Source organism: Antechinus flavipes, chromosome 1, assembly GCF_016432865.1.
Source record: "Antechinus flavipes isolate AdamAnt ecotype Samford, QLD, Australia chromosome 1, AdamAnt_v2, whole genome shotgun sequence".
Taxonomy (NCBI): domain Eukaryota; kingdom Metazoa; phylum Chordata; class Mammalia; order Dasyuromorphia; family Dasyuridae; genus Antechinus; species Antechinus flavipes.
This window is the reverse complement of record NC_067398.1, coordinates 470,777,887-470,898,002: the sequence shown is the minus strand read 5'-3', so window position 1 is coordinate 470,898,002 and position 120,116 is coordinate 470,777,887. Positions and strand designations below refer to the sequence as shown.

Here is a 120,116-nt window from a genome sequence, read left to right as displayed (position 1 = left end):
TCCATATGGGGGTCACAAAGAATTGGACATAATTGAACAACAATAAAAGTGAGCCAGGAGTCCTACTGATCAGCCATCTCTAAACCCCTGCCACCCACCCAGGCAGGTTGATTCCAGAGTCTAGCCTAACCTTCTAGAAATCTAGGAAGATTTCTTCATCACCCTTAAGAGGTACCTAGAGAGTAACTTCAAATTCATAAGTCTGGAGATTTACCATTATATAGAGAAGAGGAGAATTTTTGAGCATTGCTCCCCTTGGTGAAAAAAAAAATTAATACTTTGTGTATTGTGTGTGTGTGTGTGTGTGTGTATTATTTGATAATACTAGAAATATAAACACATTTTTTGATTATTTTACTTTTAACCAAGGGCTCTCTTAATCCTCCCTCCCTTTTATCTACTTATTAATATAGGTTTCTGTATACAACCAAGTATGCATATTCTTCTCTCTGAACCAATTCTATTACATACTCTACAGGTTGCTCAAAATTTCCTTTGGATTCCCTTAATAGATGATAGAACCTTAGTTCTTAGGTTTGCATTCCTTTTTCCTCTTTTTTTTTTTTGGGGGGGGGGGGGGAGGGAGGGAGGCAGGGACTAACCCTCTTCCGTAATGCCCTTAGCAAATAGTATAATTTGTTACATCTGTTGACTGTGCTAGAGGCTCTTTCATTGGGGATTTCTGAGCTAAGCTTAATTTATGATAAACTTTACATTTTGTTATATAGGGCTACCTAAGTACTCAGTTGCCTCTAACTAATATTACAACATTCCTGATAAATTCTAATGCAAACCTAAGCCCTAGAAAAAATAGAAAGCCAATCTTTAATTAAATTTAATTATTCATCTGATCTATCTTTGCCCAGTGCTTTATAATCTCTTTATACTTGTCTTACCTTTTGATTCTCTAATATAAATAAGAGAAAAATAAAATAAGAGGGAGGAAAAAATCATATACCAAGGTTTCATCCAGAGAAACACCTTCAAAACTAAAATAAGTAGTAACTGATACTAAGGCTTTTCATTTAGAATTTTTTTTCTGCCAATGGGTTATTTGGATATTTATAACATCATTTCCAGGCCATACAAAATTTTCAACTTTCAAAACTTAAGCAGCAGGAGGGCTGTTGTACCTAGCTTTCAGCTCGTCATTGCCTACAGTTGCCTTATAGGGTCCACCAGCCAGATATTACTCATACTGATACTAAGTTCTGGGAATTGCTGCAAAATTCGTCTTACCTTAAGAAGCAAGAATAACTAGCTGAGTGTAAAACCTCTTATTTGTCTTAAGTGAGCAACTAAGCATTCAAGAGCCAATGGAAATGTTTTGCCAATCACCAAAGAAGAGTCAGACATGACTAAAACTACTTAGCAATAATAAGAAAGAAAAAAAAGAACAGAGTGTTCCCTTAGATAGAGAAAAAGATTTAGGGTCTATTTCTAAACCTGGAATTTATAGAAACCCCCCCCCAAACAGGAACACAGCAGACAAACCTGCCCCTTACTAAGTTTGACGTTCAAAAGCTAATCAGGACAATGACAAAAAGCACTAACTTCATAAAAAAGAAGTTTACTTTCCAGTATGATATCAATAGAGCCATAAAACCTGCAAGAATAGTATTTCCTTCCAAGCGAAAACAAAATAAAACCAAGCAAATAAACAAACAAACAAAAATATATCTCGAAATTTTTCTCTGGGGACAAAGCCCAATCCAATGACTAAAGGAGTTTTGGAGGGTCTGTCCAAATTCATATATGTTGTTTCCATGATACTATCCATCCATCTCATCATCTGCTATTCCCTTTTCCTTTTGTCTTCAATCTTTCCCAACATTAAGGTCTTTTTCAAAGAGTTCTGTCTTCTCATTATGTAGCCAAAGTATTTAAGCTTCAGCTTCTTCGACCATCTAATAATGACTAACTTGTATTATTTTCTTTAAGTATTGATTGATTTAAGCCATTCTCCAGTTGATAAATGGTCAAAGGATATGAACAGAGAATTTTCAGATGATGAAATTGAAACTATTACCACTCATATGAAAGTGTTCCAAATCACTATTGATCAGAGAAATGCAAATTAAGACAACTCTGAGATACCACTACACACCTGTCAGATTGGCTAAGATGACAGGAAAAAAATAATGATGAATGTTGGAGGGGATGCAGGAAAACTGGGACACTGATGCATTGTTGGTGGAGTTGTGAACGAATCCAACCATTCTGGAGAGCAATCTGGAATTATGCCCAAAAAGTTATCAAACTGTGCATACCCTTTGATCTAGCAGTGCTACTACTGGGCTTATACCCCAAAGAGATACTAAAGAAGGGAAAGGGACCTGTAGGTGCCAAAATGTTTGTGGCAGCCCTGTTTGTAGTGGCTAGAAACTGGAAATTGATTGGATGCCCATCAATTGGAGAATGGTTGGGTAAATTGTGGTATATGAATGTTATGGAATATTATTGTTCCGTAAGAAATGACCAGCAGGATGAATACAGAGAGGCTTGGAGAGACTTACATGAACTGATGCTAAGTGAAATGAACAGAACCAGGAGATCATTATACACTTCGACAACGATACTGTATGAAGATGTATTCTGATGGAAGTGGATTTCTTTGACAAAGAGACCTAACTGAGTTTCAATTGATGAATGATGGACAGAAGCAGCTACACCCAAAGAAAGAACACTGGGAAACGAATGTGAACTATTTGCATTTTTGTTTTTCTTCCCAGGTTATTTTTACCTTCTGAATCCAATTCTCCCTGTGCAACAAGAGAACTGTTAGGTTCTGCAAACATATATTGTATCTAGGATATACTGCAACATATCTAAAATATATAGGACTGCTTGCCATCTAGGGGAGGGGGTGGAGAGAGGAAGGGGAAAAATCGGAACAGAAGCGAGTGCAAGGGATAATGTTGTAAAAAAAAAATTACCCTGGCATGGATTCTGTCAATATAAAGTTATTATAAAATAAAATTAAATTTTAAAAAGTATTGATTGATTTGATCTCATTGCCATTCTAGGGACTCTCAGAAGTGTTCTCTAGCACCACAATTCAAAAATGGCTCTCAGCTTTCCTAATATTCCAGCTCTCACAGTCATATATTGTTCCTAGAAAAACTTAGCCTGATATTTAAAGGACTCCATAATATGGTCCCCAACCAAACTTTTCACTGTCATTTCCAATGATTTTCTTACATGAATCTTCAATTTGAAATAGGTCTGAATACTCACCACTTCAATGGTGAACCCACTATGTTCTTTTTGATTTCCTCACTATTGCTAATATTGTCAACTATGCTCAAAAAGCCGTTTCATGTTTCTTTTTGTTTATCCAAATCCTGCCTCTCCTTCAAGTCTCATCTCAAGTTCTTTTTCCCTTTTAGGAATACAGAACCATTCTGCTTTGGTGACTTCTCTAGCATCCAGAAGGCTCATTTGTAAGAAGTTGCCTTTGCAATCTAGACTTACATTGTAATGCCGGAGAAACTGAGGCAGGAGAGAGATTAGAGAGTTTTTAATATTTTATTAATGGGAGAGTAAGATTGAACTCTTGTCTCAAATTATCCAGTCAGACAGAGATAAAGATATACTGGGACCAAGGAATCCATGTTGGTTCCAGGGCTGGAGGAGACTATCACCTCAAAGAATCCAGCATCCAGCATCCAGCCACCAGCCGCCATCCTCCAGCCATAAATGGAGAAACCCCAACTTCTTAAATACCTTTTCTCTGAACAAAGGAAGGGGTGAGAAGCGCGGGAAAACTGTCAGGATGGAAGAGGCCATAAACCCCAAAAAAACCAGAGACAGGATGTCTGAATACACAGAGATAAAGATGTCAGTGAAATATCTTGGAATATTTTAGAGGGACATAGTAAATTCTTGAGGACAGAAAAGAATCAGGAGGTCTACTTTCTTGTTTATCTTGCCTGGGCTAACAATTTATAACCTTAGAGTAATTGGTCCTCAGCCTTAATGGACCAGAGGGAGATTTACAGTTTAGGGGAGTAATTAGGGAGATTGAGATAAGAGAAACTTGTACAAGGAAACTGAGTCAGGACAGTTAAAGAGAACTGTGGCATAACAGTAGTCTCCTTGTTTGAAGATATTTTGTAGTATTTCTTCCCTAGTGCTGTTGCTGAGGTGGCAATACAGTCTCTGATACTTTAACTGCATTATGCCCTTTGGCAATTGCCTCCAGTGTCTCCTTAAGATTTCTTTTATGTGATTTAAAACATGAGGTGATGAGAAATAATGTGTCATAGTGTATTTAGAGCTGGACCGAAGTCAGAAAGATAGGTGTTCTAGTTCTATCACTGAGACATCCTGGATAAGTTAATAAACATTTCATTATCCCAGACACCACTATCAGATTGTAAATTGCAGAGCACATGCAAATTTGTCTTGCTACAGAGAATTACAGTTTCCTATGCCAATGAAATCCAGATCAAATTTTTTTTTAATGTCTTAAAAAATAAATTTTTTAACAATTCTAGTGCTTAAAAGAGTTAACTTTTTTAGGTCTTTTAAGTCTCAAAATTATCTCAATGAATTGTAACATCTTTCATAAAACCTTCTCACTATATATTTCATTTTATACATAATACCTGATAATGTGCTTTGTAGCAATACCTTGTATCATCACTTGGGTTTATAGACAAACACTGATACTGATTATCTTGCCAACTAGAAGCAAATTCCTTGAGGTCAGAAGCCATGTATTAATGCTTCTTTGACTTTCCATAGTGCCAAACATAATGCTTTCAACTTTATAGGTCTTTAATAAATATCTGTACATGTATACTTGGATAAGTAAAGGAATAAATTACAAACAATACAGGTTCACATATTTGGTTTCATTGCTAGTGAACAGACTCAATCACTACTTCAATGCCTTCCAGAATAAGAACAATTAAATAGCACAGTGGATACAAGGCCCCACCTGCAATCAGGAAGTTTGAATCTGGCCTCAGACCCTTACTAGTTATGTAACCTGGACAGGCCATTTAGCTCCTGTGTGCCTTACTTCTCTGGAAAAAGAAATGGTAAACCACTTCAATTTCTTTCCCCAAAAAAACACATGGAAAGCATGGCTATACATAGGAAAAATTAATCATGATTGAACAAAAACAACAAATTAACATTTGTTAATCAGTTACTATGCAGAGCAACCTAGCTAAACACTAGAAATATAAATATAAAGGAAGAAAAAAAGATGGTACCTATCCTCAAGTAGATTGCATTCTAATGAGGGAAGTCAATATATATGAGGGAGCTACAGAGCAGGGGAATGGAGTAAAAACCTCTCCATGGAGAGCAGACCCAGGAGAAGTGAGCCTAGGCTTTTCATGAAATTAAAGTAACAGATATCAACTTACCCATCAGAGGAGGGCCAGCAGGAGTGGAAGTATCCAGTCTCCCTAGTCTTCAAGTCTTAAATCTGAAGATTTAAGCATTGCTAATTGGACCGAATACCTTTGGTTTAGCTTGAGAGCCTTCTTTTCTGTAATCATTGTTAGTCTTTAATTTATTCAAGGACTGATCACAGATCACTCTTCAACACAGACACCTTAGACTAGGATAAAATCTGTAACGGTTTAGTTTTCATAAACTATATATAGTAGGTAACATTGGAAGCTGATGTTTCTCTCGCAATGGGCATTCTATTTAAATTGAATAGTAAGAAATATCCTGTATCCTTAGAATGAGCTAGATAAAAGCTACTGGTATACTAAAAGGACAATGCCTTTTACAGAAATTAGAAGGGGAGAAAATAAAAATGGCTGAACTTTTCACAAGCAAAATTATGAAGCAAAAAAAGATTATGCTTCAAAAAAAACCCTCTTAATTCTTAACATGCAAGCAAAAAGGATTATTGTAATAAACCAAAACCAATATATAGCTTAGAAATTAATCTCTCAAAATGAGGGAAGTTCCAGTAAGCAATAAGTCATAAAAATAACAATGATTATAACCATAATTGACTTAATCATAATAATCATATTACAATAATCATAAGAACAAAAAAAAGAACAATAATAATTTATTTGCCTGGCTTGATCCATCATTTAGCCCTATTTTTACAAATAGAATTTATAATTCTTTAGCACTTAGGAGGATGACATAGGTCACAGCAATCAAAATAAGGTACTGACAATTTTTTTTAAAGACACACAGGTATTGGAATGGCAGTTCTTAACTCTCTCAGTGAATAGTGATCTCATGCCAAAATCAATGTAAAGTATTTAGCACAATGCCTGGAACACAGGACTATATAAGTGTTTATTGCTTTCCTCATCCCTTTCTTCCCAAGGAATAACCTCTAATAACACTTTGATAATCTAAGTGTAGTAGCCTATTAATAGTTAAGCTTAAATTTCAGCTTTAAATTTATTATAAGTCTCTATGTGCACACATAGCTGCTATTAAAATAGTCTTTTCAAGAAGCCTGGAAGGATTAACAACCGACCATCTGTTCTGTCAATTGGTTAGTAGGTGATTGACAAATACTATTGACTTAAGCTAAACTTAGCCGCTTTGCACACATCACTAAAACAGCATTGTGTCACATCCCACACCTCCCCCAGCCCCACTGTGTCTAATTCTTTTTTCAAGAAGCTACAAAAAAAATTATTAGTTTTAAAACAGTAAAATACCCTGCAAATCTTGCAAAGATGACTTGTATCACTTATATGGATTTGAATCTGGCATTTAGAATGCTGTCCTCAAATACAAAGATAAAACATATAATAGTTCTCAACTTTAAGCTGAAATGGCATACTAAAGCTTTGTGGATAAGGCACTGATTCACAAAGCATAGATAATCCTTTCTTGACCACTGTAAATTCTCTGTTGAGCCTAGCAAGGCTAGCTAGCATTTTTCAAAGATGGAGAAATAGAGTTGATTCTCCACTGGTTTCATTCAATTCAACCCATAGGATTCATTTTGTTTCTTTAGTACAAAGACTATTCAGGTTTTTCCCAAGACAATCAAGTGTGACTCCAGAAATAATTCCTAAACCATCTATGTGGAGGCAAATTCTGCTCCAATTTAGGATTGAAAGACAAAATGAAAATATTTACCAAACTAAGGAAAACATCGAGGATGAACATGAAGAAGACACAAAAGTGCCTCACTATATCAAGGTAAGAGCATTACTACAATCCAGATAGAAGGGTAGGTCTGGAGAAATTGTGAACATATGAATAAATTCAAGAATCTAAACTCTCTTCTATTCTTTTTTGAGCTGTAATAGAAATCCTAAAATGGGAATTTCTTCTATTTTGAATTAAACATTATTCCTATGATGATTATGTAACTTGTCTGCTTTGCTTTTTCCTCAATCAATGAAACTGATTGGCCCCTCATCAATGAAATCAGTACATATTCCTTATTTCTGTTTTCTGGAAATAGTTAAAAAGGGAAAACTAATGAAATATATTTAATGATGAAGTACAAGATGAATAGACTTATGGCTGCAGGTAGTATTCTTAGTTTCCCTAACATTACTGATGGAGATAGATGAATACTTTTGCAGAAAATATATTCACTTATGTTTGTCTATAAATAATATTACCTGTTAATAGAACCATTTAATGGAAATTTTGTTTTATTTTTTCAGTTGTATCCTCAGACTGTCAGCATAGTACTTTACATATAAATACTTAACAAGTGGTGAATTGAATTGAATTTCAAGATCTTGAATAGGATTCATTAATAATAATTTCATAATTCATAATAAAATTTGTTAGAATTAAGAATAAGTTTTTATTGTTGTTGCAGCATATATACTTTTTGCTAGTGTTATATAAATCATATTATAATATAATTCTTACCCACAAACCTGCTATGGTTTTCTGCTTTCTTATTCTATTTATATTTTAAATTGAGTTTTGAAAAGCGAAGAAATCAATGAGGAATTTTTAGGGATCTATCATTTGCTGGGCATTATACTAGGTGCTAGAGATACCCAGACAAACTGAAATAATCCCAAACCTCAATGAGTTAACATTTTGTTAGAGGAAACAGCATTGATAGATTCTATATAAGTTTAAACTCATGGTTTGGGTTTGTTTGGGGTCTTTTTGGTGTAGAGCTATTATTGGTGTAGAACATTCCCAGTGGAAAAAACCTCTTCTCCTAACATAAATGAACAGATCTTTTACAACTTGAAGTAATAGAGTATTGTCCAGAACACAGACAGGGTAAGTAAGATCTGGGGAAGATCCCATAACCAAAATTTGTTCAGAGGTTGAATTTGAGCCCAGTTTTCCTTACTCTGAGGCTGGTTCTCTACTAAACAAGATTGCTTTTCATAAGAAGTACATACAAAATAAATGCAATGTAATTCTCAGTGAGGGAAGGGTACTAGCAGATGAGTATCTCAACCTACAATGAATCCTTTCCTGATCCCTTCAGCTTCTAGTCTCAAAAAAAATTGCTAGGTATTTTTACATATATTTTGTATATAGATTTTTTATGTACTTAGTTATTAATATGTTATCTTCCCTATTCCTAGTTCCTAGATGGCAAGAATGATGATTCTGCTTTTATGTCTAACACTTGGCATAGTGCCTGGACATAGTAAGTGCTTAACAAATACTTGTTTTCCTGACTGATTTCTCCACTATAAACTGTAATAAGCTGTTTGAGAGGAGGGACTATTTCATTTTTGATTTTTTATCTCTAGTGCCTAGCAAAATGCCTGGTAGACAGTAGGTACTTAATAAATGTTTGTGGATCAATCAATTGATTAATGTAGGAGGTAATGTTTGACTTGAACTTTGAGAGAAGTTTATATTGTAAAAAATGGAGGTGAGAAAAGAATATATTTCAGGCCTGAGGAAAAGCCTATCTGACCTGAAGATCTCATTTCCCAATGTCATCTCTTTTATCATTTTAATATTAATATAATAATAAAATCATATTAATAATAATCATATTAAATATTTAATATCAATTTAATAATGAGAATTCTTAGCAAAGTTTCTGGAGTGGTTTGCCATTTCCTTCTCCACTTTTTGTCTGAACTCTCTTCTATGACCTGTCCATCCTGAGTAACTCTGCATAGCAAAGCTCATAGTTTTATTGAGTTGCACCAACCCTCTATCCTGACAAGGTAGTGACGCAGGTAGGGTGCTCCTAGTAGTAGGACATAAAAATAAATAATAGGTCATTTGAAATCTGTCTTACTGATCTATGCCTGTGGGCCAAACTCGTATTGGCAGAAAGAAAAACTGGAAATCCCACATTGTCTCATTATGGTTCCACCTGGATCCAATGCTTTTTAGCTGTGATCCTGAGAAAGTCAACCTCAGTTTCTTCATCTATAAAATAGAAAATATGTTAGCTACTCTTTCACAGGGATGTTGTGAAGACCAATAAGTAATGTAGATTTGCTATGCAAGCCTTAAAGTGATAACTAGATATCTGCTTTTATTATAGAATATAATCATATAGAATGTCTTTATAGAATAATTGAGATAATTCCCCATTCTACCCTTTAACATTCTTCCTCAACTTTTCACTCCCAACACCAGGTCTCCTTTTAATATTTTGATTTTGTCTGAATTATAGCTCTTAGAAGATAGGGATCTTCTTCTTTTCTTGTATTTGTGTCCCCAGTGCTTAACATATTGCCTGGAAATTGAGGGCTTTATCTGTCTAGAAGAAATAAAACATATAGCAGTGAAAAAAAAAACTTTGGAAAAAAACATTTCTTTGTAGTTCATAGAAGAGTGATTTCAGAATCCAGGAATAGCAATCAGTCCAGAGTCGGATTAAGAATCAGAGGCAGAGCCCATAATGGACCTAGGACCCACCTCCCCTTTTATAATAATTTCTCTCAACAGGCCTTTTAAAACAGGCTCTTACTTTTGTAAGAACAGATGCCTTCTCTAAAGTTATTGTGAATATCAACTCTTATTGTTTGCATCTAACTACTATGATTTTCTTCCTATCTGCTATCTTTTAAATTACATTCTTACATAATTAACTAGATTTTCTTGAAATTCTGCCTAGATATTTATTAATCCTGGTAACCAGATATCTGAAATATAGTTGTAAAGCTATTCATTCACCTGGGCTCATACACTAAAGACAAAGTATCTAAGTAGTAGCATTCCATAATGCAGAATTCTGCTCCTGCACACATTTACAGGATTCACACTCATATTAACCCCTCCAAGTCAGCTTCCTTCCCAAAATTCTGCTGATGCTCTCTTTGATTTCTTCTACAATTTCTTGTTACAGCTTGTGGGATGCATCATTCTGCGGGCTTTTAAGGTCTGGAACCTCTGCTTAGAACCAGTTTGTGCAAATCATTTGGAAAGTGAAGATGCATCTGGACAATTTGCCAACAATTCTATATTGTTGTGCAAATGGACCAGATAGCAAGATAAATCTGGAATAAAGTCATATCTTGCTTTTTTAGGCGATAAAACTTTGGCAATCAACTCAAGACTCTATATCTTTACAAAATCACCTCTTCTTTGAAGCTACAGAAATACCAAGACTGGGTCAGTGGAAGAGTTTTGGGAGGCAGGAAAGATGATGTTGGTTTCTCCAAGAAAACATTGTTGCACTCAAGTAATTTACCCTTAAGGCCCAAGCAACAAATCAACCCTTACCAAAAGGTAAGACCAATGGTTGAGCAGTTAGGTGGTACAGAGGATGGAGTGGGAAAGAGTTGACACAACTAAAAATGATGGAACAACAACAGGCCTTATAAGTAGGGTGGGGTAATCCTTGATTCCACTGTAGTCTGAGATTTCTATAATTCCCTTCCTCCACTCCCCAAAAGCTTAACTCAGAACATTATAAAGGGAAAAAGTCTAGGAAAATTATCAATCTGTGCTCAGTAAAGCAATGGCCCTCGGGTGACTTTGGAACTCACCTTTAGTTATTCTTCCTCCACTAGTTGTTCTTGGGACAGCAGCTGTTGTCACAACTTCCCTTCTAGGCTGAGCAGCTTTTTAAGGTGGAAAGGCTGCCATGGCAGCAGTGATCTTTCTCTTAGCCTTTTCATAGAAAACACTTCCCAACCCCATCCTCTAATATTCTCCCTCTACTCCCTCCCTCACGCCACGCTGTTCTAGATTTTGGGAAAAGCAATTATATCCTTTCTGTGGAATAAATTATAGATTTCTGGTACATTAAGTGTACATCAATTTTTGTAATGCTTTAAAGTTTACAAAGCATCTTTCACCACAATTCTGAGATTGATATTATTGTCATAAAAAATGAGGAAATTGAAATGGGAAGAGTTATTTGCACTGAATAAATTTTCCAGGTCTAAGTTCAGACACTATTGGGTTCAAACACCGTGCCATAGAAGGAAGACAAGAATAAAGACAATTTTATACTACAAATAAGTGACAGAAAAGTCATTAGTATTACTTGGCAGCATGGATTAGATATGGTCCTAAGAATTGGTTTTGAAAAAATATGTTGTGTATATACATGCTCTGGTACTAATAAGTTGCTTTCATTAAGAGTGCCTTGAGCTTCACTACCATGCTTACAATGTGGAGAAAAATGGGATTTATCTGAAGAGTCCACTGTTTTGTACACAGAGATCATAAATTAACTTAGATTTCAAAAAGACCTGAGTAATAAATAAATAAATGAATGAATAAACAATAGAAAATAAAAAGACCTGAATAGAAGTTGGACAGAGGATCAATCAACAGCTTTAATATAAAGTTTATAACAATCCTATTAAGTGTCAGAAGAATGAAAGTTCAGAATGAGCTGAAGTTGTTAAAGGAGGCTTAGGACAACAGACAGGAAATTTTTAAAAAGTAAAAACAAAACAAACATCTATTTGGAGAAACAAAGGATGGTTTGAGAAAACAGAGCCCTTTTGCTTAAGAAAGTAAAAGAAAAAATGCTCATAATTATAGATTAAACTTAAAGGTGTGTCTTGTATATACTCTTTTGAAGAATTTATTTTTAAACATTTACCAGCACAGAGCTCACATTAATATATAGCCCTTTCCTTACAATAATTACTTGGTAGATAATATAAGTAATAATAACACCATTTTAGAGATGAGAAAATTAAGGTTCAGAGAGTTTTCCCAGGTCACACTGCAAAAGATAGAATTCAAACCTACCTCTCTTAATTCCAGGTCAAATATTATTCTACTATATCCCTTTGTGAAACCTGGCTTTTCATAAACTACTATTCCTACATACAAAAAAAAAAAAGAACATTAATTTATTTAAATTCTCTATTTCTCTAACTCTGGAATTTCCTATAAATTTGTTAAGGCACAATGATGGTACACTGTCTGGCTGAAAACAAACTAGGGACATCCACTGGGCAAAAATGTTCAATTCTTGCAGAAAAAAAAAAAAAAAACACCTTAGGTATGAGCTAAGTAGTTTTCCAGAAATCCTGTAATTCAATAATCTAGGTTATTTTGATTACCTCTTTCCAATTAGGTTCTTATATATGGCCAACAGTTATTATACCAACCAATTGTTAAGTTATTTTAAGTAACTCCCTTTCTTGACATAGACTTATCAAAAGGAAGCATTCTACAGATCTCCTTCACTACCTCATATCCATTTTTCCCTTTCACTCCCTTCCTAAAAGAAAGTTTATTTCTTTTAGGAACACTTCATTCTTCCTAACACTTTGAAGTGAATAGAGATATTTAACCTACACTTGGAACTTAGATAATAGTCACTGACTACTGGCAGAAGGACAAAGGTCGAATGGAGTTGTGAGCAAAGTGCTATATGTCAATGTGAGTACAGTATACCAGTACATATTTAAAAATCAGCTGTCCAAAAGAATATAGGCAGGATATAATTTTAAGTTTACTATTATTGTTAATTATTATTATTAACATTTCTCCATCTGAAGTATTGACAATCAAAAGAGTAAATCAAACTATGATTTGTAGTGTTTATCTACAGAGTAGATGTAAAAATTACAGAATTGTATATAAAACTCCAAGTCTAACACAACCCACTTTTCAGTTGGAATTAGACCTTACAAGAGATGATGGGTGAGTTATACACATGCCTTTTCCACCACATAACTTCCCTTTGCAACTCCTTTAAAGAACAGATCACATGGATATTGCTGCCAGGATTCCCATGCCAAGACTAGCCCTCTCTTTTTAATATTAGGAGTTACCCCGTTCCAGAGCTAAGGCCCTATAAGTAATTGTTCCCTGAGATTGGTACAACAACAATCCTTTGAGCTCATACTCTGGATGATCTCAGACTTAGCAGAATTGGTTCACACCAGCACCATGTGGTTCCTAAACTTGGACAAACACCTGAAAGATCCAGTCACAAAAGCCCTACTAAGAATCAAACTTGTCTCATTGTTTTGTTTTGTTTTGTTTTATAATGACTTTTTATTGACAGAATCCATGCCAGAGTAATTTTTTTACAACATTATCCCTTGTACTTGCTTCTGTTCCAATTTTTCCCCTTCCTCCATCCACCCCCTCCCTTAGATGGCAAGCAGTCCTATATATGTTAGATATGTCACAGTATATCCTAGATACAATATATGTGTGCAGAACCGAACAGTTCTCTTGTTGCACAGGGAGAATTGGATTCAGAAGGTAAAAATAACCCGGGAAGAAAAACAAAAATGCAAATAGTTCACATACATTTCCCAGTGTTCTTTCTTTGGGTGTAGCTGCTTCTGTCCATCATTTATCAATTGAAACTGAATTAGGTCTCTTTGTCAAAGAAATCCACTTCCATCAGAATACATCCTCATACAATATCGTTGTTGAAGTGTATAATGATCTCCTGGTTCTGCTCATTTCACTTAGCATCAGTTCATGTAAGTCTCACCAGTCCTCTCTGTATTCATCCTGCTGGTCATTTCTTATAAAAAATAATATTCCATAACATTCATATACCACAATTTACCCAGCCATTCTCCAATTGATGGGCATCCATTCATTTTCCAGCTTCTAACCACTACAAACAGGGCTGCCACAAACATTTTGGCACATACAGGTCCCTTTCCCTTCTTTAGTATTTCTTTGGGATATAAGCCCAATAGAAACACTGCTGGATCAAAGGGTATGCACAGTTTGATAATTTTTGGGGCATAATTCCAGATTGCTCTCCAGAATGGTTGGATTCATTCACAGTTCCACCAACAATGCATCAGTGTCCCAGTTTTCCCGCATCCCCTCCAACATTTATCATTATTTTTTCCTGTCATCTTAGACAATCTGACAGGTGTGTAGTGGTATCTCAGAGTTGTCTTAATTTGCGTTTCTCTGATCAATAGTGATTTGGAATACTCTTTCATATGAGTGGTAATAGTTTCAATTTCATCATCTGAAAATTGTCTGTTCATATCCTTTGACCATTTATCAATTGGAGAATGGCTTGATTTCTCATAAATTTGAGTCAGTTCTCTATATATTTTGGAAATGAGGCTTTATCAGAACCTTTAATTGTGAAGATGTTTTCCCAGTTTGTTGCTTCCCTTCTAATTTTGTTTGCATTAGTTTTGTTTGTACAAAGGCTTTTTAATTTGATATAATCAAAATTTTCTATTTTGTGATCGGTAATGGTCTCTAGTTCATCTTTGGTCACAAATTTCTTTCTCCTCACAAGTCTGAGAGACAAACTATCCTATGTTCCTCTAAATTATTTATAATCTCGTTCTTTATGCCTAGGTCATGCACCCATTTTGATCTTATCTTGGTATATGGTGTTAAGTGTGGGTCCATGCCTAATTTCTGCCATACTAATTTCCAGTTATCCCAGCAGTTTTTATCAAATAATGAATTCTTATCCCAAAAGTTAGGATCTTTGGGTTTGTCAAACACTAGATAGCTATAGTTGACTGTTCTGTCTTGTTAACCTAACCTATTCCACTGATCAACTAATCTATTTCTTAGCCAATACCAAAAGGTTTTGGTGAAATTTGTCTCATTGTTGCTGTTACTCCACATTGTTAGGGCTCCAGCTCACTATATATCACCTTTGCTCTATATATTAGAGCAATATATATATATATTGCTCTATATTCTATATATTAAAATTTGGCTTCACTAAAGCAGATCTTCTTCTAAAGCAGGCTCCTGCACATATATCTAGTTGCCTTCCTTCAAAGAAATGAAGAAAGGTTTTGCTTTTGACCACTGGTAGTTCTTTGGTTTTATTTTGTTTTTAAATTTTATTTCTTAGAATTAACTGTGGTTGTGACAATTTATGTGAGCTCTTTGGTATTTTCAGAGTTAACAGCAGTTGCATTATTTCTGTGACTTTGGTCATTTTTTTCCAGATTTGACTTGCCTTAAATGTGGTGTTCTTAATTTCAATCAGAATGATAAGAATCATAAGTTATTAAATGGCAGAACTGGGTAGAATCTCAGAAATCAATCAGTTAATTCCCCTCATTTTGCAGCTAAAGAAACTGGTGAAAGAAGAAGATCATAAACATCCAATTAAGTGGCAGTCTTTATGTATGTTTTTGGCAGGATGGAAGCAACTGGGGAGGTAAAGGGTTGAAAGTAATTGTAATAGTTAAGACCACTGAAATAAGAAATAATTCTGGTATAATGAATGGCCTGAGTTTGAATCCCTCCTTTTAGTTATGTTAGCTAGATGACCCCCAACTAAGTCACAACCTCCAATGCTCTAGGCATTTCAGTCACATGGCAGCACATTACTGAGTAGATACAGATCTGCCTAGATAGAGGACATTTCCTCACTGAAAGTTCCCTTACAACAATGAAATCATAAGTCTGGTTTAAAAAAAAAAAAAAAAAGACCAGAGAAAGAACTATTATCTCCCCCTATTAGGAGAGCTTTTTAAATAAATAATTAGGGCTTTCTTAAGGATTAGGGTCATCCACTAAGGATGAAATCTCTGCAGTTCAGAGAGATGGTTAGACAACAAAATATTTGTTGTATTATTCAGAAGACAACAGATGTCCCCTTTTAGATCTAATTTTATAGTCTCTAAGGGCTAATATAACATAATAACCCATTACTGGCTTTTTGCCCATCTGGAAAATGGAAATGCATGAAAATTAAAAGACTGTGGATACAGCTGGATAGGTCAGTTAAAATGAGGGGCATGCAACATAGGGTGAGTCAATGAAGTCTAAGAAACATATGAAGATTGTGGAGGTGGGGTTCTGTGAATATATAGAGAAAGAAAAACACAATTCAGTCTTCAGACCTGGGCTGCAATCTAATTCATTTCTCATCAATCTCCTCATTATTTTACCATTATCAAAATTCTTAAATTATCCAATATGGATAAAATCATTGGTCAACAAAAATTTGTTACCTCCTGTTCAAGATGAGCTAGTAGTTCTAGATTACCTACAATAATAGTACAAATTTGCTTTATTTTTAAAGCTCTTCTCAACTTGGCCCTAATCTACTTTTCAAGGTTTATTAACTATTTTCCCCCCTCATTAGCCTAATTGATGGTTTTTGCTTTTTGTTTTTAAACACATCCATCTCTCCTCTCCATGCTTCTGCCTTTCCCTTTCTATGTCCTTGTCCCTGTGAATGGACTATATTCCTCCCTCCATCTCACAATTTACAACTTCCCTTAAATCTCTGATTGTGTCATCTCCTATTTGAGACCTATTCTAATATTCCCTTTAAAAAAAAAGTAGAAGAAATATAGTTCTTTCCCTTAGGGTGCTTACAATCTAAAGAAAAAAGACAGAACACAAAAGGTGAAAAGGGTGTTGAAAGGGGAATAATAGAAGATAACTAATTCAGATCATAGTAAAGAAGTAGAAAAAAGTCCAAAATGAGTGAAGTCAAAGGAGGAATGGGATGTCCTGTGGTGCTCTCCTTAAGTGGAGGGTGAAGAGTTAATGACTCTACTCTCCAATCAATAATATGTTGTCTGGAAAACCAAGATTAATTGGATCTTGCAGGATGATGTGATTTTCCAATGATGAGTTTCCTGGAAACTTGGTGAAATCAAGGATAAAATGTTCTCCCCAGTCATGAAGCAGTGTGCTGCTACTGTGTCAGCATTTATCAGTGGTAAATTGTTGGTTAGCAGCAGCTCTATGCATGACTAAATGGTTATGATGAGATCAGTATAATCAGTGAGGTAAAATTTGAAAAAAATTCCTTCTCAGGCCATTTTGGTCATAATTCCAATAACTTGGATAGAATCCTAAAACAGGACAAGAAGATACACAACAGAAACATATAAATTTAATTAGTTAATGCAGAAAGATATTTGGATTATTATCCATATCCAATTAGACATAGACAGAAGATACTACCCAGTTGTGTTTTTTGGTCTATATAAAAGTGAAATATTCCCCTGAAAAGTAGAGATGAAAGGAAGAAGAAATTTGCTTGCTTTTCTATTTAATCATGAGGATAAAGATTTTCAATTTTTTTAAAAAACTGGAACTTTGGCAAAAAAAAAACCCTCTTTTTTTAAGTTTATTTCATTCTTCCCTATCAAATGCCCTTTGCTTTATTCTATTGTTCCTTTTGGAAACTTATTAATTAGATCTGCTTTAGTATTTGATATCAACTGATAATTATGGAGACAAACCTGCTGGTGGGGGCTTATAAAATAATCCCCCAACCCTTTAGGGCTACTTCTAGAGTTCTCAGCAAAGACAAAACAACTGAGTCCTGGGGACTTAACTAACTAAGGTAAGTAGATGTTGGAAAAGTTAGTTCCAGGAATAATAAATTATCCCCCACATTGAGGAGCTTGTATTGAAGAGAAACAACATATGTACAAATAAGTAATTCTGAAACAATTTCAGGGTGAAGAAGGCATTGGGAATATTAGAATAGGTCTCAAATAGGAAATGACACAATCAGAGATTTAAGGGAAGTTGAAAATTCTGAGATGGAGGGAGGAATGTAGTCCATTCATGGGGACAAGGACATGGAAAGGGAAAGACAGAAGCATGGAGAGGAGAGAGGGATGTGTTTAAAAAAAAAAAGCAAAAACCATCAACTAGGCTAATGAGGAGGGAAAATATTTAATAAACCTAGAAAAGTAGATTAGGTCCAAATTGTGAAGAGCTTTAAATATAAGGCAGGGGAATTTGTACTATTATTGGTAGGTGATCTAGAACTACTAGCTCATCTTGAACAGGAGGTAACAAAGTCATATACATATTAATTTGGTGCCTATGTAAAGAATGAATTGTTGAGGACTGCTACCAAATTAATTAATCCATCTCAGAGAGAGGCAACATAACAAGAAAAGAAAAGAAAACTTGGATACAAGTCCAAACTCTGACACATACACGCCAGGTGATCCTAAGCAAATCTCTCAGCACTTTTAAATTATTTTTTGAGTTGCAGAGAAGATGATGACTTGCAATAGCAAAGGGTCTACATTCACCTGGTAGTTCCCTACACTGAATTCACAAGTCCAGTCCCTATTCCTTATTCCCACAGATCAACCTGACCATTTTATTCCTTCACTGAAAAACTTGCAGTGGTTTCAGATCAGATTTCCCGGATTAGCCCTGAGCCTAAATACTCTTATGTTTTCACATATAATAAAACCATACTCATGAGGTTCACTAGTGTGTTTACCTATAATAATTAGTCAGAGAAAACAGTTTATTGAAAACAAAGAGGATTGATGAAATAAATAGCAAGATAATCACTGCTAAAAACATGTTCTTCATAAAGCTGGGATATCCTCTATGACAATTATCAGTGGGAAAGAGTATATAGATATACTTCAGGGAAAACATATAACAAGGGCCCAAATATGGAAGGTCATATAGATAGGGGAAACATTTGGCTAGCTTTTATTCAAGGAGGGACACAGCATGCCTCTGGCATTGAGGATCACTGATCTTTCCTCTGGTTCCTGATGATGTCATTTTATTACTCTAACCCGGCTTATTCTGTAATGATCTCTGTTGACCATGTTTTTTGGTTGTTTGGGGTTGGTTTTTTTGTTTGTTTGTTTGTTTATTTGGTCTTTTTTTTTTTTAAACAAATGCTGCCCTGCTCATTATGTAACCTCTCCTTTATTGATCGTCTCCACCAGCTATGTGATCTTCACCAAGTCCTATCAGACATGGTCCCATAGGGCATGTATATAACTCTGGAGCTACTCTCTGCTTTCAGTTTCAGCTAGAGTCCTTGACTAGATATAAAAGTAGGTTCTTTATAAAAAATAAAAAAAAGTAAATTCCGATCGATATGCTCTCTTTCTTCAAAGCTCCATGGATTTTTTATAGAAAAACAAACACTCTTACCTGACTCACTGGACCAGGAAAAAAACAAAAACCTTCCCTAAAAACTTCTGCCTTTCTCCCCCTTCTTTTTAGAGAAGTGATCTATTTATTCCTTTCCAGATTTTTGGCTAAAAGACTTCTCATTTTCAGCAAGGGATTATCTGGACCAAATACCAAATTCAAAATGACACAAAGCAAATTCATGCTATCCAATTAGGTTTCTTAGGAATAAAATCTGCTTGTGACTGAATTTACTAGTCTCTGGACTTGTATCTTTGGGGTGGACCTTAATCTCTCTAGCTTAGCTCTGGCATTCTTTATGCCTCTGAATTTTCTTTTCCAAAGATCAGACTAACCTAACTATCCTCCATGCAGGAGGTTACTTACTCAATAACTGCCAAGGAAACTCTAGGGCTCATTTCTACATATATATATATATTTTTAATAAATGCTCTGATTATTGACTAGAGAAATGCAAATCAAGATAACTCTGAGGTACCACTTCATATCTTTAAGATTGACTAAAATGATAAAAAAAAAAAAGATAATGATAAATGTTAGAGGTGATGTGGAAAAACTGGGACCCCACTGCATTATTGGTGGGGTCCAACTATTCTGGAGAACAATTTGGAACTCTGTCCAAAGGGCTATCAAACTGTGCATACCCTTTGATCTAGCAGTGTGTCTATTGGGTCTATATCCCAAAGAGATCATAAAAAATGGAAAAGGAACCACATGTGAAAAAACGTTTTTAGCAGCCCTTTTTGTACTGTCAAAGAACTGGAGACTGAGTGGATGCCCATGAGGTGGGGAGTGGCTAAATAAGGTAAAAATATATGAATATAATGGAATATTATTGTTCCATAAGAAATGATGAGCAGGTTAACTTGAAAAAATCCTAGAGAGACTTACATGAACTGATGCTAAGTGAAGTGAATAGAACCAAGAGAATATTGTATACAGATGATTATGTGATGATCAACTGTGATAGATGTGGCTCTTTTCAACAATGAGGCGATTCCAATAGATTTGTGATGGAAAGAGGTATCCACATCCAGAGAAAATTATAGATACTAAAGAAGGATCAGTATTAGTATTTTCACCTTTTTGTTGTTTGTTTGCTTGTTTTTTTTTTCTAATAGTTTTTTCCCTTTTTAATCTAATTTTTCTTGTGCAGCATGATGTTTAGAAGGATTGCTCAGGCTTAATCTATGTTGGATTACTTGCTGTGTGGGGGAAATTGGAGGGGGAAAAAGAGAGAAAAATTGGAACACAATGTTTTGCAAAAGTGAATGTTAAAAACTATCTTTTCGTGTATTTGGAAAAAATACTATTAATAAAAAAAATCCTTATAAAAAAGATCTCTAGGGCTCAAAGATTCCCTGTGTCTCAGCTCCAAATTTTTGCTGCTTTTTCGATCAGGATGAGTGGGCAAAATGAAGGTACCAGAAACAAAGCTAAGTACAAGAGGCAAGACAAGTGTCTCTTGTGCCTGCCTAGCCACATTTCTGTCATTGCATATACAGCTCATCAAAGTCTAAAATGGATTTGGGCTCTCACCCCTAGTATGATAATTAAGGCCTTCTAAAACTTGACTCCAACACACATTTCTAGCCTTGTCAAATATTATTCTTCTACACATATTCTGAAGTACAGTATTTCCTATAGCTCATCTCTATCTCATTTGACCATCTCATCTCTATATGTCTGACTACCATGCCTATAATGAACTGTTCTCCCCCCACATCCATCTTTTTCTTTTGAAGTTCTGTCCTTCAAGGCCCAACTCAAGTTCCCTCTCTTTCATAAAACCATCCCTATATTTCATACCTCTCTTCACCAAAGTTGAAGCAATCTTTCATATGGACCTATCTCTTTGTACTTATCACATTCCTTTATATCATAATTATTTCTGTAAATCTCTTTCTTTTCCTGAGTGTAGAGTTCTAATCTCTTTCAGAACATAGTCTATGCCAGTGGTTTTCAAACTTTTGTTTTCAGTATCTTTATCCTATTAAAAATTATTGAGGATCTCTCCAAAGCGTTTTTGTTTATCTGGATTATATTTATAGACATTTACCATATTGGAAATAAAAACTATTTTTGAATTTGTAAACCTTCTAAACCCTTCTAAAAGGGTTTCAGAGATCCCCAGGATTCTCTAGACCATACTTTGAGAACTGCTGGGTCATTGCTATCTTTGTTTTCCTCACACCTGGAATAACACTTAACATATAGTAGATATTTAATAATCTTTGTCTTTAAAAAATGAAAGAAAATAGGAAGAGGATTTAATAGCTACACAGTTTATTCTTTCAGGGAGTGCATGCTGTATTCTTCTAGACTGCAAATACCTGTAGGATAGGAATTGTCTTTTTATTAATTGTATACATAGCACTTAGTACATTGGCTAGCTCATTGTTGGACCCTAATAAATGTTTATTGGATTCGATAGTATTAGATTGGGCTCTAATTCAGTGGAGATGCATTTGTTTTTCATCTAGAAGGCTTTTTTTGTTTTATTCAATTCAATTTAACAGAAAGTTACTAATTGACTATGATATACAGAGCATTGTGTTATGTGCTGGGGGGAAATACAACATTTCAAAAACACAATTCTTTACAACCCAATGAGTTTTGTTTTTTAAGACACCCTAATTCCCTATTCCTAACTTTCTAGAAAGATGGAATGTAGAGTTAATTAAATAAATAAATGTTCCTTTAATAAATTCCTGTGTTGTTTTATTCCCCATACTTTTAAACTGAGCAGGATCTGAACAGTTCAAATTTACCTTGGCCATATGTTAAATATGTAAAAGAATTTCCACTGTTTCATTTTGCCTTCGTATTCCAAACACAATGTCTGGCACATAGTAGGAACTTAATAAATGTTTTTAGTTTATTGAACAAGTTAGAGTGTTTCCTTAGTAGGATTGAAATTTTGTTTATTTTAACAAATTGAGAACCCCAATGTACAAGCCTCTTGTGGAAGGAAAAAAAGAACCACTTTATTTTTGTATAAAAGGTTCGTAAGGATTGTTTCAAAACTTAGGGAGATTCATTCAGATCATCTATTTTGATCTTGCTATTAAAACATCACCTTTTCTTTCCTTTTTGTTTAAGTACATTGACCCTCTTAAGGCAAATTAAGGACATGTTCTGAAACTTCATTAAGATGAGAAAAATATACTTCAAGGCTTAGGATAGTTACATAGGAGCTTAAGAGACAGTCTTTACCATCAGAATGTTCTTTTTTTAAAAAAAATAAGGAGAGGGATAAGTTACAGAACATAATAAAAAGAATTTATCTTTTCTTGCCCAATATAATAACACAATTATATGACCAGAACGTTCTGCAGTATCTCTTCTTATGAAAGGGACACTTAATTGGATATGATATGGTGAATTTTTTTCTTTTTTCAGAAGTCCTCTCTCCTCTATTTGAATGTGAACTCTTTGAAGGCAGAAACTCTATCCTCCACTCACACCTCATTTCATACACCCCCTTTTTTTTTAATCTCTAGGGCTTAGTACAGTTCCTGGTACATAGTAAGTGCTTAACAAATATTTGATAATAATAGATGTAATTTCACAGCTTTGTAATTAATGTAGTTAATGAATGGACAAATTTGATCAGAAAATAAAATAATTTTTCATAGTTGGCAATGTTTAGACCACCACTGGAGACTGATTACAGATTAGGGAAATATTTTTTAGAATGTACCCATCTGGGAGATAGCTTGCCTTATTGGATTGCAAATTTAGGTGTTTTGTTATTACTTCCTTCCTGATTAATGCCAATGGATCCCTATTGCCACAGGAATAAAATATAAATTCTTCTTTTTGATCTTTAAAACTCTTTGACCCCAACTTTTTTGCAGCTTTATTACACATTATTAATCAAATTAGATTCTTTATTATTCCTAATATATGACATTCCACCTATTAGCTCTGTATCTTTCGTCTAGCTGTTTCATGCCTAGAATGTAATGTCTCACCTGTCTCTAGAATACCTGGTTTCCTTTAAAGCTCAGTACAAATACCACATTCTCTACAAAAGACTTTTCACATCCTCCTAATTGCAAGTGGACAATGATAGCTACTCTTTTGTCTTTTACAACCCAATGAGTTTTGTTCTTTAAGACATCCTAATTCCATATTCCTAAATTTCTTAGAAAGATGGAATGTAGAGTTAATTAAATAAATAAATGTTCCTTTAATAAATTCCTGTGTTGTTTTATTCCCCATACTTTTAAACTGAGCAGGATCTGAACAGTTCAGAATTTACCTTGGCCATATGTTAAATGGCCTACACAGTACCTAAAATATAGTAAGCACATATAGGGAAATAATTAAACAGGCTTATTTAGGAGAAAGTAAATTCTTCCCTAGCAGAGTAGAGTACTTTAATGAGACTTAATTTTTTTCAGGAAACAAAGGTACTATCTAGTACCCCTAAATACTACATATTAATAGTTTTTGAATCATTTCAGTCACATCTTATTTTTTGTGATTCTACTTGGGGTTTTCTGGCAAAGGTACAAAATAGTTTTGCCTTTTTCTTCTCCAGCTCATTTTATAGATGAGAAAACTGAGGCAAACAGAATTAAGTGACTTGCCCAAGTCACACTGTAAGTATCATGGCTCCAGATCTAGCACTCTGCCAATTGTACCATGTGGCTATATAGAGACAAGTTAAAAACAGAAGTAGAAAGGCTGTCTCATGAGCTCTAATTTGAATTTATTAAATATCAAGAAAGAAGTGATGGCTCTAAATCACTCAGTCAATATTTATTATATCTTTAGTTTCAATGCTTTGCTAAATACTAATGGAAAGAGGATGCTAGGAGGATTTCAGAAAGGCCTGGAGAGACTTAAGTGAACTTATGCTGAGTGAAATGAGCAGGACCAGAAGATCATTATATACTTCAACAACAATACTATATGATGATCAATTCTGATGGACTTGGCTCTCTTCAACAATGAGATGAACCAAATCAGTTCCATTTGTTCAATAATGAATAGAACCCACTACACCCAGTGAAAGAACTTTGGGAAATGGGGGGAAGGGAGTTAGATTCTCTAAGATGAAAGAGAATCTAACATAATTTATACCCCCCGAGATAGGCTGTCTCCTTCCAAGATAAATGTCCTGACTGACCTTCCTTCCTTCCTTCCTTCCACTTCTTCATAGCATTTCACTTGCCATTCTCTATTGCTAGAAAACATACTACCTAACAGTATTAGGGAAGCCTCCCTTTACCTCCTTCCTGCCACCTCCCAGAATCCCTTTCTTCTTTTAAGCTTCAGTTTAGGTACCACCTTTTTGCATGAAGCCTTTCCTGATTCTTTCTGATTGCTAGTGCTTTTCCCCTCTTTCCATTTAACTGCTTCTTCCATTTAACTACTTCGTATTATTCTTTATTAATTTCATGTAATACAATTAACTCTGGCACCACTTTTGTAAGGTCATGTCTTTTATGTCCCCCTTAATCACTATCACCAAGATTTAACTCGGGTCCTCTGAAAGAGTTGTCCAATCTGGGAAATATAGCTTCTGTTGGAAATTTATAGTTGTTTTCCCTCTTTTTCAGAGATGGCATCTTGTTCAGATGTATAATCATAAGCATATAGCAGATCTAGAAGTGTTTAAGTTAGCAGAAAACTACCTATTTCTTCTTATATAGGCCCCAGAGCTACCCCTTGCAATTCTCTTAAATGGCTGGAGAGACTAGAACACTTTCTTTAGTCAAACACTTCTATTTAGCTTCTTATTCAAGAGAATAGTGTTAGGGGGCAACTTGCCAAAACATCCTTTCTTAATAAGCCTCTTTCTCCTGATGACACTGTTTTAACTAAATCATGTCTACCAGCAGTAGTGAGATCTGAGTTTACTGCTCATCTGTTTATAAAAAAATTAAACATATAGTCTCTTTTTTATATCTTAGGCACCCCAATCATGGAAAGTTCTGATAATCTAGACCATACTTTTACTCTTGTCTGTAAACTAGAATTATTCATTATTCCTCTTTACAATTCCCTATTCACAGATAATAAGACACAAAGATCAACTGTGATCAATCACTTTATGTGGTGGTTACATATTCAAAACCAACTAAACAGAAAATATAAATGTAACAGTAAAGAAGAGGAGTAAGTTTTGGAAAGAAATTCACTCTTCCTGAAATGGGAGAGGAGAGGTAAAAATATCACAACCATCTGTTTTAGCACAGTCTCTTTACATGGCTTATCCCTTAGATTGTGGCAGCAGTAGTTAGTGCTATTGGTTAGTAGTGGTGGTCCTTATGTCCTTCTTTCTTGAGTCCAGAGCCAGTTTTGCTCCCACCTTATGATCCAATCACATATTGTCTTTCCTGAGAGCATCTCAGTTTGTTTCAAGATGAAAAGATTGTCTCTTCTAGAATTGTTAGAACATTTCACATCTCTGCCAATGTTGTATTCATGTACGTTTCCCCACAAATCTCTCCAAAACTGATTATTCCTGTCTTTTGTCATCTTTGCCAATTTGTTGTGTGTGAGGTAAAAAGTTCATAATAGTTTTGTCTTATATTTTTCTTATTAGCAGTAATTTGGAAAAATTTTATATGGTTACTCAATTCTTTTAAATCCTGTTTTACATATACTATAACTACTTATCCATCAGACAAAATTTTGTGAGAATCTCTATATTTCATTATTAAAGGATATTGGAGTTAAAGTATTGTCAAATGGTGACACCTGCTGGAATAATTAAATATTGCATGAGTTAAATTCGGTAAACTTTTATGATTCAGTCGCACTATCCAAGTCCAGCATGTGTTAATAGTTATTCAGGTTATTTAGACATATCCTTCTTTTATTATCCAGAGAACTTCAATCGCATTTATGCTTTATGGTGTTACAATATTAAAGTTGTTTAAATATTTTAATTGCAGCAAAAACTTGCCTCCTTGTGTATGTCAGTGATTAAACTAGAATTGTCATAACCATAGCTCCTCACTATTTCCTTCTTAACAAAAAACTGTCAAAGGAATTACTCATTCATATATTTATATTTGTTGTTAATCTATCAAAATACTAGAAGTATAGCACCTTCTCAAAAACAACTAATAAAGTAGATAACAGAATTAAATTTCAGAAGTTACACCAAGTTCAGATTCCTTCATTTGTCAAAGTCCCTCATAATTTGGTCCCAATTTACCTTTCCAACTTTATGACTCATTAATATCCTCTACACCCAATATATCCCAGACAAATTAGACTACATACAATATCTCAAATATAATCTTTAGGCAGTCCTCAACTATCTATCTCTGTTTCCTACCCATACTTCCACCTTTTCCTACTTAAAGGCTATTTATTTTATGAAGGTTTTAGTAATACCAATCCAGAAGTGACTTCCCTATTCTCTGATGTGGCAACATGTATTTTGTACCTTTAATCATAACTATCAAAATCTGTTTTATTTTAAAGTTGATTGTGCATATGCCATCTATTCCCTTATCCTGTAAACTCCATGAAGTCAGTGACTCTATCATATTCTTTTATTATATAATTTGTATGTAGCACCCACTTAGTAAATATTGGTTGAACCTCAAAAGGGCTAGAATGATAGACTAAAATAAGCAAGATGAAGTTTAACAAGGTGAAAAATGAAAAACCTGGCATTTAATTCAATATATCAATCCCACATGTATAATATGGGTAAGAAGTGATTTAAAAGCAAATTATGAGTGAATAGATGTTGCTTTCAAAGACATCACAACATTCATTAGTGCCTTAGACTTAATAGAAGTGCTGTTATATCATTGATTTCGAATCTGTGAGCAGAGATCATAGGTATTAACATACACAACTGGAAGAGAACTAAAAGACTGTCTAATCCAGATCCTCATTTTGTAGATAAGGAAAGACCAAGGAAGGACTAATAAAATAAAAACTAATTTTAAGTACATTTAATTTATAATAGCTTTTTATCATCACATATTTAATGAGCAAGTAAATACTTAACAGTTTAACCAATATCAAATAGGGTTCTTTTATCTTCAACTTGAAAAAGTTGGGAACCACTGGTTTAGCTGATTGAAAGTATTATTCCCATTTACTTTGTACTGATCACTTTGTATCTGAAGAGTTGACCTCCATTTCGGGTACTACATTTTGAGACATGTTGATAAACTAAGGTAGATTCAGGTAAAAGTGAACAAAAGAGAGACAAGTCTGAACACCAAATCATATGGATTATAGCTTGAGGAACTGGAAATACATAGTCTGTAGTGAAAGAGGGAACTGGGGACAGGTGATGAAAGCAGCTTCCAAATATTTCAAGATCTTTTTGGAGTTTTTTAAATAAATTTTATTGACATATTTTGGTTTTGTATCACACACATTTCCAAATGTATCTTTCCCAGAGAGGGATCCCTTGTAGCAATGAATTTATAAGAGAAAAAAAAAAGTCAACAAAACTAACCATACATACACTGTACATGATTTCAAGCCCTTGCTGACTAGGTTTATTGGGATAGTTCATATATAACATCCATCAGGAAGATTTGATAAGTTTCCTTTTTACATAGAATCTGAATTTTTATCAATTCTTGCAAATGTTCGTTGATTTCAATGTAAGCCTTGCACATAAAGCTCTGAAAATGAGTGACTTCCATAATGATTTATACCCATTTGAATCTGAGAAGTGGTGAACATACTGTGGAGAAATGAATGGTCCTGATTTAAAGTTTCCAGTAAATGACTAAAATAATTTTGCTCCTCTTTTAGAGTACCCAGCATAATCATTTTCTACTCTTTCATCTATAATTAATGATAATGACTAATGATGATGGTGATGACAGAAATAATGAGGATAAACAATGAAATCTTCAAATAGCTGAAGTGCAGTTGTGATCATCTAAAAAGGCCCAGAGTTTGAATGAGAAAAATGCACTCATCTCTTTTGAAATTACAGCTCTAAGATATGAGCTCTAATAAAAAGGCATTTGTCTTAAAAAAAATTTAATTTACTTAACAAATACTATTTTCTATATTCTATGTATTCTATATTCACACAATTTAGTACTAATATCTGAAAGTCAAGTATTTGCTTTTTATGTAGACTAGTATAAGCAGTGTCCTAATCTAATTCTCACTTTATTTTTTGCATTTATATATATTGTAATTATATGTACTAAGAGAAAACTGTAGAATAGAAGTAGGCACTAAATAGATCACTAAATAGGAAGTCCTGGTTCAAGTTCAATATCCATTAATAGCTAGCATGGAGTCTCTGAGCAAGTTCTTTATTTCTCTATATACTGAATCCATTAGTAAAAATGAAAATAATACTTGCATCACCTCTATTAAATGATCATCTAAAAAATCAAACGAGGTGCTATACATAAAGCACCATTTAAATATAGAAATATAATGGTAAATATTAAACAGGCTGTCTGGGGAGGAAGTGTTTGCAGAACATTAACTTTAAAAGTTAATCTGCACTATTAACGGGCATCTGGATGACGTGCTAAATAAAGTTTCAGAACTAGAATCAGAAAGATTCATCTTCCTGAGTTCAAATCTGGCTATCCCACTTAAAAAGTTGTGTGTGATCCTGGGCAACCCTGTTTTCCTCAGTTCCTCATTAGTGAAATGAGCTAAAGAAGGAAATGGCAACCCATTAATAAAACCAAGAAAAAGAAAACATGAGACCACAAAGAATCTAAGAAGACTCACCAGCAATAACAAAACATTATTAACATTTTCTTCATCATTTCTTAGAAATAAATAATCAACAAAACAAAAAAATTAAGACCTGATTTGTAACATTTGCTAATTTCCATACTCACACTGAAAACTTAACAATTGTCTCTTTCTCAGCAGGTATAAACTAGACTAAGTACACTCCCATGCTGTTGGGTATTTTTTCTCTCTATATATATATATATATATATTTTTTTTTCCCAAATACATATAAGGATAGTTTTCAACATTCATTTTTTAAGAATTTATGTTCCAATTTTTTTTTCTTCCTGTGTTACCTCCTCCTTCCCCAAGATAGCAACCAATCTGATATAGGTTAAATTAAATATGTACAATCCTTTTAAACATATTAACATATTTGTTATGTTGTACAAGAAAAATCAGGCCAAAGGGGAAAAATCCATGAAAAAGTAAAAAACAAACAAACAAGCAAAAAATGTTGAAAATACTATACTTTTATGTACATTCACTCTCCATAATTCTCTCTCTGGATGTGGATGACATTGGGGTGACATCCTAAGTCTTGAATTTTGGAATTGTCTTGAATCACCACATTGCTGAGAAGAGCTAAGCCTATCTTAGTTGATCACATAATCTTGCTATTATTGTGTACACTGTTCTCCTAGTTTTGCTCACTTCACTCTCCCATGTTGTTGTTATTGTTATTAGGATGATAAAAGTACTTGGATAAATACATCATCTAAAGTGGTGATGATGAAGAAAACAGGGGTGTTTCTAGGGTCTGGTTTTCATGGTACTTAAATTACTTTCCTATTGTAAATTAGGCACCTTTCAATATTTCATTAATTCTTTTAAAACAAAAGATATCCAAAGAAATACAATCTCCTACTTTCAGATTCTTCTGAAAATTCTGATCAGATAATTACTACTATTAAGGACCCCATATCAGTTTAGGTTTGAATGATCAAATTTAGCCAATTTCAGTTAGATTAATTTAACAATTGCCAAATCTTCATTTTATTCAATAAATTGGAATTTCCCTAATGGACAAAAAGAATAATTCAATTCCTCAGGTGCCTTTCTTTTCCTAAAATTGGAAAATGTTCCACATGGCACAGCATGTGTTCCCTATCCATTTGTAGCTGTTTAGACTTAAAAGACTTTCACAAGAAAGAGATAGTGGTGGGGGGGGGGGGAAAAACACAATAGGGCTGTATTATTAATATGTTTTATGTTTTAATGAATATAGAGAAATGTATAAGGCCCAACTTGAGACATTTAGGGACATTGAAAAGAAAGGGCCCAGAGAAGAGAGTTATGAGCAAAGAATAAAACCTTCAGATGAATTCATTAACAACCTCTCAATCACCAAATAGGGAAGTATATATATCCAGACCTCAGAGAAACATTGTCATCAAACAACAAAGAGAAAGAAGGCAGCTGGAGAGAGCAAAAGGCCACTCTCAGAACCTCTCTGTGCTTTGTTCTCCTCACTTATAAAATGAAGTAGTTAGCTTGTTTGTTCTTTAAGGCTCCTTCCAAGTCCATATCTATAATGCTTTAACCCATAATACATAAATGATGACAATCTCTTAGCTCTCCTCCTACTTCAAAATGGGAATTCTGTCCTCTAGACCTCAGCTTCTTAAACTGTGAGTCATAACCCCATAGCTGAATGTAAGGGTCATGAAACTATGATTTATTATCAGCAAATGTTTGATTTATATACCTATTTTATATATCTATATATCCAGGGTCACCTAAAAATTTCTTGGGTCAGTGGGAAAAGTTTAAGAAGCTCTGTTCCAGACTAGAATAGTTCAACCCACTAGAATAATCTAAACCAGGACAGTCCACAAATTAAACTAATGATTCTTAATTTGGAGTCCTTGAAGTTATTTTTAATATAACTTTTTTAATATTTTAATATAACTTTTGATAGCTATATTTCAATATAATTATTTTCCATTTTGATCCTATATTTTTTATTTTATATATTTTAAAAAGAGGTTTCATAGGCTTTACCCCAAGCCTATTTTAAAGGGATATGTGACATGAAAATTAAAAGAACCCCTGCCTGTGTGCAATAAGGAAGCAGGTAGGAACCATATGTTTTTAAGGAAGAAGTGAGGTCTCTCTCTAGGAGGCACATCCAATATCGATCTCTGATGTGAAAGACAAGGAACTGCCAGGATTTGGTTACCCATTTAATGGAGAACAGCATGGGCCTGGAGGTTTCTAGCACTGAATATTTAAGATATGGAACCTTTCAAAACAAAAAAGAATAGGAGCAGGGGTGCCAACAAGAGGATGAAATGTGTTTATATCAAAGGCAGTCCATTGCACACAATTTATAAAGGACACAAAAAGACTCCCCCATATTCCTCCCCCACAAAAATCCAAACAAACATGTGGTTTTACTATCACATAGTGGCACAATATCTTTATTTGAAAGATCATTAAGTTCATCTTCATTTTACTGATGAGTAACAGAATAGCCTAGTAGTGATGGAAAAATCTGTATCATGCACTATCCAATGATATTGGTGAACTAAAACCATAGATCTCAGTATGTCTATAATTTACATTCCTGGAATTGTTCATTTCTTTGTAAGAAAAAAACATAATCTAAATTCTTTTAAAAGATTTACAAGATGATTCACAGTCATAAGTAGTCACACACACACACAAATTAACCAGATATTTATCCTGTACTTTACATATAGATTATTTTATTAAGTCAGTATATAGAGTACTTGGTCTCTGCAGACTAATATTCAAGTTAAAGCTTGATGAATTTCATAGGTAGGTATCAGTACAGATAACAAATATGTACAGCCTTATCAGAGTAACTAGAAAAATGTATTAAAACCATGAAGAATTATGTAACTAGACTGGGAGGTGAGAAATGTTTTCCTGTCAATAATCAAAAACCTTCTCTACCTTCAACAACTATTTAAAGAAATTTAAAGAAAATAAACTATTTAAAGAAAAATGTGATACTTATTAGGGAAGATACAAGAAAAATAGGACACAATCCCTATCCTCTTGAACTTAGAATTCACCCTTGAGTTTGAGACTCCTATAGCATTAAGTACTGGACAAGATTAATCAACTCACACAGACCTCTGAGTATTAACCATCATCCTCCAAGCCCTTCCTTCCATTCTCAATCCCAGGGGAAGTTGTACTTTCATCAGCTCCTAACTTGTTCAAGTCTCCAGTGGTGGCCTGCTCTCAATTTTCCTAAATTAGCTAGAAGAGTAGAAAGGTCAAAGTTCAGAGCAACTAAATAAACTCTTAACTAACCTAGACGTGATCTGCATGAAAAAAGTACAAAGGCAATATTCTGTCAGAGCTACAAAACCTAGCAACTGTTTCCTTACTTCTTTACTTCCTTTCTTTATCCCTTCCTTCCTGTCTCTTTCTTTCTTTTTTTTTCACTAATATATATTATATGTATGTCATATATATGACAGATATGACACATACACAAAAGGAATCAAAGTTTTTCTTCATATGTAAAGCTAAGTAGGAAGTAAAAAAGAACAAAAAAGAGATAGGATGGTGTTAAGAGTGAGTAGGTGTAATGATTTTAATGGATGACAAAGGAAAAGTAGAACTACTTAAGTTTCTATTTTGCTTCTATTTTTTTCCTATTAAGGAGAAAGATCTACAGCCTGGAAAAAAGAGAACAAAAATGATAGAGAGAGAATGGGGGTGAGGGCAAGATAAGTAAGGAAAGAATAAAAGCCTCTTCTCCTCTCCTCCCTCCATTCATCCCTATCCCCAGAAGATTCAAGTCACATGCCCAAATAGATTAAATCTTGGATTACTAAAAAGAACTTACCGGTGTGACTGGGAGCAAATCTTTGTTTTGTCATCAGTGATCTTTGAGAAATGATAAGAATGAGAGAAGTAGTGTAAGCTTGGACATAAGCCAATACTACCCAAATTTTCAAAAAAAAAAGTGTGTGTGGGGGGGAATACAAACTCTAAATGGAACAGTGAGTAAATAGAGTCTCAGAAATATTATAGAATGTTTTATTAAATAGATGGCTTTTGAGTGCTTAGAAAGAGAAAGGGTGATCACTACAGGTCATGTTACATTTCCTTTTTCCATAGGACTACTAAACCTATATATAAAAGTAAATGCCATAGAATAGAATACCTGTGTTTCAGCAAAGAATGTATTCATTTACCATAGCCTTGGGAATAAGATAGAGAGATGTAAGTTGAGTTATTATACAATTAAATGGATTTAGAACTTGCCCAAAGATTAGGCTCCAAAAATGTTAATTAAAAGCATTTAGCCAGTAGGCATTTGTTAAGTGCCTACAGAGTGTCAAATACTTCGATAAACACCAGGGATACAAAGAAAGGCAAAAACAGTCCTTTCCCTAGAGGAATCTAGTGGTGCAATGTTGAGAGGTCTCTGGTGATGTAGGAGTATTGTAAAGCAATGATTGCCAACATTTTTTATTTCAATAATTCCTTTCAACAATAACAAAAAAATGCATTGTGAACTCCCAGGGTAATATAATATACTACCCATAATGTTCTGCAATTATTTATTGCTTAAGTGTAAGCAGTGTAGAATTTTTAACATGAATCTCTGTGGTTATTTGTCCTTTGTTTTCAAAAACATGAGGGAAGCCATGGGATGTAGGTAAATTGGATATGAGTGAGGAAGAACTGTGTAAAGTCACTGGTCTCACTTTCTCCTCCAGAGCCATTTGGATCTCATAGTCAGATATTGATCAAGATGACAAGAGAGGCAGCGAGGTGGTGAAGTGGATAAAACACCAGCCCCTGAAGTCAGGAAGACCTGAGTTCAAATATGACCTCAGACACTTCACACTTCCTAGCTTTGTGACCCTGGGCAAGTCACTTACCCCAATTGCTTCAAAAATAAAAATGACAGGAGATGGCTCTGGATTCAGTGGGAGACTCAGACCTTTTTAAGTTTTTCATTTTCAGTTTGGTACAACCTGACACATTCCACTGGCATTAAACCTCCAAAAAACCCAGAGTTATTTTGGCAAGAAAAATCATCTGAATAGAACTTGAATGGAATTCTGCTTTTTCTGATTGGCCTCAGTGGAGCCAAAGAGCAATGGGTGAATGTTGAAAGAAGGAAGATGACAAAATATAAGGGGGAAAAACATTTTTTTCCTAACAATTAGAGCTGTGCCAAAATTGGAAAGGGTGCTGCAGGAATAGATGAGTTGTGGTAATTGAAAAGTTTAAGTGGAGGTTGGGTGATCACATTTCCAGATAGTTGAATGGGGAATTGGCAAAAGTAGTTTTGTTTTGTTTTTTAATCTTGCAACCAAGACAATAATTATTAATTCCTGGGACTTTTTCATTTTACTTTTCAGTACTCATACTGAGCATAAGCAAATAGACAATCATGAAGATTGTTGGAATCCTTACAAAGGGTTAAGTCATTAGAATTGATAGAGACAATAGTTATCTAATTTAGCATGGTTCAGTATGATTGATCTGATCCTACAAGGAGATGTTATGAGCCAGAACTTGACAAAAGGTACTAAGTGGAATTGAGAAGACAATGTTTAAATCAAGTTGAGAACTGATTTAATCCTACAACAAATAATGGTTTCCCAGTGATATAATGATTGCTGTGTACTAAGCGTACAGCATATAAGCAAGAAGCTCTCAGGGCCAGACCCAGAAGCCCTCTCTCAGATTCATTCCAACTTTCACCTTGGTGCTGGCTGGAGACATTTGGAAGAAGAGAAGCCGAAGCTGGCAGAGGCAAAAGATTAGCTGCAAGAGCTCTTGGAACCAAGGAGAGAGAGAGGCTTCTAAGAAAGCTAACCGGGCCCAAGAAAAGAGACAAGACTTAGAAGGAGAAAATAAACATTTGGATTTTATCAGCTGGCTGAATTTTGAGGTGCTTATTACATGGAACTGAAACTAAGGCTGGTTCCAGAAACCTCCCCAAGAAACCTGCTCCCAGAGAGAATCATCATATGTTATTATTAAAAAAAAAAAAAAAAAAGAGAATACTACAAAAGATAATGGCAGCTTCTATATCAATATCTTTTTCATAGGATGAAGAAGCAGAAAAATCCTATGAGGACCTAGTCAAGATTCACCGATCTAAGTTAACATATCTCATCCTGTAAAGGTGGACATAATAAAGAATTATGAAAAATATTTTAGTCTTCACACCTGTATTACAACCACCTCTTCCAAAAAGAAAGTAAACTCTTAGTATTTGCTGACTACTGAACATCAGAACAATGAAATTGACTGTCTTAATAGAGAGGTAATGACTGGTCACTGACATGGGAATCATTTCTTTTTTTTTTCTTTTTTTTTTAATAACTTTTTATTGATAGAACCCATGCCAGGATAATTTTTTACAACATTATCCCTTCTCACTTCTGTTTCAATTTTTCCCCTCCTTCCCTCCACCCCCTCCCCCAGATGGCAAGCAGTCCTTTACATGTTGAATAGGTTACAGTATATCCTAGATACAATATATGTTTGCAGAACCGAACAGTTCTCTTGTTGACTAGAGAGAATTGGATTCAGAAGGTCTAAATAACCCAGGAAGAAAAACAAAAATGCAAGCAGTTAATATTCATTTCCCAGTGTTCTTTCTTTGGGTGTAGCTGCTTCTGTCCATCCTTGATCAATTGAAACTCAATTAGATCTTCTCTTTGTTGAAGAGATACACTTCCATCAGAATATATCCTCATACAGTATCGTTGTTGAGGTATATAATGCTCTCTTGGTTCTGCGCGTTTCACTTAGCATCAGTTCATGTAAGTCTTGCCAGTCCTCTCTGTATTCATCCTGATGGTCATTTCTTACAGAACAATAATATTCCATAACGTTCATATACCACAATTTACCCAACCATTCTCCAATTGATGGGCATCCATTCATTTTCCAGCTTCTAGCCACTACAAACAGGGCTGCCACAAACATTTTGGCACATACAGGTCCCTTTCCCTTCTTTAGTATCTCTTTGGGGTATAAGCCCAGTAGAAACACTGCTGGATCAAAGGGTATGCACAGTTTGATAACTTTTTGAGTATGGTTCCAAATTGCTCTCCAGAATGGCTGGATGTGTTCACAATTCCACCAACAATGTATCAGTGTCCCTGTTTTCCCACATCCCCTCCAACATTCTGCATTATCTTTCCCTGTCATTCTAGCCAATCTGCCAGGTGTATAGTGGTATCTCAGAGTTGTCTTAATTTGTATTTCTCTGATTAATAATGATTTGGAGCATATTTTCATATGGCTATAAATGGTTTTAATTTCTTCATCTGAGAATTATCTGTTCATATCCTTTGACCATTTATCCATTGGAGAATGGCTTGATTTCTTATAAATTAGAGTCAATTCTCTATATATTTTGGAAATGAGGCCTTTATCAGAACTTTTGACTGTAAAAATGTTTTCCCAGTTTATTATTTCATGGGAATCATTTCAAAATCAGTTGTCTATACACAGATCATCAACTGGCTGAAGCAGGAATTTAAAAATTACCATTACATTAAGGAGAAAAGCTAAAGATGAAAATATGTTGTGTGTGAACATAGCAGTCCTATCTAAATCTATTTAAATTATGAGAATAGGAAATAGGCAAAAGACATGGAGTTATCACTGTTAGAAATATTTACTTAATACAAACTGGTTACTATGACAAAAGAGATCAAAAAATGCTTTAGCCAACATAAGTCTCCAAACATATTCTTCATCTCCTTGAGAAGCAGAGAGATATGGCACCCAAGGGTAATATCAGTTTATCATACAGTCTTTTGCAAAACATTTCAGAGAAGAATAAGAAATGTTATAATATTATCTAACAAAAAAGAAAATTAGTTGAGGACAAAACATGGGTACAATGTGGTAGGAGATCCAGTTAAGTCATATTAGTCTTAAATGAAATCATGAAACTGGAAGGGTAACATATAAAATGAGGCAGACTTATTAGCAATAATTTGGTGATTTAGCTTCCTTAGTGTTCCCAAGGGAGTGATTATAGCTTCTATTCTATGTGCTATGTTAACAAATGACAAAGGCACTCAAAAGAGAAGTTGAAGAAAACTGCTGCATTTGACCAAAAACATTCAAAACAAATATAAACTGTTGGTGACATAGTTTTCAAGGAGTTGTGAGACAGATTTTCAAGATATATCAAAGAAGGGAAGGATGTAAAAAATTGCAAAAGATCCCAAATAACAATTTTATTATTAAAAGCTACCATGAAGATAACAGCAAATGCTGACTTGACAGTTTATGATACTTGTTATTTCTCTAAAATCTTTATAGGCTACTCTCTAGATATTAAGAATATAAATAGAACCCACATTTAACACCGTACATCAAGATAAGATCAAAATGAGTCCATGATTTAGGCATAAAGAATGAGATTATAAATAAATTAGAGGAACATAGGATAGTTTACCTCTCAGATTGTGGAGGAGGAAGGAATTTGTGACCAAAGATGAACTAGAGATCATTATTGATCACAAAATAGAAAATTTTGATTATATCAAATTAAAAAGCCTTTGTACAAACAAAACAAATGCAAATAAGATTAGAAGGGAAGCAACAAACTGGGAAAACATTTTCACTGTCAAAGGTTCTGATAAAGGCCTCATTTCCAAAATATATAGAGAATTGACTCTAATTTATAAGAAATCAAGCCATTCTCCAATGGATGAATGGTCAAAAGATAGGAACAGACAATTCTCAGATGAAGAAATTAAAACCATTTATAGCCATATGAAAATATGCTCCAAATCATTATTAATCAGAGAAATGCAAATTAAGACAACTCTGAGATACCACTACACACCTGTCAGATTGGTTAAGATGACAGGAAAAAATAATGATGAATCTTGGAGGGGATGTGGGAAAACTGAGACCCTGATGCATTGTTGGTGGAATTGTGAAGAGTAATCTGGAATTATGCCCAAAAAGTTATCAAACTGTGCATACCCTTTGATCCAGCAGTACTACTACTGGGCTTATATCCCAAAGAGATACTAAAGAAGGGAAAGGGACCTGTATGTGCCAAAATGTTTGTGGCAGCCCTGTTTGTAGTGGCTAGAAGCTGGAAATTGAATGGATGCCCATCAATTGGAGAATGGTTAGGTAAATTGTGGTTTATGAATGTTATGGAATATTATTGTTCTGTAAGGAATGACCAGCAGGATGAATACAGAGAGGCTTGGAGAGACTTACATGAATGGATGCTAAGTGAAATGAGCAGAACCAGGAGATTATTATGTACTTCAACAAGAATATAAATAAATAAAATTTGAAGGAAGAGATTTAGAAAGTATTGTTTATAAATTTCTGTAGTATTTGTATAGATTTCCTAAGAAAGATGATAAAATAGTCATACTTAGGCACTAATACATTGTTGGTAGAGCTGTGAATTAATCTAACCACCTTGAAAAGCAATTTTCAATTTTGTTTTTTAAAAACATAATTGAAATGTCTATACTTTTTGAGCTAGAGATCCCTATTATGGGGCATAAGAAGTCAAAGATCTAAAGAAAGGGAATAATTATCCTAAAGGATAATTTTAAAAGATATTTTCACCATCACTGAGATAACTGAGAAAATAAAATAACATTAATATACACATTTCATCAATTGTTTGGCTTCAAAATAACATCAATCTATCACTATTTTTATAGTTGAAAACATATAATCTGCTTAGCTTATTTATTGTCATTTTCCATTCCATATAGACCTATAGACAGTTAAAGATGATGGGATCTTAGATATCATCTAATTTAATACTCTCATTTTGTAAATGAGGAAAATGAAATTTACTATCACACAGCAAAGTGGTAGCAGAATCTACACTAAAATCAAGTTTCTGGAATCTGCCATGATTTATAACCAATGTATTTAAAAATATGCATTGAGAGGTTTCACCTCCTACCAAAGCAGAGTTAGTAGGGCTGTGAATTAGTGCAAACCATTTTAGGGGAAAAATAGATTTGTGTCATAAAAGTGACTCAACTATACATACTCTTTGACCAAGTGGTCCTAGTGGAGGGCATATACTCAAAAGCAGTAAAAAATAGGAAGCAAAGTCCCAGAGATTCAGAAATATTCACACCTATACTTTTTCTAGCAGCAAATAATTGAAAACAAAATGGATATCTAATGATTGGTGGATGGCTGAACAAATTATGATTTATTAAAAATTGTGCATGTGAGAAATCTAGAGAATGATTAAAAGATTTGTAGAAACGGATGTCAAGTAAAGAAAGCAGAAACAGAAGAATACAGGCAATGACTATAATATATAAATGAAGAGCTATAATTAATCATTCTGGTTCCCAAAACATATTCACCAAAATCGGGAAAAGAAAGCAACATGAACTGGTCCTTCAAGTCAACCTTTTGATACAAATTCATTTCAAAGTGGAAAGAGAACATAGGAAATTATCCCATAGAAAGTTGATAAAGTCCAAGATAGCTTCAAGATAGTTACAGGAAAGCTACTTCTAGTGGAAAGGAATGGGGAATAAAGAGGACTTTGGAGGTGGGATGAAGTGGAGGATGAATCCCATTGTAGGGGATTGCAGGTAGAAGCCCACCAGTGGGTATTTTTCAATTTTAATTACTATGTGCTAAATTTAGTTATTTCTTAATTACTAAAAGATTTTACACTCTAAATTTAAATAACCTGGCAAAAAGTCTCCACATCCCATCCTAGTGACAGTCCTGTGTAATTGAAATGATAAAAGCAACTAGATTCAGATTAAAAGCAATGACCAATATTGATTCTAAAGGACAAATAGCTATGAAATGGGAGGAGATTATAGACACAATTCTACAGATTCATAAGACTAGTAAGAGGCAATCACTGGTATGGTTTGACTTTGTTCAACTGTTTTCTTTGTTACCAGGCAGAGATCTGTGAAAGGAAAGTTTATTGGAAAATATCAGTGATGTAAGAAATAAAAGAAAAAAAATTTAAATTAAAAAAAAATAGAAGGAATAGAAGAAAAAATTGCTTTGCAAGGGGCCATTATTTTTTAGATTCTTCATTTTCAAAACATAAATTCAAAATTGTGATTCAAAATACAAATTATAAGGTGAGAGGAGGGGTTTATATGAATGAGAGTTATAAAGAAAAGGAAGTAAAAGGTTTCCTAATATTTATTAAACTCATAATTTTAGAAATTAAGAAGCTATTTTCTGAAATGAAATTGTATCTCAAATTCCTTTCTACTTTTAAGCATGAGCTATTAATTCCATTTCTCAAAGTACACAGAAATAATTGCCAAAGAAATACTTTAATTCTGCTATAGTCCTTTATATCTAGGTATGTTTAAGACCTAAAATATAATTTGATATTTGCTTTTTAGAAGGTAGTAATTTCAAAGCTGCTTGTACTGGTTTTTCAATATTTGTTTACAAATGTAAAGAAATACTTAACCTGCATAAATGGATTGAACATGCTATTATTGTTTTAAAAAAATAGAGTAATATCCACATAGATCAGAGCAAGTGATTTTCCATTCTTCTACTGTTCTGAAGAGTTAGTACTGTCAGAAATCAATTATGGCTATTTTATATAGTTAATTTTATTGAAAATTCCCAATCAAAACCAATAGTCAAGAAAGTGGGATCATGGAATGATCACAACCAGGTCCAGCTTGATGACTTTTCTCAGATCTGTTATTATGGCACTAAAGATACTAGGTGATGCTGCCTTTTGTAAGAAGGGAAGAAGGATATTAATGGATTTCAAAAGCCCAAGCTTATCATACATATCACCAATAATGCATGGAGCCAGTACCATCCAACTGTCTCTTGACTCTGTAGACTAGAACAAAGAGGGTCACAGTGACCAAGTAACTACTGATTTGGGAATAAAACCTTAACCTAGGAGTGTGTTGGAGGTAGGGGAGTTGTCTTTGTTACAGTAATGGCAGAGAATTGGTATTTGGAAGGAATGTTGAAGGCAAGATCTTTTTCAAAATTCCTTTGGGTTTCTTGTTGCAATTATCACTTTTGATTTTTTTTCCAGAAATATATTTAAAATCTCCTTCCTAACTTTTTTTCCTATCACTTCTCTCTCAAGAGGCTGTAGGGAAGCATTAAACCAAAGCAAAAGGCCTAATGAAGCATGAAGGGGGGAGGGGGAAAAGAGAAGGAAGTATGAAGGCAGGGCTGATAGGGGGGCAGGAGGGTTGGCCGTTCAGACTCATGCATTCACAAACCTGCTAATTTATTGGAAAGTATATTGTAGTAGATTTTCAGTATCAGTTAAAAAAAACAACAACTCTTTTTCCATTCTGTTTGATTCTTATCAGTATGGAGAAAGTCAGACATGTAAGAGTTTTCATAAGACCCATTAAGAAGGAATAAACAAGTTAAGCTTCTGCTCTTATCTAAAAGACTGGTGTTGCCCTGGGGACTGTTTCAGTTCTTTTCTCTACTTCCTTAGCTTAAGAACACTCCAGGCCTCTCACACTTGCAGCTTGAAAGGAGCCCTTCACATCAAGTCTAAATCCAGGCTCACCAATTCTGGGCTGATTAGGGCTGCTCAGACCTTTCCCATTGCCCAAACTGAGAGGGGAAAGCTTTGCTGCTAAGCAACCACACGACTCCCAGGAGCTCGAGGAATAGAAGCTTTCCCTATGGTTCACAAATCTGACACTCAAACATTCAGATCTGCTCTATAATTAGCCCTTCATAGGGCTAAGTCCACCTGCTCAACAGTGTCAGTAACTTGCTACTGTAAATGACTTTGGGAACACCTGGTGTCTCCAAAATGCAGTTCTTCTTTCTCTTTTTCAGTATATTTACAAGTTTGGTTTTGTTTCATTTTGTTTTTGCTTTCTTATTTGGAACCACCGCTACATGTAAAGACAAAAAAAATTCTATTGGGATCTGGAAACCTAGCTAATTTGACATTAGCCTGCCTCAATTCCAAACAAACCAAAACTGGTAAAAGTGAGAATGAAAAGAGAAGAATCTGAAGCGAGAAAATGAAAATATTAGAAAACACCAGCATTCTCTAGGAAAACCTGACAAAGGAAAGTTAAACAGCAGTGAACTTTCTTAGTACTAAAATTGTGATCAACTAAGTCTCTCCTGGTGGGTCACTTAGAGCAGGTCCAGCATACAAACTAAGTCAGATTGATTCACCAACAGTGAGGGCTCTGCGGGTTCCCAGAAAAGGGCCTCATGAATGAAAAGCTGTTGCTAGGTTTCCTTCCTTCCTTCAGTGTTTTCTCCTCCCCCTCAATTTCCCCCAAGACTTTTAAAACCAAAATAAACAGCCCAAAAATCTCTAGCTCTGCCAAATTTGCATACAAGGATATATACACACACAGTCCTAGAATGATCCCTGTACCATCGAAGATTTCAGGACCCTGGAGAGCAACAATGGCCTCTTAACGTTTGACCTATGTAGCCCCTGAGCACTTGGCACCCTGGTATCTTACAGAGCGTAAGCCATGGGCACAAGAGCCACTTTTTCCTTCCTATTCCATATCCCTTCCATTTCACTTTTGTTTACCAATAGCAAAATACCAATAGCAAATAGCCTTGTCCTAGTATATTTCATTTCTAAATAAACTGGATGGTTCCTTTCAGCTTTCACTTTATACCTTCATTTTTCTTGACAGAGTCAGGCTGGGCTGGATTTCCCGATCTACAAGCTGTACTTTCATCAATAATTCCCAAAGTTTATTAACCATAGGAAAACAAGTCCAATTGTTTAGGGATTTGGAGGAGTAGGTGATGAGGAATTTTTTTATATTTGTAGATGGCTTGTTTGGGATTTCCATAAATATGGATTGCCTGATAAACCTTCCTCTCAGGAGTCTTCTAAGTAAAATACTTACCCACTTCAAAGCCCTCCCCCAGACCGACAAAGAAAGCAGCAAAGAGTGATCAGAAAGGCCAATTATTCAAATATTTTTAGGGCATGCCATGGCAAAGAGAGGCCTAATTTGTTTGTGCAGGATTTTTACTGACAGCTCCAACTGTGAGGCAAGTCCAGTAATCAGGTCTCTTTTCTGTATAGTACCACAAAAACAAAACCAAAAAACTCCAAGACTTATCTGAAGTTAATCTTGATTAATTCTAGCAGGGCTCCTATCATGGAAGTGTTTCCTAAATGTCTATTCCTATGGAGCCAAATTGACCATTGCCAAAGTACCCTAAGCATACATTCAGCTTAGGGGCAAAGTTGAAAAAACAGCTGTATGTTCCCTGATCCTCAAGAACTTTGTTGTGAACATGCTAATAGAAACACTGGAAAACTAAAGAGAACAGAAAGGAGTAAAAAAACCCACAATATTAGTTTTGCCTTTTCCCTCTCCTCAGTAAAAAGAGCTACAATGCTATAGGGAAAGGAAATCTTAACTGCAAGCTGGCTTAATTGTGGCTGGAATCCATAGTAATGGTATGTTTGTTTTGTTGTTTTCTTTCCTCATTCCCACCTAACTCCCCTATTGCCCTGGCCCTGCACAGACGTCTCCAGACCCCTCTCCTGCCCCGAAAGCTGCCAGACTCCTTTTTAGACTGCTCTCTGGCTTCCCTTGCTTTTTCTCTCATCTTCTTCAGCAACCCCCACTTCAGGCTCAAAGGCGTCGTCCTGACTTTTCCCCTCTGCTTCCTGCTCTGCCAGCTGCTGCCCTCACTCGCTGCTGCCCAGTTTCTGCAGAGCCCCTTCTCTCCTGGGGGGAGACAGCAGCTCCAGGTCGTTTCAGAGTCTTGCTCTGGACAGCCCTGGCTCTGCCCGTCAGGAAATCTTGGGAGAGTTCGCCAAGCCCTACATGGAAAGACGCCTGGCTCGGGAAAGAGGATGGGACTACTTGGCCACTCTCGTCCATCCCTGTGAGTACCGCTTTTTTCAACCACGTTCCTTTAAAATCTTAGTCTAGTCTCACTCCCAGAAGAAACCGACACCAGCCTAAAACTGGCCAAACTAATTTCGATTTTTCAAAAACCTTCACTAGTTCCCACCTCTACAGAAAGAGGAGGGAATCAATAGAAGGAACAGTAGGAATATTTGGGGAAACTAGAACTAACCGTGGTCCCACTTCCTTAATAAAAATTCCTGATGGATAGAAATGTCTCCAAAATCTCTATTTCTCCATGGACAGATTGGAGGCTATTTTTCCTGGTGTATTTCCTATCTTTAGTTCCCCTCAAAAGCTGCCGGTCACCATTGCTATTTCCATGATTTGCTTTCAAAGTTTCTCCTCCTCCTCTTCCTTCTTCTCTCATCTTCTCTGTCTCCTTTCCCCACCCCTAGTTTCCCTGTCGTTCTGTCACCAGGGCTCCCGAGAAATGGGAGGAAATGACGTGATGTTATTCATGTCAGGTCAGTTTACAGCTTCAGAGAAATATCTAGTCCTAGTCCGACACAAAACCCCCAAGCGAACGCAGCTACTGATTTCCAAGCGTAAACTCTCATCAATTAGAAGATGCCTCATTTCCTTTCCAACTCTGTTACTGCTTCCTTTCCAGGATCAGTGCTGTTTCAGCAGGTGTGGGTGGGGAAAAGAGTTTTCCTTACAATCTCAGCACCATGCGGTTTCTCCCAAACCAGCACTCTAATTTGTCTCTAATGTGTGTCTCTCAGATGATGAGAGAAGCCTTTTCTCAATGAGATCTATCTGGGGTCTGGTTTCTGAGGGTAGACACAAAAGGCAGGTAAGTGTTAGCCTTTCTTCCTGACCTTGGGTTGGGTTCAAAAGAAGAGTAGGCTCAGTTTGATTGTATAAGAAAAGAGATGATAGTGATTAAGAGCAGGAGTGGGGGCGGCAGGACAGGGCAACGTGTTCCTGAACTGAAGAAAACGTAGGATGTAGCCCTTTGGGCAGAAGTGTGTCCTGGAATTTTTTTTATGTGTAGTTTTTTTTTTTTTTTTTAAATTCTAAACACGCAGTCTTCGTCCCGACTCCAGTCCAACCCACACTCCACACCTCAGTAGTTCACTTACCACACTTACAATTCATAAACATAGTCCCACATATTCTCTCATATACACATAGGCACATACACGTATTCAAAGAATGCTTTGTCCCACTCATCTATCCCATTCCTCTCTCACAGATGTGATTCTTCGAACTCCATCTGTACATTGTCTATCTTTCGAGTAAACACTTCCAGTATTTCATAATACAAAGAGCAATGGGTGAAGCATGAGTGGGAGAGGAGAAAAAGCAAAACACACGACAACTCTGAGCACCTCAGCTCTTTTTCCTTTAGCTTGTCAAATTACAGCTGTGCTCAGCTTCCGCGGGGAAAATGATGCTGCTGTCCAGGGACTGGGTGAGGAAGGGAGCTGTCCTTTCGGAAGAGATACTTTTATTCAGTCTCACTGATGTTCACGGTTCACTTCTCTTTTACTCCAATCTAACCCACGCCTCCTCCCTGTTTTATGCAGTCTAACGTTGCCGCTGACTCTGTATTTGCCTCCCGCTCCCCACCCCAGCAGCAGCAGCAGAGGCTGAAGGCAGAGCCTGGAAAGCCCAGATAGCTAGCTGGCAGGGAGTAGGATTAACTACAGCGAGTAGCTTTATTTTTGTTTGTAGTCAGAAAGAGAGGGAGTGGAAAATAAGAGTAGAGAGGTGGGGGCGGAAGAAGACAACGGAGTGAGTGGAATAGCCAATGTAGTAAGAATAACTTTAATCAATATTATAATAATAATTTAAAAGAATAGAAAAGCTGGGGGACGCATGCGCATGGATGGCGAGCCGCCGTCCCCGGGTGAGGAGCCCGCCGCTAACCGATCCGATCCAAACAAAGATTTCCATCTGTCTGCTGGTACTGATGGTGAATTTGTAAGTACCGATCGCATCTCACCGCGGCTTCTTCACTCCGCCACCTCCAAACTCATCTTCCTTACCTTCCCCTCCCTAAAGTTGCGAAACAAAGTGGACTATCTGCGGGGTGGGGAAGTTCTCAGAGCTGATGTTGAGCGGAGGCGGGGCCTGGGGGTCTCAGTTTAATTTTCTGCACTGGGGACAAGAAGAAAGAAGCTTCTTACCACTTTTCTTTATAGAATTCAGCTCCTTCCCTCCTCCCCCCACTATAAAGGTATTTTTTTCGCCTGGAAGAGATGTATGGCGTCGAGTTATTATACTTTCCGTCCATTACTTTCTTCCATTCATTTTTAAGTGCTCGGTTTTGAGGTTTTTTCTTTTCTTTTCTTTTCTTTTCTTTTTTTTTTTTTTTTTTTGGTTAATGAGTTGAATGCTGGGGATGGGGGATGGGTTACTAGATCGATTATTGGTGGATCTAGCTAAAGATTACATAATTAAACTGACTTTAGCCTAAGTGGATGAGTAGGAAAGAGGTGGGATGGTGAAGGAAACTCAAATAGCTTTACATTTAAACTAAAAAATGTGTTTAAACAAGCTAAAGGACATTCCAGGAGCCCAAATCCTCGAACTTGACTGTAAATGGGGGTAGGAGACTTTAGATGCAACTATTAGTAAGGAAGAGCAGAACAACAACAACCCCCGCCCTCCCTCCCCCACGAAGAATAAATTGTGTATCTTCTGGAGAAGATAATGGTCTGGAGTGGGGTTGGTGGAGGAGGGGGACAGATCGAAAAGTGAGAGAAGAAGTTAGATCCTTCTGACTTCTGGTATTCGAAGGAGGGCAGAAGTCAATTATTATATTTTCAGAGAGCTTTATTTAAGTTCTCTAAAGAGTGAAAAATCTAAAACATCAATAAACTGAGCCCTCCCAGACTGTTAGAATTGGGGAGTTCCGGCAGTCCCTCCTTGAACAAACCTGTGAATTATTATCCTTCCACACCCTCAGCTGGAAGCTACAGAAGCTAGGAAAGAATTACGACTGGAACTGGAGGAAGTTTGTAACTGTAAGGTGTAGGAGTTGCGGGGAGATGACAGCTAATGTCTCGAGACCACTGGCATGAAGAAAAGAGGAATGGGAGCTCCCACTTCCAAGGAAGAAGTGGTTCTCCCCTAGGAAGAATCATCCCCCTTTTCTCCATCAAAACCTTATGAAACAGACTAGGGAGCCCTGAGGACACCAACCCTCAAGCTTTAAGATTGGAGGTGGAAGTGGTGGGGGAGGGAGACAGACAACGAGTGGGCTTCCGGAATTCAGAAGAGAAAGGAGGCTGATCCAGAGACTTCCAGGAGGAAAGAATCTTCTGCCTGGAAACCAGAGACAAGGGTGAAAGAGAGGGGGCGGCTCGCGTTCTAACATGAACCCTTTAGTTGAAAGACAGCGGGGAAGATTATGGAAAGGGGGTGGCGGGGGATGGTTGTTGAAGAGCAACTTAGATCTCCCAGGGAGAAAGTTAGCTAGGCGTGAGGCAACTAGTGCCACGGGAGTGGAGGAGATGGAGAAGTTGCTTACAGGAACAGATTTCTCTTTAGAAGAGTCGATAGGAAAACCCTTCCTTATTACTTTTCATACTCAGCAAAGGGCAGAGTCCAATACTCTTTCTTCCCCTCCAGAAATTTCTTCGTGGTGCTTACTAATTGCCCCGACTGCTTCCAGGCAGCATCAATTACTGGGCATCATGAGGATTTTTTTTTTCTGAGCTCATATGCGTATACTCTTTCTCAGACCTCACTGATTTGTGGTCATAGGATTGATATTAGTAGTTATAGAGGATCTTTGTTCCAAAACAGTTTATTTATCTTAGCATTGATGCTTGAAATGTCAAAAGTGGAGAGCTTCTTCCAGAATTCACACCAGTACTTTCAGTTCAAAGCATTTGTATTCTATTATCCAAGTGTCCCGTTTTGATGCTGAATATCAGCTTTTTCAGTTAAAGGCTGAAGATTTTACAGGATTTAACTGTGTACCACTAAGGTGGCAAATTGGATAGAACGCCAGACCTGGAGTGGATGGAGTCTTAAGATCAAATCTTGCCTCAGACATTAGCTGTCTGACCCTGAACAAATCACTTAAATCCGTTTGCCTCAGTTTCTTCATCTGTAAAAATGAGCTGGAGGCAGATGCTCCAGTATCTTTGCCAAAGAAAACCCAAAAAGGGATCAGAAGAAGTGAAAACTACTGAGAATTGTAAGGGACTTAGGAGGATATTGGGCTTCTATAAAGATGAAGCCCAGAGAAGTTAAAGGATTTGTGAACACACAACTATCAATTATTTGAGGCATACTTCAAACTCCCGATCTCCCTTACTCCAAGCCCAGAAATTTATGCACTACACCAAGTTTGTCTGCTATTCTTTAAAATCCTGGCAGTGTTGGTTGTGATAACATAGCTGATGGCTTTGACTATAAAACTGAAAGTTACTAGAGCTAGAAGTGACAGTTTATGATGTTTAATAAATTTTTGTTCACATCCTAATTTATATGCCTGCACCTCTTTTAATTTATTGGCTGGTACAATGGGTTTGAAATCATGCTATTGAGATAAATCAATACCATGAAAATACTATTCTCTGAAATAGAGTTCTGCAATTTCCTCAGTGTAGGAGCATTCATATGGTTACATAGAAAGAATGTATCAGAAACAGAACCTGAACCGTCTTCCTGATTCCTATACCCATTCCAATACTTCTCTATCCAGTATTTATGTTGAGAGATAGAGAGTATGAAGCATAGTCAATATATTAGTGAAATGTATTTTAAAGATGTTTCTTAACCTGTGGGCATTATATTTATACATAGTATTCAACCTTTTTTCTTCAAATCTACTTCTTATTTTATAATTCAAATAAAATGATTGGATGGGGTGAAACTGTTCTATCTTTCTAAAAGATGTATTTATGCATTTATTATATCTGCCTCCTATTCCCTCGTTGAACAACTTTTATGAGAAATAAAACCCTCATAATAAATTGAATAGTCCAGCAAAATAGATTTCTTGTCCCAAAAATTTACTTTTCAGTCTTCATTTTAATATTGTCATTTCTTTGGTCTGAGGTGGGTGGTCATGTTTCATCTTCAGTCCTTTGGACTCATGGTTTTCATTATATTAATTAGAGTTTTAAAGTCTTTCAAAGTTATTTTCCTCTATAGTTTCATTGTCATTGTATAAAAATTGTACTAATTCTGCTCCACTTCCTCTGTATTATTAGTTCACAGAAATTTTCCCAGTTTCCTCTGAAATTGTCCATTCATCATTTTCTAATGGTACAATAAATTCTATCATATTCATATAACAATTTGTTTAGCCATTTCGTTTTCAGTTTGGGACTAAAACAAAGAGACTGTTATAAATGTTTCACACACACACACACACACACACACACACACACACATGCTCTTTTCCTTTTTCTTAGATCTCTTTGGAATACAGCAATGGTAGTGGCATAGTCAGTCAACTAGCATTTATTAGGCACTTACTACTACATGCCAGGCATTGTGCCAAATGATGGGGATTCAGAAAGGAAAGGTTCTTAAGTTCACAATCTAATGGGGTGATAACATGCATACAACTATTTACAAATGATATATACAAGATAAATTAGAGATAATTTCAGAGGGAAGAGACTAATATTAAGGAAAACTAATATTAATTAAAGAGACTAATACAAGGAAGACTCCTTGTAGAAGATGGGACTTTAGCTGAAATTTGAAGGGAACCAAGAAAGAAAAAGGAGGAGATGAGGAGGGAGAAAATTCTAAGGATTAGAGACAGCCAGTGAAAATCCTTGGAACTGGAAAATGGAGTGTCTTATTTGAGGAATAGCGAAAAGGCCAGTGTTATTACATTGCAGAGTACTGGGAATATAGGGTATAAGAAGACTGGAAAAGTAGAAGGGGGCCAAATAATGAAGGGTTTTAAAAGCCAAACAGAGGATTTTACATTTGATCCTGGAGGCAATAGGAAGTTTTGGGAATTTATTGAATGAAAATAGCAATGGATAGGTGTGTAAATTTGACAGCTAATAGAGAGTGAATTGGAGTAAGGAGACTGGAAGCATCGAGCCCAATCAACAGACTACTCTGTGTTGAGGTTGTTATCAATTTCATTGAAGACTAGTATGTATACACAAATGCACACACATACATACACAAAAGCTGCTTCTGGAGATACAAATGACAGGTCTTGACAACAGATTGGATATAGGGAGGCAAGTGAGAATGAAGAATTGAGAATGATATCGAAGCTGTGAGCTTGATGACTGGGAGAATGGGGATACTCTCAATAGAAATAGTGAAGTTAGGAAAGGGGGAAATTTTTTTTGGAGGGGAGACTCATAAGGCCAATTTGGGACATGTTGAGTTTAAGATGTTGACAGGACATACAGTACAAGATGTCTAATAAGTAGGTGGAGATATGAGATGGGAAATCAAAAGATAGGTCAAAGGGTATGCCTAATTTAGTAGTTCCAAGGGCAAAGTTCCAAATTGCTTTCTGGAATGGCTTCGTTAATTCACAGCTCCACCAAGAGAGCACTGTTCTGCCTGTTTTCTCACAGTGCTTCTAATATTTATAATTTTCCTCTTTTATCATTTTTGCAAATCTGATAGAATTGAACTACTTTAATATACATTTCTCTCATTTGTAGTGATTTAGAGAATTTTTTCACATGGTTGTTGATATACTGGATTCCTTCTTTCGAAAACTGTTCATATCATCTGACAAGTTAACTACTGCAGAATAATTTTTAATATTATCAATTTGAATGAATTTGAAAATTGAATATTTGAAATATATATAGAAAATGATTGCATGTTAAATTAAGCAAGTGAAAATGTTCATATTTTTCTAAAAATCTATAAAATTTTAGTGGATACTTGTAGGTACTATTCTAAGCAATGTAAGAGATTAAAAAATATAAGAACTATAGTTTTTGTTCAAACATATTTGATAATAGTATTCCCTCAAAGATGAATTTATAAAAACTCCAAAATATGGGAGGTTAAGTCTCCAATTGCAGATTTTAATACATTATATAGTTTATTAATTATTGTGTATTCCTGAATTATTTTCAATCAATTTCAGATTATTCTGAACAAATTGTCTTCTGAAATAAAGTAGTAATCTTAGAGAACAGGATGTATTTCTTCCATTTCAATTTTTCATTCTAAATCATTTCATATAGAAAGCATTTCTTCAGAATTAGAAATCTTATTTAGAGTGCTTTGAAGTTCTATCACATTATATTAGTTTATCTTATTCATGTAACTTCCAGAAACAAATTGGTTAGTCTCTCCTTATTCAGAAATATAGGAAGTCACCAATCTTTTCATCTGAAGAGAATCTACTCAGTGCACTGGAGGTCTTTCTCTAGGTGTTTTTACTTCACGCTTTTATGGGTATTTGTGGTTATCTCTATGGGTATCTAGGTATCTCTACAGTTGTCAATTGACAGACAGTTAACAAACAGTTATTTGTCTACTATTCATTGCTCGTCTCACATTTCTGACCCATGTCTTTTTATAATCATACATTTCCTTAAGGATATCCTTTATACTATGTTTTTCAGATAGGTCATTGATTTTTTTAAAAGTTATATATTTGGAAATGTATATATATAAAATGCATTCTGATCCTTGACATATTACATATAAATTAACTTCATTTAGATACTGCTATAACCTATATTCCAGTACCTCAGACTCTAGATTTACCTAGACCAAGTTCAATCTGGAGGGAAGGAAGGAAGTTTCAAAATCTCTGGCTCATGCTCCTGAGTTCCTTAGAATTTAGATCATTTTGACCCCATCTAGAAATTTCCTTGAGAAAAATCAAACTGTCACTCAAGCCTAGGTCTCTACAGATGTAGGTAAAAATCTCTCAGCTCTTACACAAACAGGCTCTCTCTCTCTCTCTCTCTCTCTCTCTCTCTCTCTCTCTCTCTCTCTCTCTCTCTCTCTCTCTCTCTCTTTCTTTTCCCCTATCCCTTCCCTCCTTCCATTTCTGTTTCTGTCTCTGTCTCTGTCTCTCTGTCTCTGTCTCTCTGTCTCTCTCTCTCTCTCTCTGTGTGTGTGTGTGTGTGTGTGTGTGTGTGTGTCTCTTCTGTCTCTCCCTCTGTGTGTCTCTTCTGTCTCTCCCTCTCTATGTTTCTGTCTCTATCTCTGTCTCTGTGTTTCTCTTTCCCCCTCCTCTCCCTCTCTCTCTTTTTCCTTCTCTTCCTCTTTCTCCTTCTCTTCCTCTCTCTTATTTAACCCCATCAAGGAGATATCTTCAGGCTTCTCTGTGGAGTTTCCATATAGAATATAAGGAGGTCTTTAGACTTGTAGATGCACTGTCTACTTACTGTATTATCTGTTTAATTTAAAGAAATTTTTTTGCTCAATGGAGAGCATGAGACCTGGAGTCAGGAGGACCTGAGTTCAAATCTATTCTCAGACCCTTATTAGCTGTATAACCCTGGGCAAATCACTAAAGTCTGATCTCAGGGGAAAGGGGGGAGGAAAGAAAGCTATAAGCTAAAATGTCTTTGTATCCTGAACACCTACCAAAGTGCCTGATATTTAGTGGGTACTTGATGTTTTTGATTGACTGATTAGTTGGTTGGATGGTTTGGACTCATTCACTAAAATATCCTTAATGTCAAAATCACATCTTAGAACTGGAAAGACCCTTAGAAATCATTTATTCAAACTCCTCTAATTTTAACACATTAGGAAACTAAGGCTAAGGATAAGTCCCTGCACAATATCACAGAATAACAGAGACAAGTTTGAAATTTTTATCTCTTGTCTCCCACACCAGGCCTATTTCTACTACATCATATTGAAGATTTATTTACAAGTCCCATATTTAAAGTAACTTGGAAAATTAATGGTATTGTATAAGAACAAAACACAATCATTTGGTGTTTTTTAAAAAAAATAAAAATGATTACATAGATTTTTTTTCCACTATGAAAAAAAGACCACACTTTAAACCAATTTGGACTTCTGTATTACTTGGGCTTACTATGGTCCATTGCATTTGCTAAAAGTAAAGATTCAAAGACTTGCCTAAATTTAGAGCATATAGGGACAAATAAGGATTACAATATAAAGTTCATTCCCCACCATCTCAACTATCCAGTTTGTTACTTATTTCATACAATGATGGAAATCAATAATTAATCCCCTGCAGTCATGATATGACATAGTAATTTCAAATTGAAATTCATTTTGATTCTTTCTTAAATTGTAGAATAAAAACAAGCTCTTGTAGAAAGAAGTTTTATGGCCACTTAAAAGGGGATGTAATTATCCTGGACTTCTGTGAGCTAGAGAAGGTGATAAGAAGATAGTTCTATTATCTTACTCCTTCATATCTAATGAAATGAATGAAAATATCATTTTCTACTGTGTCCACATAGAGAATGCCAACTTCTATGACAAGTTGGTCCAATAACAGACTTTAAAAAGTATCTCTAATGTAAATATTTTAAAAATAAAATTGCAGAATTTTTCAACTGAGTGTCTGGCATTGCAAAGTTATTTAAGAAAATGATACCTTCTAGGAAAAATGTTTTCAAAGAATTCAAAGAAGCAAAAGTTTTTTGTCCAGTGGATGAAATGACTATTACCCATCAGTTTGAATTTCAAGGATATCTACAATATATCCTTGGATAGATTCAGAGACTAAATCAAGGAATATGGCTTACTATTTCACTCCTCAGTGCAGCCCAGTAAATGAGGCTTTTAAAACATTATGGAAAAAAGTCAGATCCCAATATGATCAGTGTGAATCATTGTCCAAAGGGGAATGTTGTGAATTGGTACCCAATGCACTAAGAAGTGAGTCATGATGTGAGCTAGTATTCAAACAAGTACAATGTCAATCAGCTCCTAACACAGTTTTGTATGAGTCAGAGCTTAACATTCAGTACAATATGTGTGTGAGTCATTGACTAATCTGGCACCATGCAAATCTGTACCCAGTAAGTTACATTATGTTGTTAAAGAGTATAGACAACACTATGTTGTGAGTCAGTTCATAGTACAGTTGAATGGGATTTTGGAGGCCATTCACAATAAATGTGACTGAATGCTCAATAATATATAACTATGGTTAGGGATGTATAGAACAGATACATTTATCTCCAATATACGTGATCATTTTCTTAGTTATTGGCACAGATTAATTTTTAAAATATAATTAATGTGAACATTTCTTCAAAAATGATATTTTTGCATGTAATCACCAAAGACAATTAAATATTTTTTGGATCTGGGATGCTTACTTTTTAATTAACAATTAATTTCACTTAAGATTTGAAAATACTTTTTCAATACCAGTTGTAATCACATAAACTAAAGCTTCTTAAGCTGTGGGTTGCAACCCCATATGAGATTGTGTAACTGAATGTGGGGATTATGAAATTATGATTTATTATCAATAAATGTTTGATTTGTATGTCTATTTTATATACTTACATACCCGGGGCTGAGTAAAAATTTCTTGAGCAAAAAGAGGTTATGAGTGAAAAAGTTTAAGAAGTCCTAATATAGACTAGGTGTTTTTAGCCTTTTGTGTGTGTGTGTGTGTGTGTGTGTGTGTGTGTGATGAACTCCTTCAGAAATCTGGTAAAGTCTAGGAAATCCTTCTTGGAAGGATTTTAAGTACTTGGAGAAAATGCTAAGTTTCAGTTAGAGATTAATGAAAATAAAGATAAAATTTTTTGCTCATCTAATGGGAGTCCCAACTTGCAATTGTAGGGTAAAAAATTCCAATGTAGACAAGAGTTTTGTTCAGAATTATAGTGAGTTTGAGGTGGATCCAAGCTAAGCATCATCTCAACTGTGGAGGAAAAAATAATCCCTTCTTTCTTGCTCCTCTTTGTACTGTTGCCTGTTTCATCTGGACTTATGACTGATTAAAATGAAAATTTGCCCTCCTTGAAAATGCATTTTGAGATATTATACAACCAAGAATATGGATTATTTTCTTGCTATGAAGTTGATAAAACCAAACATTTCTAAGAGGATGTAGTAGTGTTTGCAAAGAAGTTTTGTCTTCATTACCTTTGTTATCCACTGTCAGGGTATACAAACTAATAAACCTATGCAGAACCAATCTATTCATTGATAGGATAGGAGGAACAAGTGATTATCTCCTTATTTGTGTAAATCTATCTAGAGAGACATTCAAGAAAATTCTTCCATAGCTTACTTTTGCTAATGGATCCTCAAGTTGGGCAAAATTAGGAAATCAATAATTTTGAAGCTTAAGGCAAGATTCTTAGTTTGTACAAAAGTAGATGTGGTAATCTATGGAAGAAAAAGAGTATTCTGAGTACTCTGCATGGTTTCCTCTTAAGATACTTGTATATTATTCTTTTCTTTGCTTACTCATGATATCTACTTCCAGAACTGTGGACATATATTTCTACCACAAGGACTAAGACTACATGTCTTAGCAGAATTTGGATTTTTTTGAATAGGACTTACATGATTAATTTAAACATAATTAATTGTGATTATGATATAAAAGGTTTACATCTTGTTATCCCTAATACTTTAAAAACATTTTTTCCAAATGTTTCTTTTAACAAAATCATGTTTTAATCCTTATGAACAGCTAGCTTTAACTCGTGAAGTTCGACTCAACTTTTCCTTTTGCTCTCAAGTTTTGGCTCTCCAAGCTCATGTGCATAGTGCAATTCCCGCTGCAAGATTTGTGCCAGGAAGGCATTTGCTGAGATATTAGTTCAGATTGAAAATTTAAGTATAATCACCTTTTGGCAGCATTAGTTTGAACTAGATATTTTTGAAAAGAGAACTTCCCCCAACTTCTTTGACAAATGTGTAGCAATTTGTCAAGAGAAGGAAGTTATATAACATCCTATAATATGTCACATTTTCATTAGGGTTAAATTTACAATAAAAGAAATAACTCACTTTCAGCCTCTTTAAATTATTTATTTAGCTTTTCTTTGGTACCAAGTACAAAATATATTAGAAATCTTTAACCAGATTATCTTAAATTTGGATTTGGGGAAAAGGTATGAGAAATATTCAGGGTTTGAGTGAATGACAATTTTTAAAGACTAGATTAAAATAAAGAATTGGTATAGAACATGCAAATATCATGAATATCAATAAAATTAGTTATTTGTTTACACAGATATATAACTTAAGTCCCTTTCTTTTTATCAAATGATCAAAACCATAAACTTATTTTTAAAAAACCCTTAAATATCTATTACTTGGAAAATACATTTATTTAGTGAATATCATAACTGTCCTGAGAACTCCCAGAACTAGATGTGACTTTTTAGTTCATTTGCTAGAGGGCAAAAATAATCCTTCAATTTCAAATAAATTGAATTTAAGAAATATCTTGCTGCCCTTTCACATTGTACCAAATTCCATAAAAATTGAGCTTCAACATTCAAAGAAGCATTGGGGTAGAATGAAAAGAGCACTGGCATTGAAGTCAGAAATCTTGTCTGTCCCTTACTTCCTGTGTAACCTTGGCCAAATCAATTAAGTCTGTGTGCCTCATATTATTCTGCTGTGAAAAAATAAATAAATAAAATTAAAGGAATTGGACTAGATGACCTTTAGAATCCTTCTCAACCCTACATGCATGATTCCATGCTTTAGATTGGTGACTTTTTCCCCATTTCTATGGCTAACATGTCCAGTGTCCATCACAGAATTACATCTTATTAAGTATCCAAAGTCTTGCATACAGTTCAAGACTGTTAGGTGATGCAGTAGACAGGACACTGGGCCTGAAGTCAGGAAGACTCCTCTGACTCTAGCTTCAGATTCTTATTAGCTGTGTGATGCTGGAGAGCCACTTAACCCTATTTGACTCAGTTTCCTCATATGTAAAATGAATTGGAGAAGGAAATTACAAACTATTCCAGCAAAGTCAAGGAAATCCTAAATGCAGTCACAAAGAGTCAGATACAACTGAACAGCAAGAAATTTTTTAAAAAACAGTTTAAAATAAAGATCACCATTTTAAGTTCTCTGGTTTTCCATTTTTAGAATTGCATATTTGGTATGTATAACTTTTAATAATTACAGAAACAAAGGAATTAAAAAGGAAAACATCAAAAAAGGCCTCGGTTCTATCAAGCACCTTAATTACACTGGTGAAGGCCAAAACCATGAAAATCATAGAGTCACAAATACACTTCAAATAACAACAGCAAAAACAGAAGCCAGAAGGAAAAAATACAACACTAACCAGACCTGTGAAGGTCTGCCCTGGGAGCACTAATGGCAGCTTGAGACATGTTAGAACATTCTGGGGTTTCCTATTAGCCTATTTTAATCAACAGGAGGCCTGCTGGAAAAAGGACTCCAGAGGCACTTGCTAATGAGAACAAGCAAATGCCAGTATTTCCCTAATCATGGCCAATACCCATATTAGCCTTGGAGATTGGGAAGGTTGTACATCATTTGGTAATTGTCCATAGCAAAGCTTCTTAAATTATGGGTCAGTACCCTATATGAGGTCATGTAACTGAATATGGAAGTTATGAAATTATGATTTATTATCAGTAAATGTTTGATATGTATATCTATTTTATATACCCAGGGTTGTGTAAAAATTTCTCATGTAAAAACAGATCACAAATGGAAAAAGTTTAAGAAGCCCTGAACTATAGTAAAAATTGAATATTGTCCCTACATGAGTTATTATTTTGAGATTTCTTAAGTGTTGTTTATTTGAAGGAGAAAGGCATCCAAAGCTAGAGTCAGAGTCGAATACTGAGCTTGAATCTCATCTCTGACGCTTACTAGCTGCGTAATCTCTGAGTTTCTGGAAACTCTAAAACTTACCATCTGATCCTCATAACCAATATGATCTTGGGTAAATTTAGCTTTAAGATGATTTAATTCCTTGGCTGTAAAATAAGGAGGTCAGACTAAGTGCTTTCTGTGATTCCTTCTCTAAATGGAGCTCTAAATCAATCAGCTTATAAATAAGGTAGACAGATTGTGATAGAGTGTTGTAAAGGGAATTCCTACTCTAAAGAAAACATAAGTCTTTGACCTACTGATTAAGGTATTATAATACTTTATTTATTACAAGGGAGATAATTGTGAACAATAAACCCCAGTCTTTAATTTCCATCTAGGCTCCATCTAGGTTTCCAAATTTTCATTGGAAATCACTAAAAATTGGTAAACTACACGTCTATTTGAACATTTTCATCAGTGATAATTTTGTTTTAATATGGCAGACTGAACCACATATTGAATTTAAGAGCTGTTTTGATGCTCTTTTACATTATATCAAATTTCTTTAAAAATTAGTCAGCTCTTCCTATTATATAAAATGAACAGCAAGTAAATATAAAATAGTAAGCCATTGAATTAAAAGAGCATCAGTGAATGAACAGTATCAATCAAATTATATCAATAAAACAAAGATAACATTGAAAACAAAGAATAATTCTAAAGCTATGTATAATATGAATCCTTATATCATAGTATGGATCAGACTGTCTATTTACTAAGGAAATTTGAAATAAGAGACCAAAGTTGGGGAGATGCATATATTTCTTTTCTTGGTTAAATGTTAGGGAAAGTTTCAAAAGGAAATTGAGACTTGAGTTGGATTTTGAAGTATAGATTGACATCAAAAAAAAAAAAAGAAGGGGAGAGATATTCAAGATAAAGATTGTAAGGAATGATGGAAAATTTTGGAGTCAGAAGACCTACATTCAAATCTCTGGTTGAACTTATATGAATGTATGATTTTAGCCAAGTAACTTGCAGTCTAGGGATCATAGCTTCACAGTCTAAAAAATGAAAGTTGCGGGGGAGGAGAGAAGGGAACACAAATTTATTAAGCACTCACTATGTGACAGGCATTGTACCAACCATTTTACTCCAGCTTATTTGATCCTATTGGCCCAATAAAGTCCTTTCTATTCCTATTATTCTACATATATATGCTGAGTATCTTGAAAGGGTGAAAGGCATTAAATGTCAAGTTAAATGCTTTGAACTTTATATGGCAGACAAGCAAAAGTAGTTATAAAAGAGAAGTTATGTGATCAATGGAATAATCCAGATACTAAAGAGTTTGGCTGGGTTTATAGTCAAAGGGCCTGAGTTTAAAATATATTTATGGGCAGTATGTAGTCTTGGGCAATTTCCTTTTCTGGGCATCTCAGTCTCATCATCAGTAAGATGAAGGATTTGATGAAGATGAAGATGATTTCTGTGACCATTCGAATTTCATGATCTTATATTGAAGTAAGCAGAAATAGGAAAATAATATTCCCGATATTGTGAATGAAAAGAATAATAGAAATAACAAGACTGAACATTGGGCAATTGTGATCAAGTGTGTCCCTAGGAAAGACCTGAGAAAATGAACTTCCCTCTCTTTCTTTTCAAAATAGGGGAGAATCACCATGATTATGCTCACCAGGAGGTTAGGTTAAATAACAGGGTTTCTGGAAGAATTGAAGAATCACTACCTGAGACAAGTTAAAGAGTCCAGAGTCAAGGAAGAGTGACAAAGAGGATGATGTAGAATTGAATGACTATAAGTCAGAATAAAAGAAGCTGGGTTGACAGAAAAGCCAATAACTTAACAAGCAACAAGGAAGAGATGTTCTCAATTTTTCTTTGAGAGGCAGCAAGATGGTATGGCAACTAGCACTCTGGTTCTGAAATTAAGAAGGACTGAGTTCAAATCTGATCTCAAACAATTACTAGTTGGGCAAATCACTTAATCTCTACCTGCCTCATTTTTTCACCTATAAAGAAGAATAACAATAGTATCTACTACCACAGATTATTTTGAGTACCAAATGATGTTATAATTGTAAGGTGCCTAATACAATGCCTGCCTGGCACATAGTAGGAATCTTATAATACTTGTTTATTTCCTTTTATGAGTATGGAACTCACACTTATCCTGTCATATTAAAGGATCCACAACTTTGAATCTCAGAATCTTTACACCACAGTGCTGCATTCTATCATTATCATCTTGCTTGACTCCCCAAATTGGAGTAGGGGCTTTTTCTATGAAAATTCTGAGCTTAGTGACATTTAAAATACATACATACATGTATATTGTGTATTTATATATACATATATGTGTTTATATCTGTCATCCTTAGGAAATTAACTTGGAACAATTAGTCTCTTTTATATTAAGAAGTTTTATAGAAAAAGAAATTCTGGGATGCTACACCACCAAATTCAACCTCGGAAAACTACTTTTCCTTATTTGTTCTATTTTTATATTTTTAAAAAATGAATTATCTGAACAAAACTCCCTTAAGAATCTTTGATGACCTGTGAGAGTGTGTATGTAATCATTCAACAAAGATTTATTGAGTTCCTGCTTGGTATTCACTACTATGCCCCAGGAAACAACATCACACCTGCCATTAAAGAGTAAACAATATATCTGGGAAGATAAAACTTGAATAAATGAAACAACTCTAAACATAGTTTCTTAATCTACAAAATGGATATCATCATTTTCTTCATCAAATAATACTGGCACTAGGATATTATTATGGACAAAGTTGTTGTTTACAATTACAAAGGCATAATATTGGACAGAAAGATGGTGTAGTGTTTAGAATTCAAGATTTAGAGTCAGGAATTCTTAATTGAAATCCTGCTTCCATCACTGTGACTCTAAACAAATAATTTAACCTTTCTCAGTCTCCATTTTTTTCATGTTATGTGGGTGTTAAATTTGTGATCCATAAAAATTTAAGAACAATGTATTGCTAGATATCACCATACTAAATTCACATAATTTTCATACTACATAAAACGAAAAGTTTTCAAAATCTAGAGATACATGGAATGAAATCTAAAGACTTAGCAGATAAAATCAAAATCACATTGGGACCAGAATGAAGTATCCTTCATCTCTGTTATCTTAATTCTTCTGCAGTTATTTCAGAGATGCTTTAAATGAGTCTAAAACAGATGACTTTACATTCTAAAACTTTTATTTATTTACAAAGAGCAGCCATTTTATCCAATGCATAGTAGTTAGTGGGACATTAAACATAACACGACTACTATCAGGGTAACAATCCATTCCCAGATTGTCTCCAAACTTCATTTAAAGAAAAAGAGAGAAAGAAATAGTAGTAGTAACAGTAATAGCAGTAATAGTAGTAGTAGTAGTAGTAGTAGTCGTAGTCGTAGTAGTAGTAGTAGTAGTAGTAGTTAATGTATAGATAGTTCTTGAAAGTTTGTAATGCATCTTATATCCATTTTCATATTTGAATCTCATGATAACTCTGTGAAGTAGGTATTACCTGTCTCATGGGGTTATTATAAAAAATATTAAAAATCCTAAGACTTTATATAAATTTAAATTATTACAAAAACTGTATTATAATTGTGGATCATCCACTTTCATTAATAGCTGAAAGAACTATAAAGTATTGTAATAATTAATTAATTAGATTCTATACCCTATAGAAATGTTGGAGAAAGGTACCAAAGAGGAAAGTCACTTAGAAATGTGATGTTCATCTGCCAACTATTGGGCTTCTATCATGATAATTCTTCTTTTCCCCGTATTTGTATACTGTAATGAAACTGGGTAAGGTGACAAGTAGAAAAGATATGATAAAGAATGATTAGGGAGGGGCAGCTAGGTGGTACGTACAGTGGATAGAGCACCAGCCCTGAAGTCTGGAGGACCTGAGTTCAAATCTGGTCTCAAACACTTAACACTTTTGGCTATGTGACCCTGGGCAATTCACTTAACCCCAATTGCCTCAGGCCCCCCGCCCATATATATATGATTAGGCAGACATCATGACATAATGGATAAAGAAGGCTAACCTTGTGGGTCAGGAAGACTTCCAGTCAAGTTCTGTTTTGATACCTACTAGTAGTGCAACTATAGGCAAGTCACTGTCACTTGACCTCTTATTGCCTAAAGCAAATCTTTAAATCACAGAAAAGTTGCTGAGCTGTACTGATGAAGGGATTTTACATAGTGAGAATTCTTTTTTTTTTTTAAATAACTTTTTATTGAACGAACCCATGCCAGGGTAATTTTTTACAGCATTATCCCTTGCACTCACTTCTGTTCTGATTTTTCCCCTCCTTCCCTCCACCCCCTCCCCCAGATGGCAAGCAGTCCTATACATGTTGAATAGGTTACAGTATATCCTAGATACAATACATGTGTGCAGAGCTGAATAGTTCTCTTGTTGCACAGGGAGAATTGGATTCAGAAGGTATAAATAACCCGGGAAGAAAAACAAAAATGCAAGCAGTTTATATTCATTTCCCAGTGTTCTTTCTTTGGGTGTAGCTGCTTCTGTCCATCCTTGATCAACTGAAACTGAATTAGCTCTCTTTATCGAAGAGATCCACTTCCATCAGAATACATCCTCAAACAGTATCGTTGTTGAGGTATATAATGATATCCCGGTTCTGCTCATTTCACTCAGCATCAATTCATGTAAGTTTCGCCAGTCCTCTCTGTATTCATCCTGCTGGTCATTCCTTACAGAACAATAATATTCCATAATGTTCATATACCACAATTTACTCAACCATTCTCCAATTGATGGGCATCCATTCATTTTCCAGCTTCTAGCCACTACAAACAGGGCTGCCACAAACATTTTGGCACATACAGGTCCCTTTCCCTTCTTTAGTTTCTCTTTGGGGTATAAGCCCAGTAGAAACACTGTTGGATCAAAGGGTATGCACAGTTTGATAACTTTTTGAGCATAGATCCAAATTACTCTCCAGAATGGCTGGATGTGTAATGAGAATTCTTAAACATGTGAAATTACAAGTCCAGATAATTTTTTTGAGAGTAGATGTTAGATTTTTGTATATGGAAGAATCTAAGTTCAATGATACTCATACCAAATTATTAATAGAAATTTCTTATTCAGAGACTGTTAATATTGTGGTTTATTACAATTATTGAGGTTTTATTATAGAAAATTCTTTTGAGTAATAAATAAAATAACTTCTCTAGAGCCACCATATCACTTCAAGTATCTGTAAATATTTTATGGGAGAAGTCAGAGATTTATCAAATGTATCTACAATGCAGATAAAAAGGAGAGATTTATTATCTCTTGGTAAGAAACAGTTTGGGAAGTAAATAGATACTATATGCAGTTTAACTGCTAATAATATTTACAAAAGAGGCCCTTGCTGGGATGGTTGAAGCATAGTATCTACAAAAAGTAAATGTGAAAACCTAATTACAGACACTATGAGAAAATCTTCTCAAATGAAAACCAAAGGACATAATTTAAAACTCCTTTTAGATTCTAACTTCTACTGTTATCAGAGAGATAAAAAAGTATTTCCATTGGAAGCTGTATACTGAAATTAGCTAGGACTAATAAACAGAACAGGTCGTGGAAGAACTTCTATTTGTACAAAGTCTAAATTGAAATAAAAATGAAAGGCTAGATCAGTTCTCATATTCCATATGACAAAATGATAAAATAGGATGAGAAATCCCTATATCATACCTTCCATAGCAATGTCATTACCTATAGATTTCACCATGGAGTGAGAAATTCTCAGTAAGAAAGAAACAAGAACAGAGCAGAGGAAAATGTATGCTATTGCTCAACAATAGAATCAAAAATTTTATTGGGGGGAAAAACCCGTAGATATACTCTCATGAACAGAATTATAAGGAAGAAAGTTATTTTTTGCATATTTATGCACAGGATATTATTGTGTAATAATTGAGGGGAATTGTTTGTTACTAGGGGCTTGAAGTGATAACAACAATGAAAAGATACCTCCTAATTCTTCAGGATACCTTATGGCTCTGATGTAAAGATGTAGGTTGCCTGAACCTGACACAGCATATATAAATAAACATGTATAACATATATATGATACATATATAAATAAACAGAATAGCTTACATATAAACTCTAAGCTGAGATCACCTCTGCTGAAAATAGCAATGAATCAGCCAATAATGTTTTTCATAAGATAAAATAAATTAGGATGAGTTGACTTGTGGAACAATGGAGAGAATGATGGATTCAGAGTCATGGAACCTAAAAAGATTCAAATGGACTCAAATTGCATCTCTGCTGTTTACTACCTATAAGACACTCTGAGACATCTAATCTCTCTCTCTCTTTCTGGTCCTCAGTTTTATTAGCTGTAAAATGAGGAAGTTGGACTAGATAATCTCCAAAGTTCTTTAAATTCTAAATTTTTGATAGCTAAATTTCTATATAAATACTATACTCTATATAAATATATAAATTCTATACAAATATTCTATATAAAGTTATAACCAATGTCAATATCCTTTCTGTTACTCATTTCCCATTTTTCATTGTCAATTTCTTTCTTAAATAACTCAAGATTGGATTTTTAAAATCACATTTCATGTGTTTCATTATTATTCTCTTAACTTTTTAAGAATTATGATTCTTTGCTTGGATAAGTCAGGGATCTTACTATGGAGAGGTGATTAATAAATCATTCTTATAGTAATAGTCTTTTCTTTCTGCCTCAATATAATCATTTTTATTTTCTATGATGTTATCTGATGTTCATTACAGGGTACCTACTAATTTTTTTCTTTAAAAAAAAGTGTTTCTGATGGAAAAAAACTGAGATTTCTGTCCTTTGTACATGTTTTGGCCATTCTCATTCTTTCTACCTGAACCATAGTTTCTTCTCACATAGTACCTTCTTCCTCTTTAATAAATTCTCAGCCTCACTCTTCCCAAACCCAGTACTTTTAACTCCTGTTCATGCTTAAACTGAAATGGATTTCGGACATTTTACCTCCTACTAGTTACTTGCTTAACATAGGGTGGACAGAGTGACATGGTCTACTCTAACAGCAATTTAGGATTATACTAAGATTTCAAGGGGGACCAAAAGGAGACCTGGAATCTTTTAATCATTTGCCAATATCAGCAGACTTCTCCCTATCCATGAATGTAAATAGCAGTCATTTCTGCTTTGGCCAGAAACTCTGAGGGTTTTCCCATCCCAGATTCATTCATTCATTTATTTGCTTATTTAGATTTTTTTTGTAATAAAAAAGTAGAGGAAAGAGGAGATTTTTTTTTTTTTGCTCCAATAGCTACCTAGCTTTAATCACTGAACAGGTATGGCTTCAGTCAAATTTAAACGTGTTGAAAACCTTAGCTCAAAAAGGCCAAAGTCTCCCATTACATCCAGAGCCATCCCCAGTCATCTTGATTTATATCTTGCCATTGGACTTAGATGGCTCTGGAGGGGAAAGTGAGGCAGGTAACCTGGACAGCTCTCCCTCACTTCAATTCACTTGCATTTCATGACATCTCTTCCCTGATATCATGGTCCTCTGAGAGCATGAAGGACAAACAACAACCCTATCTAGGAATACTTTATTTGAACTAATGTCCTGAATGTTAGCAAAATCTCAATCACCTCTTACTTTTTCTATCCTATTGGTAATGCAGCTTTTCCCCGATCCCAGCTGTCTAATTCCTAACTCTCAACCCTGTCTTATATACCTACAATGTCTCATTCTAGTTCTACCTGTCCCTTCCATTGTGCTCCAAAATTAACAAACATCCTCTTATTTTAGATTTCTTACTTTCCTTTTCCTTCCACTTTTAGTACACAATTAAGACCTGGTACCTATAATAATGAATCCCTAGACATACTTTGCAATACTCATTGTACTTTCTCTTATAACCTCTAATCACTACTTTGTAGAGAATCAAGAATATTCTTTACTCCTATTGCTCCTTTTCCTCTATCAATATTTCTCATAAAGTTCTTTGAGATTCACATTATTGAAATTTATCCACTAATCAAAATTCTAACAGTTGTGATCTACCAATCAAAACTCTCCTTCCTTTCTCAGTGAGTTCAGTGCCTGATTCAATTTCTCTTTCCAACCCAACTCCTGCTTTCATGCCAAGGACTTCAATGTACATCTTAATGTTCCCTCAAAAACCATAACTTCTTAATTTTCCAATGTAATCAACATAATACCTACTCGTTTATTCCACTTCAACTATATTGTCATGCTCTTGATATTGACATCACCCTCTACTTCTATGTTCCAGAACACAAAATTCTTTTCATAATCTTATATCATAACGCTTCTCTCTATTCCTTCCTCCTCTTAAACCTATACTCATTAACCTTCCAATTTCATTATTGAACTGAACCCCTCCTTTTTCCCCTCCCACAATGTTCTCTCTTTTGATCTGATTTTTCTTATGCAGCATGATAATTGTGGAAATATGTATAGAAGAATTGCACATGTTTAACATATATTGGATTACTTGCTGTCTGGGGAAAGAGATGGGAAAAAGGGGAGGAAAAATTGGAACACAAGGTTTTGCAAGGGTGAATATCAAAAATTATATTTGTATATATTTTGAAAATAAAAAGCTACTATTATTTTTTAAAAGATAATATTTCATTATCCCTAAGTACATATGATGGGAGGGGGGGTCTATACTATAATCTTTGTGAGCAACTAAAGCCATTGAAAAAGAAGTAGTTATAAATATAAGAATCTGTTAAGAATTATTTCGGTATGTATTATGCAACTGAAGAACGTACAACTCCAGTCAAGATAACTGTCCCCTCTACTGCTGGCAGATCTTTGCTTTATCCCTTGCCCATCATTATTCAAACAAGAAGTACTAGGATTTTCTTTCATTAATGCCATCACTGGAAGGCTATACAGTCATTACTAAAATGATCCTTACTAAAAACAAAACTAAAATTTCTCCTAAGAATTCTGAAGGATGGTATTTATCTAAATATATAGGTTCTGATAAATATGTTAATGATTTAGACTTATTATTTCCTACATCCCATATGATGCAGGAAATCTATTCTTCTAAGACCCTAGTCCTGGCTACCTCTGATTTCTCTCCTCCTGCAGTATGCTTTCCTGCTTATCTTTCCACTACAGGCCAGCACACACTACTGGAGCAGGTGAACAAACAAACTTGATTTGAATGGGAATCCATGGAAACAAACTTTATATGCTATAGGTGGATGATTAATGTAGTCTCACAACTATTCAGTCTGCTATAGATTTAAGATATGAAATAATCCCCTCCAAGTGCTCCCAATGGTCTCTTCTCTTTTAATTCTCTAGTCTTGACCTATGATGATAAGGTCCCTCTGGATGAACCTCCATTTGGAGGTCTAGCCTCCAGTGTCAGGGTTAAGTTACTTTTGCCTCCTTTAAGTCTTTGAAGGCATAAAGTACCTTTCTGCTAGTTTTCTTGGTGAATCCTTTGGAGTTTCTAACTTAGACCACTTTCTAAGGAACTACTCTCACCAACTGAGTTTTTTCCTTTTTTTCTCTTTGCCTTCTGCTGCCAGCTCCTCTGTTGCTCTATTTCCTACCTCTTTGTTATGTCTCAAGGTTTGTTGATTTTGTTGCTTCAACCAAATATTTATTCAGTGCCCTGCCTACTATGTATAGAGCAGCGTGTAAAACATAGGAAAGGATCTACAAAGATAAATAATGCATTCTCTCTTCCCACTATTCCATGACTGCACTGCTCTATGGCTTAGAATTCTAATTACACCTGAATTTCTTCTTCAATTCTGATATTTTTTGTTATAACTGCAAGTCTATGACATTAATTGCGCTGTACCTATTTGTGACTGGCTCTCTGCTGCCCCTTAGTGTCTAGTTATAGTACTGCCCTTGTCTATATCAGAGAAGTTGTATTATTAATCTTAGCTTAAAACAGATAAAAACTGTGTAGCTTTTACTTTTTTTTTCCTTTCTGTTTTCTACTCATTCCAAATTTTTTAAAAGTACTCTTTGACTTTTTGCAAGTCCCTTACTTATTGTCATCAAGTTTCTTGAATTCATGCCCTTATTTAGAGATTCACAGAACATTAACACTAATTAATTAAAAGCAATTTCTTTTTTGCAGCTGGTCTGCTTAACAAAAGAACAGTGGTCAGATTAGTGGGTAGAATGTCTAGTCTGGCCACTTACTAGTTGTATGAGTCTGGACAAGTTACTTAATCCCATTTGCCTCAATTTCTTCATTTGTAAAATAGAGAAAACAATGACAAACCACCCCAATACCTTTGCCAAGAAATCCCCAAAAGGTGTCACAAAGAATCAGACATGACTGAAAAATGACTGAATAATAACAATAACTGCTTAACAAAAATAGATTTTTTTCAATTACATGTAAAAATAGTTTTTAACATTCGTTTTTATGAGATTTTGAATTCCAATCTTTTTTCTCCTTTCCTCTCTTTTCTCACTATCCCAAGATGGCAAGCAATCTAATATAGGTTATATATGTACAATCATATTAAACACATTTACATATTGCTCATGTTGTGAAAGAAGAATCAGAAAAGGAAAAACCATGAGAAAGGGAAAAAAGTTAAAAATAGTAGGCTGTAATCTGCATTCAGACTCCATAGTTCTTTCTTGGGATATGGAATTGTATTTTCCATCATGGGTTTTTTGGAATTGTCTTAGATTATCATATTGTTGAAAAGAGCCAACCTATCAAAGTTGATCATCACACAGTGTAGTTGTTATTGTGTACAATATTGTCCTGGCTCTGCATCAGTTCATGTAAGTCTTCCCAGGTTTTTATGAAATCTGCCTGCTCATCATTTTTTATAATATAATAGTATTCCATTATATCCATACCACAATTTGTTCAGCCATTCCCCAACTGATGGGCATCCTCTCAATTTCCAATTCTTTGCCACCACAAAAAGAGCTGCTTCAAATATTTTTGTATATATGTGTCCTTTTCCAAAAAATAGACCTTTTAAATAAAAACTTTTAAGAATGAAGCAGATGCTTAATACACATTGAATAAATGGACACACACTTAGAGTGAAAATCAGTTATTTTAAAAAGCAAGATTTAAAGAAATAAAACAACACTAAAATGAATACTTTCCTTAATAATTTTTTACCATTACCAAACACATATTTGATTTCTCTATAAGCATGAGCTCATTCATTCAGCAAATATTGATTGTATATCTACTATATGCAAGCCCTGTAAATAAAAGATACAATTTCTGCCTGGTCCCACAGGTTCTATTATTCTATAACAATGTTTATATTATTTAAGACCTCACATTAATATCACAAGAGACATAACACATAGAGATATATTTTTGACAAAGGTATTTGTCACTATCATGGAAAATTTCTGTACAAAATTCATATAAAAAAGCTATTAATCCTTCTTATGAGTACATTGTGCTGATTGCACAAAGCTCCAAAACATTAGGCAGCCTCCTCAATGAGATAATGGGCACTGCTCAGAAGAGATTACTACTCCAATTGACATAATAAAAAATAATAATAATAAATAAAAATAATAAAAAATAGATAAAGTATGAATATTGACCCAATTATCAACCACTAACTGAAATCAGAAGTATATATGTGTATATATGTAGATAAGCAATAGAGATGGACAATGAACTGTTCCAAATTGAATAAGAGAAAATATAGACCAAATTTATGAATTTGTACACTTTCAATAAGCTTACGGTATTCCCTGACACAAAAACTTATATATTAAAATTATTCTTCAAATGATGTCACATTATTGTGTTTCATGAAATATTGTGATTTCTGAAGAGTCAGAACTGTGGTTAACCAAAAAGTAATAGAGAAAAACATAGTGGGTAAAAGTAGTCATTATGGGAAACTCTTCAATTTATTTCAGTGAGTGTACCATTGCTCAAAATAATTTTGGAATTTTCTTCAAGATCTGGAGAAAATTTTTGAATATTCTCAGTATTTTGAAAAAATCTAAAATCATTTAGAACCAAGTGGGGTGCAAAAGAAAGTAGAAGAGCAGAACAATATGGTTTTAGAGTGGGAAAAAAAAAAAAAAACTTTCTCATAAAGCTCACAACCTGACTCTGAAAGCAGTAGCAAAAAAGAAATTCCTGAAATATTTTGAGAAGTGGTATAATCATTGGAATGATTATATAGCTTACCAAAGTGTCAGAGGATAGCCCTTATTTGGATAGAATTGATCTAACATGTTTGCTTATAATTCAATCTTGCTGCTTTATAGTCATATCTTAAAGAACTCCAAAGTGAATCATTCATCTAAATCATGGGACAGTGAATGATAAGAGAGTGTTCAAATACTATCAGATACATTTGCTCCCTGGACAATTAGGTATTACATTGATGAATGCTCAGTCTGGAGAAAGGAAGACTTACCTTTTTAAATTCAAATTTAGGCTCAGACAATTATTTGTTGTAACACCCTGACCAACTCACTTAATCTTGCTTTTTCAGTTCACTCATCTGAAAAGTGAACTAGGTGAGGAAATGGCAAACCACTCTAGTATCTTTGTCAATAAAACCCCAAATAAGGTCATGAAGTGTCAGACATGACTGAATGACAAAAACCACACATTTTCTATTATTTTTCTAATATTATTGGCAAATTTAAGAATGACTTCTCTTAGGCACAATGGTATAATATTTGACAAAGATATTACATTAAAACATTCTATTGAGGTAAATTTAATAAGAAATATTTATTAATTTCTTTATTTTGACAGTGTATTTGTCAAGGCTAAAGGAAGTATATACATGATTAAAGTTTTTGAATTGTTGTCATTTTCCTAAATATTCCAGCAATCACATCCTTTTATTTATCAATAGGGTAGGACAGGTTTGGCTTTTTCTTTTTTTTTTTAAAGAACACTCCTCATCATGTTCAAAAAGTTAATTTCCTAGGATGATACTATTCTACTGTCATAGAATAATATGTATCTTTCCAAGTTTCACTTGTAAACATCTGACTTTTCCATAAAAAATAATAAAGGAGAAAAAAGAGATTTCATAGGAAGGGAAACCTGGAAGGCAGCATTTCCAAGATGATAAAATCATAAAGCAAACTGGACCACATTTTCAAAGCTATTCTGAGCTACATATACATACAGAAATATTGCACAAGGGAACAAGTAAATAACAGTGCCTCCTGAGGTTATAATGGCAAAAGCATTCCTAGAATATTACTTTCCTTTTCATGCAACAAAGTACGGTACCAAAAAGTGCAGTCAAATTAGTGGCAGCTCAGAAAATGGGAGGGACAAGAAACAAAGGGGGGAAAAAAAAAAAACCAGGAAAATTGGTTCATGAGAAAAGAAGCTAAAGAATGATTTTTTAAAATGGGCAAGATTCTGATTTGTGTTAGAAAACTTTAAAGAACTAAAAGGAAGTAGAAAAATTATATGTAGGAACAGAGGTAGAAAAAAATAGAATAATTATAGTGTTTGGGTATAGTACTAGAAAAAAAATTTAACTAAGGAGAGTAGTTTTCCTTCTCTTCTAAACTTTTAGAAATATAGTTTTTTAATTTCATCATTCAAGTGAAGCTACTCTCTCTTGTAATGCTGGAGACACTGAGGCAAGATAGAGATTAGAGAGTATTTAATATTTTATTTAAAAGGGAGAGATTTATTGGGATCAAATGGATACATGCCAGAGCTGAATGAGATTATCTTCTCCAAAGAATTCAGCAAACAATGTGAGTTCGAAATGACATATACACACATGGCTCAGACTCAGGGTAAACTGAGGCAGGGGCGGAATCAGGGTGCTGAGAGCAGAACGGACTCTGACAGGGTGGGTGAGCCACCAGAGATGGGATGATATAATCGGGGGAGGAACCCTGGAGATGGGGAGAGGCATCTTGATAAGACAGTATCTGATATTCTGATAGCTTGGGATGGGGAGGGGTGGTTTTTCAATTGAACAGAACAATTATAAACTGAGGCAGGACAATTTAGGGAAACTGAGCCAGGACAATAAAAGAAAACTGTGGCATAACACTTGAAAGTTACCAATTATTTCTTAATTACCAAATCTAATAACCTTTTCTCAATCCTCATTCTTCTTGATTTCTCTGCAGCCTTTGACAGGGCTGAGTCCCTTCTCTTCCTGGATATTTTCTGACTCATTGCTCCTAGTTCTCCTTATCTGACTACTCCTCAAATTCTTTTGCTGATTTTTCATTGATGTCAAACCTATTGAATGTCCCCAAGGTTCTGTCCTGGATCCTCTTCTTTTTTTCCTCCATACTCTGTTGTGGTCTTTTCCACTTCTATGGGTACTGTTATGCAGATGATTCCCAGCTCTTTATATATTCATCCTTAGTCTTTTTTCTGAGCCCTGCCTACCAAAATCTTTTTTGAAACCTGAATACATCATTCAATATGTTAGCTATCTCCCACTTTCATGTCACCTGAAAATTTCAAAGGCATGCCATCTAACTTATCAAGCAAGAATTTATTAAGTTCCCACTGTATACAAAGCACTATGCTAAGTGTTGGGATTACAAAGAAAAACAATGAAAATAATTTGTTTCCTCAAAGAGCCTATGATCTATCAGTCTTTTATTTTATCTGTCATTGGAAATCATGTGTACCAGCAGAGGATTGTACACATATCCTGGCAACTTTTTCCCAAGTTGATTGCCTTTTATGTCTAGCTATTCTCATCTCCTTATCTTTTCCATTAGGAATAGCTTGAGTCTTTGTCAAATATATGCTAAAATTCAAGAGACAAATAGATCTAAATCTATTTTTGTCTATGTAACTTAGATATATATAAAAGTAGTTAGATAGACGTAGATAAAAAATATAGATGTTTGTCTCCTGGATTTTAGCATGCATTTGAAATTTTATATAAATATGTGTGTATGTAAATGTATACATATATGTCAAAATCTCATGCTTGAAAGTTTACCATAATTTTTAAAGAATTTTATTTTGTGGAATGTTGCCTAGACTTTCCCTTAAGCCTTTAGAATATCTTTTCCCAAAATCTAAGGTGAATGTCAAATAATAAGAATTTATTGAATACTTATTATATGCTATGTATCTAATTAAACTCACAAGACCTGATGAGGTCATCAAATGAGAAAGGATAAAAAGAAAAAAGAGGGTTCAGGGTAGAACATTAGGCACAGAAAATTTAGGGCAATGAAATGTATCATGATCCAGGAGGAGAGCTAATAAAGTTATCTGTAATTACTATTTTATGCTGCCATCATTACAGCTACATTTTTATTGAGGAAAGTATATATGTTTACATATATAAAAGTAAGTCTTAACAAATATTTATGGAGCAACCATTCTGTATATAACATTAAGCAAGTCGTTGTGAGAAATATGAAGGAATAGAGAATATGGTTCCCTTCTATACAGCAAGTTATAATCTAGTTGGGGAGATAAGGCATGCACAAAAGGCCAGATTTCTCATCTTTGCTGGGGACACACAGCACACCTCTGCTGTGCTGCTCTTCCTTAACTTCCTCTCCCTCCTAAGGGAGGTTAGTTGTCCTTGTTACTGGCAGAAGAAGAGCAGAAACTTCTGCTCCTTTTCCTTTCCAGTTCCTGCCAGAATAAAAATGCTTTATCTGTCACCCCTGAGGAAGGTGACAACAGCAAAAACTGCCTTTTGAAGTGTCACTGTTGCTTCAGGCTAGACAGAAGAGAAAACAGAAAATGCTCTGCCAGGGATTTTGGAGGGGATGTGTGAATCCAGGCAAAATCCCATTACAGAATTCTGTTATAATCAAGTGTTCTGAATAATGAACTAGTTTCTAATATCTTAGCAAAATACTTTGTTGAGTAGATCATAAAGAATACTGTCCCACCATAAGCAAAAAATCCCACAGAAAATGCTTTCCATAGTTCTTTCCATATAACAGTTATTCGCTATAAAGAGAAAATATGCAGCCTGGAGACCCTTCTCAGATTAAGGTCTTTAAATATTGAAATAAAATGTATAAGATTACAGCGAAAACAAACAATAGTGAAATATAATTGTCCAAATATAAAAGCAAGTTCACATTTCCTTTTCAATCTCTCTATAGATCTCTTGGGGATCTATAGCTCACAATAAAATCCCATCCTATTAGAACCTACCCTGCTCTCTTTGCCACATATCTTCTAACTCTATTATTCCATAGAGAAAAAAAAAAAGTTGAGCTTTTCAAAAACACTTTGACTTTATCAGACAATAAATAACCTTAAACTTTACTGATCCCTTTTTCCATCTCAAACATCTTAGTATATTAAATTCCCAAACTAGCCATAAAACAAAAAAGATGCCAGAACTCTAAAGAGAAAAGAGATGGAAATAAAGCCATGATTCTCTGCATTCATGGCATATCTTTTCATTTACTCAGAAAATTTAGACTTACATCTGAAAATCTGAAATCCAATTTAGGAATGTGATAATGAACTTCCAAACAAAAATGTTGGATGCTCTATTCATTTTAAAGAGATTTTGAAAATTAACTCTTCCACAGAAACATAATCTTTAAGTACACAAAATGATTTTTGGTTTACAGGCAGAAACTGAACTTATTGTAAAATAGAACAGCTCACCTTTAAATTGTAGATAGGATCTTCTCAAGCAAAGAGAAAAGTGAAAATCTGATCTTCTAAAAGTATTTTAAAATGTTCATTTCCATAATAATGTTCATTTCCATAATACTTTGGAGTTTGTAAAATACCTTACTCATAATGCCAAGTATGATTAATCCCATTTTTCAGATGAAGAAAGGGAAGCCTAGAGAGCTGGAATGATTTGTCAGAACATTTACACTTGTCACTGTGGAATTGTCAAGTTAAGTTGACAGAACTTATGATAAGAACAATTGCATCATGATAACATTTTTGGAAATCAAATTTCCAGACTTAAACCTAAATTTTAGAAACAACTAATGGCAAGACATACTCTGAACAAAAATAATCAGACATCTTTGCCTATATATTCCTATCCATTTCCTTCTCATACAACTCTTAAGTAGAGGTACCAGGTTTCAAGCTCAGGTCTCATGATATGCAGCAGAGTGACCTATTACATAGCATTGCTTTCCTGAAGAACTAACATGTTTTTATTGATTTCAAAAGAACTAGCCTTTAAAATCATTCATCATATTGCAGGAAACATACTGAGTTACATAATATAGAAGCATTAGTATTAACTTTAAAATTTCACCCAAATAAAAAAAAAAAACAATGAGAATTTATTTTTATTATTTAAAATCAATACAACTTAATAAAACTTGATTTTACTATTTTTAACTCTTGAATCAATCCTAAAACTTTCCTCTACTTTTTGTACAGATATTATACATTTAAAAATCAGACACAGAATCTCACTGCATTTCAGGAACCTGCCCTTTTCATTCTGTCAGTCTAAACCTATATCTTTTCCCCTGATTTAATCACACACCAAAAAAAATGATAGTTTCAACTGTAGCAAACTCTTAGATATTCTCTGGCCTTTTAAAAAATATATCTTTGTAAAACACAAAAGGATAAGGAAGGGATAAGAACAGAATGTCCTTGACTTTATTGTTATGTATTCTAATCAGAAAGAAAAAGCAGGTTAATTTATGGCATAACTATATTGGAAGCCTTTGTTACTTCTAAATAGATTACAATCTGTCACCGACAGAAAAACATTTTTTTCTACTCTGCTTTCTAGAAACTCTAAAACATTTTTTGGTGTCATAGACCCTCTACTCAGAATAATGTTTTAAAATGCATAAAATAAAGTAAATAGGATTGCCAAGGAAACCAATTATATTGAAACAAAGATGTTATATTCCCTTCCAAAAAATAGATAAATAAAAATAAAGATGGAATACATAAGGGTCTCAATACATGCCTGAAATGGTGTATGTTTGTGTATGTATATTATATATATAATATACATACACAAACATACACCATTTCAGGTATATATATATATATATATATATATATATTATATATATATATATATATATATTATATATATAATATACATACACAAACATACACCATTTCAGGTGTATATATATATATATGAAGAGAAAGCAGCATGGGGTAGTTGATAGAATAGCATAATGGACAGAATGCTAGATTTGAAGGCTTCAACACCTAAGTTCAAATGCTGTTTCTGACACTTATTAGCTTTGTGAGTCTGAACAAGTAACTAACCCTTTCATTTACCTTAGCTTCCTTATCTATATAAGGAAGAAGTTGGACTAGATGACCATTAAAATATTTTCCATTGACTAAACTAAGTCTAGCCTGTAACAGACATTGTTTGTATGGTTCTGGACAACTTATTTCATCCTAAGCATGTCTCTAAAACTCTAAAGGGCAGCTCCTAGATCTGTATCCCCAAGAGATCATAAAAAGGGGAAAAGGACTTACATATACAAAATACTTCTAGCAGCTCTTTTTGTGGTGGCAAAGAAGTGGAAATTGAGGGAATCAATTCCCATCAATTGGGAAATTAATGAACAAGTTGCATGTGAATGTAATGGAATATTATTGTGCTATAAAAAATGATAAGCAAGCAGATTTCAGAAAAACTTGGGAAGACTTACACGAACTAATATTGAATGAAGGGAACAAAACCAAAAGAACACTGTACACAGTAACAATAAATAACATTGTGCAGTGGTGAACGATAGACTTAGCTCTTCTAAGTAATAAAATGATCCAAGACAATTCCAAAAAACTCATGATGGAAAATGCTATTTACAGAGAAAGAATTATGGAGTCACAATGTAATCAAAGGTACTATTTTCACTTTTTTTTTCATGTATTTTCTTTTTTCACAACATAACTGATATGGAAATATGTTTAACATGATTGCATACATATGGCCTATATCAACTTGTTTGCCATCTTGGGAAGGGGGTAGGGAGGGAGGAAGAAAAACTTGGAACTCGAAATCTTATAAAAAAAAAAAACAAATATTGACAACTGTCTCCACACATAATTGGGGGAAAAATATTATTTAGGAAAAAAAAACCCATCCTCTAAGGTTCAGAACAGGTTTAGATCTGAAATGAAGACACTCTAGCTGGATTAGACCAGCTCAGGAGTCGTAATCTCCTCCTGATTAGGGTCTTGGATCAAAGACTGGATGATCACTTATCAGGTGGGCTCTCCTGAGAATTCTTTTTTAGGTAATTGGTTGGACTAGATGACCACTGTCATTTCATCCAACTTTGGAATTTTATAATTCTGTGATTTTAATTTCTGGAGATTTATTTCCTCATCTGAAAAATGACAAGGTTGAAACAAATGATGTGTAGGATCTTTTCCAACTTTAAAGTTGTGTGATTTTGTGCATTTGAATGTGAATATTCATTATTTTGAAGCTGAGCAAATTTTAGTATATTCATATGTTTATGGGTATTACACCAGCTGTGGAAACAAAACTAAAAAGTCTGTGTTTCAAAGACAAGTTAAGCGATTTATATTATATATCAGGAACCAAATTGTAAAGAGAGAAGTAATAGTTGAGTCATGCTGAAAACTCAGCCTTCTACTTGCAAATAGTGAAAAGGAGAATGGGTTCTAAAATACTAACTACTACATTGAGAAATAGGCATATCAATCTCCTAATCCTAAAATACTAACTAGTATTTTAGGAGGACATTGATATGCTTATTTCTCAGTGTACCTTAGAGGGAAAAGTAGTGGCAACTATAAGGTATAATGTTCCTCAAAAATGTAATGTTCTCTGTTGAGGTTTTCTTGGCGTCTCTGGAAGCAGCCTTACTTTCAGTTCAGTAATCACCACAAGTATAGCCAGGTGTTAAAGTCCAAATACTTTATTGTCTCCTTCAAAATCTCATCTCCTTCATTTGGGACTCGACTAATTTTCTGGAGGCCTTCTGGAGTCTAGGTTTCAGTGGAGAAGCAAAGGAGAAGAGCCTGCTACCAAAGTGGTGTGAGATGGGATGAATCTATCTGAGTCCAAGGGTTGGTGCTCCAGCCTTTAGCCTCCAGCCTTCTGTCCACTTGTCTCTGAATCCCTGGCTAAGGTTTCTAGTTTATATGTTCCACACAGAGCAAATATTCTAAGTCACTATTAATTAGAGAAATACAAATCATAACAACTCTTTTTCATGTCTGTTAGGAATTACAAATTCTTGAGGTGATAAGGAAAAATACTTACACTAATAAATTGTTGATAGGGTAGTAAAATTGGTACACACTGAGATTAAGGGTAGTAAAATTGGTACACACTGAGATTAACCTTCAGGTCTCCTATATCCTACTCACATGGTCTTTCCACAATAGCATGCTGCTTCAATGGTCCTCATGGCAAAAATTGGGAGTGTCTGTGAGATTAGAGACGAGGATTCTGTTCAGCCATTTCCATTTTCAAATTTACTGATTTACATGTATGTGAACTATAGAAGATATAAAGCAATAATATTTGTTATTCTGAAGCAATCTTTAATATTCATTGGTATGATGCATTATTAGTAAAAAGAAACTTGACATTTGAAAATGTAAAAATTAATCTCTTAATAAACATTTTAGTTAGGAATGGCATATCATAATTGACTTTTTAAATGAGGAAAAGTTGAACGAAGAAACCATTTGATTAAATAGATTTTGAGGAATGTCTGCTCCTATGATGGGGGCCATCCAGTGAAAGTTCTAAATGGAAAAGGGGTTCCTTTGTTCTGTGAACAGGAAGGTCTTCCAGATGATTCTCCTGTTAGGGGATGCTATTGTTCTGATTGCATTGAGTCTCAGAATACTACAAAGTCTGCTTGATAATATTTTGCAGCCACAAAAAATTTAGTTTAACAATACACACAATGGGGGAAAGTATATAAAGAATGCCTTTGGTCCAGACTAAGTTAAAGCATTGGATAGGTCATTTATTGAGTTGGTCCACCAGTACATCTATTTGGATAGATAAATGGACAATGGACAAAGTCCAGAATTGACTAAGAAAAGAGCCAGTTGGATTACATCTGAGAAATTCTTCAACAATTCTAAAATGTTCCCTCAAATAAAATTGATCATTTTAACCTCACTAGACTGGCAGGAATACAGCTACGGACCACAATAATATATAAAGAATGAAAACTGGTAATCCAAAAGCAGTGGAGAGAGATATGGTAGGTATATGGGTAGATGATGACTTCAGCAATTACACCATATGTTAAGAGCAAGAGTTGATATAAAAGATACGGATGCAACATGTTTTAGTGGAAATAGCCAAGAAGACCTGGACTTGAATTCTGCTTCAGATACTACTAACTTGTATGATCCTAAGCAAGGATTTTTTTTCTCCAAAATAAATAAATAAAAGGAATAAGAAAATGAGAGAGAAAGGGAAGGGAGAAGTAGAATGATTACTGTGTATTTCCCTCCATCCCACTTTTGTTTATTTATAGTTCTTTATATCCTGTCCCTTCTCAGAAGTCTGTTTTGCTTCTGACTACTATTTGATATTGATCAAATATCATTTTTCTCATGTAAAAATAGATATGGGCATGGGTATGACAAAATGGAAGGCAGATTAAGGGAAATAGTAGTCAGAAGCAAAACAGACTTCTGAGAAGGGACAGGATATAAAGAACTATAAATAAACAAAAGTGGGATGGAGAAAATACACAGTAATCATAACTGTGAATGTGAATGGGATGAGAAAATAGTAGAATGGATTAGAAACCAGAAAGACACATAAAGATTTCAAATAAAAGGCTGGAGCAGAATCTAGTACCGTATGTTTCACCTGAAGTAAAAAGAGCAAGAGTGGAAATCATAATCTCAAAAAATGCAAATCCAAAAATAGCCCTTAAGCGAGAATTTGGGAAACTACATTTTGCTAAAAGACAATAACAAGGGAAGCCCGAAACACTCTCTCTCTCTCTCTCTCCCCCCCCCCCCTTCTCTCTCTCTCTCTCTCTCTCTCTCTCTCTCTCTCTCTCTCTCTCTCTCTCTCTCTCTTTCTTCCCTCGGACTTTGGGGGAAACGCTTGAGAAACTCCCTCAGAGAAGCTCTCCCCTGAGAGATCCGATTGATTTGGACATTAGCCCAGGGCCACTCATTCAATTGGAAGATTCTCTATTCTGATTTCAACTCAAACTGCTCCCAGCTCCCACCAAGAGCTACCTAAATAATAAGTTTCATTCAGCTCAATTCCTTGCAGAAGACCAAAAGCAAGAATTATGACAGGCCAAGGGACTTCTCTTGGCATAGCTGCCTGTGAGGGACTCTCTGCCCACTGAAGAGACATTCTCTTTTCAACACTAACTCCTCTCTATCTCTCTCACCTATATCCCTAACAAGACCTTACCCCTCTTTACCTCTTTGTCAGGATTTCTCTGCTAGACCTTTACTTCTCTGTTGGGACCTTGCCACTAAGGAAGTCAGCCTCCTAGCAAAAAGCTGACTTCCTAATGCCAAAAAATTTCTTCTGCCAGTCTAACTTTTCTGGTTCGTAAATTCATTTATGAAGGATCTGCGTCGACCAGAAGGGGGTTCCTACAACTCTCTGCCCCGTGCCAAACTTCATCATTTTTGGTTCCTTGACCAAGAGTTGAGGAGAGCCAAGCCTAATCAGCATTACAGACAATGAAGTAATATCAAAAATGTTTGCCACAAGTTTTTCTGATAAAGACCTCATTTTTCAAATATATAATAAGTATAAAGCTGAGTTAAATTATAAAAATAAGAGCCATTCCCCAGTTGACAAATGACTAGGAGCTTATAAATAAATAAATAATATATCAAGAAGATATAAACTTCTTCAGAAGAAGAGATGTAGGGAAAGAAGATATGCCTTTTTTTTTCTTTTTTTGCTAAGGCAAATGGGATAAAGTGACTTGTCCAGGGTCACACAGTTAGGATGTGTGTTAAGTGTCTGAGGTCAAATTTGAACTCAGGTCCTCCTGACTTAAGGGCTGGTGCTCTATCCATTGTACCACCTAGCTGTCCCCAGGAGAATATGTTTTGCAAGTATTGTGTATAGGAAAGATGGAGCAATGAAAAATAGGGAGAAAGCCAATTTGTTCTGTATCATAGAGTGCAGCAGGGGGAATAGCAATAAGATTTGATAGATTGTTTGGGGCCAGGTTGTGAAGAGCTTTAAATGCTAGAAAAGAAAGAGAAAGAAAGAAAGAAAGAAAGAAAGAAAGAAAGAAAGAAAGAAAGAAAGAAAGAAAGAAAGAAAGAAAGAAAGAAAGAAAGAAAGAAAGAAAGAAAGAAAGAAAGAAAGAAGTTTTCCTAGAGGCAATAAAGAGCCACTAAAGTTTATGAAATAAAGAGGTATGTGTTGGGGTGGGAGGGTGACATGGTCAGGTCTGGGCTAAAGAAAAATCACTTAGGTAGCTATATGGAGAATGGCCTGAAATGGGGAGAGACTTGATGTGGAGGACACCAGTTTAAGAGGCAATTGCAACAATCTGGTGGGAGATGAAAAGGACCTCAAGTGTTAGCAGTATGTAAAGAAAAGTAAAGAAAAGTGGATGGATAAGAGAGGTATTGTGGCAGTAGAAACAGCAAGATTTAGCAATTGGTTGTATATATAGGGAATGAAAGGGAGGAGTAATGTCAGGTTAATGAACTTAAAAAGAATGGTCGCACCTTTGATAGAAAAGGGAGAGTCTAGAAGAGGAGCTGATTTCAAGGAAGAGATAATGAGTTCTGTTCTACACATATTGAGTATGATATATCTACAGGACATCCAGTTTGATGTCCTGTGATGAAATGAAGTTCAAGGGAAATTCTTCACTGGATCTGTGAGTTGCTGACATAGATAACATTAAATAAATGGGTGGTAATGAGGTCACCAAAGAATAGTACTGAGGAAGAAGAGGATCTAGAATAGAACCTTGGGTATATGCATCTTTAGGATATGTGCTATGAATTATAAGCCAGCAAAAAAGACTGAAAAATCCATTAGACAAATAGGAAAATCTAGAGAAAGTAGCATCATAAAAACTCAGAAAGGAAAATATCTAGGAGAGAGGGGTTGTTGATATCATCAAATGCTACAGAAAATCAGATGCAAAATGCAAAAAGATCACCAGATTTGGCCATTAACAGATTGTTGGTAAATTCAATGAGTGATAGCTTAAAATTGTTATAAAACATGAATTATTCTTTAGACTATTTACATCTAAGTAAATGGAGACATTGAGAAACAGTATGATATAGGCAGGCCTTAGAATCAAGAAGAACTGAGTTCCAGATCTTTGACACATATTAGCAATATGATCAAAAGCAAGTCACTTGACACCTCAGGAAAATCTCTAAAACTCTAAGTTATAAATGAATTGTCAAAATCCATTGGTACCAGGAGTTTCCTACATGGCTGAAATTTCCAGGCTAAATGCCTTTCCCTCCATCATTAACTAATTTTTATTTATTCCTATATTTTACAATCCCAAGTTTATATGCAATATAAAGAGTTTAGAGTTTCTTTTAGTCCAATGAAGTGTTTTCATTTCCTCTGCAGTCTGTGATGGTATAGGGTTCAGGAGCCTTGGATTCTAGAGTTAGTACTCTGTAGCTAAAGAGTTATATAACTTTGAGGAAGTCATTTAGCTATTGGGTCTTAGTTTACTTATTATAATAATTATGGATTTTGGGTTTTATGACTTCTAAGTTCCCTTCCAGCTTATTATGCATCAAGAAAGTCCAGCTTACATTTGGGACATAATCTGTGACTTCCTCTGACACAAACATAGCTATAGAACTATCCCTTTAGGACAATGAGATTTTCTTAACCTCTATACCTGCAAATGTGGGAAAAGATGATGTTATAACCTTTAATAGCTATCTTTGAAAACTCTACTGTTCCTCTCTCCTCACTTTGGGGTTCTGAGTAGCCTGTAATTCTGGGAAAGTTAAAAGACTGACCATCTACTCACTTCCACTTCAATCTCACTTATGTGGTCTACCTATCTGCAATAAATCATCTCAAATTTGTTTAAGTTGTTTCAAGCTTTTGTCTCCCAAACAAAGGATTTTATCTACACAATGGATAAAATAGGTTCAATCTTAGTACCATTCTATATTAAACTTACCATTTTCATTATCACTTTCACAGCCCATGGGATCAGAACGGATGGAGATGCGTAAACGGCAGATGTCAGTACCCCAGGAGACAGCAGACTGTACTCCAGGCCAACATGAAGTGGGGAATAGAGCATCTAATGCCTGTTGCTTTTGTTGGTGCTGCTGTTGTAGCTGCTCATGGTATGTTTTTCAGTTTCTACACTTAAATCATTTGGGTTACAGCACCCCAGAATAGAACAAATTCAGATTGCTTAATTTAACTGACTAAAGCTATATAAACACCTGGTATATACCTAATAGTATCAATATGATGAAGGCTACAAAAGAAATAGATTATAATTCTTCCCCTTTAGGGGCTTACATTCTACATCAACACATAAAGAGATAAAACTTGCATGTGTGAAACAACTGAAGAACAATATGAGATCATATACAATCAAATTCAAAATCTTATTACAAACGTTAAGTACTAGGTGAGGATAAGAAGTTTAAAAAAAGAAAGAAAGAAAACCAGATCAGTGTGGTCTGGAGCTAACAATGAAGAATTATTATTCTTCAGGAAAGGGAATGCCAAAGGAATGTTTCCTCTCATTAAAACTAATGCAGACGTAAACTATTTAAAATTGGGAGAGAAAAGCACAAAGAATTTATAATAAAGAGTCTTCTATTGATGGATGCTGTGTCACAGATAGAGATATATAGTCTTAGTTGAAATGTGAGTAGAGTTATGCAGAATCTTTTTTGTTTCCATTAACAGTCTGATAAATAGCAGACCATATGTCAGAATTATAGGAAAATTAAGTTGAACTTTGAAATTCTGTATGTAGTGCTGTGCTAATAAAATTTTTGCAAGCTTTTAGGTATTAAGTTGATACAAAGCAGTCACATATAAATTACTGAATATCCCTGATCTCATTCAATTTAGTAGGGTCCAATTTATATCACTAATCTATAGAATTTTAGAGATAGTCTTCTAAACTAACCATCTCATTTTGTAGAGGAGGAAACAGGCTCAAAAAAACAAAGTAATTTTTCCAAAGTGACACATTGGAATCTATATTTTCTAGGTCCCAAATCCAGTGATCTTTCCAATATCCCACATTAATAACATGTTCCTACTGAGGTTTGTTATAACTGTTTTACACGACAGAGAAGTGGCCAAGTTTAATAAAAACTCTGTGTGTTCTGCAAAAAAAAGTCAAATGTATTGTTTGTCATAACAGACATACATGTATATAGATGAATATATAAATATCTATGTGTGTAACGAACATATATTTATAGATGTATATGTAGGTTTATGTGTACACATATACACATCTTATATATATATACATATAATATCCATGTATATATACATATATGTATATGTGTTATGTGTGTGTGTGTAGTACAGTTGATCTGACCAGAATTATTGTGTGAATATTCTAATGGTGTATAGTCTGAGATAAATCTGAAACATAAATGAATCCAAAATTCAAAAATGGCTGGAGGATGTGATGTTCTTCAATTAGTTTAGATATATAATGCCATATTTTTAAAGACATGATTTCATCAAATATTATATTACTTAGTATTTAATTGACAAATCTGTTTTAATAACTCCAAGACTTCAAAGAGTAAAGTTGAATGAATATCAAATCAAAAGATAGGCTGAAAAATAACTGTTTGGACATGTATACTTATATTGTATTTAATTTATAGTTTAACATATTTAACATGTATTGGTCAACCTGCCATCTGGGGGTGGGGGTGGGGAGAAGGAGGGGAGAAATTGGAACAAAAGGTTTGGCAATTGTCAATGCTGTAAAATTACCCATGCATATAACTTGTAAATAAAAAGCTATTAAAAAAAAGATAGGTTGAGCAAAAGTACAGAAATGCATTCATTTATAAATTAAATAAGCCTAATAGAGTGTTCTTATAGAATTATGGGAATCTGAGAAATCATATTCTTTTGTGTTTTTCTCATGCACTACATCATAGGAAAAACATAAATATTTATAGTGCATCTAATGGAGAAAAGCCATTTTCTTTAAAATGTCAGTAAATCAACATAATAGATGCTACTTCACAGTCTGGTTTCTTTCTTATAAAATGTTAGCACTTATTTATAAAGCAAACCAAGAAAACCTGTAAGTATTTTTTAATCAAAATATTAAGATTGAAAATTTCAGTAACTGAATTAAAAGAATTAGCTAAGCTTCCTTCTTTTAAATACAGTATCATTCAGTTTAAGATTAAAGTTGAGAGGAACCAGAGTAATTATTTTTGGTGATGCTTTCTAGAAACAATTTAGAAGAGGCTTTTATTATGATAAAAGAAGCTCTATTTTTAAATTTAGTTTCAAAGCACCAGTTCAAAGTGCCAGAGTTCTCACTAAACTTCAAAATGTGATATGTTTCTATTTTCAGAATATGGCAATGTAAATAGAAGGGTCAGACTTTTCAGGACACCTCTGACATACTTGGCTATATAACTCTAGACAAGTCAGTTATGTATTTTTATGCCCCAAACAATTCTCTAAAATGATTCTGTTGATAGAAATGAAGTCTCTGCATTGATGAAATGAGAGATATAAACAAACAAAAAATTCATATCTATATTATAGCATATTGTTAGAATTATATTGTTTTAGAATTCAAAGGGATAGTAGAGATCATTGAATAAGACCTTAATTGTATTTATAAATTCATAATATGACATAAAATTTGCATATAAACAGACCATTCTATTAATCCTATGTGAAAACTAAATAATTAACTTTTAAAGATCTTTTTGTTATATTAAACCCTCTATTTTTAAACAAAATTAAAATTAGTCCTGGTGTCAAACATAATTAAGAATTCTTATTGCAATGTTACTTATCCAATATTGCTATATTTGAAAAATGGGCTGGATATCTTTTGAGGCAGAGTATAATATTATTATAGAATCTGAAGTTTTAGAAGCCAATTCACATAAATCACATCTTCACTCTATACAGCAAAGACATGATCTGATACATTATAAAGTAGATATCAATCTATCTTGCAACATCTCTATTATAGTGGGATTCTAGTATAGATGAAGAAGCTGAGTAAATCATAGAGCACTTAATCTCATTTATATTATTCTTATGTCAACAACAGATATAATAGTAATCTAATCCGCTATTGGATATTTATTTATTATAATACAAAGATTTGTAAGACACTACAGTGGAAGATGGCAGATTATAAATAACATTGCCCCATAAAACAATGCAAAGTATAGAATGTTAAAGGAGTCTTTAGAAAACTTAACATGAGACAAAGTTAAAATAGGACATGGAGACATAGTTCATGTTTTCCAAATAAGCTAGTTGACATGGGAAAGGAGGCTTGGAGACAAGAAAACCTGAATTCTAATCCTTCCTTAAATATTTACTAGCTGTTTTATCTTGGGCAAATCATTTAATCTATCTCAGCCCATTTCCTCATCTATAAAATGAGGGAAGGCAAAAGATGAAGGAGGGCGATTTGGATTTGATAGTGTTTAAGGTTCTTTCCAATTCGAAGTTTATGATTCCATAATCTTTTGTGTTTTCCCCAAAAGCATTATAGATAAAACTGGCAGGAAGATAATAAGAAAATGAAAGTATACACATATATACATAAAATTACTAATTATTTAGTCTTTACATAGGATTGAATAGAAGTCTGTTACATTCGTAACTTTTCTTCATCCTCAAGAAGGGAGGCAAATGAGCACTTGTCAGATGCTGAACTAGGAATTTGGAGGTATGGGTTGAACCAGATGTCTAATGAATTCTCTTTCAGCTCTGAAATTTTATGATTCTATGTGTCTTTTCACAAGATACAGTCTGAAGAAGTATAACATTTGGACCCTAACATCCTAATCCCTAATGAATTATACAAAAAAAAAAAAAAAAGTCAAATTAGGACTTAAAAAAACAAAATCAAGAAGAAAGGCTTTACGAAGTCAACTACTATAAACCATACTGTGGTTTCATACTGTGGAAAACATAATCTTAAAACATTTGGGATCATTTTGCATATTACTGGGAAGAGAAAATATCAAAAGAATGGGGGGAAAAGAAAGTATAATGTATCCCCTCAAGGCACCTATAACTATCAACCCTTATGCCTATTTCTCTTATTTTTAAACTCCCTTCATGAGAATGTTCTTAAAGGTACTTTTGACAAAAATACAAGAAGGGAAGGCATTTGCAAGGGATCTTCCATAAACCACATCTTTTCAATTACACAAATGACTGAAAGGTACAGAGAATACAAGATACACCTTAGATTTATTATTTGCTGATTAGACATCGTCAGTTAGTTAACACTTTATCAGGCACAGTATTAAAAAAAAGACAAAAACAATTTCTTCCCTCGAAAAACACACATTCTAATGGAGGAGACAATATATAAAAAACTATGTACATACAAACAAGACACACACAGAAATGCACCGTGTAACCTCAAAGATTCTCTTTCAACCACCCATATGTTAAGATTGTACAAGACTCCTTGATAACTGGGACACGAGATAACAATTTTCTGATTAATACTTTCAAACAAGGCATAAAACAAGGAGCTGTTTGCTCACCAAATTTAACAAATGTGGATTCAAAATAAAAGAGGAATTCCTTAAAAATAAGACCCTCCCAATTTTCATGTTTGTGGATTATATTACAGGGCCTCTTCAATGAGATCCATGATTACTCAAATTTGATCTACTGGAAAATCTTTCCAGCATAAAGATAGAAAAAAAGAGAGCACTGAAGAAATGTATGAATGGAAAAAGCAGGTTAGCCTGTGGTGGGAAGAAATAATAACAGTTGGGATGGCACAAGTGTTGACACCAACTACAAAATGTAAAACGACCTAGAGGAATACCTCCAACACATTTGGTTTCTTCTCTGCAGAAGATCTATGAAAAAACGATCTATGAGAGAGCATAGACAATAACCACAGAAGTTGAGAAAGCAAGGATGCATTGTGATATGCCCCAATGGAAGAGAAAGTTGTGCTAATAAAGTCACAGATCCATTGAGGTATCAAAGCATGTCAAATGGAACACTATATTTGCAAAGGGACTGAATTTTTAATCACCATTTGAGGCATACAAAGTAGAAGACATTAGAGACATAGTAAATGCTATTTAAGTATATAAAATATTTAACTTTGACATTTTATTCTTTGCAACACACCTCATGATATGGAAGACCTTTTGGGAACCTTGCCTTATTTATCTTCATATCTTCTCACCACCAGTCTTTAGCCCACTACCTAATACAATATTCTGTATATAATAGGTGCTTAATAAATATTTGTTGAATTGAATAATTCAGCAATTTTCTTTTTCCTCTATTTCAAATGTAGTTTTCTTTTTTTGTAAACATCCTCACTGTCTTTTAATGAGACTCAGATCATCATTGTTCTCTCTTTTCTCCTTTGCCATCTACATATCTGTCACCCAGTTCAATTTCTTTCTCAGCAATATTTCTCAAATCCACCCCTTCCATTTAATTGCCACAGACATACTCTAGATGAAAACCTTTTAGCTGTTCCTATTGCTTCTAACCTCTTTCCCCACTATCCTACACAAAAGAGTCAGAAAGAATAGAGTGGGTAGTGAGGACAAGGATCCATGGAGATGAGGTTACTTTTGCAAGAAACTTAGTAGTGAAGAAAAAAAGATGATGTAATAGCTAGATGGGAATAGAAGGTTTTTTTTTCTTATGTTTAGTTGTTATTGTTATTTTAAAGGGTGAGAGAGATCTAAACTTATTTTATGAAGTTGGAGGAAAGCCCATAAGGAAAAGATGATAAAATATGCATAAGCAGGAATGATTGTTGGATCAGGGGGCTGCAGAAGCCAGTGGGGATTAGAATCAAGGACATAGAGGAATTAGCCTTAAGCAATTAGTAAGGATACCTCTTCTTATCCTCTTCTTCTGTGGATGGACACAAAGGGGGTAAGTAATGATGCTGGGAAGTTTTGTTAAATAAGAGAGTTGAGGGAGCATTTGGGACAGCTTTAATCATTTCAATATGATTTGTCATCTGCTTTAAATGTGAAGCATGAGTGTGTGAGTTGGGTATTTAAGAAGAAATGCAAGATGGGAAAGATTGCTATACATTCCCTTATACCAGCACAATTTCTTGGCCATGGTCATTATTTTTTTCTTTCATTACTTACTACTGCTCAAAAATGGCACAGAGGAAATAAGATGGTCATGTATATACATGTGTGTATACTCACATATATACATGTGTATGCACTGCATGTTTTGTGCATATGTAATCATGTGAATGCATGTATTAGGGTATAAGTAGGTATGTGTGTGCATGGGTGTGATGGAAATATCTTAATACTTTATACCAATTTTAAGTTAAATTTGAAAGTCCCTGCAAGATTAAACAAAAGGAGTTAGAGCTGAGAATGTCATTCTAAAAAGCAAAACCATGTAGGAAAAGGTAAAAAAGAATAATTATGTTATATGAATGTTATACAAATGAAGTATGAGAGCAAGAACTGACACAGAGGAATTAGATGAGGGATGAAATCCTACTCACATCAAAAATGGGCTGAAGAAGGAACCATACATACATACATATATTAAGAAGCATAGAAAAGGCTTCTAAATTTATAAAGAAATAAGAGGAAAAGGACTAGGATAAAATGAGTATAGAAGGGTGTATAGATTAAAGGAATGGGATAAAGTGTATAAATTAATTGGAATAAAGGAGGAAAAAGGTAGGGAAAAATATAAGGGAGGAATCCTTGGGAGGATAAAGTAATAGCAAGGCAAGGTAGAAGTAAAGCAGAGGAGTCAGCAGGGATAGGAAATAAACAATAATAATGATTAGGCGTAGAATTTATTAGAAAAAATAATTATGGACCTCAGATAAAGTTAAAGCTAAAATAGATTTAATCAAAAGAAAAAAGAAACTACTATGTGTCAATCATATTAATCAATATTGTTTTAGATTATTAAAAATACTAGATAGTATTATATATTAAAATAATACTAGATAGTATAAAGTTGTAATATTGCCCTGTTGTATGAAATGAGTTGAGAAAAATATGGAAAGATTTGGACTTAGAAAGAATGATGTTATCTACCTTCAGAGAAACAGAGGACAAAGAAGTTGGGGGGAAACCCATAAAGAGAAAATGGTAAAATATGCATAAGCAGGAATGATTGTTGAATCAGGGTGCTAGAGAAGCTTTACATAGATATATATGAATGCATATGTGCATACATAAGTATGATTATAGATATCTTTGTATTTGTGGATGTGTGTATGCATACACACACATATCTGCCCTTAATTATAGCCTTCTTGGGGGAGGAAGAAGGGAGAAAAGGAAAAAAAAAAGAATAAAATAAAAAAGTGCACAGCAAAGAACAAAAGAAAAGCTGCAAAGATAGAAGCAGAACACATCAGATCCTCCCCTACAACAATCTTTCAAATATTTGAAGACAATTATAATGCTACACTTAAGCCTTTATTTCTGCAGCTTAACATACCCAATTCCTTCAACTTATCTTCAGATAAAATGATATTAATTTTTTAATGTCTAAATAAATAAAAACCCTATTTTATTATTCAGCTCAATTCAACCTGTCATGTGCATGTAGATACTGAAAAGTGTAAACTGTTTAAGTTTACTCAATTTAATTTTAAAATAACTCAGCTTTCATTACAATTAAAAATCTGATTTGATTTAACCCTAATTCCATATCTATACCAATTTCAAGGTCTGGGAATTCAGCCCAAGTTTTACAAGAGATAGTTCTTTCATTTTAAAACACAATCATTTTCCAAAAACCACTGTCTTGGTATACCATAAAATATGAAACAAAATGAAATGAATGAAATTAAATGTCCCATAATGGTCTTGATTTATAGAGGAACCTTCTTTTTTATTATTATTATAGTTTTTTATTTACAAAACATATGCATGGGTAATTTTTCAGCATTGACCCTTGCAAAACCTTCTGTTCCAACTTTTCCCCTCTTTCCTCCCACTCCCTCCCCTAGATGGTAGGTAATCCCATACATGTTAAATATGTTAAAGTATATGTTAAATACAATATATGTATACACATTTATACAATTATCTTGCTGCTCAAGAAAGATTGGGTCTAGAAAGAAGGTAAAAAAACTTGAGAAGGAAAACAAAAATGCAAGCAAACAAAAATAGAAAAAGTGGAAATGCTATGTTGTAATCCACACTCATTTCCCATAGTTCTCTCTCTGGGTGTAGTTAATTCTCTCACTACTGAACAATTGGAACTGGTTTGGATCATTTCATTGTTGAAGAGAGCTATGATCATCAGAATTGATCGTTGTATAGTCTTGATGTTGAAGTATATAATGATCAAAAAGTTATCAAAATGTGCATACCCTTTGATCCAGCAGTGTTTCTATTGGGCTTATACCCCAAAGAGATACTAAAAAAGGGAAAGGGACCTGTATGTGCCAAAATGTTTGTAGCAGCCCTGTTTGTAGTGGCTAGAAACTGGAAAATGAATGGATGCCCATCAATTGGAGAATGGCTGGGTAAACTGTGGTATATGAATGTTATGGAATATTATTGCTCTGTAAGGAATGACCAGCAGGATGAATACAGAAAGGCTTGGAGAGACCTACATGGACTGATGCTAAGTGAGATGAGCAGAACCAGGAGATCATTATACACTTCGACAATGATATTGTATGAGGATGTATTCTGATGGAAGTGGATTTCTATGACAAAGAGACCTAACTGAGTTTCAATGGATAAATGATGGACAGAAACAGCTACACCCAAAGAAGGAACACTGGGAAACAAATGTGAACTATTTGCATTTTTGATTTTCTTCCCGAGTTATTTTTACCTTCTGAATCCAATTCTCCCTGTGCAACAGGAGAACTGTTCGGTTCTGCAAATATGTATTGTATCTAGGATATACTGCAACATATTTAACATATATAGGACTGCTTGCCATCTTGGGGGGGGGGAGGAAGGGAGGGGAAAAATCGAAACATAAGCGAGTGCAAGGGATAATGTAAAAAATTACCCTGGCATGGATTCTGTGAATACAAAGTTATTGTTAAATAAAATTAAAAAAAAAAAGAAGTATATAATGATCTTCTGGTTCTGCTCATTTCACTCAGCATCAGTTCATGTAGGTCTCTCCAAGTCTCTCTGTATTCATCCTGCTGGTCATTTCCTATAGAACAATAATATTCCATAACATTCATATACCACAACTTATTCAGCCACTCTGAAATAATTTCAATTTCTTTATCTGAAATTGTCTGTTCATATCCTTTGACCATTTATCAATTGGAAAATGGCTTGATTTCTTATAAATTTGAGTCAATTCTCTATATATTTCGGAAATGAGGCCTTTATCAGAATCTTTGACTGTAAAAATGTTTTCCCAGTTTGTTGCTTCTCTTCTAATCTTGTCTGCATTAGTTTTGTTTGTACAAAACCTTTTTAACTTAATATAATCAAAATTTTCTATTTTGTGATCAATAATGATCTCTAGTTCTTCTTTGGTCACAAATTCCTTCCCCCTCCATAGGTCTGAGAGGCAAACTATCCTAGATTTTTCTAATTTATTTATAATCTCATTCTTTATGCCTAGATCATGAACCCATTTCGACCTTATTTTGGTGTTTGGTGTTAAGTGTGGGTCAATGCTTGGTTTCTGCCATACTAGTTTCCAATTTTTCCAGCAGATTTTGTCACATAGTGAGTTCTTATCCCAAAAGCTGGGGTCTTTGGGTTTGTCAAACATTAGATTGCTAGTTATCGACTATTTTGTTCTGTGAACTTAACCTATTCCACTGATTTAGCTAGTCTACTTCTTAGCAATACCAAATGGTTTTGGTGACCGCTGCATTATAATATAGTTTTAGATCTGGTACAGCTAGGCTACCTTTATTTGATTTTTTTTTCCATTAGTTCCCTTGAAATTCTTGACCTTTTGTTCTTCCAGATGAATTTTGTTGTTATTTTTTCAGTAAAATAGTTTTTTGGGAGTCTGATTGGTATAGCACTAAATAAATAGATTAGGTAGTACTGTCATCTTTATTATATTCACTCGACCTATCTAAGAGCACTTAATATTTTCCAATTGTTTAGATATGACTTTATTTATGTGGGCACCTTCTTTTAAAAATAAAAAAAGTTCTTGGGAAGAAAAAATTGTGATCAGAAATAAGTTTCCAAGTAAGATATACACAATCCAAAACTTTCATGTAAAATGAGAAATATGAGGGAACCCCTACTTTTAAAATTCTGTATTAAAAGATTAGCCACAGGGCAACTAGGTGGCACAGTGGATAGAGCATCAGCCCTGATGTCAGGAGGACCTGAGTTCAAATCTGGTCTCAGACACTTAACACTTCCTAGCTATGTGACCCTGGGCAAGTCATTTAACCCCAACTGCTTCAGGAAAAAAAAATTACCCATTTGCCAGGTGGTGAGTGGTGCCATCCATGAAGAATACTACTACTGTCTTGTTCATTGCCTTAGCACAGTGCCTTATACATAGTAAGCAACTAAATAACTGTTTCTTGCACTGGAAGGCCTAATTATTCTGGCAGATGAATATTAAATCTACCATTTTGTTTTCTGGGGTAGTCCCAATCTTAGCTTATCTCTTACCCAGCACAAAGCAGGTATTGGGAATTTATTAGTATTCTAGTAAATGAAGAATTTACAATCACTTTCTGAAATATTTCTCCTTAGGCCTCAGCAAAACAGACAATAATTTATCCATGTACAAAAGTCATAATTGCTTGTAAAAACCCTAAGGAGGTCCTAATGATACCTATGTGCCAATGCATGTATATATGCACCCAGGAATGCATACACACACATTCTCTCTTTCTCTGTCTCTCTGTCTCTGTCTGTTTCTGTCTCTATCACTGTCTCTCTGTCTGTCTGTCTGTCTGTTTCTCTCTCTCTGTCACACACATACATACACACCAATAAATAATTCTCTAGAAACTGTAAACTAATCTCAAATAATCTTTCTCCCCATAATTCAGAGATCTATCTTTCCCTTGGGCCAAGTTTTGTCTGGGGTCCAAGTTACTAAATTGTTAACAATAATGAGTTGGATTAACAATTTTAACTCTACCCCAATATGAAGAATAGCAGAACAAGAAGACAGTTATTTGTGAAACTTATCTTAATGGAATAAACAATATGATTTGTCATCGTGGTCTTTAGAACAAAATTGTGGAAAATGCTTGTTTTAATTAACAACAGAACTACTTTGCAAAGAAAGATATTGCTCTAACATAATGGGAACTTAAATATCCTGTTCCAATGAAAACTTTCTTATTTATTTTGGTACGTCTATATCCAAAAGTTATTCTCTAAAGAAATTTCATCATCTTTAGAAAAAAGGAAACTAATTTGAGTGGGAGGAGATAACTAGAAGGAAGGGAATCTGTGGGATTAAACCTGGCAAAGTTTAAGGAAGAAGGAAAAATTAAGGCAAAAAGTGGTAACATGAGTCTGAGATGGCTTGAGGCTCTAGTGATTTCAAATTTTATCCTATTGTTCCTAAGTTCCCTTTTTCCCCTTTTTCCCTTCCCTTAACTAATTCTCAGCCCCACAGTAGTCCTCAATGAAGAGAATATTGTTTGTTGGCAAACTGGGACTTAAAATGTACTTCTTTAAAGAATGTCAGAATTCTGAAACCGTATCTTCACGTCATTGTATTTTGCTTCCCTACTCTCCATTTTGTTTTTCTTATATAAAGACCAAACAGAAACATAAGTAAAGATTGAGAACAAAATATAATCTGTTTCCTCATGCAAACATGCTGCATTAAATGAAACTTGTTTAAAATCCGCTATTATATCTAGTGTTATATATGGTTGGAGCATATTACACAAAGAGGACAATGGAAAAAAGAAAAATCCCATATTCTCCAAAATATTTAGAGGAGAATTTTTTTTCGTAGTAGCTAAGAACTAGAAATAAAAGTATATATCCATTAACTGAGGAAGAGCTAAAGAATTTGGTCTATAAATGTAATGGAATATCCTGTATGTTAGAAGTGATGAAAACTGAAAATTATAGAAAGACAAACACTATATGAACTGATGTAAGTAAGCAGAATCAGGAAAATACTGTTTTATTGTTGTAATAACAGCTAATCTTTAAACAGCACTTACTATGGGCCAGGACTATGCTGCATTCTTTATATATCTCTCATTTAATCCTCACAATAGTGTCCAAAGCTAGATTTGAACCAAGGTGTTTCTGATTCCAGGTGCAGCACTTTATTGCCTGAGCCACCAAGTTTCCAATTAAAAAAAAAAAAAAAAGCTGGATTTCAACTTAGATCTTCTGGATTCCAGGCTCGGTGCTCCATCCATTATGCCACCTAGATGTCTATAAAAAAAAAAAAAAAAAAAACAGTATACAAAATGACTACAACAACATGAATGTAAAGTTATAATTACTCAATTTATTTTACATTATTAAGATTTAATGCTGAGTTGTCATTTTTACCTGATCTACATGGAGAAAGAAAAATCTAATTTATTTTATATTTTTTTTTATTTTTTAATTTTTTTTTGCTGAGGCAATTGGGGTTAATGACTTGCCTAGGGTCAACCAGGAAGTGTTAAGTGTCTGAGGCCAGATTTGAACTCGGGTCCTCCTGACTTCAGAGCTAGTGCGCTATCACTACATAATCTAGCTGCTCCAATCTAATCATTTTTTGAAAAAAGGGAGGAATTCTGTTTTCAGAACTAAAATTCTTTTACAAATAATATTAACGATAATTGTATGGATATAGGTTTGTCTGAATTTGACTTGTGAATGTGTTGTTTTTTACAGCCTTACTGTTAGAAACCAAGAAGATGAAAGAGCAAGGAGGGCTTCCTATGAACTTAGAACAGAAGGACTTCCAACCTGTGAAGAAAGGTAAAAATCTAACATTTAGATAGGGTATATTACCGTTCCAGAAATAATCACAGGGATCTGATCCTGGTATACGAAAACTAGAAGTCATATTATTCCTTTTTTACCTTAAGTTTTTAAATTCAAATTTAGTTTATTTCCAGTTCCCAATTTTCTCTCCCTCTCTCATCACTGACTCAACCAACTGAGAAAGCAAGAAAAAAAAATACATTACAAAGATGTATACTCCAGTAAAACAAATTCTTGTATTAGCCATGTCCAAACCCCCTCTCCCTTAAAAAAAAAAAAAAAACCTTCAGTCTACACTCTGAATCCATCACTTCTCCATCTGCAGATAGCACATTTTATCATGGGTCCACTAAAAACTATTACTGGTTTTATTGCATTGGTAAATATTCCCAAGTTTTTAAAAGTTATTTTTCTTTACAGTATTGCTGTTATTGAATAAATTGTTTTCCTGCTTCTGTTCATTTCACTTTGCATCAGTACATAAAAGTCTGCTCAGGATTTTCTGAAATCATCCTCTTTATTATTTCTTACAGCACAATAATAACTTTATTATATTCTTATACCATAACTTGTTTAGACATTTGCCAATTGATGGGCATTCAGTTTCCAATTCAACAAGAAAAGGGCCCTTATATTTTCACATATATTAGTCCTTTTCCTCTTTGTTTGATATTTTTGATATATAGACATAGTACAGACATAGTTGGTATTGATGTGTCAAAGAATTTGTACAATTAATAGATCTTTGGATATAGTTCCAAATGGCTTTCCAAAACGACTGGACTAGTTTATGATTTCATCAGCTGGACTAGTTTATGATTCCATTGGTTGGGTTTGTTTATGATTCCATCAAAAGTACATTAATATATCCATTATCCCATAGTTCCTCCAGCTTTTGTCATTTTCATTTTCATCAACTTTGCCGATCTGAAAGGTAAAAGAGTAGTGTTCATGTTCATTTCTCTCATAATTGATAATTTAGAACATTTTTTCATATGAACATTTTTTCATTTCTTCCTCTGAAAATTATCTATTCATATCCTTTGACCATTTAACAATTAAGGAATGGATTTTATTCTTACAAATTACAATTCCCTATATATCTTAGAAATGAAATATTTTTAGAGTAAGCTTTTTGCAACAATCTCCCTACCCAATTTCAAATTTCTCTTCTAATTTTAGCTGTATTGTCTTGTTTAGCAGAAAGATTTTAATTTTATATAATCAAAATTGTCCATTTAATCTCATGTGAGCCCTCTATCTTTTGATTGGTAGTTCATCCTTCCTCTATCCAGAGATCTGACAAATAATTTTTTCCATGTTCCTCTAATTTGTTTATGGTGTGATCTTTTATTTCCAAATTGTGTGCACATTTGAAGCTTATCTTAACATAGAGTGAAATATTAATACCTAAATTTTGCCAAACTACTTTCTAGTTTTCTCAAATGTCTTTGTCAAATAATGAGGTGTTGTCCTAACTTTTAGGACCTTTGGGTTTATCTAGCATTGGAATAATGTGCTCATTTCCTTCTATAAATTTTTAGTATCTAATATATTGCATTGATCAATATATTTCTCACCCCAGTACAAATTATTTTAAAATAATGATTATACTTTTGTATTATGGTTTGAGTCTGGTATTGCCAAGCTCCTTCTCACTTTTTAAAAAAATTAATTCTCTTAATATTCTTGAACTTGTTCCTCCAAATAAATTTTATTATTATTTTTAAGTGTATAAAGTAATACTTGGGTAGTTTGGTTGGTATTGCACTGAATAAGTAAATTAATTTAGGCAGAATTATTTTTGAATTACATTGTTTTAGGCCAACCATAAGCAATTATACTTCTCTGATTATTTAGAGTTATATTTATATAAAGTTTTGTAGTTGTGTTCATATAGTTCCTATGTATATTTTGGCAAATAGACTCCAAAATATTTTACACTATAGTTATTTTGAATGGAATTTCACTTTCTATCTCTTCTAAGTTTTTTTAGTAATATCAGAAATGTTTGTGATTTTCATGAGTTTACTTTATAGCCTGAACTTTGAGTTTATTGTTTTAATAAGTTGTTTAGTTAATTCTTTGGTATTCACCAAATGAATCATCACCTCATCTACCAAAAATTAATGATTTTGTTTCCTCTTTGCTTGTGCTTATTTAATTTTTTTCTCCTATTGCTGAAGATAGCATTTCTAGTAGTAAGGGTGGTAACGGATATCCTTGCTTTATTTCTAATTTCAAGTGGAAAAGTCTCTAGCTTATCTCCATTACAAATAAAACAATGCTAGCTTCTAGTTTTAGGTAGATAGTATTCATCACTTTAAGGGAAATTCCACTTATTCCTATAATTTTTAGAGTTTTGACAGGAATGGACATCATCTCTTATCAAAAACTTTCTTTATCAATTGATATAATCATATAATTCTTGCTATTTTAATTATTTATGTTGTTAATTACATTCATGGTTTTCCTGATATTGAATCAGTCCTGCAATCTTATTGTAAATCCAGCTTGATGATAGTGTATTTAATCTTTATGACATTGTATAGCCTCCTTGCTAAGAATTTATTTAAATTTTTTGCACCAATAATTGTTAGGAACATTAGCCTATAGTTTTCTTTCAGTTTTGAATCTCTGATTTTGGAATAAAGACCATATTTGTATCATAACAGGAATTTTAACTCCATCTTTTCCTATTTTTTGATGCAATGTAGTAATAGTATTAGAATTAATTGTCTTTAAATTCACTTGAGAAATCCATCTAGTCCTGGAATTTTTGTCTTTGAAAGTTCATTTTTGGCATCTCAATTTTTCTTCCCTAGGGAATTTATTGAATGCAATTTTATGGCATGTTAGTCAGTAAAACATATATTCAGTATTTCTTTTCTTCTCCATTTGTTTAGGTTTTTATGCTTAAATACATGGTCATTTTTTATGAAGGTGCCATTCATAGTTGAAGTATATTCCTTTCAATTCTTATTCAATATTCTCCAAAGGGCTATCATATCTAACTATTCTAAAATTCTATTCTATTTCTTTTTTACTAATTTTTTGGGGGTAGACTTAATGTTGGTCTAAGAAGGGGTGAACTGAGGTTCTCCTTTTTAGTTTTGCTCTTTCTTTCTTCCTTTAATTCTCTTAATTTTTCCTTTAAGAATTCAAATACTGTATTATTTGGTACCTATTATGTTCAATATTGATATTAATTCATTATATATGGTATTCTTTAGCAAAGCATGGTTTCCATGTTAATTACTTTTAACTAGGTCTATTTTTTATTTTGTCTTGTCTATCATGATTTCTACCCCTCTCTCCCACACAGCCCCATCTTTTAAAAATTCAGCCAAAGCATAATAGATTCTGCTATAGCCTCTTATTTTAATTCTATATGCATCTTTCTTTTTAAACTATGTTTTTTGTAAACAATGTTTTATTGGATTCTGGTTTCTAATCCTCTTCTGTTTTATATATGAATTCATCCTATTCACTTTTTCAATTATGTCTTCCATATGTGTATTTCTCTTCATCCTATACTTTTTCTTCTTCTGTCTTCGCTGACCTTAAGAGATTATTTTGTTTCTGTCTAATTCTGCTCTTATTCTAACATCTAATTTTGCCTTCTCTCTTATTCCTTTTCTTCTCCTTTCCCTGTGGATGAAATGTTTTTCTGTTCCCAAGTCTGTGTGTATATGTGCATGTTTGCCCACATGTATTCTTTCCTCTTGTTACCAGTTCAGTTGAGTGAGGTTCACTTGTTACCTATTCTCCTCCACTCCCTCTTCCTTGTTGTATAGACTTCTACTTTCTCACCTAATTTGTGTGAGATAATTCCCCATTCTATCTCTCCCTTCCCCCTATCTCTCAGCATATTCCTATTCTCCACTCTTTCCATTCTTCTTTTAAGATCATCAAAACATAATAGAATCATTTTTTGGCCCTGAGTCTTATTAGACTCCTTATATAACTCCTAGTGATGATTTAACTTAGTTTATCTAGTCCTTTATAATTGCTCACTCATGTTTACCTTTTCATTCTTCTTTTTACTTCTATGTGTGTATGTCAAATTTTCTACTTAGTGCTGATATTTTCATTAGGAATTTTTAGAAGCCTTCCATTTCATTAAAGATCTATTTTTTATCCTGTATGATTGTTATTGTATGTATGATGTATGCTGTATGATGATGTGGTTTTGTTGGTTAAGTTATTCTTGGTTGTAAGCTATTTTATTTTATGGAATATCATATTCTAAGCTGTTTCAAAGTGATGATTTGCTAAATCACATGTCATCCTAACTATGGTTCCTGGGTACTTGAATTCTTCCTGACTCCTTGCAATAATTTTTTATTTGACCTAAGAGTTCTAGATTTTGGCTATAATATTCCTGAGAATTTTAATTTGGGAGCTTTCTTTCTGAAAGTAACTGGTGGATTCTTTCAATTTCTACTTTGCCTGTAGTTCTAAGAAATCCTGGTAATCCTATTTAATTTTATGTAACATAGAATTAAATGATAATTATTATGTATATTATATACATAATAATAAATGATAATATTTTTAAAATATTATGTCTAGGCTCTTTTTTTGGTCTGGTTTTCAGGACATTCAACGATTCTTAAGTTATCTCTTCTTGATCTATTTTCTACATCAGTTGTTTTTGCTATGAGGTACCTTACGTATTTTTTCCATTCTTTTGACTTTGCTTTATTATGTCTTCATGCCTCAAGTCATTAGTTTCTATTTGGTCAAGACTAATTTTCTATTTTTTTAGTCTTTTTTTATTATAGCTTTTTATTTACAAGACATATGCATGGGTAATTTTTCAACATTGACAATTGCAAAACCATTTGTTACAACTTTTTCCCGCCTTCCTCCCACCCCCTCCCCCAGATGGCAGGTTGACCAATACATGTTAAAGTATAAGTTAAATACAATATATGTATACATGTCCATACAGTTATTTTGCTGTACAAAAAGAATCAGACTTCAAAATAGTGTACAATTAGCCTGTGAAGGAAATCAAAAATGCAGGCGGACAAAAATAGAGGGATTGGGAATTCTATGTAGTGGTTCATAGTCATCTCCCAGAGTTCTTTCGCTGGGTGTAGTTGGTTCAATTCATTACTGCTCTATTGGAACTGATTTGGTTCACATTGTTGAAGAGGGCCACATCCATCAGAATTGATCATCATATAATGTTGTTGTTGAAGTATATAATGATCTCCTGGTCCTGTTCATGTAAGTCTCTCCAGGCCTTTCTGAAATCATCCTGTTGATCATTTCTTACCGAAAAATAATATTCCATAATATTCATATACCATAATTTATTCAGCTATTCTCCAATTGATGGACATCCACTCAGTTTCCAGTCACTACAAAAAGGGCTACCACAAACATTCTTGTATATATACAGGTCCCTTTCCCTTCTTTAAAATCTCTTTGGGATATAAACCCACTAGTAACACTGCTGGATCAAAGGGTATACACAGTTTGATACTTTTTGAGCATAGTTCCAAATTGTTCTCCAGAATGGCTGGATGTATTCACAATTCCACCAACAATGTATCAGTGTCCCTGTTTTCCCACATCCCCTCCAACATTCCACATTATCTTTCCCTGTCATTCTAGCCAATCTGACAGGTGTGTAGTAGTATCTCACAGTTGTCTTAATTTGCATTTCTCTGATTAATAATGACTTGGAGCATCTTTTCATATGGCTAGAAATAGTTTCAATTTCTTCTTTTGAGAATTAATTGTCTGTTCATATCCTTTGACCATTTATCAACTGGAGAATGTCAAGTCTAATTTTCAAGGATAAGGTTTTATACTTCTTATTCTGTTAATATTCTTTCACATATTTCTTCCATTGCTCTAATTTTTTTCTTATTTTTTTCCTATTCTCATCTGATTTTTTAAATCATTTTAAAAAAAACTTGTTTTGATTCTTTCAGGAATTCTTGTTGGACTTCTGTCCAAGCTACATTTTTTTTTTGAGGTTTTGTTTTTAGGTATTTTTGAAACATTCTCTTCTTATGGGTTTTTGTCTTGAGTGTCTATCACCATAATAGCTCTTTACAATATACTTTGCTTATTCATTCTTACAACATTCTGAAAAGCTTCCATACTTCTTAATATTGGACTTCTTTTGTTGTTAGTTCCAGGTTTTGTAAGTATACAAAACTTAAGAAAGTGGGTGAGGAGGAGATAGGGGAAGTCTGGTCTGAGCTTCTGTCCTCTTATATCCTACTGTTTTGACAACTTGGGCTAAGAGCCTGCAAGTTTTCAGTGTTACTAGAGTGATGTAGTCTGGAATGAAATTTGCTCACTGTTCTTCCTGGTCTAAGCACTGCAAGTTCTTGACCCAGGTTTGGGTTTGTTGGCTTGTTAGGCAGTTTCAAGTACGCTGCTTCTGGACTCAGCCACTATTAGCCTGCTGGAAGGTTCTGTGGATTCAGAACAATTGAACTGCAGGCTCCCTTCTGGTCTAGGATGCCTGTCCTGGTAATTCCACTGCAAGTTTATACCTGGACTACAAGCTAGAAACAATTCTTCACTCTGAAGTGAAGATCAGAGCCACATGGCTATTGTTTTCTTCCAGAATTTATTCCTTGTTCAATCTATAGCTAGGTCCTTATTAGCAACAATTCCTCTGGGACCATTCTCATCCTTTCTGCCCTGGATCTGTGACCCAGATCTGCATAGTGAACTGTAGAGCTACCAGATGGCACCTATGCTTTCACTCTGCACTAATTCAAGGACCCCTTAGGATCTCTTCCTTGCCCTATGACCTAGTCTCACTCTCTTTTAGCCCCTGGGGTGTGGATGCTCCACAATGTGCATTCCTGGCCAGATTGTCAGCAACATCTACAGACCTGTCTCCCCAAGTTGTCCTGGGCTGAAAAAAAGATTTGCTTTCCAAAAAAAATGACTTTTATGTCCCATTGTAGAAAATACTTTTTTTACTTAGCAACAAATTTATTTTGTCTTATCAAATGTAATAGTTAATTTATATAGTGCTTTACATCGATTCTTACAACAACCTTAGGTAAGATGCTATCACAGATAAGGAAAATAGGGTTAGAAGAAAAAAAGGAAAATTTAGAATCACACAGTTAGTATGTCTGAGGCAGGATTCAAAATCAGGGTTTCCTGACGAATAAATCCAACATTCTAACCACCAAATCTCTTAGCTGCCAAATCCCAACTATATGTAGTCTAAAATGTAAGTATGTTGAAGGAAAAAGTTTCAAGAAAACCATTAGAATGATGATTGTTGACAATTATGATTTCATATGCAAACAAAAGTAAATTGTTTCATATGAAACTAATATATTATTATCCTTTGTACTCTTGAATAAATGAAAATAGAATGAAAAAAAGTAGAAGTAACTAGAGTTTTATAACATACAAAACTACAAAATTCATTTTTCCTTTTTTGAAGGCAGTTGTTAATAGTCAAAATATCCATTTCCAAGGAATAATTCAACAACTTTGGATTGCAGACATTTTAGTCCTACCTAAACAATGCATTCAGATGCTTTGGAAATAACATATTGAAATGCATTAATTGCCCAAGGATGAGAGAAATATATATTAAATAGGCCTTTTCCTTCCTATGTACAAATATTTTCTTTCTGTTGGGGGAGATTGTTTTTAACAGTTGAATTAAAATAAACAATTATTAATTTCTCTTCCTCTCTACTTTTTGTTTTGTTTGTGTGTTGGGGTGGGATCTCTCCTAAGCCCCACACCTACTCTGGAAGAAGTGAATGCCTGGGCTCAATCATTTGACAAGTTAATGGTCACTCCAGCGGGAAGAAATATTTTCCGGGAGTTCCTCCGAACAGAATTCAGTGAAGAAAATATGCTATTTTGGATGGCCTGTGAAGAACTGAAACAGGAGGCTAACAAAAGTGTTATAGAAGAAAAGGCAAGACTGATTTATGAAGATTATATTTCCATTCTTTCTCCTAAAGAGGTAGGGGATAATTCTATTAGTTTAACTATTTCAAAGAGTCAACTTGATAATATAACTTTTTCCGACTGTTTAGATATGTATACTTTTCTTATTCTGACATTAGAGGTCTAATCCCACATTTCAATTCAGCATTCTGGAAGATATGTCCAACTTCTGTCTTTGAACCTGAGTAAACTCATTTTAACAGTTTCCTTCTTTCTTTTCTTCCCTCTTCCCTCTCTTTTTTCTCTTTGCCCTTCCTTGACCTTCCCAAGGATCCTATATAATCTTCAGACATACAGTGCTATTTAATCCCAAGGATCCTATATAATCTTCAGACAAACAGTGCTACTTAAAGGTTGGGAATCCATCCCAAGGAAAAAACTTTTGAATTTGCTTAAGAGATTAAAAAAAAAAAATCCACATCTGTCAGTGTACTTCGCCTCCCCTCAGGGACCTATATAGTTTTCCAGATTTATAGTAGAAGCCTGAGAGCTTCCCCAAAAGGGGAAAACATTTGAATTTACCATAAATCAATCCCTTTCTGCCATATAATAGCATAATCCATATTGGAGCGCAGCATCATAAGTTTTTCCTGTATTATGGCTTTGTTTCTTGTGAATCCTCAATTACTGCTCCAGTTGGATACAACTTGGCATTGTCTAAGAACTCTTTTTCTGTGTCTAGGGTCCTAAGTCTTAAAATTTCTTCACTTGGACAAAAACTCTAGAAAGGTAACATGAAATATACCACAAAAATTCCAAGTGAATAAATATGGCAGCAGAATTAGATTTATGCTTGGAGCTTGAGGTCAGAACTGGGAGCAACAGAAAGAAGTTGCAAATCAGCAAATTTAGGTGCTATGTACGGAAAAAAATCTTAACTAGATTACTCCAGAAGTTAAATGATCTACATCAGGAACTAAAGAGTCGCTACTTTGCTCTTCAAAGGCCAGATATATGATAATTTGTTAGATGTGTTTTAGAAGAAATTGGTGTTAACATATTGGTTGGGATATTAGAATTGGAGAACGCTTCAGAAATCATCAAATGCAATCCCCATCTCCATTTTGCAGATGGGAAAACTGAAGCAATGACCACAAGCCTTTGCCAAGTGTTCCTTCTGTTCGAGGCACTATATTATTTCCTGGGAATACAAATAACAAACAAACAAAAAAAAAAAAAAAAAACAAAGTTACTCACTCTCTGTTCTTAAGAAACTTATATTATAAGGAGAAATGACAACACATAATAGGGAGCTGTCAAGAAAGGAGGAAAAATGGTTAAGTCCAGAGTCAGGAGCAGAGCTGAGAAAGAAATGAAGAGAGCATGATTGTCTGGGGCACAGAGAGGGTCAGCGATTTGCCCAGTGAGGCAGATTTTGAACTCCTGAACTATTATTGTCTCTTCCACTACCATCTGTGGTGCCTAGGGAACTGGAAAGAAGTGGCTTCTTTTTGGCCATCTTAACTGGTTCTATTTCTATCTATGCCCACTTTTTTTTTAAAGGCCAAGTTTAATGATATAGCTTAGATGTATAATTAGCTTTACATATACTTGGTTCTCCTTAATATGGTGTCAGGAGGTCAGTTAGTACCTAGGGCAAGATAGTTTCACACCTAATTAAGATTTCATCAATGTTAGATCAAGGGTCTTCTCCCCATTATCCTCATTATGAATGAGGAGACCACCTTGCCCAGGAGATCTCAAACAAGGCCTTGATTGATTTCCAGGATATGTGCTTTATTATAATAATGACAATTCATATGTACATTGAATTTAACTCTTATAAAACATGTTTCTTACAAGCATATTGGCATAAGCATTATGAAAATTATTATCCTCATTGTTACAAATAAAGAAACTGAAGCTCAGAGAGATTACCTAATTCACTCATGCTCATACAACTAATAAGTGTGTGAGCCAGAATTCAAATCTATGAGCCATGACAACAAATACTTTCTACAATGCATTATAATACATAAAATCCACAGATCTCAAAGGGATCTCAGAGGTGACTTAATCTAAATCAAAGTAAACGAGAATCTCCTTTGCAGTATCCTAGATAAGTGGGAAAGTCTCTGCCAGAAGATCTTTCACAAAGAGCTCACTTTCTCTTACTACCCTTCTCATTCTTAGGCAAATCTGTTAAATTTCATCATGCACTGACCCCTTCACAATATGGCTCTGGTATCTTTTTCTAGGCTAATTACATGACTTTCATCAAACACTACAGACAAACTGACTTGTTCCCAGGACATGACATTCCATTCTATAATATCGCCACCTTTTACCTCCCTGCATTTGTGCTCTCCTCACCTCTTTCTCCCCTTAAAACGCATATCTGGCTTGAAGGCTCATCTCCCATTGCTCCTTTTTTCAAAAAGCTTTTCCTAATTTCACCTGATCTTAGTGTCCTTCTCAAATCATTATGCAGACACAAATATAACACATTTATACAAATATATTTATTTAAACATCATTTATATATTATGTTACATATGTATCTGTAATGCAGCATATGCTGGGTGTACACACACACAGGGGTGTTGTTCAGTCATTTCAGCCATATTTGACTCTGAGACCCCATTTGGGTTTTTATTTTTTGCAAAGATACTGAAATGGTTTGCCTTTTCCTTCTTCAAGTCATTTTACAGGTGAGGAAACTGAGGCAAACAGGATTTAATGATTTGCTCAGGGTCACATGACTAGTAAGTGTCTGAGGCTGGATGTGAAATCAGGTATTCCTGATTCCAGACCTGGTGCTCTATCTACTGCACCACCTAGCTGCCCTGTGCAATTTTTATATACATATATACATATAATATGCACATAAATATATATATATATGTATTTATATGCTCTACTTATTTAATTAACAATATATTGCACCCCTTTACTAAAATGTAATTCCTTGAGGGAAAGAATTGTTACACTCTCATGTTTATATTGCCAGCTTCTAACACACAATGGGTACTTAATAAATGCTGAACCACAGACCAGTTCCAATTGTTCAGTAATGAAGAGAGCCATCTACACCCAGGGAGAAGACTGTGGGAACTGAGTATAGACCACCACATAGTATTTTCACTCTTTCTGTTGTTTGCTTGCAATTTTGTTTTCCTTCTCAGGTTTTTTTTTTCTTTCTAGATCTGATTTTTCTTGTGCAACAAGATAACTGTATGGATTTGTATACATATATTAGATTTAACATGTATTTTAACATGTATTGGAATACCTGTCATCTAGGGGAGGGAATGGGGGGAAAGAGGAGAAAATTTGGAACAGAAGATTTTCAAGGGTGAGTGTTGAAAAATTACCCATGCATATGTTTTGTAAATAAAAAGCTATAATAAAAAAAAGAAATAAAAATAAATGCTGAACCCAAACCTACTTCCCTATAATTTTCACCCACTGGTTTTAACTCTGCCTTCTGGGACTATGTAGAACAAGTATAATCCCTTGTTCTACACAATCCTTCAAACACATGAAGAGAGCTATTATGTTCTCCTCTCCACCAACTCGATTTTTTCTTATACAAGTTCAACATTCCCAGTTCCTATGAAGAATACATGTATGGCTATTAAGTTCCTTTAACATAAATTTAACATTTAACATCCTTTAACATTTAACAAGTTCCATTAACATTGCTTTTGAGCCTCTTGGTGTTCTACCTAAATACCAGTGTGTCTCGGCTATTTATTGAAAAAAAGTATAGCCAAATGTGTTCCATGGTGACTATTTCTCTGAAATTGATCGTTTTTTAATAATAAAAACATCACTGAGTAACTTGAAGATGAAAGATAATTATATTTCTATATTTATTTTGCATATGAAATACAGTATATGCTTGTAATATTACTTTACAGATCTCCACTTATTGTTATAAATTTCTGGTGTTTCAGCACAGACCGACTAGAACTAGAAAAAGTGCTCATTTTATTTTTTTAAAGTTTTGGTTGTCACATGCTTTTGATAGATTTGGCTTGCCTATGTAGTGAAATATGGATGAGAGGAACATAGACTTGGAGCTAAAAGGGTCTTTAGAGGCCAAATCTAACTCCCCTATTTTAGAGAAATGAAACTGAAGCTGAAAGCTGAGTGAGTCTCACGGAGTTACACAGCTAGTAAGAGTATATCTGACTCTACACCAACCTGGGGAGAGAGCAACCTAATTATTAGTGCTCCAGAAAAATTTTCAAAGCCTTCAAAAGAAAGAAAATTTTGCCTCTTTATGTCAAAGATCTGTGATATCTCCTCTGCATAGCAACTCCCTCTACCAACATATCATAATCTATCTGTTACTTTCTAAGTATAAATTAAAAAGATTTCTGAGTCTCAGGTTAAACAACATAGTCAAATTCATGCTCACAAAGCTAGAAGTCAGGACCTCTAAAAAAATTAAGTTTTTCCAATTCCAAATGCAGCACTCAAACCACTTATATTTTCCTTTTGTTTTATTTTTAAGAAAATAACAAATGTCAGATATTGGAAATTCTTTACTTTTATTCCAAAAAGGGACTTGAAAATAGGAAAATAAAGTTGGTAAGATGGAGACAGAATAAGAAATGGAACAATTCAGAGTTTAATGTCAATATCATCTGTTTCTATTCACAGGTTAGCCTGGATTCCCGAGTAAGAGAAGTCATCAATAGGAACATGCTAGAGCCATCACAACATACATTTGATGATGCACAACTTCAAATTTATACCTTAATGCACAGAGACTCATATCCTCGATTTATGAACTCTGCTCTTTATAAGGATCTACTCCAGTCCTTATCTGAGAAATCCATTGAAGCATAGGATTTTCAACTGTATTTATTATTAACATTAACAAAAGCAACAACAATAAATTTGTAAGCCACATCTAAGGACAAGAGATTTAGAGATGATAGTATCTTTATCTGACTTAATACTCAGGCATATTTTAATAATGGACATTGTTTCCTTTGGCAGAGGGCTTTAAAGCCACAAACCAAAATATATTCACCAATCACCTTTAGTGATGTTTTGGAGCAATATGAAAAATATAGATTGTCCTTTTACAAAGATATTTTTATTCTTAAAATTATAGCAGCATGTTCTCAAAGGTAAAAGCCACCCTTATAGAAGATTTCCATTCTGATTTATTTGGTACAATCACTGAAAAAAAAAAAAAAAAAAGGTCAACATTTAGACTTTTTGTATGATTTATAAGAATGGCTAATTGTCATTCCAAAAAGAAAAGCTACTCAGTAGAAATCTGCTAAATCCATTTGTGCCACTACCACTGGGCACAAAATAGATTGAAATTCACATATTATAGGCATCCTTTAGTAGATATGTAAAGGAATTTGCTTCACACATATATGAATATACATATATATGTATATACAATATATGTAAGCAGCGTTCCCTTAATATAAAACAATCTCAAATGTGTGGGCAATAACATTGAAACACACTGCTTAAAAAATTCTTTTACTGAAAGAGTTACTGTTATTTTAAAATCAAGGTTTGGATAAAAAATGAATTAAGTTACTGAAGTATTCATGTTTACAAAAATGGTATCAACTGAGATTGCTTCCATTTTTACACTCCAAAAAATAAAGCACAAGAGTTTTAGCTCATTGTTTCTTTCTTTTCTCTTACATACATGTATATAGAGGGGAGAGAATTTGATTGAATGAAGTTATAAGTCTGTTACAGTCTCCTTACTTCTAGGTCTAGAAATTTACCCTTCCAGAGCACCAGCCTAGAACCAGAAAGATCTGAGTTCAGATCCAGTCTTAGAGACTTACAAGCAGTGTGATTTTGGGCAAGTCAATCACTTATCCCTGATTGCCTCCAAAAAAGCCAAACAAACGAAAGAAAACAAAACAAAATTACCCTACAAACCAATAAGGTTGACATAGCAAATGGGAATAATTCTTTGTTGATTTGCATGAGAAATACTTATATAGCTAAAAAACTACTAAAGAAAAATCTTGTTTAATTTTCAGGGGAGCTGAAAGGCATTCATGACTATTTTTTCTTTTACATAAAATTCCACAGAAATAATGCCATGTAGTATGGCAGGGAGGGGAAGATTGGAGGAAGTTACATACAAGTTCTGCCTTGGCTTCATATTGGCTCTATGAACTTGGGCAAGCCAAGTAATAGCTTAATACCCCTAAACAACTCTCTAGGAAGAGCTGCATATATGCATCAATGAACAACTTTTACACACAGAAATTTCTCCATATCGATGAAAAAAAACAGGTCAAGACCAAAAAAAGAAAATTATCATTTGAAATTGTTAAATTAATTGGACAGAGTGATATTTCAAGAGCAAATGTTATGGAATTAGCCTTCTAATAGGCGGTTTAGTTTCACACAGAGAAGAAGAAACTCTTCCAAAGACATGTTCTGCCTATGTCATTGGGAACAAGGATACTTGGGCAAATAAGGTCTTCACCAATATGAGAAAAAACAGCAAATCTGGCACATTAGTAGTATGCTTGGTTATAAGATAGTAAGTTAGAAAGTAATGACAAGAAAATGTAAAAGAATACATAATATAATGTATATATAAAATAAATAATGATAATATAGTAATATAAAAACATGCTAAGTGAAACAATGTTATAAGTAGTAGTTTGTTTCATAGGAACATCACAAAATTGTTGTAATTAATGTTATAATAAGCTTAATGACTTTATATTTGTTATAATTCATATAACAAATATTTTAAAATATATAATATATTTTAACATCATAATTTTGTTACTACAGCTATATGCTGAATATGTCTGATTGATGCCCAAAACAGTTTAACAATCATTTGTAATAATTTAATTATATTTGCAACAAAAGATACTTTTGGATGTCTTTCAGGTTTACTTCAATTTAGGCAACTTTTTTTTGTTGTTCAACTGATATATGAACCAATACTCAATAGTTCTGCATCTTATTTTAGACATCATACTATGAAAAGTTACAACAAATTTATATGTATACCTTTCATATATATAGTTATTTTACTTAGCCATTAGTATTAAAAAAAAAACTTTCCCCCCAATAATAGTGAGGCATATGTGCATTAGAGTCATCTGCAATCTTTTACAGGAGGAAAAAGTGAGACTGGTGACTTTGCACAGTCCTCCCTCATTTAAATACAATTCACTTGTATGTCATACTATCATTTCCCTGATGAGATGGTCCTCTTCAAGAATGAAAGACAGATAAAAACAATCTTTTGCCTGCTGTGTCAGGTACTGGTAGAGGAATCATGGATGACTAGTGATCGCAGAATATGATTTTTACTTTTGGTGCTAACTTGTTAGTTAAGGGTTCAAAGCTATAACTTTAATCTCTTTAGCATTTCTTTCTAACCAGTGATTTATATAACATAAATAGAGAGAGGTAAATTCAACTGAGTGATCAGAATAAAAGTTTAGCCATAAGAAGCCTAAAAATTATCTTTAATTTTTGATATTGGACTTCCGGTTAAGATGGCGGAGAGGAGGCTCACAGTTGCATAAGCTCCGCGCTTTCTCTCACTATCCACTTCATTACAAGCCTCTGAATCAATGCTTGACTGAAAAAAACCCACAAATAGTTACCAAGAGAAGCCATCCTTGAGATCCGCCAAGAAAGGTCTGTCTTTACTGGAGGGCTGGGGCGGTTTTAGATCGGGCGCAGGCTGAGGGCAGCGGCAGTGAGAGCACGGGAGCAGAGCTGAGAGGGGGTGGGGAGTGATCGTAGCCGTCTCTGCGGGGAGAGCCTCGCTACAGGTTTGGAACCTGCAGCAAGTCAACAGCCCAGCAGAGAAGCTAAATACACCGGGGCTGAAGAACACAACCACAAACAGCTGGAGTCTCTCAGGTCCTGGCCGCTCCCCTCTTCCCCCCCTCAGTGACTCAGCACGCTTTGGGATCTCAGAGCGCAGGCGCAGCACAGTCCTGCTAGTGCCTCACTGCTGCCCCCTGCAGTCTGTAGAGGAAGCTCGATAACACACCCAGCCCCCCCCAAAGAAAGACTCCAGTTTTTTCTGTTTTTCTTTGGTAGTTTGTCTCTGATTAATAGACAGAATGAGCAAGAAGCTGAAGAGGACTTTAACCCTTGACAGCTTCTACACAGATAGAGAGCAGACTCTAAATCCTGAGGAGACTAAAAACAGGCAGTCCCCAGGTGATTCCCCAAAGGAGGAGATCGTCTGTTCCTCAGCACAGATGAACCTCATAGAAGTGATTTAAAAGGCTCTCACAAGGGAGCTAGAAGAAAAATGGGGAAAGCAGAGTGAGGCTTGGCAAAAGGAGAAGGAAGCTTGGGAAAAGGAGAGGGAGGCTTGGCAAAAGAGCCTGGAGAAGTCAGTTAAAGAGAGAGTGGATAAAGAAGTAAAATCCTTGAAAAATAGGATTAGTGAACTGGAAACAGAAAACAGCTCTCTAAAAAACAAAATTGGCGAAATGGAAAAAAATTCCACAGAACAAAAGAACTCAATTGGACAATTAGAGAAAGATTTTAAAAAAGTGAGTGAAGAGAATACTTCACTGAAAATCAGAATTGAACAAGTGGAATTGAATGACTCGAGGAGACAAGAAGAATCAGTCAAGCAAATCCAAAAAAATCAAACAATGGAGAAAAATGTGAAATACCTTCTGGGGAAGACAACAGATCTGGAAAACAGATCCAGGAGAGACAATCTGAGAATCATTGGACTCCCAGAAAAACATGATGAAAAAAAGAGCCTGGACACTGTCTTCCAGGAAATTATCAAAGAGAACTGCCCAGAAGTCATAGGAACAGAGGAAAAAATAAACATTGAAAGGATTCATCGATCACCCACTGAAAGGGATCCTAAAATCAAAACACCAAGGAATATAGTGGCCAAATGCCAGAACCCTCAGATGAAAGAAAAAATATTGCAAGCGGCTAGAAAAACCCAATTCAAGTATCAAGGAGCCACAATAAGGATCACCCAGGATCTGGCAGCATCCACATTAAAAGATCGAAGGGCCTGGAATATGATATTCCGAAAGGCTAAGGAACTTGGTATGCAACCAAAAATAACTTACCCAGCGAGAATGAGCATCTTTTTCCAGGGAAGAAGATGGACATTCAACGAAGTAAGCGAATTTCATCTATTTCTGATGAAAAAACCAGAACTTAACAAAAAGTTTGATCTACAAATATAGAACTCAAGAGAAATCTAAAAAGGTAAAGATTAATCTTGGGAACTATATTTTGACTATATAGATGTATAAAGAATACATGTATACCTTGTTCTAGAAATTGATGTGGAAAGGACATTGTACCAGAAAAAGGGTAAAGTGGGGGTAGTACATCTCATGAAGAGGCATAGGAAACCTATTATATCTGAGAGAAAGAATGGAGGGGGATGAATATAGTGGGTATCTTACTGCCTTCAGAATTGGCTTTAAGTGAAAAATCTTAAGACATATTCAATCTATGGTGAAACTTCTCCCATCTCATTGAAAAGTGAGAAGGGAAAAGTGGAAAGGGAAGGAATAAGCTAAGCGGAAGGGAATACGGGAACTGGGAGGGAAAGGGGTAAGATAGGGGGAGGAACTCTAAGGCGGGGGGAGGGACACTAAAAAGGGAGGGCTGTGAGAAGCAAGGGGTGCTCACAAGCTTAATACTTGGAAGGGGGGGAAAGGGGAAAGAAGGGAGGAAAGCATAAACCGGGGTTAACAAGATGGCAAGTAATACAGAATTGGTCATTCTAACCATAAATGTGAACGGGGTAAACTCCCCCATAAAGAGGAAGCGATTAGCAGAATGGACTAAAAGCCAGAATCCTACAATATGTTGTTTACAGGAAACACACCTGAAGCGGGGAGATACATGCAGGTTAAAGGTAAAAGGTTGGAGCAAAATCTACTATGCTTCAGGTGAAGTCAAAAAAGCAGGGGTAGCCATCCTGATCTCAGATCAAGCTAAAGCAAAAATTGACCTAATTAAAAGAGATAAGGAAGGACACTATATCTTGCTAAAGGGTAGCATGGATAATGAAGCACTATCTATATTAAACATATATGCACCAAGTGGGGTAGCATCTAAATTCTTAAAAGAGAAACTAAGAGAGCTGCAAGAAGAAATAGACAGTAAAACTATAATAGTGGGAGATCTTAACCTTGCACTCTCAGAATTAGATAAATCAAATCAGAAAATAAATAAGAAAGAAGTCAAAGAGGTAAACAGAATACTAGAAAAGCTAGATATGATAGATCTCTGGAGAAAATGTAATGGAGACAGAAAGGAATACACTTTCTTTTCAGCAGTTCATGGAACCTATACAAAAATTGACCATATATTAGGACATAAAAACCTCAAACTCAAATGTAGTAAGGCAGAAATAGTAAATGCATCCTTTTCAGACCACGATGCAATGAAAATTACATTCAACAAAAAAGCAGGGGGAAGTAGACCAAAAAATAATTGGAAACTAAATAATCTCATACTAAAGAATGATTGGGTAAAACAGCAAATCATAGACATAATTAATAACTTCACCCAAGAAAACGATAATAATGAGACATCATACCAAAATGTATGGGATGCAGCCAAAGCGGTAATAAGGGGAAATTTCATATCTCTAGAGGCCTATTTGTATAAAATAGAGAAAGAGAAGGTCAATGAATTGGGTTTGCAATTAAAAATGCTAGAAAAGGAACAAATTAAAAACCCCAGTCAAACACTAAACTTGAAATTCTAAAAGTAAAAGGTGAGATCAATAAAATTGAAAGTAAAAAAACTATTGAATTGATTAATAAAACTAAGAGTTGGTTCTATGAAAAAACCAACAAAATAGACAAACCCTTAGTAAATCTGATTAAAAAAAGGAAAGAGGAAAATCAAATTGTTAGTCTTAAAAATGAAAAGGGAGAACTCGCCACTAACGAAGAGGAAATTAGAGCAATAATTAGGAGTTACTTTGCCCAACTTTATGCCAATAAATTCGACAACTTAAATGAAATAGAAAAATACCTCCAAAAATACAGCTTGCCCAAACTAACAGAGGAAGAAGTAAATATCCTAAACAGTCCCATCTCAGAAAAAGAAATAGAACAAACTATCAATCAACTCCCTAAGAAAAAATCCCCAGGACCAGATGGATTTACATGTGAATTCTACCAAACATTTAAAGAACAATTAACTCCAATGTTATATAAACTATTTGAAAAAATAGGGATTGAAGGAGTCCTACCAAACTCCTTTTATGACACAGATATGGTACTGATACCTAAACCAGGTAGGCTGAAAACAGAGAAAGAAAATTATAGACCAATCTCCCTAATGAATATTGATGCTAAAATCTTAAATAAAATATTAGCAAAAAGATTACAGAAAATTGTCACCAGGATAATACACTATGACCAAGTAGGATTTATACCAGGAATGCAGGGCTGGTTCAATATTAGGAAAACTATTAGCATAATTGACTATATCAATAACCAAACAAAACAAAAACCACATGATCATCTCAATAGATGCAGAAAAAGCATTTGATAAAATCCAACATCCATTCCTAATAAAAACACTTGAGAGCATAGGAATAAATGGACTTTTCCTTAAAATAGTCAGGAGCATATATTTAAAACCATCAGTAAGCATCATATGCAATGGGGAAAAACTGGAACCTTTCCCAGTAAGATCTGGAGTGAAGCAAGGTTGCCCACTATCACCATTATTATTTAATATCGTATTAGAAACACTAGCCTCGGCAATAAGAGTCGAGAAAGATATAAAAGGAATTAGAGTAGGCAATGAGGAAACCAAACTATCACTCTTTGCAGATGATATGATGGTATACCTAGAGAACCCCAGAGATTCTACCAAAAAGCTATTGGAAATAATTCATAATTTTAGCAAAGTAGCTGGCTACAAAATAAATCCCCATAAATCCTCAGCATTTTTATACATCACCAACAAAACCCAACAGCAAGAGATACAAAGAGAAATTCCATTCAGAATAACTGTTGATACCATAAAATATTTGGGAATCTATCTACCAAAGGAAAGTCAGGAATTATATGAGCAAAATTATAAAAAAGTCTCCACACAAATAAAGTCAGACTTAAATAATTGGAAAAATATTAAGTGCTCTTGGATTGGCCGAGCGAACATAATAAAGATGACAATACTCCCTAAACTAATCTATTTATTTAGTGCTATACCAATCAGACTTCCAAGAAAATATTTTATTGATCTAGAAAAAATAACAACAAAATTCATATGGAACAATAAAAAGTCGAGAATCTCAAGGGAACTAATGAAAAAAAAATCAAATGAAGGTGGCCTAGCTGTACCTGATCTAAAATTATATTATAAAGCAGCAGTCACCAAAACCATTTGGTATTGGCTAAGAAATAGATTAGTGGATCAGTGGAAAAGGCTAGGCTCACAAGACAGAATAGTCAATTATAGCAATCTAGTGTTTGACAAACCCAAAGCCCCTAACTTCTGGGAAAAGAATTCATTATTTGATAAAAACTGCTGGGATAATTGGAAATTAGTATGGCAGAAATTAGGCATGGACCCACACTTAACACCATATACCAAGATAAGATCAAAATGGGTCTATGACCTAGGCATAAAGAACGAGATTATAAATAAATTAGAGGAACATAGAATAGTTTATCTCTCAGACTTGTGGAGGAGAAAGAAATTTGTGACCAAAGATGAACTAGAGACCATTACTGATCACAGAATAGAAAATTTCGATTACATCAAATTAAAAAGCCTTTGTACAAATAAAACTAATGCAAACAAGATTAGAAGGGAAGCAACAAACTGGGAAAACATTTTCACAGTTAAAGGTTCTGATAAAGGCCTCATTTCCAAAATATATAGAGAACTGACTCAAATTTATAAGAAATCAAGCCATTCTCCAATTGATAAATGGTCAAAGGATATGAACAGACAATTTTCAGAGGATGAGATTGAAACTATTACCACTCATATGAAAGAGTGTTCCAAATCATTATTGATCAGAGAAATGCAAATTAAGACAACTCTGAGATACCACTACACACCTGTCAGATTGGCTAAGATGACAGGAAAAAATAATGATGAATGTTGGAGGGGATGCGGGAAAACGGGGACACTAATGCATTGTTGGTGGAGTTGTGAACGAATCCAACCATTCTGGAGAGCAATCTGGAATTATGCCCAAAAAATTATCAAAATGTGCATATCCTTTGATCCAGCAGTGTTTCTATTGGGCTTATATCCCAAAGAGATACTAAAGAAGGGAAAGGGACCTGTATGTGCCAAAATGTTTGTGGCAGCCCTGTTTGTAGTGGCTAGAAACTGGAAAATGAATGGATGCCCATCAATTGGAGAATGGCTGGGTAAATTGTGGTATATGAATGTTATGGAATTAGCCTTCTAATAGGCGGTTTAGTTTCACACAGAGAAGAAGAAACTCTTCCAAAGACATGTTCTGCCTATGTCATTGGGAACAAGGATACTTGGGCAAATAAGGTCTTCACCAATATGAGAAAAAACAGCAAATCTGGCACATTAGTAGTATGCTTGGTTATAAGATAGTAAGTTAGAAAGTAATGACAAGAAAATGTAAAAGAATACATAATATAATGTATATATAAAATAAATAATGATAATATAGTAATATAAAAACATGCTAAGTGAAATGAGCAGAACCAGGAGATCATTATACACTTCGACAACGATATTGTATGAGGACATATTTTGATGGAAGTGGATTTCTTTGACAAAGAGACCTGAGTTTCAATTGATAAACGACGGACAAAAGCAGCTACACCCAAAGAAAGAACACTGGGAAACGAATGTGAACTATCTGCATTTTTGTTTTTCTTCCCGGATTATTTATACCTTCTGAATCCAATTCTCCCTACGCAACAAGAGAACTGTTCGGTTCTGCAAACATATATTGTATCTAGGATATACTGCAACATATACAACATATAAAGGACTGCTTGCCATCTAGGGGAGGGGGTGGAGGGAGGGAGGGGAAAAAAAAAATCGGAACAGAAATGAGTGTCAATATAATGTAATTATTAAATAAAAAATTAAAAAAAAAACCTTTCCCCCACTAATAGTGAGGCATATGTGCATTAGAGTCATCTGCAATCTTTTACAGGAGGAAAAAGTGAGACTGGTGACTTTGCACAGTCCTCCCTCATTTAAATACAATTCACTTGTATGTCATACTATCACTTCCCTGATGAGATGGTCCTCTTCAAGAATGAAAGACAGATAAAAACAATCTTTTGCCTGCTGTGTCAGGTACTGGTAGAGGAATCATGGATGACTAGTGATCGCAGAATATGATTTTTACTTTTGGTGCTAACTTGTTAGTTAAGGGTTCAAAGCTATAACTTTAATCTCTTTAGCATTTCTTTCTAACCAGTGATTTACATAACATAAATAGAGAGAGGTAAATTCAACTGAGTGATCAGAATAAAAGTTTAGCCATAAGAAGCCTAAAAATTATCTTTAATTTTTGATATTTATATCAATAGAAGATGTTTTAAAGAAGTACTCTGGCATTTAGGATAAAATGTTCAATGTGGACTCAAGCAGACATAGATTTGAATCCTACTTTTGACATTAAGCTGGTTTTGTGACAATGGGCAAAACTCATAAAGAGCTCAGTTCATTCGTTTGTAAAATAGCTGTAGTACCAATTTTACAAGACTCTTGTAAGGCTCAAGTGAAATAATGTGTGCAAAATGTTTTGCAAATCCCAAAGTGCTTTGTAAATGTCACTTATTCCTCTTAATGGAGTGAAAATAACTGCCTGGTCACCATGACCCCAGAAGAAAATATAAGAACTGTTAAAAAAAAAAAAAAGAGGTAAATGAAAAGCATAAATCATTATAAATGTTACTCCAGCAAAACAATTGAGTAGCTTCCCTTTTAGGTTCAAAGAATTTAGAGGTCTTTTGAAGTACTGCATGCTTACTTAGTGTGTCCCTCTTCAGATTTTTCAAAATTATCATATCATCAATACTTCTATGTAGTATAACAATGTAAGCAGTAACTTCATCATTCAATTGAAATTGAGCTTTGCTTTTATAATAACTTTTTAATTATCAAATCTAATAGCTTTTTCTTATTCCTCATTCTTCTTGACATCTTTGAATTGGGTATTAGTGACTACTTTCTCCCCCTGGCTGCATTCTTTTCTGAGTTTTCATTGCTGTCTTATTTGATTTTCTTTCTCCTATATTTGACTGCTTCTCCTCAGTATCCTTTGCTGGATCTTTATCCATGTTATACTCATTAATTACTGGTTGCCTAAGACTTTGTCCTAGATCCTTTTCTCTCTACACTTTATTTTGGTGATACCTCAGCTTCTCCAATGACTTCATTACCATCTAGGCAGAAGACTCTCAGATCTATATATGCAATTCTAGTCTCTCCTGAGCCCAAGTTTTGCATCAACAAGTACTTATAAGACATTTCAAATGGAATGCCTTATAGGCATATCAAATTCAATACATCCAAACGAGAAGACATCATCTTTCCCCTTAATTCAACCCTCTTCCAAATTTTTCTGTTACTGTCAAGGATACCACTATCCTATTACCAGTTACCCAGATTCCAAACTTCAGTGTCATCCTCAACTTTTTATTCCACCTTACATATGCAATCAGTTGCCAAATATTTTTCTCTACAATACCTCTTATATATTGATCCCTTCTCTCCACTCATATAACCACCATCCTAGTTCAATCCCACATCACCTCTCATGTGGACTACTGTAATGGTATATATCCTTGATTGTCCTCTCAAAAGTAATTTTCCTAAAGCAAAGGTCTCATCATGACACTCACCTATTCAATAAACTCCAGTGGCACCCTACTATCACTGGGATAAAATATAAAGTCCTTTGGATATTTAAATACTTCACAACCTGGCCTCTTCCTTTCTTTCCAGTCTCCTTCCATGCTACTTCCTATCTGGTCCATCCATATTGGCCAAATTACAGATCCTCTCACAAGGGGCTCTATCTCCATCCCCATGCCTTTGCATTGACTGTCCCCAATGCCTGGATGTTCTCCCTTCTCACCTCTGCTCCTTAATTTTCCTGACTTTTTTGAAGAGGCTAAGTGAAAACTAGGATAGAATATCTTATATATCAAAAATATATTTAGACAAAAATATAGACTACTAGCTTACTGGTAGGGAAAGTCAACTAAACTTCCAAATCATTTCTAGAGGGTTCATAAGGGATGGTTAAAAAATGCTAATATGGAATTTTAAAAGATTAGATTATTGGTAACAAACAATATACCATCCTTGCCTACTGAGAGAACATAGCTGTCTAGCATATCATATATGAAATGTGTTCCTATCTTTGTAGCTGATGCCAATAAGAAAAAAAAAATAATAAGCTCTCATTGGTGTCAAGGGAGAGGATATGGAACATACTAAGTCATCTGTGGCACAGTCACCTGTGCTTTAATTTTCCATCCACAAGAGCCATAAACAAGCTAAAGGATAAGAGTACACAGATGGGTTTTAAAAATGATTTAATAAAAAATAATAACTGTTACATCCCTTTGCAACACTGGGAGAAATCTCC

At 34.4% G+C, this 120,116-nt stretch overlaps 1 protein-coding gene across 2 annotated transcripts; it reads left to right on the top strand.

The window, feature by feature from the left end:
- The first annotated feature begins 43,446 nt into the window (after positions 1-43,446).
- On the top strand, positions 43,447-109,159 carry RGS20 (regulator of G protein signaling 20). Of its 2 annotated transcripts, none has more exons than XM_051970196.1 (5): positions 43,447-43,794; positions 82,677-82,825; positions 95,504-95,590; positions 103,340-103,574; positions 108,170-109,159. In XM_051970196.1, exons 2-5 carry the CDS (start codon positions 82,680-82,682, stop codon positions 108,356-108,358), a joined length of 657 nt encoding a protein of 218 aa, XP_051826156.1. In that variant the 5' UTR covers positions 43,447-43,794; positions 82,677-82,679; the 3' UTR covers positions 108,359-109,159. The 2 variants fall into 2 exon arrangements, with proteins under 2 accessions (XP_051826156.1, XP_051826155.1); XM_051970195.1 differs by lacking the exon at positions 43,447-43,794 and adding an exon at positions 45,254-45,749.
- The last annotated feature ends 10,957 nt before the right edge of the window (positions 109,160-120,116 follow it).

Excerpts from the sequence above, each read along its gene's own strand:
- RGS20 (XM_051970195.1), top strand. The coding sequence starts at position 45,645 with ATGCGCATGGATGGCGAGCCGCCGTCCCCGGGTGAGGAGCCCGCCGCT. Across the intron at positions 95,591-103,339 it reads CTTCCAACCTGTGAAGAAAG|CCCCACACCTACTCTGGAAG; the intron begins GTAAAAATCTAA and ends ATCTCTCCTAAG. Across the intron at positions 103,575-108,169 it reads CCATTCTTTCTCCTAAAGAG|GTTAGCCTGGATTCCCGAGT; the intron begins GTAGGGGATAAT and ends TTCTATTCACAG.